The following is a 144,179-nucleotide window of genomic DNA, read 5'->3' on the forward strand; positions in this document are numbered from 1 at the left end:
ACTGCTCTTACAGTAAAGAGTCCATAGTCTCACTGCTCTTACAGTAAAGAGTCCACAGTCTCACTGCTCTTACAGTAAAGAGTCCATAGTCTCACTGTTCTTACAGTAAAGAGTCCATAGTCTCACTGCTCTTACAGTAAAGAGTCCATAGTCTCACTGCTCTTACAGTAAAGAGTCCATAGTCTCACTGCTCTTACAGTAAAGAGTCTATAGTCTCACTGCTCTTACAGTAAAGAGCCCATAGTCTCACTGCTCTTACAGTAAAGAGTCCATAGTCTCACTGCTCTTACAGTATAGAGACCATAGTCTCACTGCTCTTACAGTATAGAGTCCATAGTCTCACTGCTCTTACAGTATAGAGTCCATAGTCTCACTGCTCTTACAGTAAAGAGTCCATAGTCTCACTGCTCTTACAGTAAAGAGTCCATAGTCTCACTGCTCTTACAGTATAGAGTCCATAGTCTCACTGCTCTTACAGTATAGAGTCCATAGTCTCACTGCTCTTACAATAAAGAGTCCATAGTCTCACTGCTCTTACAGTATAGATTCCATAGTCTCACTGCTCTTACCGTAAAGAGTCCATAGTCTCACTGCTCTTACAGTAAAGAGTCCACAGTCTCACTGCTCTTACAGTAGAGTCCATAGTCTCACTGCTCTTACAGTATAGAGTCCATAGTCTGACTGCTCTTACAGGAAAGAGTCCATAGTCTCCCTGCTCTTACAGTAAAGAGTCCATAGTCTCACTGCTGTTACAGTAAAGAGTCCATAGTCTCACTGCTCTTACAGTAAAGAGTCCATAGTCTCACTGCTCTTACAGTAAAGAGTCCATAGTCTCACTGCTCTTACAGTATAGAGTCCATAGTCTCACTGCTCTTACCGTAAAGAGTCCATAGTCTCACTGCTCTTACAGTATAGAGTCCATAGTCTCACTGCTCTTACAGTAAAGAGTCCATAGTCTCACTGCTCTTACAGTAAAGAGTCCATAGTCTCACTGCTCTTACAGTAAAGAGTCCATAGTCTCACTGCTCTTACTGTATAGAGTCCATAGTCTCACTGCTCTTACTGTATAGAGTCCATAGTCTCACTGCTCTTACTGTATAGAGTCCATAGTCTCACTGCTCTTACAGTAAAGAGTCCATAGTCTCACTGCTCTTACAGTAAAGAGTCCATAGTCTCACTGCTCTTACTGTATAGAGTCCATAGTCTCACTGCTCTTACAGTAAAGAGTCCATAGTCTCACTGCTCTTACAGTAAAGAGTCCATAGTCTCACTGTTCTTACAGTAAAGAGTCCACAGTCTCACTGCTCTTACAGTAAAGAGTCCATAGTCTCACTGTTCTTACAGTAAAGAGTCCATAGTCTCACTGCTCTTACAGTAAAGAGTCCATAGTCTCACTGCTCTTACAGTAAAGAGTCCATAGTCTCACTGCTCTTACAGTATAGAGTCCATAGTCTCACTGCTCTTACAGTAAAGAGTCCATAGTCTCACTGCTCTTACAGTATAGAGTCTATAGTCTCACTGCTCTTACAGTAAAGAGTCCATAGTCTCACTGCTCTTACAGTAAAGAGTCCATAGTCTCACTGCTCTCACAGTAAAGAGCCCATAGTCTCACTGCTCTTACAGTATAGAATCCATAGTCTCACTGCTCTTACAGTATAGAGTCCATAGTCTCACTGCTCTTACAGTATAGAGTCCATAGTCTCACTGCTCTTACAGTAAAGAGTCCATAGTCTCACTGCTCTTACAGTATAGAGTCCATAGTCTCACTGCTCTTACAGTATAGAGTCCATAGTCTCACTGCTCTTACAGTATAGAGTCCATAGTCTCACTGCTCTTACAGTAAAAAGTCCATAGTCTCACTGCTCCTACAGTAAAGAGTCCATAGTCTCACTGCTCTTACAGTATAGAGTCCATAGTCTCACTGCTCTTACAGTAGAGTCCATAGTCTCACTGCTCTTACAGTAAAGAGCCCATAGTCTCACTTCTCTTACAGTATAGAGTCCATAGTCTCACTGCTCTTACAGTATAGAGTCCATAGTCTCACTGCTCTTACAGTAAAGAGTCCATAGTCTCACTGCTCTTACAGTATAGGGTCCATAGTCTCACTGCTCTTACAGTAAAGGGTCCATAGTCTCACCGCTCTTACAGTATAGAGTCCATAGTCTCACTGCTCTTACAGTAAAGAGTCCATAGTCTCACTGCTCTTACAGTAAAGAGTCCATAGTCTCACTGCTCTTACAGTATAGAGTCCATAGTCTCACTGCTCTTACAGTAAAGAGTCCATAGTGTCACTGCTCTTACAGTATATAGTCCATAGTCTCACTGCTCTTACAGTAAAGAGTCCATAGTCTCACTGCTCTTACAGTAAAGAGTCCATAGTCTCACTGCTCTTACAGTAAAGAGTCCATAGTCTCACTGCTCTTACAGTAAAGAGTCCATAGTCTCACTGCTCTTACAGTAAAGAGTCCATAGTCTCACTGCTCTTACAGTAAAGAGTCCATAGTCTCACTGCTCTTACAGTATAGAGTCCATAGTCTCACTGCTCTTACAGTAAAGAGTCCATAGTCTCACTGCTCTTACAGTAAAGAGTCCATAGTCTCACTGCTCTTACAGTAAAGAGTCCATAGTCTCACTGCTCTTACAGTATAGAGACCATAGTCTCACTGCTCTTACAGTAAAGAGCCCATAGTCTCACTGCTCTTACAGTATAGAGTCTATAGTCTCACTGCTCTTACAGTAAAGAGTCCATAGTCTCACTGCTCTTACAGTAAAGAGTCTATAGTCTCACTGCTCTTACAGTAAAGAGCCCATAGTCTCACTGCTCTTACAGTAAAGAGTCCATAGTCTCACTGCTCTTACAGTATAGAGACCATAGTCTCACTGCTCTTACAGTAAAGAGTCCATAGTCTCACTGCTCTTACAGTATAGAGTCCATAGTCTCACTGCTCTTACAGTAAAGAGTCCATAGTCTCACTGCTCTTACAGTAGAGAGTCCATAGTCTCACTGCTCTTACAGTAGAGAGTCCATAGTCTCACTGCTTTTACAGTAAAGAGTCCATAGTCTCACTGCTCTTACAGTAAAGAGTCCATAATCTCACTGATCTTACAGTATAGAGTCCATAGTCTCACTGCTCTTACAGTAAAGAGTCCATAGTCTCACTGCTCTTACAGTAAAGAGTCCATAGTCTCACTGCTCTTACAGTAATGAGTCCATAGTCTCACTGCTCTTACAGTATAGAGCCCATAGTCTCACTGCTCTTACAGTAAAGAATCCATAGTCTCACTGCTCTTACAGTAAAGAGTCTATAGTCTCACTCCTCTTACAGTATAGAGTCCATAGTCTCACTGCTCTTACAGTAAAGAGTCCATAGTCTCACTGCTCTTACAGTAAAGAGTCCATAGTCTCACTGCTCTTACAGTAAAGAGTCCATAGTCTCACTGCTCTTACAGTAAAGAGTCCATAGTCTCACTGCTCTTACAGTAAAGAGCCCATAGTCTCACTGCTCTTACAGTAAAGAGTCCATAGTCTCACTGCTCTTACAGTAAAGAGTCCATAGTCTCACTGCTCTTACAGTAAAGAGTCCATAGTCTCACTGCTCTTACAGTAAAGAGTCCATAGTCTCACTGCTCTTACAGTAAAGAGTCTATAGTCTCACTGCTCTTACAGTATAGAGTCCATAGTCTCACTGCTCTTACAGTATAGAGTCCATAGTCTCACTGCTCTTACAGTAGAGTCCATAGTCTCACTGCTCTTACAGTAAAGAGTCCATAGTCTAACTGCTCTTACAGTAAAGAGTCCATAGTCTCACTGCTCTTACAGTAAAGAGTCCATAGTCTCACTGCTCTTACAGTATAGAGTCCATAGTCTCACTGCTCTTACAGTAAAGAGTCCATAGTCTCACTGCTCTTACAGTAAAGAGTCCATAGTCTCACTGCTCTTACAGTAAAGAGTCCATAGTCTCACTGCTCTTACAGTAAAGAGTCCATAGTCTCACTGCTCTTACAGTAAAGAGTCCATAGTCTCACTGCTCTTACAGTAAAGAGTCCATAGTCTCACTGCTCTTACAGTATAGAGTCCATAGTCTCACTGCTCTTACAGTAAAGAGTCCATAGTCTCACTGCTCCTACAGTATAGAGTCCATAGTCTCACTGCTCTTACAGTAAAGAGTCCATAGTCTCACTGCTCTTACAGTAAAGAGTCCATAGTCTCACTGCTCTTACAGTAAAGAGTCCATAGTCTCACTGCTCTTACCGTAAAGAGTCCATAGTCTCACTGCTCTTACAGTATAGAGTCCATAGTCTCACTGCTCTTACAGTAAAGAGTCCATAGTCTCACTGCTCTTACAGTAGAGAGTCCATAGTCTCACTGCTCTTACAGTAAAGAGTCCATAGTCTCACTGCTCTTACAGTAAAGAGTCCATAGTCTCACTGCTCTTACAGTAAAGAGTCCATAGTCTCACTGCTCTTACAGTATAGAGTCCATAGTCTCACTGCTCTTACAGTATAGAGTCCATAGTCTCACTGCTCTTACAGTATAGAGTCCATAGTCTCACTGCTCTTACAGTAAAGAGTCCATAGTCTCACTGCTCTTACAGTAAAGAGTCCATAGTCTCACTGCTCTTACAGTATAGAGTCCATAGTCTCACTGCTCTTACAGTATAGAGTCCATAGTCTCACTGCTCTTACTGTATAGAGTCCATAGTCTCACTGCTCTTACAGTAAAGAGTCCATAGTCTCACTGCTCTTACAGTAAAGAGTCCATAGTCTCACTGCTCTTACAGTAAAGAGTCCATAGTCTCACTGCTCTTACTGTATAGAGTCCATAGTCTCACTGCTCTTACAGTAAAGAGTCCACAGTCTCACTGCTCTTACAGTATAGAGTCCACAGTCTCACTGCTCTTACAGTAAAGAGTCCATAGTCTCACTGCTCTTACAGTAAAGAGTCCACAGTCTCACTGCTCTTACAGTAAAGAGTCCATAGTCTCACTGTTCTTACAGTAAAGAGTCCATAGTCTCACTGCTCTTACAGTAAAGAGTCCATAGTCTCACTGCTCTTACAGTAAAGAGTCCATAGTCTCACTGCTCTTACAGTAAAGAGTCTATAGTCTCACTGCTCTTACAGTAAAGAGTCCATAGTCTCACTGCTCTTACAGTAAAGAGTCCATAGTCTCACTGCTCTCACAGTAAAGAGCCCATAGTCTCACTGCTCTTACAGTATAGAATCCATAGTCTCACTGCTCTTACAGTATAGAGTCCATAGTCTCACTGCTCTTACAGTAAAGAGTCCATAGTCTTACTGCTCTTACAGTATAGAGTCCATAGTCTCACTGCTCTTACAGTAAAGAGTCCATAGTCTCACTGCTCTTACAGTAAAGAGTCCATAGTCTCACTGCTCTTACAGTAAAGAGTCCATAGTCTCACTGCACTTACAGTATAGAGTCCATAATCTCACTGCTCTTACAGTAAAGAGTCCATAGTCTCACTGCTCTTACAGTATAGAGTCCATAGTCTCACTGCTCTTACAGTATAGAGTCCATAGTCTCACTGCTCTTACAGTAAAGAGTCCATAGTCTCACTGCTCTTACAGTATAGAGTCCATAGTCTCACTGCTCTTACAGTATAGAGTCCATAGTCTCACTGCTCTTACAGTATAGAGTCCATAGTCTCACTGCTCTTACAGTAAAGAGTCCATAGTCTCACTGCTCCTACAGTAAAGAGTCCATAGTCTCACTGCTCTTACAGTATAGAGTCCATAGTCTCACTGCTCTTACAGTAGAGTCCATAGTCTCACTGCTCTTACAGTAAAGAGCCCATAGTCTCACTTCTCTTACAGTATAGAGTCCATAGTCTCACTGCTCTTACAGTATAGGGTCCATAGTCTCACTGCTCTTACAGTAAAGAGTCCATAGTCTCACTGCTCTTACAGTAAAGAGTCCATAGTCTCACTGCTCTTACAGTAAAGAGTCCATAGTCTCACTGCTCTTACAGTATAGAGTCCATAGTCTCACTGCTCTTACAGTAAAGAGTCCATAGTGTCACTGCTCTTACAGTATATAGTCCATAGTCTCACTGCTCTTACAGTAAAGAGTCCATAGTCTCACTGCTCTTACAGTATAGAGACCATAGTCTCACTGCTCTTACAGTAAAGAGCCCATAGTCTCACTGCTCTTACAGTATAGAGTCTATAGTCTCACTGCTCTTACAGTAAAGAGTCCATAGTCTCACTGCTCTTACAGTAAAGAGTCTATAGTCTCACTGCTCTTACAGTAAAGAGCCCATAGTCTCACTGCTCTTACAGTAAAGAGTCCATAGTCTCACTGCTCTTACAGTATAGAGACCATAGTCTCACTGCTCTTACAGTAAAGAGCCCATAGTCTCACTGCTCTTACAGTATAGAGTCCATAGTCTCACTGCTCTTACAGTAAAGAGTCCATAGTCTCACTGCTCTTACAGTAGAGAGTCCATAGTCTCACTGCTCTTACAGTAAAGAGTCCATAGTCTCACTGCTCTTACATTAAAGAGTCCATAATCTCACTGCTCTTACAGTAAAGAGTCCATAGTCTCACTGCTCTTACAGTAAAGAGTCCATAGTCTCACTGCTCTTACAGTATAGAGGCCATAGTCTCACTGCTCTTACAGTATAGAGTCCATAGTCTCACTGCTCTTACAGTAAAGAGTCCATAGTCTCACTGCTCTTACAGTATAGAGTCCATAGTCTCACTGCTCTTACTGTATAGAGTCCATAGTCTCACTGCTCTTACAGTAAAGAGTCCATAGTCTCACTGCTCTTACAGTAAAGAGTCCATAGTCTCACTGCTCTTACTGTATAGAGTCCATAGTCTCACTGCTCTTACAGTAAAGAGTCCATAGTCTCACTGCTCTTACAGTATAGAGTCCATAGTCTCACTGCTCTTACAGTATAGAGTCCATAGTCTCACTGCTCTTACAATAAAGAGTCCATAGTCTCACTGCTCTTACAGTATAGAGTCCATAGTCTCACTGCTCTTACCGTAAAGAGTCCATAGTCTCACTGCTCTTACAGTAAAGAGTCCACAGTCTCACTGCTCTTACAGTAGAGTCCATAGTCTCACTGCTCTTACAGTATAGAGTCCATAGTCTGACTGCTCTTACAGGAAAGAGTCCATAGTCTCCCTGCTCTTACAGTAAAGAGTCCATAGTCTCACTGCTGTTACAGTAAAGAGTCCATAGTCTCACTGCTCTTACAGTAAAGAGTCCATAGTCTCACTGCTCTTACAGTAAAGAGTCCATAGTCTCACTGCTCTTACAGTATAGAGTCCATAGTCTCACTGCTCTTACCGTAAAGAGTCCATAGTCTCACTGCTCTTACAGTATAGAGTCCATAGTCTCACTGCTCTTACAGTAAAGAGTCCATAGTCTCACTGCTCTTACAGTAAAGAGTCCATAGTCTCACTGCTCTTACAGTAAAGAGTCCATAGTCTCACTGCTCTTACTGTATAGAGTCCATAGTCTCACTGCTCTTACTGTATAGAGTCCATAGTCTCACTGCTCTTACAGTAAAGAGTCCATAGTCTCACTGCTCTTACAGTAAAGAGTCCATAGTCTCACTGCTCTTACTGTATAGAGTCCATAGTCTCACTGCTCTTACAGTAAAGAGTCCATAGTCTCACTGCTCTTACAGTAAAGAGTCCATAGTCTCACTGTTCTTACAGTAAAGAGTCCACAGTCTCACTGCTCTTACAGTAAAGAGTCCATAGTCTCACTGTTCTTACAGTAAAGAGTCCATAGTCTCACTGCTCTTACAGTAAAGAGTCCATAGTCTCACTGCTCTTACAGTAAAGAGTCCATAGTCTCACTGCTCTTACAGTATAGAGTCCATAGTCTCACTGCTCTTACAGTAAAGAGTCCATAGTCTCACTGCTCTTACAGTATAGAGTCTATAGTCTCACTGCTCTTACAGTAAAGAGTCCATAGTCTCACTGCTCTTACAGTAAAGAGTCCATAGTCTCACTGCTCTCACAGTAAAGAGCCCATAGTCTCACTGCTCTTACAGTATAGAATCCATAGTCTCACTGCTCTTACAGTATAGAGTCCATAGTCTCACTGCTCTTACAGTATAGAGTCCATAGTCTCACTGCTCTTACAGTATAGAGTCCATAGTCTCACTGCTCTTACAGTATAGAGTCCATAGTCTCACTGCTCTTACAGTATAGAGTCCATAGTCTCACTGCTCTTACAGTATAGAGTCCATAGTCTCACTGCTCTTACAGTAAAAAGTCCATAGTCTCACTGCTCCTACAGTAAAGAGTCCATAGTCTCACTGCTCTTACAGTATAGAGTCCATAGTCTCACTGCTCTTACAGTAGAGTCCATAGTCTCACTGCTCTTACAGTAAAGAGCCCATAGTCTCACTTCTCTTACAGTATAGAGTCCATAGTCTCACTGCTCTTACAGTATAGAGTCCATAGTCTCACTGCTCTTACAGTAAAGAGTCCATAGTCTCACTGCTCTTACAGTATAGGGTCCATAGTCTCACTGCTCTTACAGTAAAGGGTCCATAGTCTCACCGCTCTTACAGTATAGAGTCCATAGTCTCACTGCTCTTACAGTAAAGAGTCCATAGTCTCACTGCTCTTACAGTAAAGAGTCCATAGTCTCACTGCTCTTACAGTATAGAGTCCATAGTCTCACTGCTCTTACAGTAAAGAGTCCATAGTGTCACTGCTCTTACAGTATATAGTCCATAGTCTCACTGCTCTTACAGTAAAGAGTCCATAGTCTCACTGCTCTTACAGTAAAGAGTCCATAGTCTCACTGCTCTTACAGTAAAGAGTCCATAGTCTCACTGCTCTTACAGTAAAGAGTCCATAGTCTCACTGCTCTTACAGTAAAGAGTCCATAGTCTCACTGCTCTTACAGTAAAGAGTCCATAGTCTCACTGCTCTTACAGTATAGAGTCCATAGTCTCACTGCTCTTACAGTAAAGAGTCCATAGTCTCACTGCTCTTACAGTAAAGAGTCCATAGTCTCACTGCTCTTACAGTAAAGAGTCCATAGTCTCACTGCTCTTACAGTATAGAGACCATAGTCTCACTGCTCTTACAGTAAAGAGCCCATAGTCTCACTGCTCTTACAGTATAGAGTCTATAGTCTCACTGCTCTTACAGTAAAGAGTCCATAGTCTCACTGCTCTTACAGTAAAGAGTCTATAGTCTCACTGCTCTTACAGTAAAGAGCCCATAGTCTCACTGCTCTTACAGTAAAGAGTCCATAGTCTCACTGCTCTTACAGTATAGAGACCATAGTCTCACTGCTCTTACAGTAAAGAGCCCATAGTCTCACTGCTCTTACAGTATAGAGTCCATAGTCTCACTGCTCTTACAGTAAAGAGTCCATAGTCTCACTGCTCTTACAGTAGAGAGTCCATAGTCTCACTGCTCTTACAGTAGAGAGTCCATAGTCTCACTGCTTTTACAGTAAAGAGTCCATAGTCTCACTGCTCTTACAGTAAAGAGTCCATAATCTCACTGATCTTACAGTATAGAGTCCATAGTCTCACTGCTCTTACAGTAAAGAGTCCATAGTCTCACTGCTCTTACAGTAAAGAGTCCATAGTCTCACTGCTCTTACAGTAATGAGTCCATAGTCTCACTGCTCTTACAGTATAGAGCCCATAGTCTCACTGCTCTTACAGTAAAGAATCCATAGTCTCACTGCTCTTACAGTAAAGAGTCTATAGTCTCACTCCTCTTACAGTATAGAGTCCATAGTCTCACTGCTCTTACAGTAAAGAGTCCATAGTCTCACTGCTCTTACAGTAAAGAGTCCATAGTCTCACTGCTCTTACAGTAAAGAGTCCATAGTCTCACTGCTCTTACAGTAAAGAGTCCATAGTCTCACTGCTCTTACAGTAAAGAGCCCATAGTCTCACTGCTCTTACAGTAAAGAGTCCATAGTCTCACTGCTCTTACAGTAAAGAGTCCATAGTCTCACTGCTCTTACAGTAAAGAGTCCATAGTCTCACTGCTCTTACAGTAAAGAGTCCATAGTCTCACTGCTCTTACAGTAAAGAGTCTATAGTCTCACTGCTCTTACAGTATAGAGTCCATAGTCTCACTGCTCTTACAGTATAGAGTCCATAGTCTCACTGCTCTTACAGTAGAGTCCATAGTCTCACTGCTCTTACAGTAAAGAGTCCATAGTCTAACTGCTCTTACAGTAAAGAGTCCATAGTCTCACTGCTCTTACAGTAAAGAGTCCATAGTCTCACTGCTCTTACAGTATAGAGTCCATAGTCTCACTGCTCTTACAGTAAAGAGTCCATAGTCTCACTGCTCTTACAGTAAAGAGTCCATAGTCTCACTGCTCTTACAGTAAAGAGTCCATAGTCTCACTGCTCTTACAGTAAAGAGTCCATAGTCTCACTGCTCTTACAGTAAAGAGTCCATAGTCTCACTGCTCTTACAGTAAAGAGTCCATAGTCTCACTGCTCTTACAGTATAGAGTCCATAGTCTCACTGCTCTTACAGTAAAGAGTCCATAGTCTCACTGCTCCTACAGTATAGAGTCCATAGTCTCACTGCTCTTACAGTAAAGAGTCCATAGTCTCACTGCTCTTACAGTAAAGAGTCCATAGTCTCACTGCTCTTACAGTAAAGAGTCCATAGTCTCACTGCTCTTACCGTAAAGAGTCCATAGTCTCACTGCTCTTACAGTATAGAGTCCATAGTCTCACTGCTCTTACAGTAAAGAGTCCATAGTCTCACTGCTCTTACAGTAGAGAGTCCATAGTCTCACTGCTCTTACAGTAAAGAGTCCATAGTCTCACTGCTCTTACAGTAAAGAGTCCATAGTCTCACTGCTCTTACAGTAAAGAGTCCATAGTCTCACTGCTCTTACAGTATAGAGTCCATAGTCTCACTGCTCTTACAGTATAGAGTCCATAGTCTCACTGCTCTTACAGTATAGAGTCCATAGTCTCACTGCTCTTACAGTAAAGAGTCCATAGTCTCACTGCTCTTACAGTAAAGAGTCCATAGTCTCACTGCTCTTACAGTATAGAGTCCATAGTCTCACTGCTCTTACAGTATAGAGTCCATAGTCTCACTGCTCTTACTGTATAGAGTCCATAGTCTCACTGCTCTTACAGTAAAGAGTCCATAGTCTCACTGCTCTTACAGTAAAGAGTCCATAGTCTCACTGCTCTTACAGTAAAGAGTCCATAGTCTCACTGCTCTTACTGTATAGAGTCCATAGTCTCACTGCTCTTACAGTAAAGAGTCCACAGTCTCACTGCTCTTACAGTATAGAGTCCACAGTCTCACTGCTCTTACAGTAAAGAGTCCATAGTCTCACTGCTCTTACAGTAAAGAGTCCACAGTCTCACTGCTCTTACAGTAAAGAGTCCATAGTCTCACTGTTCTTACAGTAAAGAGTCCATAGTCTCACTGCTCTTACAGTAAAGAGTCCATAGTCTCACTGCTCTTACAGTAAAGAGTCCATAGTCTCACTGCTCTTACAGTAAAGAGTCCATAGTCTCACTGCTCTTACAGTAAAGAGTCCATAGTCTCACTGCTCTTACAGTAAAGAGTCCATAGTCTCACTGCTCTCACAGTAAAGAGCCCATAGTCTCACTGCTCTTACAGTATAGAATCCATAGTCTCACTGCTCTTACAGTATAGAGTCCATAGTCTCACTGCTCTTACAGTAAAGAGTCCATAGTCTTACTGCTCTTACAGTATAGAGTCCATAGTCTCACTGCTCTTACAGTAAAGAGTCCATAGTCTCACTGCTCTTACAGTAAAGAGTCCATAGTCTCACTGCTCTTACAGTAAAGAGTCCATAGTCTCACTGCACTTACAGTATAGAGTCCATAATCTCACTGCTCTTACAGTAAAGAGTCCATAGTCTCACTGCTCTTACAGTATAGAGTCCATAGTCTCACTGCTCTTACAGTAAAGAGTCCATAGTCTCACTGCTCTTACAGTATAGAGTCCATAGTCTCACTGCTCTTACAGTATAGAGTCCATAGTCTCACTGCTCTTACAGTATAGAGTCCATAGTCTCACTGCTCTTACAGTATAGAGTCCATAGTCTCACTGCTCTTACAGTAAAGAGTCCATAGTCTCACTGCTCCTACAGTAAAGAGTCCATAGTCTCACTGCTCTTACAGTATAGAGTCCATAGTCTCACTGCTCTTACAGTAGAGTCCATAGTCTCACTGCTCTTACAGTAAAGAGCCCATAGTCTCACTTCTCTTACAGTATAGAGTCCATAGTCTCACTGCTCTTACAGTATAGGGTCCATAGTCTCACTGCTCTTACAGTAAAGAGTCCATAGTCTCACTGCTCTTACAGTAAAGAGTCCATAGTCTCACTGCTCTTACAGTAAAGAGTCCATAGTCTCACTGCTCTTACAGTATAGAGTCCATAGTCTCACTGCTCTTACAGTAAAGAGTCCATAGTGTCACTGCTCTTACAGTATATAGTCCATAGTCTCACTGCTCTTACAGTAAAGAGTCCATAGTCTCACTGCTCTTACAGTATAGAGACCATAGTCTCACTGCTCTTACAGTAAAGAGCCCATAGTCTCACTGCTCTTACAGTATAGAGTCTATAGTCTCACTGCTCTTACAGTAAAGAGTCCATAGTCTCACTGCTCTTACAGTAAAGAGTCTATAGTCTCACTGCTCTTACAGTAAAGAGCCCATAGTCTCACTGCTCTTACAGTAAAGAGTCCATAGTCTCACTGCTCTTACAGTATAGAGACCATAGTCTCACTGCTCTTACAGTAAAGAGCCCATAGTCTCACTGCTCTTACAGTATAGAGTCCATAGTCTCACTGCTCTTACAGTAAAGAGTCCATAGTCTCACTGCTCTTACAGTAGAGAGTCCATAGTCTCACTGCTCTTACAGTAAAGAGTCCATAGTCTCACTGCTCTTACATTAAAGAGTCCATAATCTCACTGCTCTTACAGTAAAGAGTCCATAGTCTCACTGCTCTTACAGTAAAGAGTCCATAGTCTCACTGCTCTTACAGTATAGAGGCCATAGTCTCACTGCTCTTACAGTATAGAGTCCATAGTCTCACTGCTCTTACAGTAAAGAGTCCATAGTCTCACTGCTCTTACAGTATAGAGTCCATAGTCTCACTGCTCTTACTGTATAGAGTCCATAGTCTCACTGCTCTTACAGTAAAGAGTCCATAGTCTCACTGCTCTTACAGTAAAGAGTCCATAGTCTCACTGCTCTTACTGTATAGAGTCCATAGTCTCACTGCTCTTACAGTAAAGAGTCCATAGTCTCACTGCTCTTACAGTATAGAGTCCATAGTCTCACTGCTCTTACAGTATAGAGTCCATAGTCTCACTGCTCTTACAGTATAGAGTCCATAGTCTCACTGCTCTTACAGTATAGAGTCCATAGTCTCACTGCTCTTACAGTATAGAGTCCATAGTCTCACTGCTCTTACAGTAAAGAGTCCATAGTCTCACTGCTCCTACAGTAAAGAGTCCATAGTCTCACTGCTCTTACAGTATAGAGTCCATAGTCTCACTGCTCTTACAGTAGAGTCCATAGTCTCACTGCTCTTACAGTAAAGAGCCCATAGTCTCACTTCTCTTACAGTATAGAGTCCATAGTCTCACTGCTCTTACAGTATAGGGTCCATAGTCTCACTGCTCTTACAGTAAAGAGTCCATAGTCTCACTGCTCTTACAGTAAAGAGTCCATAGTCTCACTGCTCTTACAGTAAAGAGTCCATAGTCTCACTGCTCTTACAGTATAGAGTCCATAGTCTCACTGCTCTTACAGTAAAGAGTCCATAGTGTCACTGCTCTTACAGTATATAGTCCATAGTCTCACTGCTCTTACAGTAAAGAGTCCATAGTCTCACTGCTCTTACAGTATAGAGACCATAGTCTCACTGCTCTTACAGTAAAGAGCCCATAGTCTCACTGCTCTTACAGTATAGAGTCTATAGTCTCACTGCTCTTACAGTAAAGAGTCCATAGTCTCACTGCTCTTACAGTAAAGAGTCTATAGTCTCACTGCTCTTACAGTAAAGAGCCCATAGTCTCACTGCTCTTACAGTAAAGAGTCCATAGTCTCACTGCTCTTACAGTATAGAGACCATAGTCTCACTGCTCTTACAGTAAAGAGCCCATAGTCTCACTGCTCTTACAGTATAGAGTCCATAGTCTCACTGCTCTTACAGTAAAGAGTCCATAGTCTCACTGCTCTTACAGTAGAGAGTCCATAGTCTCACTGCTCTTACAGTAAAGAGTCCATAGTCTCACTGCTCTTACATTAAAGAGTCCATAATCTCACTGCTCTTACAGTAAAGAGTCCATAGTCTCACTGCTCTTACAGTAAAGAGTCCATAGTCTCACTGCTCTTACAGTATAGAGGCCATAGTCTCACTGCTCTTACAGTATAGAGTCCATAGTCTCACTGCTCTTACAGTAAAGAGTCCATAGTCTCACTGCTCTTACAGTATAGAGTCCATAGTCTCACTGCTCTTACTGTATAGAGTCCATAGTCTCACTGCTCTTACAGTAAAGAGTCCATAGTCTCACTGCTCTTACAGTAAAGAGTCCATAGTCTCACTGCTCTTACTGTATAGAGTCCATAGTCTCACTGCTCTTACAGTAAAGAGTCCATAGTCTCACTGCTCTTACAGTAAAGAGTCCACAGTCTCACTGCTCTTACAGTATAGAGTCCACAGTCTCACTGCTCTTACAGTAAAGAGTCCATAGTCTCACTGCTCTTACAGTAAAGAGTCCACAGTCTCACTGCTCTTACAGTAAAGAGTCCATAGTCTCACTGTTCTTACAGTAAAGAGTCCATAGTCTCACTGCTCTTACAGTAAAGAGTCCATAGTCTCACTGCTCTTACAGTAAAGAGTCCATAGTCTCACTGCTCTTACAGTAAAGAGTCTATAGTCTCACTGCTCTTACAGTAAAGAGTCCATAGTCTCACTGCTCTTACAGTAAAGAGTCCATAGTCTCACTGCTCTCACAGTAAAGAGCCCATAGTCTCACTGCTCTTACAGTATAGAATCCATAGTCTCACTGCTCTTACAGTATAGAGTCCATAGTCTCACTGCTCTTACAGTAAAGAGTCCATAGTCTTACTGCTCTTACAGTATAGAGTCCATAGTCTCACTGCTCTTACAGTAAAGAGTCCATAGTCTCACTGCTCTTACAGTAAAGAGTCCATAGTCTCACTGCTCTTACAGTAAAGAGTCCATAGTCTCACTGCACTTACAGTATAGAGTCCATAGTCTCACTGCTCTTACAGTAAAGAGTCCATAGTCTCACTGCTCTTACAGTATAGAGTCCATAGTCTCACTGCTCTTACAGTATAGAGTCCATAGTCTCACTGCTCTTACAGTATAGAGTCCATAGTCTCACTGCTCTTACAGTATAGAGTCCATAGTCTCACTGCTCTTACAGTATATAGTCCATAGTCTCACTGCTCTTACAGTAAAGAGTCCATAGTCTCACTGCTCTTACAGTATAGAGACCATAGTCTCACTGCTCTTACAGTAAAGAGCCCATAGTCTCACTGCTCTTACAGTATAGAGTCTATAGTCTCACTGCTCTTACAGTAAAGAGTCCATAGTCTCACTGCTCTTACAGTAAAGAGTCTATAGTCTCACTGCTCTTACAGTAAAGAGCCCATAGTCTCACTGCTCTTACAGTAAAGAGTCCATAGTCTCACTGCTCTTACAGTATAGAGACCATAGTCTCACTGCTCTTACAGTAAAGAGCCCATAGTCTCACTGCTCTTACAGTATAGAGTCCATAGTCTCACTGCTCTTACAGTAAAGAGTCCATAGTCTCACTGCTCTTACAGTAGAGAGTCCATAGTCTCACTGCTCTTACAGTAAAGAGTCCATAGTCTCACTGCTCTTACATTAAAGAGTCCATAATCTCACTGCTCTTACAGTATAGAGTCCATAGTCTCACTGCTCTTACAGTAAAGAGTCCATAGTCTCACTGCTCTTACAGTATAGAGTCCATAGTCTCACTGCTCTTACAGTAAAGAGTCCATAGTCTCACTGCTCTTACAGTATAGAGTCCATAGTCTCACTGCTCTTACAGTAAAGAGTCCATAGTCTCACTGCTCTTACAGTAAAGAGTCCATAGTCTCACTGCTCTTACAGTAAAGAGTCCATAGTCTCACTGCTCTTACAGTATAGAGTCCATAGTCTCACTGCTCTTACAGTAAAGAGTCCATAGTCTCACTGCTCCTACAGTATAGAGTCCATAGTCTCACTGCTCTTACAGTAAAGAGTCCATAGTCTCACTGCTCTTACAGTAAAGAGTCCATAGTCTCACTGCTCTTACAGTAAAGAGTCCATAGTCTCACTGCTCTTACCGTAAAGAGTCCATAGTCTCACTGCTCTTACAGTATAGAGTCCATAGTCTCACTGCTCTTACAGTAGAGAGTCCATAGTCTCACTGCTCTTACAGTAAAGAGTCCATAGTCTCACTGCTCTTACAGTAAAGAGTCCATAGTCTCACTGCTCTTACAGTATAGAGTCCATAGTCTCACTGCTCTTACAGTAAAGAGTCCATAGTCTCACTGCTCTTACAGTAAAGAGTCCATAGTCTCACTGCTCTTACAGTATAGAGTCCATAGTCTCACTGTACTTACAGTAGAGTCCATGGTCTCACTGCTCTTACAGTATAGAGTCCATAGTCTCACTGCTCTTACAGTAGAGTCCATAGTCTCACTGCTCTTACAGTATAGAGTCCATAGTCTCACTGCTCTTACAGTAAAGAGTCCATAGTCTCACTGCTCTTACAGTATAGAGTCCATAGTCTCACTGTACTTACAGTAGAGTCCATGGTCTCACTGCTCTTACAGTATAGAGTCCATAGTCTCACTGCTCTTACAGTAGAGTCCATAGTCTCACTGCTCTTACAGTAAAGAGTCCATAGTCTCACTGCTCTTACAGTAAAGAGTCCATAGTCTCACTGCTCTTACAGTATAGAGTCCATAGTCTTACTGCTCTTACAGTAAAGAGTCCATAGTCTTACTGCTCTTACAGTAAAGAGTCCATAGTCTCACTGCTCTTACAGTAAAGAGTCCATAGTCTCACTGCTCTTACAGTAAAGAGTCCATAGTCTCACTGCTCTTACAGTAAAGAGTCCATAGTCTCACTGCTCTTACAGTATAGAGTCCATAGTCTCACTGCTCTTACAGTAAAGAGTCCATAGTCTCACTGCTCTTACAGTAAAGAGTCCATAGTCTCACTGCTCTTACAGTATAGAGTCCATAGTCTCACTGCTCTTACAGTATAGAGTCCATAGTCTCACTGCTCTTACAGTAAAGAGTCCATAGTCTCACTGCTCTTACAGTAAAGAGTCCATAGTCTCACTGCTCTTACAGTATAGAGTCCATAGTCTCACTGCTCTTACAGTATAGAGTCCATAGTCTCACTGCTCTTACAGTAAAGAGTCCATACTCTCACCGCTCTTACAGTAAAGAGTCCATACTCTCACCGCTCTTACAGTAAAGAGTCCATAGTCTCACCGCTCTTACAGTATAGAGTCCATAGTCTCACTGCTCTTACAGTAAAGAGTCCATACTCTCACCGCTCTTACAGTAAAGAGTCCATACTCTCACCGCTCTTACAGTAAAGAGTCCATAGTCTCACCGCTCTTACAGTATAGAGTCCATAGTCTCACCGCTCTTACAGTAAAGAGTCCATAGTCTCACTGCTCTTACAGTATAGAGTCCATAGTCTCACTGCTCTTACAGTAAAGAGTCCATAGTCTCACTGCTCTTACAGTATAGAGTCCATAGTCTCACTGCTCTTACAGTAAAGAGTCCATAGTCTCACTGCTCTTACAGTATAGAGTCCATAGTCTCACTGCTCTTACAGTAAAGAGTCCATAGTCTCACTGCTCTTACAGTATAGAGTCCATAGTCTCACTGCTCTTACAGTAAAGAGTCCATACTCTCACCGCTCTTACAGTAAAGAGTCCATAGTCTCACTGCTCTTACAGTATAGAGTCCATAGTCTCACTGCTCTTACAGTAAAGAGTCCATAGTCTCACTGCTCTTACAGTATAGAGTCCATAGTCTCACTGCTCTTACAGTAAAGAGTCCATAGTCTCACTGCTCTTACAGTAAAGAGTCCATAGTCTCACTGCTCTTACAGTATAGAGTCCATAGTCTCACTGCTCTTACAGTAAAGAGTCCATAGTCTCACTGCACTTACAGTATAGAGTCCATAGTCTTACTGCTCTTACAGTATAGAGTCCATAGTCTCACTGCTCTTACAGTATAGAGTCCATAGTCTCACTGCTCTTACAGTAAAGAGTCCATAGTCTCACTGCTCTTACAGTATAGAGTCCATAGTCTCACTGCTCTTACAGTAGAGTCCATAGTCTCACTGCTCTTACAGTAGAGTCCATAGTCTCACTGCTCTTACAGTAAAAAGTCCATAGTCTCACAGCTCTTACCGTAAAGAGTCCATAGTCTCACTGCTCTTACAGTAAGTCCATAGTCTCACTGCTCTTACAGTAAAGAGTCCATAGTCTCACTGCTCTTACAGTAAAGAGTCCATAGTCTCACTGCTCTTACAGTATAGAGTCCATAGTCTCACTGCTCTTACAGTAAAGAGTCCATAGTCTCACTGCTCTTACAGTAAAGAGTCCATAGTCTCACTGCTCTTACAGTATAGAGTCCATAGTCTCACTGCTCTTACAGTATAGAGTCCATAGTCTCACTGCTCTTACAATAAAGAGTCCATAGTCTCACTGCTCTTACAGTATAGAGTCCATAGTCTCACTGCTCTTACCGTAAAGAGTCCATAGTCTCACTGCTCTTACAGTAAAGAGTCCACAGTCTCACTGCTCTTACAGTAGAGTCCATAGTCTCACTGCTCTTACAGTATAGAGTCCATAGTCTGACTGCTCTTACAGGAAAGAGTCCATAGTCTCCCTGCTCTTACAGTAAAGAGTCCATAGTCTCACTGCTGTTACAGTAAAGAGTCCATAGTCTCACTGCTCTTACAGTAAAGAGTCCATAGTCTCACTGCTCTTACAGTAAAGAGTCCATAGTCTCACTGCTCTTACAGTATAGAGTCCATAGTCTCACTGCTCTTACCGTAAAGAGTCCATAGTCTCACTGCTCTTACAGTATAGAGTCCATAGTCTCACTGCTCTTACAGTAAAGAGTCCATAGTCTCACTGCTCTTACAGTAAAGAGTCCATAGTCTCACTGCTCTTACAGTAAAGAGTCCATAGTCTCACTGCTCTTACTGTATAGAGTCCATAGTCTCACTGCTCTTACTGTATAGAGTCCATAGTCTCACTGCTCTTACAGTAAAGAGTCCATAGTCTCACTGCTCTTACAGTAAAGAGTCCATAGTCTCACTGCTCTTACTGTATAGAGTCCATAGTCTCACTGCTCTTACAGTAAAGAGTCCATAGTCTCACTGCTCTTACAGTAAAGAGTCCATAGTCTCACTGTTCTTACAGTAAAGAGTCCACAGTCTCACTGCTCTTACAGTAAAGAGTCCATAGTCTCACTGTTCTTACAGTAAAGAGTCCATAGTCTCACTGCTCTTACAGTAAAGAGTCCATAGTCTCACTGCTCTTACAGTAAAGAGTCCATAGTCTCACTGCTCTTACAGTATAGAGTCCATAGTCTCACTGCTCTTACAGTAAAGAGTCCATAGTCTCACTGCTCTTACAGTATAGAGTCTATAGTCTCACTGCTCTTACAGTAAAGAGTCCATAGTCTCACTGCTCTTACAGTAAAGAGTCCATAGTCTCACTGCTCTCACAGTAAAGAGCCCATAGTCTCACTGCTCTTACAGTATAGAATCCATAGTCTCACTGCTCTTACAGTATAGAGTCCATAGTCTCACTGCTCTTACAGTATAGAGTCCATAGTCTCACTGCTCTTACAGTATAGAGTCCATAGTCTCACTGCTCTTACAGTATAGAGTCCATAGTCTCACTGCTCTTACAGTATAGAGTCCATAGTCTCACTGCTCTTACAGTATAGAGTCCATAGTCTCACTGCTCTTACAGTAAAAAGTCCATAGTCTCACTGCTCCTACAGTAAAGAGTCCATAGTCTCACTGCTCTTACAGTATAGAGTCCATAGTCTCACTGCTCTTACAGTAGAGTCCATAGTCTCACTGCTCTTACAGTAAAGAGCCCATAGTCTCACTTCTCTTACAGTATAGAGTCCATAGTCTCACTGCTCTTACAGTATAGAGTCCATAGTCTCACTGCTCTTACAGTAAAGAGTCCATAGTCTCACTGCTCTTACAGTATAGAGTCCATAGTCTCACTGCTCTTACAGTAAAGGGTCCATAGTCTCACCGCTCTTACAGTATAGAGTCCATAGTCTCACTGCTCTTACAGTAAAGAGTCCATAGTCTCACTGCTCTTACAGTAAAGAGTCCATAGTCTCACTGCTCTTACAGTATAGAGTCCATAGTCTCACTGCTCTTACAGTAAAGAGTCCATAGTGTCACTGCTCTTACAGTATATAGTCCATAGTCTCACTGCTCTTACAGTAAAGAGTCCATAGTCTCACTGCTCTTACAGTAAAGAGTCCATAGTCTCACTGCTCTTACAGTAAAGAGTCCATAGTCTCACTGCTCTTACAGTAAAGAGTCCATAGTCTCACTGCTCTTACAGTAAAGAGTCCATAGTCTCACTGCTCTTACAGTAAAGAGTCCATAGTCTCACTGCTCTTACAGTATAGAGTCCATAGTCTCACTGCTCTTACAGTAAAGAGTCCATAGTCTCACTGCTCTTACAGTAAAGAGTCCATAGTCTCACTGCTCTTACAGTAAAGAGTCCATAGTCTCACTGCTCTTACAGTATAGAGACCATAGTCTCACTGCTCTTACAGTAAAGAGCCCATAGTCTCACTGCTCTTACAGTATAGAGTCTATAGTCTCACTGCTCTTACAGTAAAGAGTCCATAGTCTCACTGCTCTTACAGTAAAGAGTCTATAGTCTCACTGCTCTTACAGTAAAGAGCCCATAGTCTCACTGCTCTTACAGTAAAGAGTCCATAGTCTCACTGCTCTTACAGTATAGAGACCATAGTCTCACTGCTTTTACAGTAAAGAGCCCATAGTCTCACTGCTCTTACAGTATAGAGTCCATAGTCTCACTGCTCTTACAGTAAAGAGTCCATAGTCTCACTGCTCTTACAGTAGAGAGTCCATAGTCTCACTGCTCTTACAGTAGAGAGTCCATAGTCTCACTGCTTTTACAGTAAAGAGTCCATAGTCTCACTGCTCTTACAGTAAAGAGTCCATAATCTCACTGATCTTACAGTATAGAGTCCATAGTCTCACTGCTCTTACAGTAAAGAGTCCATAGTCTCACTGCTCTTACAGTAAAGAGTCCATAGTCTCACTGCTCTTACAGTAATGAGTCCATAGTCTCACTGCTCTTACAGTATAGAGCCCATAGTCTCACTGCTCTTACAGTAAAGAATCCATAGTCTCACTGCTCTTACAGTAAAGAGTCTATAGTCTCACTCCTCTTACAGTATAGAGTCCATAGTCTCACTGCTCTTACAGTAAAGAGTCCATAGTCTCACTGCTCTTACAGTAAAGAGTCCATAGTCTCACTGCTCTTACAGTAAAGAGTCCATAGTCTCACTGCTCTTACAGTAAAGAGTCCATAGTCTCACTGCTCTTACAGTAAAGAGCCCATAGTCTCACTGCTCTTACAGTAAAGAGTCCATAGTCTCACTGCTCTTACAGTAAAGAGTCCATAGTCTCACTGCTCTTACAGTAAAGAGTCCATAGTCTCACTGCTCTTACAGTATAGAGTCCATAGTCTCACTGCTCTTACAGTAAAGAGCCCATAGTCTCACTGCTCTTACAGTATAGAGTCCATAGTCTCACTGCTCTTACAGTAAAGAGTCCATAGTCTCACTGCTCTTACAGTAGAGAGTCCATAGTCTCACTGCTCTTACAGTAGAGAGTCCATAGTCTCACTGCTTTTACAGTAAAGAGTCCATAGTCTCACTGCTCTTACAGTAAAGAGTCCATAATCTCACTGCTCTTACAGTATAGAGTCCATAGTCTCACTGCTCTTACAGTAAAGAGTCCATAGTCTCACTGCTCTTACAGTATAGAGTCCATAGTCTCACTGCTCTTACAGTAATGAGTCCATAGTCTCACTGCTCTTACAGTATAGAGCCCATAGTCTCACTGCTCTTACAGTAAAGAATCCATAGTCTCACTGCTCTTACAGTAAAGAGTCTATAGTCTCACTCCTCTTACAGTATAGAGTCCATAGTCTCACTGCTCTTACAGTAAAGAATCCATAGTCTCACTGCTCTTACAGTAAAGAGTCCATAGTCTCACTGCTCTTACAGTAAAGAGTCCATAGTCTCACTGCTCTTACAGTAAAGAGTCCATAGTCTCACTGCTCTTACAGTAAAGAGTCCATAGTCTCACTGCTCTTACAGTAAAGAGCCCATAGTCTCACTGCTCTTACAGTAAAGAGTCCATAGTCTCACTGCTCTTACAGTAAAGAGTCCATAGTCTCACTGCTCTTACAGTAAAGAGTCCATAGTCTCACTGCTCTTACAGTATAGAGTCCATAGTCTCACTGCTCTTACAGTAAAGAGTCCATAGTCTCACTGCTCTTACAGTATAGAGTCCATAGTCTCACTGCTCTTACAGTATAGAGTCCATAGTCTCACTGCTCTTACAGTAAAGAGTCCATAGTCTCACTGTTCTTACAGTATAGAGTCCATAGTCTCACTGCTCTTACAGTATAGAGTCCATAGTCTCTTTGCTCTTACAGTATAGAGTCCATAGTCTCACTGCTCCTACAGTAAAGAGTCCATAGTCTCACTGCTCTTACAGTAAAGAGTCCATAATCTCACTGCTCTTACAGTATAGAGTCCATAGTCTCACTGCTCTTACAGTAAAGAGTCCATAGTCTCACTGCTCTTACAGTATAGAGTCCATAGTCTCACTGCTCTTACAGTAAAGAGTCCATAGTCTCACTGCTCTTACAGTATAGAGTCCATAGTCTCACTGCTCTTACAGTAAAGAGTCCATAGTCTCACCGCTCTTACAGTATAGAGTCCATAGTCTCACTGATCTTACAGTAAAGAGTCCATAGTCTCACTGCTCTTACAGTATAGAGTCCATAGTCTCACTGCTCTTACAGTAAAGAGTCCATAGTCTCACTGCTCTTACAGTATAGAGTCCATAGTCTCACTGCTCTTACAGTATAGAGTTCCATAGTCTCACTGCTCTTACAGTATAGAGTCCATAGTCTCACTGCTCTTACAGTATAGAGTCCATAGTCTCACCGCTCTTACAGTAAAGAGTCCATAGTCTCACTGCTCTTACAGTATAGAGTCCATAGTCTCACTGCTCTTACAGTAAAGAGTCCATAGTCTCACTGCTCTTACAGTAAAGAGTCCATAGTCTCACTGCTCTTACAGTATAGAGTCCATAGTCTCACTGCTCTTACAGTAAAGAGTCCATAGTCTCACTGCTCTTACAGTATAGAGTCCATAGTCTCACTGCTCTTACAGTAATGAGTCCATAGTCTCTTTGCTCTTACAGTATAGAGTCCATAGTCTCACTGCTCCTACAGTAAAGAGTCCATAGTCTCACTGCTCTTACAGTAAAGAGTCCATAATCTCACTGCTCTTACAGTATAGAGTCCATAGTCTCACTGCTCTTACAGTAAAGAGTCCATAGTCTCACTGCTCTTACAGTATAGAGTCCATAGTCTCACTGCTCTTACAGTAATGAGTCCATAGTCTCACTGCTCTTACAGTATAGAGCCCATAGTCTCACTGCTCTTACAGTAAAGAATCCATAGTCTCACTGCTCTTACAGTAAAGAGTCTATAGTCTCACTCCTCTTACAGTATAGAGTCCATAGTCTCACTGCTCTTACAGTAAAGAATCCATAGTCTCACTGCTCTTACAGTAAAGAGTCCATAGTCTCACTGCTCTTACAGTAAAGAGTCCATAGTCTCACTGCTCTTACAGTAAAGAGTCCATAGTCTCACTGCTCTTACAGTAAAGAGTCCATAGTCTCACTGCTCTTACAGTAAAGAGCCCATAGTCTCACTGCTCTTACAGTAAAGAGTCCATAGTCTCACTGCTCTTACAGTAAAGAGTCCATAGTCTCACTGCTCTTACAGTAAAGAGTCCATAGTCTCACTGCTCTTACAGTATAGAGTCCATAGTCTCACTGCTCTTACAGTAAAGAGTCCATAGTCTCACTGCTCTTACAGTATAGAGTCCATAGTCTCACTGCTCTTACAGTATAGAGTCCATAGTCTCACTGCTCTTACAGTAAAGAGTCCATAGTCTCACTGCTCTTACAGTATAGAGGCCATAGTCTCACTGCTCTTACAGTATAGAGTCCATAGTCTCACTGATCTTACAGTAAAGAGTCCATAGTCTCACTGCTCCTACAGTAAAGAGTCCATAGTCTCACTTCTCTTACAGTAAAGAGTCCATAGTCTCACTGCTCCTACAGTAAAGAGTCCATAGTCTCACTGCTCTTACAGTAAAGAGTCCATAGTCTCACTGCTCTTACAGTAAAGAGTCCATAGTCTCACTGCTCTTACAGTAAAGAGTCCATAGTCTCACTGCTCTTACAGTATAGAGTCCATAGTCTCACTGCTCTTACAGTATAGAGTCCATAGTCTCACTGATCTTACAGTAAAGAGTCCATAGTCTCACTGCTCTTACAGTATAGAGTCCATAGTCTCACTGCTCTTACAGTAAAGAGTCCATAGTCTCACTGCTCTTACAGTAAAGAGTCCATAGTCTCACTGATCTTACAGTAAAGAGTCTATAGTCTCACTGCTCTTACAGTAAAGAGTCCATAGTCTCACTGCTCTTACAGTATAGAGTCCATAGTCTCACTGCTCTTACAGTAAAGAGTCCATAGTCTCACTGCTCTTACAGTAAAGAGTCCATAGTCTCACTGATCTTACAGTAAAGAGTCTATAGTCTCGCCGCTCTTACAGTATAGAGTCCATAGTCTCACTGCTCTTACAGTAAAGAGTCCATAGTCTCACTGCTCTTACAGTATAGAGTCCATAGTCTCACTGCTCTTACAGTATAGAGTTCCATAGTCTCACTGCTCTTACAGTATAGAGTCCATAGTCTCACCGCTCTTACAGTAAAGAGTCCATAGTCTCACTGCTCTTACAGTATAGAGTCCATAGTCTCACTGCTCTTACAGTAAAGAGTCCATAGTCTCACTGCTCTTACAGTAAAGAGTCCATAGTCTCACTGCTCTTACAGTATAGAGTCCATAGTCTCACTGCTCTTACAGTATAGAGTCCATAGTCTCTTTGCTCTTACAGTATAGAGTCCATAGTCTCACTGCTCCTACAGTAAAGAGTCCATAGTCTCACTGCTCTTACACAGTATATATAAATATGCAGTATATATATATATTATACTGTCCTCTTTAGTATATATAAATATATATATATATATATACAGTCTAATGTCCCCTGAAAGGTCTGGTGTGAAGGGGAAGGTATTTTCCTTCCAGCATGATGTACTGCTGAAATGATTGACAACCAGTTGAGGTCAACCACTGGACCAGATGTCAGATGCCAGTTCAGGCTTTGACGACACCTGACTGTCTTAGAAAAGCCAGTTGGACGGCAGTCGGGATCTCTGTATGAGGCTTGTGCCTGGATGAATGTTTGCGACCTGTCTGGGGAGGACATGGTCGGCTAAATCCTGGATTTAAAGGGATTCTGTCACCTGCTTTTAGCATTTTAAGCTGGCACCATCGCTATGTTGACTAAAGTACCTTATTTCCAGGACTCTTCTTTTTACTTATTTTTGTTTGGTAGTTTTGTTAAAAAAGCGATTTTTATGTTATGCTAATTAGAGTCCAAGGTGCCCAGAGGGGCGTTTTTTTCAGTCTCCGGTGCCCAGTGACGCCTCCTGATCATCAAAACACCTCCCACAGCCCGGCAAACGGTTCCGCCCCTCCGTACGTCATAATCTACCTTATAGATATGCCCCGTCCTCCTTCCGGTCTGCAGCCAGAAAACTCGCGCAGGCGCAGTACCGCCTGCGGCCTGCGCCTGCGCGATCATCAACCTCCTGAGGGCAAGAGCCTCAAAAGTCTCACTGGGCATGCGCCGAGCTCAGTGATGGGACCTGAGCGCTGTTGCCCTCAGGAGGTTGATGATCGTGCAGGCCGCAGGCGGTACTGCGCCTGCGCGAGTTTTCTGGTCGCAGACAGGAAGGAGGACGGGGCATATCTATAAGGTAGATTATGACGTACGGAGGAGCGGAATCGTTTGCCGGGCTGTGGGAGGTGTTTTGATGATCAGGAGGCGTTACTGGGCACTGCAGGGGGGGCGTCCCTGGGCACCGGACTTTTAAAAAAAACGCCCCTCTGGGCACCTTGGACTCTAATTAGCATAACATAAAAAAATCGCTTTTATAACAAAACTACCAAACGAAAATAAGTAAAAAGAAGAGTCCTGGAAATAAGGTACTTTAGTCAACATAGCGATGGTGCCAGCTTAAAATGCTAAAAGCAGGTGACAGAATCCCTTTAAACGTTGGTGTGGAACTGTGTATGCGGGCCTGTAGCATGGTCTGAACTGAACACCAGGACTTTTAACTAAGGTGAAGTTGTTTGCTGAGCTGTTAAACCTTCTTGTGTGAATAAAACACAGGAATCTGATAAAGAACAGTTTTTGTGCCTCTGTACTGCGTCCGTTCACCCTGCTACCAGTGCAAATCCCCACAATATATAAAGTATACTGTTCTCTGTAGGATATACAGTACAGACCAAAAGTTTGGACACACCTTCTCATTCAAAGAGTTTTCTTTATTTTCATGAATATGAAAATTGTAGATTCACACTGAAGGCATCAAAACTATGAATTAACACATGTGGAATTATATACATAACAAACAAGTGTGAAACAACTGAAAATATGTCATATTCTAGGTTCTTCAAAGTAGCCACCTTTTGCTTTGATTACTGCTTTGCACACTCTTGGCATTCTCTTGATGAGCTCCAAGAGGTAGTCCCCTGAAATGGTTTTCACTTTACAGGTGTGCCCTGTCAGGTTTAATAAGTGGGATTTCTTGCCTTATAAATGGGGTTGGGACCATCAGTGGCGTTGAGGAGAAGTCAGGTGGATACACAGCTGATAGTCCTACTGAATAGACTGTTAGAATTTGTATTATGGCAAGAAAAAAGCAGCTAAGTAAAGAGAAACGAGTGGCCATCATTACTTTAAGACATGAAGGTCAGTCAGTCAGACGAAAAATTGGAAAAACTTTGAAAGTAAGGGCTATTTGACCATGAAGGAGAGTGATGGGGTGCTGCGCCAGATGACCTGGCCTCCACAGTCACCGGACCTGAACCCAATCGAGATGGTTTGGGTGAGCTGGACCGCAGAGTGAAGGCAAAAGGGCCAACAAGTGCTAAGCATCTCTGGGAACTCCTTCAAGACTGTTGGAAGACCATTTCAGGTGACTACCTCTTGAAGCTCATCAAGATAATGCCAAGAGTGTGCAAAGCAGTAATCAAAGCAAAAGGTGGCTACTTTGAAGAACCTAGAATATGACATATTTTCAGTTGTTTCACACTTGTTTGTTATGTATATAATTCCACATGTGTTAATTCATAGTTTTGATGCCGTCATAGTCATGAAAATAAAAAAAATTCTTTGAATGAGGTGTGTCCAAACTTTTGGTCTGTACTGTATATATATAATACTGTCCTCTGTAGTGTGTGTGTGTGTGTATATATATATATACACTGCGTGCAGAATTATTAGGCAAATGAGTATTTTGACCACATCATCCTCTTTATGCATGTTGTTTTACTCCAAGCTGTATAGGCTCGAAAGCCTACTACCAATTAAGCATATTAGGTGAAGTGCATCTCTGTAATGAGAAGGGGTGTGGTCTAATGACATCAACACCCTATATTAGGTGTGCATAATTATTAGGCAACTTCCTTTCCTTTGGCAAAATGGGTCAAAAGAAGGACTTGACATGCTCAGAAAAGTCAAAAATAGTGAGATATCTTGCAGAGGGATGCAGCACTCTTAAAATTGCAAAGCTTCTGAAGCGTGATCATCGAACAATCAAGCGTTTCATTCAAAATAGTCAACAGGGTCGCAAGAAGCGTGTGGAAAAACCAAGGCGCAAAATAACTGCCCATGAACTGAGAAAAGTCAAGCGTGCAGCTGCCAAGATGCCACTTGCCACCAGTTTGGCCATATTTCAGAGCTGCAACATCACTGGAGTGCCCAAAAGCACAAGGTGTGCAATACTCAGAGACATGGCCAAGGTAAGAAAGGCTGAAAGACGACCACCACTGAACAAGACACACAAGCTGAAACGTCAAGACTCGGCCAAGAAATATCTCAAGACTGATTTTTCTAAGGTTTTATGGACTGATGAAATGAGAGTGAGTCTTAATGGGCCAGATGGATGGGCCCGTGGCTGGATTGGTAAAGGGCAGAGAGCTCTAGTCCGACTCAGACGCCAGCAAGGTGGAGGTGGAGTACTGGTTTGGGCTGGTTTCATCAAAGATGAGCTTGTGGGGCCTTTTCGGGTTGAGGATGGAGTCAAGCTCAACTCCCAGTCCTACTGCCAGTTTCTGGAAGACACCTTCTTCAAGCAGTGGTACAGGAAGAAGTCTGCATCCTTCAAGAAAAACATGATTTTCATGCAGGACAATGCTCCATCACACGCGTCCAAGTACTCCACAGCGTGGCTGGCAAGAAAGGGTATAAAAGAAGAAAATCTAATGACATGGCCTCCTTGTTCACCTGATCTGAACCCCATTGAGAACCTGTGGTCCATCATCAAATGTGAGATTTACAAGGAGGGAAAACAGTACACCTCTCTGAACAGTGTCTGGGAGGCTGTGGTTGCTGCTGCACGCAATGTTGATGGTGAACAGATCAAAACACTGACAGAATCCATGGATGGCAGGCTTTTGAGTGTCCTTGCAAAGAAAGGTGGCTATATTGGTCACTGATTTGTTTTTGTTTTGTTTTTGAATGTCAGAAATGTATATTTGTGAATGTTGAGATGTTATATTAGTTTCACTGGTAAAAATAAATAATTGAAATGGGTATATATTTGTTTTTTGTTAAGTTGCCTAATAATTATGCACAGTAATAGTCACCTGCACACACAGATATCCCCCTAAAATAGCTAAAACTAAAAACAAACTAAAAACTACTTTCAAAAATATTCAGCTTTGATATTAATGAGTTTTTTGGGTTCATTGAGAACATGGTTGTTGTTCAATAATAAAATTAATCCTCAAAAATACAACTTGCCTAATAATTCTGCACTCCCTGTATATATATATATCATACTGTGCTCTGTAGTGTATATATACAGTATACTGTCCTCTGTAGTATATATACATTATACTGTCCTCTGTACTGTAGTATATATACAGTATAGTGTTCTCTGTAGGATACATATAGTATACTGCCCTCTGTAGTGTGTGTATATATATATATACAGTACAGACCAAAAGTTTGGACACACCTTCTCATTCAGAGAGTTTTCTTTATTTTCATGACTATGAAGGCATCAAAACTATGAATTAACACATGTGGAATTATATACATAACAAACAAGTGTGAAACAACAGAAAATATGCCATATTCTAGGTTCTTCAAAGTAGCCACCTTTTGCTTTGATTACTGCTTTGCACACTCTTGGCATTCTCTTGATGAGCTTCAAGAGGTAGTCCCCTGAAATGGTCTTCCAACAGTCTTGAAGGAGTTCCCAGAGATGCTTAGCACTTGTTGGCCCTTTTGCCTTCACTCTGCGGTCCAGCTCACCCCAAACCATCTCGATTGGGTTCAGGTCCGGTGACTGTGGAGGCCAGGTCATCTGGTGCAGCACCCCATCACTCTCCTTCATGGTCAAATAGCCCTTGCACAGCCTGGAGGTGTGTTTGGGGTCATTGTCCTGTTGAAAAATAAATGATGGTTAAACTAAACGCAAACCGGATGGAATAGCATGCCGCTGCTAGATGCTGTGGTAGTCATACTGGTTCTGTATGCCTTTAATTTTGAATAAATCCCCAACCTTATTACCAGCAAAGCACCTCCACACCGTCACACCTCCTCCTCCATGCTTTACGGTGGGAACCAGGCATGTAGAGTCCATCCGTTCACCTTCTCTGCGTCGCACAAAGACACGGTGGTTGGAACCAAAGATCTCAAATTTGGACTCAACAGACCAAAGCACAGATTTCCACTGGTATAATGTCCATTCCTTGTGTTCTTTAGCCCAAACAAGTCTCTTCTGCTTGTTGCCTGTCCTTAGCAGTGGTTTCCTAGCAGATATTCTACCATGAAGGCCTGATTCACACAGTCTCCTCTTAACAGTTGTTCTAGAGATGCGTCTGCTGCTAGAACTCTGGGTGGCATTGACCTGGTCTCTAATCTGAGCTGCTGTTAACCTGCGATTTCTGAGGCTAGTGACTCGGATGAACTTATCCTCTGCAGCAGAAGTGACTCTTGGTCTTCCTTTCCTGGGGCGGTCCTCATGTGAGCCAGTTTCTTTGTAGCGCTTGATGGTTTTTGTGACTGCACTTGGGGACACTTTCAAAGTTTTCCCAATTTTTCGGACTGACTGACCTTCATTTCTTAAAGTAATGATGGCCACTCTTTCTTTACTTAGCTGCTTTTTTCTTGCCATAATACAAATTCTAACAGTCTATTCAGTAGGAATATCAGCTGTGTATCCACCTGACTTCTCCACAACGCAACTGATTGTCCCAACCCCATATATAAGGCAAGAAATCCCACTTATTAAACCTGACAGGGCACACCTGTGAAGTGAAAACCATTTCAGGTGACTACCTCTTGAAGCTCATCAAGAGAATGCCAAGAGTGTGCAAAGCAGTAATCAAAGCAAAGGGTGGCTACTTTGAAGAACCTAGAATATGACATATTTTCAGTTGTTTCACACTTTTTTGTTATGTATATAATTCCACATGTGTTAATTCATCGTTTTGATGCCTTCAGTGTGAATCTACAATTTTCATAGTCATGAAAATAAAGAAAACTCTTTGAATGAGAAGGTGTGTCCAAACTTTTGGTTTGTACTGTATGTTGTAAACTCAATATACCTTGCAGAGATATATATAATATAAATATGAATATATAAATTGAACCTCATACTGCAGGTGTGCCTCAAAGATATGAATCCTTATCAAGTCATTGCTTATCCACAAAATAACTTTGTTCCCTCCAGACAGACATGTCTTCGGAAGTTGGTATACTCCCCCTAGATAAAGCCATATCCTTAGCAATAACTTTTAAATACAATGTCCATTTATGTTCACAATTATTTTTATTCAAACTGAACTTGCCATGAACTCATCTTGGCTTCCTCAGCCACATAATAGAACTTTGGTTCAGGCTGATTTTATTCTTAAAGGCAATGAGATGAGCACTCATTTTGATTATAATGTCATTAGATAATATTGTATACGTATGAAAATGCACAACAAATCCCCCTTCATTCCAAAACGTTCCATAACGTGTAAATGTATTTGGAATGTCTAAAAGGGCTTTTCATATGTCTTCTTCTAAAGATTGAGTGCGTGAACCTAGCTTGTACCATAACTTGGCCAAAGTCTTTTTGAAGAATCTTATCCAACGCACCACTTGGATGGTCAATAAATTCAACCATCCCAGGATCCTGCAAAACAGTATATAAGTTCGATGAATGTTTGTTTTGATACTCCATCTCCGCATGAATGTTTATTAGGTTCCTTTTCAATGAACCAATTTCAAGTTCCAATGTTTTGATAGAGATGGAATTGGCAACTGTTACACCTGCGGCAATGACAGTGCCTACTACGCTAAAGATTATAGCGGCTACGATTGCAGAAATTAATCGCTTTGGTCTTTGGTTTGTAGAAAACTGCTCTCTGGTCAAGGTCTTTCTCGCTTGCTCCAGGATTTGCGTAATCCATTCTTGGGAATATCCAATGTGCATCTGGTACCAGGCTTGGATTTCCGGCGACATGATCTCAGACACGTTGAATTGTCTTTCAACGAAAACGCATGGATCCAGACTGATGTCTGGAGTATAAATCCTGTGGTGTCCTGCAGCCTGATCCTGGATAAAGGGCCTGGCACAGCAATTGGCTCGGCGTGGAACTCGTTCCCCAAGATTAGGATGACTTAAACGATGGCAATCATCTTAGTCGGCATCTTGTACCTATAAAATTGTATGACACATATGAATACATGCATCTTTCACTTTTTATCCTGCAAGAAAAGGGTTGATGCGATCATGTATCCTTGATTGGCATAGGTTCTTTTCTTGAACAGAGTAAGTTCTCCGTTTTTAAAGGCAAGTTAAGAGATGTTTAGTTACGGAGAAAACACACATGAGGATAATTAGTATACATATTTGTTCATACAATACCAATCCTGGTTTCCGTCTTTAGCTGGAACAGTAAAATCTCTTCACCTCTCTTCATCCAACTCCTTCTATCTTGCGAAGTCGTGAGCTAGGATGACAAACACGTAACTGGTTAATGTGCACCCATTTTTATACAAATTCATCCCCCTTAGGGATTTTTATCTTGTACACCACAGGTGACAACTTGTCAGTGATGACATAAGGTCCTTTCCAGGAAGGTAAGAACTTTCTCTCCTTCACTTTGTTCCCGAGCGAAGATATAGAGATAAACCTAATCGTAAATTTGATATTCCTTCTGTGTGGTCTTCAGATAGTAGTATGTCTTATCACTTATCGCAGCTTTCTCTATATTCTTCTGGGTGAATGCAAAAGCATGCTAAAGGTGCTTGCGTAGATTTTCCACATATTGATTAGATGTTTTAGCATTTATTAAATTGTGGTCTGTCGTCCGGTAAAGCAAATGTTGGGGTAACACCATCCTCCTGCCTGTGATCATTGTGGTGGCTCTGATGGCCATAAGAACCAAAGGCAATTTGACATCCCAGTCCTTACCGGATTCATTGACAAACTTTTTTAGAATGTTGACAATGGATTGGTTGTAGCGTTCCACTCCACCACTAGAGGCTGGCCGATAAGCTATATGTAGCTTCCTCTTTACCCCCAGTATCTCCCACATCTTTTTCATCGCCTCACTAGTAAGATGACTTCCACGATCAGACTCCATGCGTTGGGGAGACCAAACCTGGAAAATATGTGGTTAATGAGAAGAGATGCACATACGCTTGAACTGCATGTTTTATATGGCAAACATTCCACCCATTTTGTGAACAAGCAAGTCACGGTTAGCATGTATCGGTTTCCTTTTGATGAGGTTGTTACTGGTCCGATGAAGTCAATTTGGATGTCTGACCATGGCATGGACATCCCCCTTTTCATCAGCGGCGGTCGATGAGTGGGTGTTTGTGGCTGGAATTGAGGGCTGATTAGACATCCTTGACAATATGTGCGAACATCTTGCAACATATGTGGCCAATAAGCGTAGTCCCGTAACAATTCGTACGTCAACGTCTCACCTCGGTGACCAGCTGTTGTTGCATCATGGGCCACTACCCATTGCGTGATACCATTCTTTGAGGACCTAATTAACAATCCACCCTTTAATGAGAATTGGGACTTACCCTTCATCAAAATCCATAACTTCTCTTTGCCATCGCAATCTTTCATATTTATGGGACAAATCTGTGGATCTTCAATGTGTTTGTAAAATATACCAATAATTGGATCCCCCTTTTGGCTCGCGATGAGATCCTCACTAGGGGAATCTTGGCTCCATTGCAACACATTGGCTTCAGTTCCCTTTTGGGCATGACTTCTTGTTGTTGCATCCACTTGGATAGTTCCCATAAGATCATCCACATCCAAAACGTCTCCATTGATGGCTGCTTGTTTAGCGAGGGAGTCTGCTAGATCATTTCCTTCTTTGTCCATACCTGGATACTTTTTTTTTAAACAAATATCTGTTTTATTGATTTTCGAAATGAAAATGTAAGTATTATTTGTAATGTCTAATATATACGTTTTCACATAGTTACAGATATTAAAAACAGTTATATATAACAAAGGCCCATCAAAGTATACATATTCGGGGCTTGCAAATGGACAAAGGTAACATCTACTTTTTCACATGTCCCAGTATGGTCTGGGAACAGCTTCATCAGTGAGCCCAGTTTTACATTCAACTTAGACTTCTGTGATGGGATATAACAGTCATAACATAGACATACATAATGATTTGGAGGAGTTGAATATCCTCCTAACGATACAAATATCACAGGTTTTTCCCAGGACAGCTCTTTAAACCAGTAAAATATAATGTATGGTTAATGAAGGGTAGCGTATACTTCAATACAAAAATACAGATGGTCAAATCTAGAATCCAGAAATACATACCAATACCTACACATTCAAATCATGGCTATTGCTTCTGTATATTTGCCTTTCTATAGGGCAATAATAGACATATGGCAGCGAAGTAATTGATTACCCCTATGGTTCAATGATTAGTGAAATGCGTACATATATGTGTGTAAATGGGTATAAGCGTAGGACCTAGAAACATACATCAAGTACAGGCTTTTCTATAGTCACTCCATGGGCTCCATAGTCGCAAAAACTTGGAATGAGATCGGCTGGCCCAGCTACTAAGTGCTTCCATAAGGTATAGTTGATCTACTTTCATCTTCCATTGAGTAAGGGAAGGAGGATTTGGGTCAAGCCAGTGCAGCGGAATAAGAGACCTGGCTGCTTGAACAAGCCATGTAGGAAGATCAAACGGTTTAGGGGACCAACCCTTAGAGGGTAGCCACAATAGCACTGAGACAGATGAAAGCTGAAGGGAGGTGTCACATATTTGGTTTATTTCTGTTTCAATATTAGACCAAAAATTGGCAATTAACGGGTAAGACCAAAATATGTGGCCAAGTGTGCCTTTTCCCTGAGAGCAACGCCAGCATACGTTTGATTTTGTTAAACCCATTTTTTGGAGTTTGCTAGGATCATTATACCATCTGACCATCGTTTTATACGAATGCTCCTGTATTTTTACGCATCTAGAGAATCCATGAGATCTCAGATGTATTTGGTCGATATCCGCTGCACTAAAGGATATTCCCAGATCCTCCTCCCATTGGGTGATGTAGGCAGGTTTGTTCTTCTTTAGTGAGAATTGTAAATTCTTATAAATAGTAGAGATTGCGTGTTTAAGTGTTGTTTGCCCTTGTGCCATTTTCTCAAACCAGGTAGCCTCTTTCACTGATGCATATTTGCCATGTAGTTTAAAACATGTATCTTTGAAGACATTCAGGTCTAAAAAATTGGCCTGTTTTAGGCGATGGGAACAGATTGTATTTATATCTGTTGTTGTTTTTGTATGATCTAGTAGTTCCTCAATATTTAAATCATTGAATAGATTCCAGAAGTCTGGAGGGTTGGTGACACTAGGGTAAATTAGGAATGGACTTAGTGTAGAAGGCATGAGTCTTGGGGGTTCAGAAAGTAAGTGTGTGTGGCTGGATAGGTTATTGAAGACAGAATAAATACCTTTGGACAATCCCTCTATTGGGGGGTGAAGCTTTTTGACGCCCCATAGACCTGCTAATTGACAGTTGGTTAGAATAAATAATTCTATATCTGAGCCTAAAATCCTGAAGTGGGGAATGCATAACTGCAGCCATCTTTTTAGTTGGATCGCCCTGTAGTAAGTCTTGGTGTCCGGGAGGCCCATACCTCCTTGTGAGTGGTCTCGGATCAGTTTATCGTATGCTAGACGCAACTTTGACTTTCCATAGGAAGGAGGTAAATAGTGAGCGAGTGGAAGCGAAAAAGCAATGTGGTAAGTGGATAGGAACCATTTGGAGGAGGTAAAGGAGTTTAGGCATAATATAGGTTTGTAGGACTTTTTTTCTGCCCAGCCATGTGTCACGAGGGTATCAAGAGCCACGTCTGACTCCGTTATACCCGGGGTCAGGAAGTCGCAGCGGGTGGCTGCGCGCTCTATATCTAAAGATCACGTTGTTTCTTAGTGATTGTTTTCTGTGTTTGCCTTGCTATCCTTTTTGTCTCACTCAGGGATCCGTAGCTTCTCCTCCTCAGCTGTTTCTTGTCTGCCACTCCCTACCTCCTTATATTCTCCCCTCACACTTCTCTAGTTGCCAGTTATAGAGCTTCCTGCCTGGACATCTATACTGACCCACTGGAGTGGTTAATCCTGGTTGTTGTTCCTGTGTGCTACCCTCCGGATCCCTGTTGGGCTTATTGTTGTCTCCTGTTGTCGCCCACCTGGGATTATATGTTGAGTCTGTGTTGTCTGTCCTCCCCTTGGTGTTTTTCCTTAGAGCTAGTGGTGCGGACTAGTGTTCCCACCGCCCTGTTCACTATCTAGGGCTCAGCTCAGGGAAAGCCAGGGCTTTAGGCACGTGATCGGCGTACGGGTGAGGAACCCGTCTAGGGACGTCAGGGCAGCCAGGTGCCAGCCGCAAGGTGAGTCAGGGGTCACCATCTTCCCTCTCACTTGGGCAGGGCCTTCCTCGTTCCCTCCCTCTGTGTCACGTATGTGATAGCCACGCCGACCGTGATATTATAACTGGCCTTTACTTTTTGAGAAAAAAATAAAATAAAAAATATAATTTTTTATTTGTTTTTTTTTTTTCTCTACTTAGAATCCAATATGGATCCTATTGATGCCTTGGCAGAACAGCTTCAAAGCCTGTCTTTGGAGGTGGCAGGATTGAAGGCGTCTGTTCTCCAACAACAGCAGCTAATGCAGCAGACCGCACCCCCAGCGGTTGCTATGGGTAACCAGGTTGTTACAGAACCCAAGGTTGCTCTTATTGACAGATTTTCTGGGGGAAGGGACAAATTTGCGACGTTCCGTGAGGCCTGCAAATTATATTTTAAGTTGCGCCCTTACTCCTTAGGTCATGAAGAACAGCGGGTAGGGATTGTCATTTCCCTGCTTCAGGGGGATCCGCAATCCTGGGCGTTCTCGTTACCCCCTGGTTCTCAGGCTCTTCGGTCAGTGGAGGGATTTTTTGGGGCTTTGGGTCTCATATATGATGACCCTGACCGAGTCGCCCTGGCTGAGTCGAAGTTACGGAGACTCCTACAGGGAGATCGGTCAGTAGAGGAATATTGCTCAGAGTTCCGTAGGTGGGCTACGGATACTCAGTGGAACGACCCGGCTCTCAGGAGTCAGTTCTGCTCTGGGTTATCTGAAAGGGTTAAGGATGCACTGGCGCTGTATGAGACCCCCCTTTCCCTTGATGCTGTTATGTCCCTCTCTATCAGAATAGATAGACGTCTTAGGGAGAGATCGAAAATTCCTGAGCAATTGGTTACCTCTCCCAAGCAACAGTCAGCCTGTACTGACTTAGATGAGCCTATGCTCGTCAGGTCCGTCCTCCCGAGGTTCGCCGTAGGATAGGGCATTTTTTTTCTGTGGGGGGAAGGGTCATTTCATTAATGTCTGTCCCTCCTTTCTCAAAAACAAAAGACCGTCAGAAAACTACTAACCCCAGGCGGTGTGGAGGATGTCAGCCGGGGGGTATACGTTTCCTCCATACGAACATCTCAATTTGTGTTACCAGCGGTCATTGCTTTTGGTGTTAAGACGGAGTCTATTTCTTTTTTTCTAGACAGTGGAGCAGGGGTAAACTTGATTGATGCCCATTTTGCCCGCACTATGGGTTTGTCTCTCTGTACGCTGCAGAGACCTATTCCCGTATTCACTATAGATTCTGCTCCTCTGTCTCAGAGAAACCTCACCCACATTGTTCATAATTTACACCTTCGGGTAGGGGACCACCATAATGAGTGTCTTTCATGTTACGTTCTGGAGGGCCTTCCCTCTCCGGTGGTATTGGGTCTTCCCTGGTTGGTAGCGCACAATCCAGTGGTGGATTGGCAGGCCAGGGAGATATTGGAGTGGAGTGAGCATTGCAGAGAGAATTGCTTAAATAACAATTGCTTAATCGCCTCCATAGCTTCCCTACCTACATTTATTTCGGACTTTGAGGACGTTTTTTCTGAAAAGGGTTGTCAGAAGCTACCACCTCATCGTCTTTATGATTGCCCGGTTAACCTGATTCCCGGGGCAAAATTACCCAAGTCCAGGTTGTATAATCTTTCGGGTCCCGAGAGACAAGCCATGAAAGATTATATCTCCGAGAGTCTGGCTAAGGGACACATCAGACCCTCCTCTTCACCCGTGGCTGCAGGGTTTTTCTTTGTTAAAAAGAAAGATGGGGGCCTGCGTCCTTGCTTAGATTTCCGTGAGTTAAACCAGATAACCATCCGTGACCCATACCCTCTTCCTCTCATTCCTGACCTTTTTAATCAGATTGCGGGTGCTAAGTGGTTCTCCAAACTTGATCTTAGGGGGGCCTACAATCTGATTCGTATCAGGGAAGGGGATGAGTGGAAGACAGCTTTTAACACCCCTGAGGGGCATTATGAAAATCTAGTTATGCCTTTCGGTCTGACCAATGCCCCTGCTGTCTTCCAACATTTCGTTAATGATATTTTTAGTCATCTCATCGGCAGGTTTGTAGTCATATACCTAGATGATATCTTAATTTATTCGGCTGATCTGAAAACACATGAGGTGCATGTCAGGCAAGTACTGCAGGTCCTACGGACGAATAAATTATATGCGAAAATTGAAAAATGTGTCTTCGACGTTCAGGAATTACAGTTCCTGGGATATCTATTATCTGCTTCAGGTTTCCGCATGGATCCTGGGAAGGTCCAGGCAATTTTAGATTGGGATCGTCCTGAGAACCTTAAAGCCCTACAACGGTTTTTGGGTTTCGCTAATTTCTATAGAAAGTTCATTAAAAATTATTCAGTGATCGTTAAACCCCTTACCGACATGACTAGGAAGGGGACGGATTTTTCCAAATGGTCTGACGCCGCTAAAGATGCATTTTCCTCTCTAAAGGAGAGGTTTACCTCGGCACCTGTTCTAATTCAACCTGATGTCTCCCAGCCTTTTATTGTCGAGGTAGATGCGTCAGAGGTGGGAGTGGGAGCTGTATTGTCTCAGGGTCCATCTCCTGGCAAATGGCGTCCTTGCACTTTCTTTTCCAAAAAATTATCTTCTGCAGAGAAGAATTATGATATTGGAAATAGGGAACTGTTGGCGATTAAACTGGCGCTTGAAGAGTGGCGTCACTTCTTAGAGGGAGCAATCCACTCCGTCACGGTGATTACGGATCACAAAAACCTTCTGTACCTAGAATCGGCTAAGCGTCTCACCCCTAGACAAGCTAGGTGGTCGCTATTCTTTAACAGATTTAACTTTGTAATCACCTATCGTCCTGGGGCAAAAAATACCAAGGCAGACGCATTATCTCGTAGTTTCCCTGGAGGGGGTAATGTTTGTGATCCGGTACCTATTTTACAAAGAGGAGTGGTTGTCTCTGCTGTACACTCTGTTCTAGAGGGAAAGGTGTTAGAGGCTCAGGGGGACGCCCCGGCCTCTTGCCCCTCAGAGAAATTGTTTGTACCGTTAAACCTGCGTCTTGAATTATTAAAAGAACATCATAATTCGGCACTTGCTGGACACCCGGGTAGTAAAGAAACCTTGGAGCTTTTATCTCGTCGTTTTTGGTGGCCAAGGTTGCGTCAGGATGTAATGGATTTCGTGTCTACTTGTTCTACTTGTGCACGCGCGAAAGTCTCTCATACACGTCCAGCAGGGTCTTTATTGCCACTTTTCATCCCCAATAGGCCATGGACACATCTGTCAATGGATTTCATCACTGACTTACCGTTGTCGGCGGGTAAAACAGTTATCTTGGTAGTAGTAGACAGGTTTAGCAAAATGGTACACTTTATTGCGCTACCCGCACTTCCTAATGCTAAAACTCTTGCTCAGGTGTTTATCAGTGAAATCGTGAAGCTTCACGGGGTCCCTTCCGATGTGGTTTTGGATCGGGGAACCCAGTTTATTTCTAAGTTTTGGAAGGCTTTTTGTTCCCGTTTGGGGGTTCACTTGTCCTTTTCCTCAGCTTTCCATCCTCAGTCGAATGGACAGACTGAGCGTACCAACCAAAACCTTGAGACATATCTAAGATGTTTTGTGTCTGAAAACCAAGAGTTGTGGTCATCATATTTACCGTTAGCTGAGTTTGCCATAAATAATCATTATCAGGAGTCCACTGGCAAGTCACCATTCCTTGGTGCATACGGTTTTCATCCCCAATTTTGTACTTTCAAAGAGGGGGGGTCTTCTGGGGTTCCCGAAGAGGAAAGGTTTTCTTCATCTCTTTCATCGGTATGGCAGAAGGTGCAAGTTAACTTGAAAAAGATGAGTGGTAAATATAAATGCATGGCCGATAAGAAACGGTCGCCAGGTCCGGACCTAGGAGTGAATGACTATGTGTGGTTGTCTACTAGGAATATTAAGTTGAAGGTTCCTTCTTGGAAACAGGGTCCTAGGTTCATTGGTCCCTATAAAATAGTAGCCGTCATTAACCCTGTGGCTTTTCGCCTGGAGCTACCTCAGACTTTTAAGATCCATAACGTCTTCCATAAATCGTTACTCAAGAAGTATGTTCCACCTCTAGAACCATCGCCGCTGCCACCTCCTCCTGTTATTGTGGCTGGTAATCTGGAGTTTCAAATAGCCAGAATTGTTGATTCTCATCGGGTCCGCCGCTCTCTTCAGTATCTGGTGCATTGGAGGGGTTACGGTCCCGAGGAAAGAATGTGGGTTCCAGCGTCAGAGGTAAACGCCAACAGGTTAATTCAGACTTTCCATGCCTCTCATCCGGAGAGACCTGGTCCTGAGTGTCCGGAGGCCCCTCGTGAAAGGGGGGGTACTGTCACGAGGGTATCAAGAGCCACGTCTGACTCCGTTATACCCGGGGTCAGGAAGTCGCAGCGGGTGGCTGCGCACTCTATATCTAAAGATCACGTTGTTTCTTAGTGAATGTTTTCTGTGTTTGCCTTGCTATCCTTTTTGTCTCACTCAGGGATCCGTAGCTTCTCCTCCTCAGCTGTTTCTTGTCTGCCACTCCCAACCTCCTTATATTCTCCCCTCACACTTCTCTAGTTGCCAGTTATAGAGCTTCCTGCCTGGACATCTATACTGACCCACTGGAGTTGTGAATCCTGGTTGTCGTTCCAGAGTGCTACCCTCCGGATCCCTGTTGGGCTTATTGTTGTCTCCTGTTGTCGCCCACCTGGGATTATATGTTGAGTCTGTGTTGTCTGTCCTCCCCTTGGTGTTTTCCCTTAGAGCTAGTGGTGCGGACTAGTGTTCCCACCGCCCTGTTCACTATCTAGGGCTCAGCTCAGGGAAAGCCAGGGCTTTAGGCACGTGATCGGCGTACGGGTGAGGAACCCGTCTAGGGACGTCAGGGCAGCCAGGTGCCAGCCGCAAGGTGAGTCAGGGGTCACCACCTTCCCTCTCACTTGGGCAGGGCCTTCCTCGTTCCCTCCCTCTGTGTCACGTATGTGATAGCCACGCCGACCGTGATACCATGAGACAAAGGGAAGAGCTAAGGAGTTTAACTGGTCTCTGATTTTAAGTAGTTTATGGAATATAGATCTGATGGTGAGTTGGTTAGGAAAATTCCTAGATATTAGATTTTTTCCTGCTGCCATGTAAAAGGATAGGAAGTACGCAGATTATGGATTTGAGGTGTTGGGACGGTGATGTTAAGTGCTTCTGACTTAGAATAGTTAATTTTAAAGTTTGATAGTGTTCCAAATTTCTCAAACAATTCCATTAGTGGAGGAAATGCCTGGATGGGATTGGTGATCAGGAGTAGAAGGTCGTCCGCAAAGGCGGCACATTTATGTTCTGTTTGGTTGGTTTACAAGCCCTTTATCAGTGGATTGTCTCTTATTGCTTGTAGCAATGGGCAACCTTGGCGTGTACCATTGCTTATGTTAAAAGGAGTAGATAATGTGCCGTTGACCCTCACCCTAGCACTAGGGTGATGGTAGAGGGACATAATCGCAGTAATGAAGGGGGAAGGTACACCAAACCTTTGCAGAGCCCTTTGCATATACAACCAGTTGACTCGATCAAACGCTTTCTCGGCATCCGTACTGAGAAGGATGAGAGGACGTTTTTTGTCTTTCGCTAGTTTGATCGCATGTAATACTCTGCAAGAGTGGAAATTGCCTTCTCTGCCTGCCACAAACCCGACTTGATTAGGGTGAAATATTTTGGGGACTATTTTTTTTTATCTGTTTGCTAAGATCTTTGCCCAGATCTTTATATCTAAATTAAGGAGTGAAATTGGCCTGTAGCTGCCGCATTCTGTTTCTTTTTTGCCTTCTTTCGCTATAACAGTTATAGTAGCTTCTAAGGTTTGTTTTGGGGGATGAGCGCCCATCATCAGAGCCTGGCACCAAGCTGTAATATGGGGAAGCAGGACCGGCAGTAATTTTTTGTAGTACCCAGCTGGTAGCCCATCTGGACCTGGAGCTTTCCCATTGGGTAGGGATTTTATGATATCTGAGAGTTCTTTTGTGGTAATAGGGGCTAATAAAGATAAGCTGTCTTCTTTGGGGAGAATAGGTAAGTTAAGTTTAGAGAGAAATGTATACATTTTTTGTTAATCTGCGTCTTTTGGTGAGTCTGGTGAAATGTTATTTAATTGGCTATAGAAATATCTGAATTCAGTCGATATGGCTTCAGTTACACTGGTCACAGTGCCAGTGTGAGTTTTAATACTTTTAATGAACTGGGCATAAGTTTACTACCTCTGTCTCTATGCGCATAGTGCCAGAACTGTGCATATTGATATGCTTTGGCACATCTGATGTTGAGTATTTCCTTTAACTGGTGGCGAAGGGCAGCCAAGTCATCCTGCATGACTTTCGCTTTGGATTGTTTCTGGATTGATTCCATAGCTGCAATTTGTGATAGCAGGGAGTTTAATCTGTCTGTCTTTTTTTACTTTGGTGCCCAACGCCACAAGCTCTCCCCTGATGAAGGCTATATGTGCCTCCCAGACTATGGTTTGGGAGGTTTTTGATGGTTTGTTTTCTTGAAAGTACAAGGCTAATTTGCGAGATAAATCTTCCAGGGAATGGTCTGAATCTAACAAAGTTTAATTTAGCCTCCAGGTCCACTCCCTCAATGGTAGGGAGGGAAAGGACATGGATGCCGAAACTGGGGCATGGTCTGATATTGTTATAGATCCTATCGTAGCTTTCCTAAGAGGATTTAAGTGGCGGTCTGAGATAAATATATAGTCTAGTCTTTGAAAAGAATGGTGAACTTGTGAAAAATAGGAATAGTCTTTAGCTGAGGCATTAAGGGTTCTCCAAGTGTCAATTATATGATTTTTGGTCAGTACTTTTTGAATATTTCCTATTGTTTTTTGTGAGAGGAACGATAAACCCTTGGAGGTGTCCATAATTGGCTTTAGAGATACATTTAGATCTCCTCCTATTAGTCTTATACCTTCCGCAAAAGTCTCAAATCTGTCAAGCGTATACTTGAGCCACAAATATTGGTTATTGTTCGGGGCATAAATGCTGGCTAGTGATATCATAGTGTGACCAATCCTACCTTTTTACAAATATGTACCTTCCTTCTGTGTCTGCAAGTGTCAGTGTAGGTTCAAAAGGTATATGTTTAGCTATGGCTATGCTGACTCCTCTGGCTGCTTTCTTGTATGTGGAATGAAACCATTTGTTATAGTGTATGTGTGGTAAGTTAGGGATTCTGTTAGTTTTTAGGTGGGTATCTTGAAGAAAGCAAATATCTGATTTTACTCTTCCTCAAAAGAGAAATTACCTGAGACCTCTTTTGAGGCGAGTTGAAGCCTCTGATGTTGAAGGAAGTTGTGGTTGTGTTTGCCATGTCAGTAGTATTTGGAAATGTATGTGTTCTTCAGAGCTAAGTATCTCGGGAACAACCTGTGACAAAGCATAAACAAAAGTAACAACGAAAAAGTCAGTATATTCTGACATATCAACAAGGGTAGGTCCTATTGGATGTGATCTTGAAATGGACTGTAGGGAGGACCTTTTTTCTCTGTATAATAGAAATCGTCCATTGGGTTGGTCGCTGTTCTTCATACAGAAGGAATATGCGGGGACAGAGAATCTAAAGCGATTCCTGATCTGGCACCGCAGACCCATGCTTTATAGAGAAGAAGACATGTCATTTATCATTTCTACTAAGTACATTTCAGATTCTTGAAGGACCTGTCAGTTAGCAATAATCAATTTCCTGAGTGAGGAGAAGGGGGAGGGGGGGGGGAAGGTTCCGCATGACAGTTTTAAATACTAAATGGGAAAATGCTTAGTGAGTAGTCATGATATCGCTAAAGCACACTACAAGTTACACATGTCTTAAGTATATGGGTTTATAAAGACACCCGTAGGTTTGATGCTAACGACACTTATATAGTCTGTAACCTGTGGATTTCGGTTTGTATCCACAGGGTGCAGCTATAACTTACAACCTTACGCTATAGGAAAGTGTCTTATCAATGGCAAAAACAGGAGACAGTAATTATAAAGCAAAAAAGAAGAACCTGGACAGTAATAGAAGTGTATGAGAAGAGCATAGGAGGTAGAAATGCATATAGATGGAGGGGATGGAGAGGTAGAATCGAGATATGGTAGATGTGAGGGGGAGAGAAAACAAGAAGCAGAGAAAGAAAGATGAAGGCGAGAGTATGACATATAAGCAGAATGGCTTATGCCTTCTAAGGAGGAGGGGGAGATCAGAAGCACATAAACAAGTAACTTCACATTTTTGAAGTATGATGTGTTTCTTGATAGTGTTCGAGGTTAATTTTCCCGTCTGGATATGGATCTCGAACTCATCTTCTATTCGATCTTAAATGCTTGTTCTTTGCGGACGTCGACCACGGCTCCAGACGTGGTAGCGGGGGTAACTTCCTAACGGAGCTGTCCAAAGGCATCCAAGAGTCCACTGGTATGGGATCTGTACTGAGATGGTTCCAGGCCTCTGGCAAGTCCGATGGGGTTCGGATTGTGCAACGTCTTCCATCTTTGCTGAATGTGAGACCGAAAGGGAAAAGCCATCGATATAATATTTTTTGGTCTCTCAGATAGTCCGTTAAGGGTTTCAAAATTCCTTTTTTATTCAGTGTGGATGGAGCGATGTACCTTCATAACATAGCTCCTTCCTCTCTCTCATCGCCTGTAGTAGGGCCGCAGTGCTTTTAAAGCTGAGTAAGCCGCATATAACATTGCGCGGCAGCTCGCCTTTCTTTGGAACAGGGCGCAGGGATCTATGGATCCTTTCAATGGTGATATCTTGCTCTTTATCTTCTCAAGTATGTCTGTGAAAAGCTGTGCTGCAACGGTTTGTAATTCAGCTGCCCCTACTGTTTCTGGTAACCCCTTTAATCTGATGTGTTTTTCTTCTGCTCCGATTCTCCTGGTCCTCTATTAGCAGTAATGCGTTATTGAGTGAGTTTGTTTGCACTTCCAGGAGATCGGATACTGCAGACGCACGGTCAGTTAATAGGCTCTGGTTCCCCTCTAGGAATTAGACTCTGTGGCCAAGGGATTTTACATCTTCCCTCATGTCTCTCACCTCTTGTAATAACGGCGCCATTGCTTGAGCAAGAGAGTCTTTCAGGAAGGATCTCGTGAGGATAGTGTTGTTGTCGTCAGGTTGTAAATCATCAACCTCCTCTCTTCCTCCCTCGGCTCCTGTATATTCCTCTCAGTCCTCTTCCTCCGAGTCCGGTAACGAGGGCTGCGGCGCCATTTTGTTCAGGCGCGCTGGTGAAAGCGCCAGCTTTTTCTTTATGAAACGGTCCATTTCCGTCTGCCCCTTTTTATGTTTAGGGGTTGCCTGATGGTCTCTAGGCTTATCTCTCCCGATCTTGACCAAATTTTCGTCCAGTTATGGGTGTCTTTTTACAAGAAAGAACGGGTCTAGGCAGCAGGAGCTCTGTCTCAGACCTCCATCTCGCTCAGCGGTCAGGCTCCGCCCCCATACCTGGATACTTTGAATGACCCTTTACCTTTTTCCAGTAAATTGTAAGACTGTGGGTAATAACCATTTTATCAATTTTACAAAACATCTTACCATGCTTGACTGGCTTGTTATTACTTTTCATCATGTTGGATCTTTTCCATCCGGGGAAATACTCCACAAAGCTATTACGAATATAATCAGAATCTGTGATTATGGAAAACTCTTTAATATCATATTTGATAGCCATTTGTACGGCTTTGTATACAGCGGTGAGTTTTTCGACTTGGCTACTTTTGGGGCCAATTTTGTATCCGACGGATAGTGATGAGCGGCAGGGGTCATATTCGAATTCGCGATATTTCGCGAATATTTTGTAGAATATTCGGCGAAAATTCGCAAATTCACGATTTTTTTTTTACTCAAAAAATCGGAAAGGTAATGATTGTGTAATATGCTAATTTCCAGATTCGAATTTTTTATTGCGAATTTTTCAACTTACAACTATTAGACAAAGAAGATTATATCACTATATTAGCTAAATTGCTCTATTCGATTTTTTTCGAATATTCTCTATATTGCTATAACTTTGTTTTTTCGAATATTCGTAATATTCTAAAACAAGAATATATAGCAATATAGCGAATATTCAAAAAAAACGAATATAGAGCAAAATTCGCAAACACTACTACTCCTAAAGTCAAGTATATTGCAGCCTTCTTATTGGCCCACAAGCTAGAAGCAGTGAGGGATCATGTGTACTGATAAAAAATAAATAAATAAATAATCCGAAAAAAAAATCTGAAAAAATTCGAATATTCGAAATTTCGAATATATATAACTATATTCAAAATTTTCGCGAATTTTCGAAGTACCTATATTCGCGATAAAAATTCGAAATTCGAATATTCGTGATCAACACTACCGACGGATATGTCTGGGAATATATTATTCCATGCAATTCCGACACCTGCAACCAGTGTACGCTCATTTCCTATATCCGTATGGAAAGAACAGCCGTCTACATATACATATGGTAATGATTTGCATAAGATTTATATGGGGATGATGATTGTTCCTCCAAGAAATCATTTTCTGGTGACTTACCTCCCTGTTCCGCATTGGAACAATCATGCAGTTCAGCTAATCCTTGAGCAACTGAGTTCTTATTATTTTGTTTATACCTGATCTCCAATGGCCATCCCATTAAGGACATCGTCCAGGCGGTTATCCAGCTGTTTGACAGATTTCCATCCTTGATCCTGTCACTTAGCAAATATTGCACTGGTTGATGTGCAGTTTCTACAATGATCTTTTCACCTTGGATAAAACTCCGGAAATATTGCAAAGCCCACACTGTTGACAGTAATGCTTTCTCACAACTGTTGAATTTTACCTCAACCGGTGATAAGGATTTGCTGGCATAGGCGATGATCTTGTTCAGGTTTTCCTTTTTCTGGAAAAGGACTGCACTCATGCTTTTGTCAGTGAAACCTGTTTCCACGAAGAAAGGTTTTCCACCCTCTGGATATGCAAGGCATGGGAATAAACCTACAAAAACCTCTCTGTCTAAACTAGCCAGCAAAACATTCCACCTGTACGGCATCCAATATAGTATCAAACAAGCAAGTGTAGATAATATATCAAAATATCAATTTATTATCAGATATAAAATATGGGGAAAAGACAGGATAGAAAACAGTGTACAGAGAAGCGAAGGGCAGTTTACACAAATGCATTCACATGTATATCCACGCGGCAATAAGCACTAGGTGGCTAGCAGGTAAAGGGGGCTATAATTCAAGGACAACCAAATCTGCATAACGATAAATAATAATCACCCCAAATGGGCTGTGTGGCAAAACCAACCTCGCCACTGGGTTTTGAAGGGGCCTGGCTACCAGCCTCTTGCCTCACGATTATGGCCCATACTAACTTTAAAGGAGAAGACAGACCGGCCGCACAGCTTAAATCTGTCTTTGGAATTGTATTTTATGTTATGTGAGGGTACCCAGATAGCCAATTTTATTGTATTCGTGTAGTCTGAGTGCCATTCACCTAATAATATGCACTCAGACTTGAGCTTTCTGGGAATATGTTAAATGTCTGTGTTTGCTGGGAGGGTGTGACATTGTGTGTTTGGGTGGTGATTTCTGTCCTGTTGTCCCCACATGTGTATTGGCGATTTCCCTTTGTCCTGAGAGATAATTGAATTACTCCTCGGGTGTCTCCAGGGCAGAGAGGAGGAAACCATGATGCATTGTGGGGATGTGTTGTGTCTGTGTGTCCTGAATTGCTGCATATCTGTCCTGTGTCACAGTCTTCCTTCTGGTCCCCTAGAGGCGTGTCCACCAGATGGGGACCTGCATAAATACGGGCGGGTAGCCCTCAATAAAGAGTTCCTGTTTTATCCTTCATCATGTTGAGGCTAGTGTTTGGGTAACTGATCAACACTGGGGGATTGCTATACGCTGAAGATTTGCTATACTCCCCTGGCATAACTACTAGCTCTTGTAAGAGCTGTTCCTGCTCTCTGGCTGTAGGAGAGGTTCACCCACTGGAAGCTGAAGCCCGGTCTTGGGTCAGGCGTGGGTGGAGGACAGTGAGACCCCAATCAAGCTGCGGCGGTTCGTGGGGTCTGCAGTGCGTACCGTGTCAAGTGGAGTGCTTGGAGTCCTCAGAAAGCACTAGGAGCATCTATCGACGGAGGTACCCGGTCGGGGTGCCAGGAGATCCGTTACAGGCTGTATAGTATATTGCAGAAAATAGTAATAACTGGATGTCCGTGAGTTATCCCACAGCGTCCAGGGATCATAGGCAACCGAGAATGACAAGTATAATACAAAATATCTCAAGTCTGGTCAGTGACTAAATCCCGAGGTATAGCGATGGTCTTAAGAGATATCTGAGGCCCAATATGGATGTAAAGAAATACCATATATAGGTGTCAAGCTATACTATACGGACGTACCTGAGGACATGGTGAGCACAGGAGGATACTGAACCCTAAGCGCAAGACCTTGACGCGCGTTTCACCTCAGCGGCTTCGTCAGGAGGTACTAAATGATATAATGACAGGGTATATATAATATAAATAAAGGTGGGAAGGATTTACCTGGGTTGTGAACACCTGCGGTCCAATGAAACGGGCGCAGGAACATCATGATCCACGGAGCCATCTCTCAGCGCGTCTCTGCCTGCATACCACGCATGGGCGGCGCATACAGACGTCACGGAGCATGTTGAGATGACGCCGTTCAGCGCATGCGTGATCCGCGACCCAATGGAACGCAGGTGACCCGCAAATACCAGCAGATGGATCCTATTTAGGGGAGACTGCAGGATACACTGCAAATCGCATAATCCATATAAACAGTGCCGATCGGGGAAGGGGGGAAAGCTATTTATACATAAGGAACATCCATATTGGGCCCGCGATCATCCACGTACATCGCGATACCCACAAACAGAGCACAAGTCCAGCATACATTCATATATAGGTAGAACCATACCACCAGTCCACATAATGGCATGGTGATATGGTACATAATCGGCCATAAATAAGTGCCCAAGTGGACTGAAAAAATATATTGATAAAAAATAAAAATTAAAAAAGTAGAGATATAAAAAAGCACCATATAAAACATTAAAAAGAGGTACTATAATAATTCATAAGTAGAGTTGAGCGAACACCTGGATGTTCGGGTTCGACGAGTTCGGCCGAACTTTCGAAAAATGTTCGGGTTCGGGATCCGAACTCGACCCGAACTTCATCCCGAACCCGAACCCCATAGAAGTCAATGGGGACCCGAACTTTTGGGCACTAAAAAGGCTGTAAAACACACCCGGAAAGGGCTAGAGGGCTGCAAAAGGCAGCAAAATGTAGTTAAATCCCCTGCAAACAAATGTAGATAGGGAAATGATGAGTTAACATAAAATAAATAAAAATTAAACAATATTAATTGGAGTGAGGTCCCATAGCACAGAATCAGGCTTCAAGTCACCCACCAATGGAGAAGGTCACTTACTATTATTTTGACCACAGCACCCAGACAAAGGAGAGAGGTCCCACAGCAGAGAACCAGGCATCATATCACCCACCACAGGAGTAGGCCACCATTTAGTTACTTTGACCCCTACACCCAGACGGAGGAGAGAGGTTACACAGCAGAGAATCAGGCATTTAGATCATCCACCACAGGAGTAGGCCACCATTGAATCAGACCCCGGCAACCATGTCAGATGGCACAAGCATAAGCTTTATATCAATCAGCACAGGAGAAGGCGACTTTGACAGACTTTGACCCCTACACCCGGACGGAGGAGAGAGGTTTCAAAGCAGAGAATCAGGCATTTAGATCACCCACCACAGGAGTAGGCCCCAATTTAATGGGACCCCGGCAACCATGTCAGATGGCACAACCATCAGCTTCATATCAATCAGCACAGGAGAAGGCGACTTTGAAAGACTTTGACCCCTACACCCAGACGGAGGAGAGAGGTTTCACAGCAGAGAATCAGGCATTTAGATCACCCACCACAGGAGTAGGCCCCCATTGAATCAGACCCTGGCAACCATGTCAGATGGCACAACCATCAGCTTTATATCAATCAGCACAGGAGAAGGCGACTTTGAAAGACTTTGACCCCTACACCCAGATGGAGGAGAGAGGTTTCACAGCAGAGAATCAGGCATCATATCAACCACCACAGGAGAAGCCACCATTTAGTTACTTTGACCCCTGCACCCAGGAAGAGGAGAGAGGCACCACAGCACATATTCTGGCATCATATCAGCCACCACAGGAGAAGCCACCATTGAGTTACTTTGACCCCCGCACCCAGGAAGAGGAGAGAGGCACCACAGCACATATTCTGGCATCATATCAGCCACCACAGGAGAAGCCACCATTGAGTTACTTTGACCCCCGCACCCAGGAAGAGGAGAGAGGCACCACAGCACATATTCTGGCATCATATCAGCCACCACAGGAGAAGCCACCATTTAGTTACTTTGACCCCTTCACCCAAACAGAGGAGAGAGGTTCCACATCAGAGAATCAGGCATCATATCAACCACCACAGGAGTAGGCCACAATTTAGTTTATTTGACCCCTGCACCCAGGAAGAGGAGAGAGGCCCCACAGCACATATTCTGGCATCATATCACACACCACAGGAGAAGGCCTCTTTCAGTGATTTAGGCCTTTGGACCCAGACAGAGGAGAGAGGTCAGAGATTAGCTTCATATCCCCCAGCACAGCAGAAGACCGCTTTATTTGACTTAGGCCTCAGCACCCAGACAGAAGACAGAGGTAGCATGGCAGAGGTTATGGCTTCATGTCACCCGTTAGTTTAACCGGCCACTTTCATCTGGTTAGGCCCCGGCGCCCAGACAGAGAAGAGTTTCATTCAACTGTGGGTTTCATAAAATTTGTATCAAATAAAGAAGTGGCCCGTAGCACAACAAGACATGTTTTAGGCAGTTAATAAGGACTACTCTGCACAAGGGAGGGACAGGTCCTGTGGGATCCATGCCTGGTTCATCTTTATGAAGGTCAGCTTGTCCACGTTGGCTGTGGACAGGCGGCTGCGCTTGTCAGTAATGACGCCCCCTGCCGTGCTGAATACGCGTTCAGATAAAACGCTGGCCGCCGGGCAGGAAAGCACCTCCAAGGCATAACATGCTAACTCTGGCCACGTGGACAATTTCGAAACCCAGTAGTTGAATGGGGCCGAACCATCCGTCAGGATGTGGAGGGGTGTGCAGACATACTGTTCAACCATGTTAGTGAAATGCTGCCTCCTGCTAACACGTTCCGTATCAGGTGTCGGTGCAGATAGCTGTGGCGTGGAGACAAAACTTTTCCACATTTCTGCCATGCTAACCCTGCCCTCAGATGAGCTGGCCGTGACACAGCTGCGTTGGCGACCTCTTGCCACTCCTCTGCCTTCACCTTCCACCTGTTCCCCTGTGACATGTGGGAATGCTCTCAAGAGCGCCTCTATCAGCGTGCGCTTGTACTCGCGCATCTTACGGTCGCGCTCCAGTTCAGGAATTAAAGTGGGCACATTGTCTTTATACCGGGGATCCAGCAGGGTGGCCACCCAGTAGTCTGCACACGTTAAAACGTGGGCAACTCTGCTGTCGTTGCGCAGGCATTGGAGCATATATTCGCTCATGTGGGCCAGGCTACCCATGGGTAAGGACAAGCTGTCCTCTGTGGGAGGCGTATCGTCATCGTCCACCGTATCCCCCCAGCCACGCACCAGTGATGGGCCTGGGCTGCCACCCCGCTGTGAACTTGCGTCATCCTCGTCATCCTCGTCCCCCTCCACCTCCTCCTCCTCATCCTCCTCGTCCTCCAGTACAGTGCCTTGGCTGGCGACTTGTGAACCTGTCCTCTGCTGCTTAAACAAACCTCCCTCTGAGCCACTTCGAACAGACTGGCCCGAAAGTGTTAGAAACGAGCCCTCATCCTCCTCCTCCTCCTCCACCTGGGCCACCTCCTCTAACATCATTGCCCTAAGTGTTTTCTCAAGGAGACATAGAAGTGGTATTGTAACGCTGATAACAGTGTCATCGCCACTGGCCATGTTGGTGGAGTACTCGAAACAGCGCAGCAGGGCACACAGGTCTCGCATGGAGGCCCAGTCATTGGTGGTGAAGTGTGTCTGATCCGCAGTGCGACTGACCCGTGCGTGCTGCAGCTGAAACTCCACTATGGCCTGCTGCTGCTCGCACAGTCTGTCCAGCATGTGCAAGGTGGAGTTCCACCGGGTGGGCACGTCGCATATGAGGCGGTGAGCGGGAAGGCCGAAGTTCCGCTGTAGCGCAGACAGGCGAGCAGCGGCAGGATGTGAACGGCGGAAGCGCGCACAGACGGCCCGCACTTTATGCAGCAGCTCTGACATGTTGGGGTAGTGGTGAATGAACCTCTGCACCACCAAGTTCAGCACATGCGCCAGGCAAGGGATGTGCGTCAAACCGGCTAGTCCCAGAGCTGCCACGAGATTTCGCCCATTATCGCATACCACCAGGCCTGGCTTGAGGCCCACCGGCAGAAACCACTCGTCGGTCTGTTGTTCAATACCCCGCCACAACTCCTTTGCGCTGTGGGGCCTGTCCCCCAAACATATGAGTTTCAGAATGGCCTGCTGACGTTTACCCCGGGCTGTGCTGAAGTTGGTGGTGAAGGTGTGTGGCTGACCGGATGAGCTGGTGGAAGCAGTGGAGGAGGAAGCCGAGTAGGAGGAGGAGGCTACAGGAGGCAGAGAATGATGCCCTGCGATCCTAGGGGGCGGAAGGACGTGCGCCAAGGAACTGTCCGCCGGGGGCCCAGCCGCCACTACATTCATCCAGTGTGCAGTTAGTGAGATATAGCGTCCCTGGCCGTGCTTACTGGTCCACGTATCTGTGGTTAGGTGGACCTTGCCACAAATGGCGTTGCGCAGTGCACACTTGATTTTATCGGACACTTGCATGTGCAGGGAAGGCACGGCTGTCTTGGAGAAGTAGTGGCGGCTGGGAACCACATACTGCGGGACAGCCATGGCCATCAGCTGTTTGAAGCTGTCTGTGTCCACCAGCCGGAATGACAGCATTTCAAAGGCCAGCAGTTTAGAAATGCTGGCGTTCAGGCCAAGGGCTCGAGGGTGACTCGGGGGGAATTTGCGCTTCCTCTCTAAGGTTTGAGATATTGAGAGCTGAACGCTGCTGTGTGATATAGTGGAGACGCTAGTTGACGGTGGCGGTGGTGGTGGTGTCGGTGGCACATCCTCTGTTTGCTGCTCGGCAGGTGGCAACATTCCTCTCGAGGCGGAAGCCGAGGCAGCAGCGGTAGAGGGAGCAGGGGGAGCCTCAGCGAGTGCCTGGTTTTTAAGGTGTGTACCCCACTGCAGTTCATGCTTTGCATGTAGATGCCTGGTCATGCAGGTTGTGCTGAGGTTCAGAACGTTAATGCCTCGCCTCAGGCTCTGATGGCAGAGCGTGCAAGTCACTCGGGTCTTGTCGGTAGGACATTGTTTAAAGAAGTGCCATGCCAGGGAACTCTTTGAAGCTGCCTTTGTGGGGCTGGGTCCCTGTTGGCGATGTCCAGTAGCAGGCGAACTCTGGGGGCGGCGGCTCGTCTGCTTTGGCCCCCTGCTCCCTCTTTGGCTTCGCTGTTGTCTCGGTCTCACCACTACCTCTTCCTCTGAACTGTGAAAGTCATCGCCACGACCTTCAGTCCATGTGGGGTCTAAGACCTCATCGTCCTCTGCATCGTCTTCCACCCAGTCTCCCTCCCTGACCTCCTCCTGTTCAGTCTGCACACTGCAAAAAGACGCGGCAGTGGGCACCTGTGTTTCGTCATCATCAGAGAGTCGGTGACTCTGCTGTGGTGGTATTCCCATGTCCTCTTCATCTGGAGACATAAGTGGTTGTGCGTCAGTGCATGGTATGTCTTCCTCCACTGGGGAAGGGCTAGGTGGACGCCCCTGGGAAACCCTGGAAGCAGAGTCTTCAAACAGAAGAAGAGACTGCTGCATAACTTGTGGCTCAGACCGTTTCCCTGATATGCTTGGGGGTGATGTGACAGACCGATGGGCTTGGTTTTCAGGTGCCACCTGTGCGCTTTCCGCAGAAGACTGGGTGGAAGACCATGTGGTGAACGTGCTGGAAGCACTGTCGGCCACCCAATCGATTAATGCCTGTACCTGCTCAGGCCTTACCATCCTAAGAGCGGCATTGGGCCCCACGAGATATTGCGGTACATTCTGCCGGCTAGTTGAGGGAGTTCGTTCCCTACTGTGTGCGCCTGGGGCCGAACGGCCACGTCCTCTACCAGCAACAGAGGCTCCACGGACACCACCACGACCGCGTCCTCGTCCCTTAATAGTATTTTTCTTCATTGTTGCGATTCAACTCGCACCACAATGAAATATATTATTTTTTATAAGCAAAATCCCCTCACTGGAATACTTTCAGTCTTTTGACTGTATGGATTACAGATGGAATGACTGTTATATGTGAGTACCGCTTTCTTTGACAGATTCTAGTATGGGTACATATATGTTTTCCCAACCCCAGCACATTAGTTTGCTAATTCCAGATGTATGAAACGCAGGCCTAACTGTATCTAGTATATTGAACGCCAGATAAACTAACTTGGCCTTTTTTAAATAAAAAAAATTCCCTCACTGGAATACTTTATGGCTTTTCACTGTATGGATTACAGGTGGACTGGTATTAGTAGGGGTGACACAAGCACACCCAAGTCCCTGATGTAGGATTTCTATGGCACAGACCACTATTACAAGTGATTAATGGACGTTGGGAGAGATTGTGCTGCAGCACTAGTCCCAAGATAGCCGCCGCCTATCAGCCCAGTAACATGTGCCACAAAATGGTCTGCACAACCTTTAAAAAAAATAGCCTTGGACTGTGCTGCTAAATCGCTATTGGTCTGAATCCCAGGTGTAGATGTCTGACTTGTTTGGAGCTTTGGAATGCACACTGTGGCAGCTTCTGCTGCAGCACTACAAGTCGCAAAATGGCGGCCGGCGGTCAGCCCAGGTACATGTGGATGGAAAAATCACTCTGGCCACTCTAAAAATAGCCAATCCCTATCAAAAAAGCATCTCAGCTGCAGTTGTTCAGATGAATCACAGGTGGAGGAGAGAAATTTGCTTCCAGTTATTCAATTATCCCTGCCTATTCTCGCCCTAGCATCAGCTGCGTCTATCCCTGTTCTATTCACATCGGGAGTGAGCACGTCCCGACGTGCGCACAAGCTTATAAAGAGGCTGAGTCACATGCTGCACTTGGCCAATCACAGCCTTGCCAATAGTAGGCATGGCTGCGATGGCATCTTAGGGCAAGTAGTATGATGCATGTTGATTGGCTGCTTTGCAGCCTTTCAAAATGCGCCAAAATACATGCCGAACGACGAACCCGAACCCGAACTTTTACGAAAAAGTTCGGGTTCGGGTCCGTGTCACGAACACCCCAAAATTCGGTACGGACCCGAACTATGCTCGAACTGTTCGCTCAACACTAATCATAAGTGATAGATATCATGATTAATGTGCATCTCAGATACTTAATAGGTCATAAATTCATGATTTACACTAATACATACCATATTAAACATCAAGTGAGTAATCAGTGAGACTGCATATAATGTTATTTTCCCCATATTTTATATCTGATAATAAATTGATATTTTGATATATTATCTCCACTTGCTTGTTTGATACTATGCAAGGCATGGGGCCTGGACAAGCTTGGCCTTGAGTTCATTCACAGCTTGCTCATGACGCTCACTCCATTCCCATTTCACTCCTTTTTTCAGCAACTGCAAAAGAGGTTTTGTAATTTCAGCATAATTATCTATAAACTTAAGGGAATAGTTCATCATGCCCAAGAAAGATCTCAACTCCTTGAGATTTGTAGGTGACTTGGTGTTGGTCACTGCTTCCACCTTCTTCTTCTGTGGGTTGATTCCATCAGCAGTGATTTCGTGACCTAAGAAATTAACCTTGGTACGACACCATTGAGCCTTCTGCAAAGAAAGTTTCACACCAGCTTTTCTCAGTTGGGTTAGTACATACCTCATGTGTTCCTCAAAAGTCGTGCTTTTGATTAGAATGTCATCCACATAGGATAAGGTACATTGATCAGTGGCATCAGGCATTGCCTTATGCATGAAAACAGGAAATTCATGGCCCGCATTTATGTACCCGAAGGGCAGTCGGGTCCATGCATATTGTGTCTTTCCAAATGTAAAGGCCAGTTTGTACTGATCCCTTTCGTCCACTTTAATCGTCCAATATCCTTGTGCACAGTCAAGGGCGGTGAGAATTTTGGATCCTTGAATTTGTGCCAAACACTGGTCAATGTATGGCACGGGCCATCTGGACATGTAAACACGTTTGTTTAATTGTCTTAGGTCCGAGCAGAGACGAAATTGACCATTGGGTTTGAGGACTCCAAGTATAGGATGGTTGAACGAGCTATGTATCGGCCAGATGATGCCCCTCCTCTCCAGGTTTTTGACGATTTCTGATAGGGACTCGTAAGCCGCCAGCGGAAGTCGGTATTGTTTGACAAAGACAGGGGGTGCATCAGGATCTGTCAGGATTCTTACGACATGCAGGTCCGTTTCCCCACAATCATAAGAATCCTTGGCAAACATGTCCTGGAATCATGTGACGAGCTCCTTTAACTGTTGACGCTCTGACTCATTGAAGCATGCGTTAGCTATAGAGATTTGCTCTTCCACACGTTCCTGAAATTCTGGAAAGATTTCAGGCTGACTTAACTCGTAAGTTTCTTCAAGCTCACTGGTTAAATCATTTTGGGGGTAGCGTACCTTATCCTTTCCTTGTTGGCATGACTCGTACTCCTTTTCATCGATCTCCTGGTTGAAAACCAATGATGATTCTTCGATGTGGCATGTACCTTCTTCAGAACTGAAAGGATAAACAGAGTGGATATTGAATAACCCCTCAGGTGTTGAGGAAAAACACTGTTCCACTACCTGTTCTTCTGTTAGGTATTCATCAGGAATAAGTCCAATTACATCATTCTGGAATCCAAAAGCATAGTATTCCGAATCCATAGCTAGACAAATTACGGTGTTCTTCTGCAGGGATATGCTATGGGGAGCCATGTTATGGATTATCATGTGCAATGGATCCTGATGGATGTTAATTATAGCAGTGGGTTTTACCTGTAGGCCGAGTTGCTGCATCCGGTTGGACAAACAGATCAAAGCGTCTGCGTTCTTCAGAGTTTGTCCCTTCTTCACTTAAATGGGAAGAAGAAATGGTTTACATCCTTCAGGGATTTTAACCTCCTAAGCAACCATGATACTCACGGCATAGGGCATCTGTTGTCCCCATCTCAAGGCTTGCTTCACATCCTGGAATCCCTCTGGGTCTCCCGGTAATCTTGACCAGAGGGTATTATTTACCAGTAGAGTTGAGCGAACACCTGGATGTTCGGGTTCGAGAAGTTCGGCCGAACTTCCCGAAAATGTTCAGGTTCGGGATCCGAACTCGACCCGAACTTAACCCCGAACCCGAACCCCATTGAAGTCAATGGGGACCCAAACTTTTCGGCACTAAAAAGGCTGTAAAATAGCCCAGGAAAGGGCTAGAGGGCTGAAAAATGTAGGTAAATCCCCTGCAAACAAATGTGGATAGGGAAATTAATTAAAATAAAATAAAATAAATAAAAATTAACCAATATCAATTGGAGAGAGGTCCCATAGCGGAGAATCAGGTTTCATGTCACCCACCAATGGAGAAGGCCACTTTTACTTATTTAGGCCCCTGACACCCAGACAAAGGAGAGAGGTCGCATAGCAGAGAATCAGGCTTCATGTCACCCAACACTGGAACAGGCCACTGTCAGATATTTAGGCCCCGGCACCCAGACAGAGGAGAGAGGTCCCATAGCAGAGAATCAGGCTTAATGTCACCCACCACTGGAACAGGCCACTGTCAGATATTTCAGACAAAACGCTGGCCGCCGGGCAGGCCAGCACCTCCAAGGCATAAAAGGCTAGCTCTGGCCACGTGGACAATTTGGAGACCCAGAAGTTGAATGGGGCCGAACTATCAGTCAGTACGTGGAGGGGTGTGCACACGTACTGTTCCACCATGTTAGTGAAATGCTGCCTCCTGCTAACACGTTCCGTATCAGGTGGTGGTGCAGTTAGCTGTGGCGTGGTGACAAAACTTTTCCACATCTCTGCCATGCTGACCCTGCCCTCAGAGGAGCTGGCCGTGACACAGCTGCGTTGGCGACCTCTTGCTCCTCCTCTGCCTTCGCCTTGGGCTTCCACTTGTTCCCCTGTGACATTTGGGAATGCTCTCAGTAGCGCGTCTACCAACGTGCGCTAGTACTCTCGCATCTTCCTATCACGCTCCAGTGCAGGAAGTAAGGTGGGCACATAGTCTTTGTACCGGGGATCCAGCAGGGTGGCAACCCAGTAATTCGCACACGTTAAAATGTGGGCAACTCTGCTGTCGTTGCGCAGGCACTCCAGCATGTAGTCGCTCATGTGTGCCAGGCTTCCCAGAGGTAAGGACAAGCTGTCCTCTGTGGGAAGCGTATCATCATCGTCCTCCATTTCCCCCCAGCCACGCACCAGTGATGGGCCCGAGCTGCGTTGGGTGCCACCCCGCTGTGAACATGCTTCATCCTCATCCTCCTCATCCTTGTCCTCCTCGTCCTCGAGTAGTGGGCCCTGGCTGGCCACATTTGTACCTGGCCTCTGCTGATGCAAAAAACCTCCCTCTGAGTCACTTCTAAAAATTACCCCTCTTCCTCCTCCTCCTCCTCCTGGGCCACATCCTCTTCCATCATCGCCCTAAGTGTTTTCTCAAGGAGACATAGAAGTGGTATTGTAACGCTGAGAACGGCATCATCGCCACTGGCCATGTTGGTGGAGTACTCGAAACAGCGCAACAGGGCACACAGGTCTCGCATGGAGGCCCAGTCATTGGTGGTGAAGTGGTGCTGTTCCGCCGAGCGACTCACCCGTGCGTGCTGCAGCTGAAACTCCACTATGGCCTGCTGCTGCTCGCACAGTCTGTCCAGCATGTTCAAGGTGGAGTTCCACCTGGTGGGCATGTTGCATATGAAGCGGTGAGCGGGAAGGCCGAAGTTACGCTGTAGTGCAGACAGGCGAGCAGCGGCAGGATGTGAACGCCGGAAGCGCGCACAGACGGCCCGCACTTTATGCAGCAGCTCTGACATGTCGGGGTAGTTGTGAATGAACTTCTGCACCACCAAATTCAGCACATGCGCCAGGCAAGGGATGTGCGTCAAACTGGCTAGTCCCAGAGCTGCGACGAGATTTCGCCCATTATCGCACACCACCAGGCCGGGCTTGAGGCTCACCGGCAGCAACCACTCGTCGGTCTGTTGTTCTATACCCCGCCACAACTCCTGCGCGGTGTGGGGCCTGTCCCCCAAACATATGAGTTTCAGAATGGCCTGCTGACGTTTACCCTGGGCTGTGCTGAAGTTGGTGGTGAAGGTGTGTGGCTGACTGGATGAGGAGGTGGAAGAAGAGGAGGAGGAAGCCGAGTAGGAGGAGGAGGCTACAGGAGGCAAAGAATGTTGCCCTGCGATCCTTGGCGGCGGAAGGACATGCGCCAAAGAACTCTCCGCCTGGGGCCCAGCCGCCACTACATTTACCTAGTGTGCAGTTAGGGAGATATAGAGTCCCTGGCCGTGCTTACTGGTCCACGTATCTGTGGTTAGGTAGACCTTGCCACAGATGGCGTTGCGCAGTGCACACTTGATTTTTATCGGATACTTGTGTTGTGCAGGGAAGGCACGGCTCTCTTGGAGAAGTAGTGGCGGCTGGGAACAACATACTGTGGGACAGCAAGCGACATGAGCCGTTTGAAGCTGTCCGTCTCCAGCAGCCTGAATGACAGCATTTCATAGACCAGTAGTTTAGAAATGCTGGCATACAGGGCCAGGGATCGAGGGTGACTAGGTGGGAATTTATGCTTTCTCTCCAATGTTTGTGAGATGGAGAGCTGAACGCTGCCGTGTGACATGGTTGAGATGCTTGGTGACGCAGGTGGTGGTGTTGGTGGTACATCCCATGTTTGCTGGGCGGCAGGTGCCAACGTTCCTCCAGAGGCGGAGGAAGAGTCCAAGGCGGCAGCAGCAGAAGAGGTAGCAGGGGGAGCCTGAGTGAGTTCCTTGTTTTTAAGGTGCTTACTCCACTGCAGTTTATTCTATGCATGTAGATGCCTGGTTACGCAGGTTGTGCTAAGGTTCAGAACGTTAATGCCTCGCTTCAGGCTCTGATGGCACAGCGTGCAAACCACTCGGGTCTTGTCGTCAGCACATTGTGTCTGCCACGCCAGGGAACTCCTTGAAGCTGCCTTTGGGGTGCTCGGTCCCAGGTGGCGGCGGTCAGTAGCAGGCGGAGTCTCTTGGCGGCGGGTGTTCTGATTTTGCCCACTGCTCCCTCTTTTGCTACACTGTTGGCTTGGTCTCACCACTGCCTCTTCCTCCGAACTCTGAAAGCCAGTGGCATGACCTTCATTCTATGTGGGGTCTAGGACCTCCTCGTCCCCTGCATCGTCTTCCACCCAGTCTTCCTCCCTGACCTCTTGTTCAGTCTGCACACTGCAGAAAGAAGCAGCAGTTGGCACCTGTGTTTCGTCATCATCAGAGACGTGCTGAGGTGGTTTTCCCATGTCCTCATCATTAGGAAACATAAGTGGTTGTGCGTCAGTGCATTCTATGTCTTCCACCGCTGGGGAAGGGCTAGGTGGATGCCCTTGGGAAACCCTGGCAGCAGAGTCTTCAAACAGCATAAGAGACTGCTGCATAACTTGAGGCTCAGAGAGTTTCCCTGATATGCATGGGGGTGATGTGACAGACTGATGGGCTTGGTTTTCATGCGCCATCTGTGCGCTTTCTGCAGAAGACTGGGTGGGAGATAATGTTGTGAACGTGCTGGATCCACTGTCGGCTACCCAATATATAGGATTATGCTTTGAGCACTTGTATTTTAACACTTAGTGTAATATACCCTTTAACGGAAAGGAAAACACTTGGAGATGCACGGTAGCGTGTGAAGTTATTGAGGATGACCCTATCGGCACTTGTATTTACAACTTGAGTGTAATATACCCTTTTACGGACAGAAATACACTATGAGATGCAGAATAGTGCATGCAAATTTAAAGGATTATGCTTTCAGCAATTGTAATTTAACACTTTGTGTAATATACCCTTTTACGGAAAGAAATACTGTACACTTGGCCTGCAACAGCAGAAACCACTGATTTAGGGTATTGCTATTTTGGCAATTGAATTTCACCCCAGAACAAAAGCTATGCTTTGACGGACACTATAAAACTTGTCCTGCCACAGCTGGAACACCAGATTTAGGGGATTGCTATTTTTGCAAGTTAATTTCACCCCTCAATAAAATATAGAAAATTCTATTCTGAGTTTCTAGGGGTGATAATAAGCACAGCCAAGCCCCTGATGTAAGATATAGCAAAAAAAAAAAAACACTATTGATGGATTAATGGACTTGGTGGCAGCTTGTGCTGGCGCACCACAAAATGGCCGCCGATCACCCCAGAAAAAAGTGACAGAAAAACGCTCTGGGCAGCCTAAAAACAGTGAGCAATTAACTAGCAGAAGTTGAATGATTCACAGCTGTAGATCGATCACTTCATTAAGTGTTTTTGCTGAGTTAATCCCTGCCTAATCTGGCCCTCACAGAAGCTGCATCCTCTCCGTACACTAGTAACTGCAGAGTGACGTGCAGCGCTACGTGACCCAAGCTTATATAGAGGCTGGGTCACATGCTGCTCTGGCCAATCACAGCCATGCCAATAGTAGGCATGGCTGTGATGGCCTCTTGGGGCAAGTAGTATGACGCTTGTTGATTGGCTGCTTTGCAGGCTTTCAAAATGCGCCATAGAAATCGCCGAACATCGAACCCGAATTTTTACGTAAATGTTCGGGTCCGTGTCACGAACACCCCAAAATTCGGTACGAACCCGAACTATACAGTTCGGGTTTGCTCATCCCTATTTACCAGATCAATCTGCACGGCAAATTGGTGCAGAAGGTCATTACCCATATACATCTGATGTCGTGGTTCATTCAACATGATGAAAACGTGTTCTGTAGTCTTACTTCCTATGGATATAGACAAAAGACATTTTGCAACCACATTATGACTCTGGGAATCTCCATCCAGATCATGAACCCATTGTTCCTGTGGAGAGGAAATTTTTTTTATCATTTTAGGATTGGTGAGCTGTTTTAAGAGTCCTAAGCTTATGTAACTTGCTTTAGATTTCAGATCCAACTTGGCATATTTCACCCGGGTTATATTGTTCACCTGTATGGAAATCAATAAATTGTCATTGACCTTTTCAACCTGTACCATGAATTGAGTATACTTGGCCAGGTCCGTGACTTCGTGACTTCCCCCTTCAAGGGAAATAGTCAATACATTCTCATCCAAGGTTATCTTCTCGATTCTGTCCTTCTGGATGGTAATGATATGAGCGGCACCGTTGACAGCTTCCTCGGCTTACCATTTTTCAGGATCGTGACATCCGATGCTTGACTGTTCCTAAAATGAACTTCAACAGAGTTAGGCCTCTCTTCAATCACATGACAACTACGTTGGGTTTGTGCATTGCAAGAATAATCATAGGCAATAGGTGCCTTTACCTGAGTCCAAATTGCTTCATTTATGAAGTCTATTATGGAACTCAACCCTTTCAGAAGGTCAATTCCTATGATCAGCCGATCATATGAAAGGTCCACAATCAGTGTGGGGTGTTTAATTGTCTTCTTGCCAATTTTGAAAGTGTCTCCACCTACACTTATCAGAGTGATCGAACAATTTCAATCTCGGTCTCTTTGCTGTTAAATCCAGAACCTGTTGGACATAACTATGTGATAAGATAGTGGCCTGTGATCTTGTATCAATTAAACCCCTGATCGGCCCGATATGCTCATCTTGAAGATAAGAGTCCACGAAATATCGGCCTTCGACCTGAAACAAAATCACATAGGAAGTTAGGGTGGGTGTTCTTTTCCTGTTTTCTGAGAGCGTGACCTCTCTGCAGCGTCGCGACCTCTGGTGAATCCTTCACATTCCTGCTGCAGGGAACAGGAGTAATAGCCCCCACCTTAGGGGAAAGCCGCGCTATGCCACAGTTTATAGACAGTTCACAGCCTGACACTGATATGATAGGATCACTTGTTGGAGAAGACACAGGATTGCATGGATCGACAAGATTAGTCTGCAAAATAGATGACATATTAGACACCTGCTCCCTGGCCCCAACTTTAGGGTCAGGGGTACTGCAAGGAAAAATATGGTTAGATATCAATTTTGATTCTTCCTTAACCACCTTGATAACCTTGCGTTGGCCTGGGCTCTGACCCTGCCCTATTTGCTTTATGGGGCTGAGCTGGGACTTGGAGTTGCCCCTAAAAAAGGTTCAGGCTGTTTTCCTTGGGACCCTTGGGACAACTTACTTACAATGTCATACAGCTGGGCCATTTGTTCAGCCAGTTGATCAAACCTGTTTGGTTTGCGTACATTTTGATTTTGTGGGGCGGCCTGGTTATTGTTGGGTGACCTACTCCTAGGTGAATATGAGGGTTTCTGTCTATCTTCCCTTTGTTATCTGGGCCTGTTGTTCCAGTTCCTGTATCCCTGGGAACCCCTATTGTTAAAGGGCCTATATCCCTGGGGACCCCCAATGTAATAGGGGCAGAAGTTAGACCGTTCAGCACCAGAATTATTTCCCTCTGAACCATTGAGGTTTTGGGGTTTTATCTGTTTATCTACCTGTTGTCGCTGGGTTTGTTGGACAGGTCCTGTAGATTGAGGGTATTTACGTGGCTGCGTTTCAAATCCCAAGCTAAGGTTTACTTTAGCTTCAGCTACATTTTGCTCTGGGGACTTTTTGAACCTCCTCTCACCTGTAGCATGGCACTCACTGATATTATACAGTGTAGTGGCAGCCGTCACCAACCTATCCAAGGGAGCTTCAATATCAAGATCTCTAGCTAGGCTAAGTTTGATTTGGGTTGGCATAGCATCATAGAACAGCTGCTTAAACTCTTCAGATTCCCAATTTGGGAATATGCTAACCCATAGGCATTTTTAAGGACAGAGAGGAATTCACTGGGACTCTGATTGGGCCTACATGTGAGTTTATATATCTCACATTTTGCAGCAGTAATGGTTTGGTAAGGTCCGAATTCTAGTTTAATTTCATGCAAAACATCCTGCCAATTTTGAATTCCTCTATCCCTAAAGGAAGTAAAATAATGAAGGTACCTATCATCAAATGCCTATGGTAGGAATCTGCTCCTGTCAACATCAGAGTACAACTTTAAAGAATCCATAGTGGACTCATACAGTTCTAAGTGGTTTGCTATTTGAGGAGAACTTTTCTTAGAGAACTTGGGCACAGTGGCATTCAGAAACTTAATGATGCTTGAGGAACTTTGATCTTATTCTTCCTAGAGACCACGTCCGCATATGATGGTCGCCTGGGATCCTGATCTTTCTTATGGGCAAACTCATGCCTGCGTGGTAGGGAATAAGACATACGTTTTCCCGTATCACTGTCAGAATTACATGCATCTCTCCCCAGGGCAATGTGTGGAGAGACACTTCTAGGGGCATCTGTGTTGCTGGCACCTAGCAAGGTGGTTACAGTTTGGAATGCCCGACTTAATTGGGTTAATGCCTCCTGTGTAATCATGCCATCACTTCTGGGTGGCTTGTGGTCTAGAATGGAGTCTGCTTTAAGAGCATGTGATGACATGTCTAGATGTTGAGGCGTAAGATTTGGGGGGTTTTGAAATCCCTCAGTATCAGACGGATCTTGATCAATATCAATTATAGTATGGCTTGATTTGCCTGTCTGCTCAATTTTGGAATGTCGGAGATATAACTCCTCTAAGTCACTTTTTGCCCTTTGATATGCATCATGGCTGTGATCAAGGTTGTATTTTACGTCCTTAATCTCGTCCTGTGCGACTCTGAGATCTGCTCCTAGCTGGGCTATATGGATCTCCATTCCCTGCACAGATTCAGGTCTCTTTTGTGAATGAGTACTGACCGCCAGTAATGCATACAAAACAGGTGGCAATGTGCATAAAGGTGTTGGTCCTTTTTGTTTTTATCTTGCAACACATCAATATATGTCAGATATCTTTCAACCATGTCACCTAACTGCCATATCTCCCCACGTTCTTCCTTGGCTTTTTCCTGTAGCTCATTAATCCATTCATTTATATCTTTATCAATTTTGTTCCATCAGTGTATATATTCAACAACATTATGGATCAGCTGCGTTGGGTTAGGTGGACTGCCTGCTGTAGCATAGCCACTACCCGGGTCACTGCCTGTAGCACTCATCTTTCTGATCAATACTCAATACACAGATATAACACCACACTGGCTAGCCAAGAAGAAATATGGAACCTTTCACTATTTGCACAATCAATGAAAGAATTACTCAATCTCGGTGGGACCTCCATTTATGTCATATATCTTCTATATAAAAAGAAAATCTTCATATAAAAGAGAGGATAAAAAAAAACATTAAAATTATATTATCCTTCAGGTGGACATAATCGCCTCTAAGTTCTTTTTATCCAGTATCTTAATTTGATTTGTACAAGCAGTGAAACAAAGGGACAGTTGTATATGCAAAAATATATAATCGTTTATTATAAAACAAAGAATATAAAATCAATACAATTGCAAAACAAATTATGAAGTTACAAAATAACACCCAAAATGTACCACATGGTGGTGCTAACAAACCCCTATCTGATCAGCACAGTGTGATTTAGTGATTTATGACAACCAGTGTCATATATTTAACAAACAGACTCATATACCAAGAGAAACTTAGGATCTTCTGTTTATCAAACAGGCTATAGCAATAAAACATGGCTTATACAGGAAAATAACTGTTATCCCTTGACTCTGTTTTCCTATGACCAATCAAAAATATATGATATTAATATGATAAAATATCCAGCTCAGCAATCAGACTATGGAAAATAACTTTCCAAGGGCTTAGTCCTCTTTTCAAATAATGTCAGATCTTCCATTAACAATATGCATCTTTGCTAAGAGAATAATCAGCATTATGGAGGCGCCTAACACTATATATTCCCACAGTATGGGAACTCTTGGCTATATACCGAGAGAAATATCTTATTAATATCACGAGTAGTAAACACAATATACGTTACCGGGTCAAAGGTAGACAGAGTTCAGATGGGACCAGTTCTGAAGAACTTTCCTAGTAATCCCAAAAAAATTAATCCAAGTTTCTTCTGGTACAGTTTTTCTTTTTGATTGAATGAATGAATTGATGGATGGATGGATCTATGGCTTTATATGGCTCAATATGGATTCCCTTTGCTGCTCCTCACATGAGTAATTATTCCCCCCCTTATCTAAGAATCATCCCTTTTAGATTAGAGATTACCAATCAGGTAAGGTGGGTGTATTTGCATGCTAATAACACCATAATGTCATATAAACTCCTAATATGGCATAGAACAAATAATGAAATAATATAATATTGTTCATCTGCCTCCAGATGGTACTGCCGTACTGCAGATGAACATCACAACTTTTAAGCATTTAAAACTAAATATCTAATAATATGTTCTCATGACCTGCTTGACCTTCTTAATATAAATCATTGAGCAAGGTCTTTTCCTGACACTTTTAATTACCTATATCCTGGACTTGTTGAAGTTGGCTGTCTTCTCCTATCTTTGTGAAATATCGGTTGACTTGATGAAAATTTTATATAACGGCTTTGATGCTTGGCATCAGAACTTGTACATTTCACCTATCTACATCCATGAATAACTACTGTTTTGAAATAACATTTACTCTTCTCAGAAATCCAATCAACATAAACTTACTTCAATGTTTCTGTACCTTCTACAATACCTTCTAAATGATAAATACATGGTATAACATATACAGGGAGTGCAGAATTATTAGGCAAGTTGTATTTTTGAGGATTAATTTTATTATTGAACAACAACCATGTTCTCAATGAACCAAAAAACTCATTAATATCAAAGCTGAATATTTTTGGAAGTAGTTTTTAGTTTGTTTTTAGTTTTAGCTATTTTAGGGGATATCTGTGTGTGCAGGTGACTATTACTGTGCATAATTATTAGGCAACTTAACAAAAAACAAATATATACCCATTTCAATTATTTATTTTTACCAGTGAAACCAATATAACATCTCAACATTCACAAATATACATTTCTGACATTCAAAAACAAAACAAAAACAAATCAGTGACCAATATAGCCACCTTTCTTTGCAAGGACACTCAAAAGCCTGCCATCCATGGATTCTGTCAGTGTTTTGATCTGTTCACCATCAACATTGCGTGCAGCAGCAACCACAGCCTCCCAGACACTGTTCAGAGAGGTGTACGGTTTTCCCTCCTTGTAAATCTCACATTTGATGATGGACCACAGGTTCTCAATGGGGTTCAGATCAGGTGAACAAGGAGGCCATGTCATTAGATTTTCTTCTTTTATACCCTTTCTAGCCAGCTACGCTGTGGAGTACTTGGACGCGTGTGATGGAGCATTGTCCTGCATGAAAATCATGTTTTTCTTAAAGGATGCAGACTTCTTCTTGTACCACTGCTTGAAGAAGGTGTCTTCCAGAAACTGGCAGTAGGACTGGGAGTTGAGCTTGACTCCATCCTCAACCCGAAAAGGCCCCACAAGCTCATCTTTGATGATACCAGCCCAAACCAGTACTCCACCTCCACCTTGCTGGCGTCTGAGTCGGACTGGAGCTCTCTGCCCTTTACCAATCCAGCCACGGGCCCATCCATCTGGCCCATCAAGACTCACTCTCATTTCATCAGTCCATACAACCTTAGAAAAATCAGTCTTGAGATATTTCTTGGTCCAGTCTTGACGTTTCAGCTTGTGTGTCTTGTTCAGTGGTGGTCGTCTTTCAGCCTTTCTTACCTTGGCCATGTCTCTGAGTATTGCACACCTTGTGCTTTTGGGCACTCCAGTGATGTTGCAGCTCTGAAATATGGCCAAACTGGTGGCAAGTGGCATCTTGGCAGCTGCACGCTTGACTTTTCTCAGTTCATGGGCAGTTATTTTGCGCCTTGGTTTTTCCACACGATTCTTGCGACCCTGTTGACTATTTTGAATGAAACGCTTGATTGTTCGATGATCACGCTTCAGAAGCTTTGCAATTTTAAGAGTGCTGCATCCCTCTGCAAGATATCTCACTATTTCTGACTTTTCTGAGCCTGTCAAGTCCTTCTTTTGACCCATTTTGCCAAAGGAAAGGAAGTTGCCTAATAATTATGCACACCTAATATAGGGTGTTGATGTCATTAGACCACACCCCTTCTCATTACAGAGATGCACATCACCTAATATGCTTAATTGGTAGTAGGCTTTCGAGCCTATACAGCTTGGAGTAAGACAACATGCATAAAGAGGATGATGTGGTCAAAATACTCATTTGCCTAATAATTCTGCACTCCCTGTATATAAATCGATACATTGTTACACATAGATAACACATTATATGAATTATTGATTAACATATGTTGTAAACTAAATATACCATACAGAGATATATAAATAAAATAATCATTAATATATAAATTGAACCTCATACAGCAGGTGTGCCATTAAAGGATATGAATCCTTATCAAGTCACGGCTTATCCATGAAATGCCAATGACTCCAAAATTAAAAATATAAAACAAGACGTCATATATAAAATCAACAATCCTGCCACTCTAATAATGAGCTAGATGAGGTGGCTGCTAGGCAACGGATATTGTAGCCCAAATGAAGTTTGTTCACATCTCTAATTAAAGCAAATAAATGTCTTCCTGAATGACAATATGGAGATTGAGATTGGTGACTGCAAACACAAAACTGTCAGCTGTGAGTAAAAAAATCCAAGTCTGGTAAAATCTGTATATTGCAGTGGAAAGTGATGAAGTTGTGCTAAAATATTCAAAAAATCATTGAAAAAATATAACGTGAACCTACAAGTGTCAATGTGCTCACAAGAATAATTAGATCAAAATAGTGAATCATAAATTGACCACATTTTGGGAGGTTCTGCAAAGATGGTAGTAAAATCCCTGGAGGGAATGTAGTTTGCTGTATTGCTTATTAGACAATGTTGCAATTTGGGGTATCCAATTAGCAGTACAATCTAGCAAGAGGTTACAGCCATTGTCAAAGAAATCGCTTTTCATCTAAAAGGAGCCCAGACCTCTTGGTAGCGTCTGACGTGCTACAGGAAGTAGCAGGAAGCCAGTGAAGCCCAATCACCTGCACAAGGGACTGACGGAGACACGAGGGACGCCCGAGACAAACAGGGAACCCACTACAGAGTGACTCCGGAACAGCCAGAGAAGTACCCCTGATCTACTGCAGGATTTGCTCACCAGCTATAATAGACCACATTCGCACCAGCGAGGTACCTGTGAAACTTCCGTATAACAGTTCAAGGTCAGAGGTAAGTTTACCTGTTACTCACACCACGTGGGACGCCACGAACTGGACATCATCTCTATACATGTGAGTACAGGTCTTTCTCTCTGAGAAATAGTATGTCATAATACTTAATACTCTTGCTAGATTGTACTGCTAATTGGATACTAGTGATGAGCGGCAGGGGTCATATTCGAATTCGCGATATTTTGCGAATATTTTGTAGAAAATTAATTGAATATTTGAAAATTTACGTTTTTTTTTTTTTTTTTTAATCGGCAAGGTAATTATTGTGTAATATGCGAATTTTCATAATTCTAATTTTCGGATTCAAATTTTTTATTGCGAATTTTTCAACTTACAACTAGTAGACAAAGATTATAGCACTGTATTAGCTAAATTGCTCTATATTCGATTTTTTTTAATATTCGCTATATTGCTATAACTTTGTTTTTTCAAATATTCGTAATATTCTAAAACAAGAATATATAGCAATGTAGCGAATATTCGAAAAAAACGAATATAGAGCAAAATTCACAAACACTACTACTCCTAAAGTCAAGTATATTGCAACCTTCTTATTGGCCCACAAGCTAGAAGCAGTGAGGGATCATGTGTACTGATTTAAAAAAAAAAAATATATATCAAAATGACGAATATATATAACTATATTCGAAATATTTGCAAATTTTCGAAGTACCTATATTCGCGATAAAAATTCGAAATTCGAACATTCGTGATCAACACTATTAGATACCCCAAATTGCAACATTGTCTAATAAGCAATACTGCAAACTACATTCCCTCCAGGGATTTTACTACCATCTTTGCAGAACCTCCCAAAATGTGGACAATTTATGATTCACTATTTTGATCTAATTATTCTTGTGAGCACATTGACACTTGTAGGTTCACGTTATATTTTTTTCAATGATTTTTTGAATATTTTTGAATATTTTAGCACAACTTCATCACTTTCCACTGCAATATACAGATTTTACCAGACTTGGATTTTTTTACTCACAGCTCATAGTTTTGTGTTTGCAGTCACCAATCACAATCTCCATATTGTCATTCAGGAAGACATATTTATTTGCTTTAATTAGAGATGTGAACAAACTTCATTTGGGCTACAATATCCGTTGCCTAGCAGCTTCCTCATCTAGCTCATTATTAGAGTGGCAGGATTGTTGATTTTATATATGACATCTTGTTTTATATTTTTAATTTTGGAGTCATTGGCATGATTGTCTATATAGCACATGTAATATGATATTCACCTGCATTTTATTCCCTTTGATATATGCATCTACATAATAGTTACATTTAGTGATGCTACACTGATTCTGTGTCCAGACATAAGAGTGCCCATCCAGCCTTTTCTGTACAATTTTTTGGTGATTTGAGTGCGACATCAGTTTGGAGCACCTTGCCATCCCCAATCAGAGGGAGAGCCGTCCTATACTTCCTTTTCCAGATTTATCCATGAAATAACCTTGTTCCCTCCAGACAGAAATGTCTTAGGAAGTTGGTTTACTCCTTACAGATAATCCCATATCTTTAGCAATAACTTTTAAATACAATGTCCGTTCATGTTCACAATTATTTTTATATAAACTGAACTTGCCATGAACTCATTTTGGCTTCCTCAGCCACATAATAGAACTTTGGTTCAGACTGATTTTATTCTTAAAGGCAATGAGTTGAGCATTCATTTTGATTATAATGTCATTAGATAATATTGTATACGTATGAAAATGCACAACAGCTGGGTGGTGGTGGGTTACTCCATTACCTCTGTGCCCTGTATACCGCCTGGTGGCTGCAGTGTGCTGGGTGGTGGTTGGTTACTCCATTACCTCTGTACCCTGTATACCGCCTGGTGGCTGCAGTGTGCTGGGTGGTGGTGGTTTACTCCATTATCTCTGTACCCTGTATACCGCCTGGTGGCTGCAGTCTGCTGGGTGGTGGTGGGTTACTCCATTATCTCTGTACCCTGTATACCGCCTGGTGGCTGCAGTCTGCTGGGTGGTGCTGGGTTACACCATTACCTCTGTACCCTGTATACCGCCTGGTGGCTGCAGTGTGCTGGGTGGTGGTGGTTTACTCCATTACCTCTGTACCCTGTATACCGCCTGGTGGCTGCAGTCTGCTGGGTGGTGGTGGGTTACTCCATTACCTCTGTACCCTGTATACCGCCTGGTGGCTGCAGTCTGCTGGGTGGTGGTGGGTTACTCCATTACCTCTGTACCCTGTATACCGCCTGGTGGCTGCAGTCTGCTGGGTGGTGGTGGTTTACTCCATTACCTCTGTACCCTGTATACCGCCTGGTGGCTGCAGTCTGGTGGGTGGCGGTGGGTTACTCCATTACCTCTGTACCCTGTATACCGCCTGGTGGCTGCAGTCTGGTGGGTGGCGGTGGGTTACTCCATTACCTCTGTACCCTGTATACCGCCTGGTGGCTGCAGTGTGCTGGGTGGTGGTGGGTTACTCCATTACCTCTGTACCCTGTATACTGCCTGGTGGCTGCAGTGTGCTGGGTGGTGGTGGGTTACTCCATTACCTCTGTACCCTGTATACTGCCTGGTGGCTGTAGTGTGCTGAGTTGTGGTTGGTTACTCCATTACCTCTGCACCCTGTATACCGCCTGGTGGCTGCAGTGTGCTGGGTGGTGGTGGGTTACTCCATTACCTCTGTACCCTGTATACTGCCTGGTGGCTGCAGTGTGCTGGGTGGTGGTGGGTTAGAAGCCATATTAAATCTTTTGCCCCTTTCATTTATACATAAATGATAGGAGACTGGTTGATAAGGAGTTAATCTCCGGACCAGTAACATCTCCATTACACAGAACCAGTGCTCTGCTATTCAGTTCCAGGGACTGGAGGTGTCAGTGATCGGGGTCTGGAGGTGTCAATGATCGGGGTCTGGAGGCGTCACTGTTCGGGGACTGGAGGTGTCACTGTTCGGGGACTGGAGGTGTCACTGTTCGGGGACTCGAGGTGTCAGTGATCGGAGACTCGAGGTGTCAGTGTTTGGGGTCTTGGACTGGAGGTGTCAGTGTTCGGGGACTGGAGGTGTCAGTGATCGGGGACTAGAGGTGTCAGTGATCGGGGACTGGAGGTGTCGTTGGTCGGGGACTGGAGGTGTCGTTGGTCGGGGACTGGAGGTGTCGTTGGTCGGGGACTGGAGGTGTCGTTGGTCGGGGACTGGAGGTGTCGTTGGTCGGGGACTGGAGGTGTCGTTGGTCGGGGACTGGAGGTGTCGTTGGTCGGGGACTGGATTTGTCAGTGTTCAGGGACTGAAGGTGTTATGTGTGTGCGCCCCTGTTGTGTGTTCTTCCCTGACGAAGCTGGGCAGTCATGGCTGCAATTTAATAGTGACACCCAGGGACATACAGAGAGGGTTTGAGTGAGAGTTAGAATATAGGGAGATATAGGGGAAGAGACCCAGCATCTGTCTCCCTCTTGATTTATATCCCTATCTCTCTAACTCGCCCTCATGGCATTTGTGAACATCCTACATCTGCCTGTACGTTCACCATCTGGTGTTGCATGGTCACTGATGCATGCATGTTTTAACTTGATTATTGTTTATGGGCCTATTATATTAAGCTTAACTATTAAAAGTTAGGTTTTCAGGTAACATTCCTTTGTAGTTGACCTCAGATTACACCAGGTTTCACTATTAACTCTAAGGGATCTGACGTCACGGCCGGCTGCTGACAGACTTATAATTGGACGTGTCAATTGCGTAGTTTTCAAAAGACCCAGTAAAGGTTTCTACAGCATACAACATGAAAGGGCTCATCTTGGCTCTTGTTCTGGAGAATCAGTGAAGGCTTCAGCTTGGAGTGGTTGCTGGTCCACGGGGAGTCTGGCTTTCTATTGGGTGCTGGGGGATACACCTCTTCCCTGAGTCACAATTCACTGGAAGAACTTTATGATTTACAAGATAAGTCATTACACAACATGGTGGGTGGAGGTGATGCTTCTGCCTTTATTCCTTTCCTGTTTACTTTGGCAATGTGTCCTTCTCCTCACTAGTTGACCATGAGGACTAGATGATATCTGGTTGTATATCTGAGACCTTCCATGATCTCTGTAGTGTGAACCGTTTCACATTTAGGTTTATTTGCCTGTGATGAACGTCTTCTATGTTGTATCTCCTTCTCTTCTCTCATCGTCCTTTGATTCACCCTCTGCATCGGACCTCAGTGAGGAAAAGATCTAGATACAGCAGGATTCAAACATGGAGCTATCAATTCCAAAATTAAGACACTGTCCCTGGATAAATGAGAAGATTGAAAGGGACAAAAAAGCTGATTAATATCTTGGGTTCTGCAGTGTGTTCAGTGGTGGGTTACTCCATTACCTCTGTACCCTGTATACCGCCTGGTGGCTGCTGTGGCAGGTGCAGCACTATGAAGAGCCTTTTGTGCTGTGGCATTAGAAGAATTCTGATATCTCTGACTTTTAGTCTAACCAGACTGTCTATTACTCTGTAATTCCTCTAGCGCCGTTCTATGGAAACAGTAGGTGTAAAGAGCACACCAAATGCTTGAAATAACTTCTTTATTAACTTCTACTTTTCTTCATATATAACACTGACGCCTCCGCAGCAGATTGTCCATGTACAAAACATGTGTTTAATAAAAGTATCACAAAATGGTGGTATGCATAAGATGGTGGTTCAACTGTGTAGATGTCCAGCTAAGACCTGTCCTAGGTTGCTGGCATAACTTATATGTTTATACAGCTAGACCTGACAATAACCTTAATACAGTTCCTATGTTTATGTGTTAAAGAAAAAAGCAGAGTTATTTCCAGTGACTTCATGTTTGGATGTCATATAACTGTTATATATTGTGTTCACAGAAGCAGAAAAGATAATAAGCCTTTAAGATTCATTATATGGATGTGAGCTCAATGACACAGCAGACACAACAGAAAGCATAGAGTAAGGGTCCATTCATATGTCCGTAAGTGTTTTCTGGATCCTCAAAACACGGACACCTGCAATGTGCAATTCGCAATTTGAGGAACGCACATTACAGACACTATAATAGAAAATGCCTTTACTGATCCGCAATTGTGGACAAGAATAGGACATGTTCTATTTTTTCTAGGAACACAGAAATGCGGATTCACATCCGTTCCAGCCCCATTGAAAGTGAATGGGTCCGCAAATTTCGGAATGAATGCGGACCCAAATTACGGACGTGTGAATGGACCCTTAAACTGTTGTTGCTAGGGAGGAGTCTTGACCAATCACAGCCTGTCACAGCCAGACAGTTGAGAAGCTCTGACAGGAGCTTTCCAGATCCTCCTCCTTGAATTTCTTTGTTTTGGTTGAGTTCCTCATCTCGTTAGTCTATCTCAGCTGTCATGCAGTTGGACTGATTGCTGCCCTTTAAGTTCCTCCCCAGAATGCAGTAGTGTGCGGCTTATACAACTTCCTGGAGTGTGTGTGCATGCTGTTCCTAGTTCTCAGTCCACAGTCCCCAGTCGTCTGCAAGATAAGTGCTGTTTATGTATTTATGATTTTCTGTTTTCTGGATCCAGGTGACCCTGACTCCCTCTGTGTCTGTGTAGGGAGCCGGTGGTCATATCCCCTCACTATTGTAGGGTCTTCAGGTGTAAGATAGTCGAGGTACGTGGATATGCGCCCATCCACCTTTGGGGTGGTCGCATAGGCTGAGCAATAAGGGAGAGCGGCAGGTCTCATGCAGGGGTCTCCCTTTTGTTCCTTAGTTGTGGATCCAGTGAGTCATTGTTTATATTGTATTGTCTTGTTTCCTGTACACCATCCGTGACATTATAAGCCGCCAAAACCGTGTCAAGCATGGATCCGGTTTCACTTTTGGCTGAGCGCTTCCGAGTCTTTCATTGGAGGTAGCTGATCTCCTTAAGACTTTTTCTCAGTTTCAAGTGACCGGTTCAGCTTGCGTTCATGGAGTTTGTTCTGAGCCTAAGATCTCGCTCCCGGATACGTTCTCTGGGGGTAGGGAGAATTTTGTGCGTTTTAAAGAGGCTTGCAAACTCCATTTTCGCCTTCTTCCCCATTCCTCTGGTGATGAAGAACGGAGGGTGGGGATCATTGTATCGCTGCTCAGGGGTAACGCTCAGTCTTGGGCCTTTTCGCTACCGGAGGGGGCACGGCCCCTCCGTTCAGTGGATGAATTCTTTTTAGCCCTGGGTCAGATATATGATGATCCGGCTCGTATTGCTCTGGCTGAGTCTAAACTACGTCTGTTATGCCAGGGTAAACAATCCGCAGAGATATACTGCTCAGAATTTCGGAGATGGGCAGCTGATACTGGTTGGAATGATGCTGCACTCCGAAGTCAATTTTGCCAGGGTCTTTCAGAGGGATTGAAAGATGCATTTGCCTTTCATGAGAGGCCAATCTCCCTGGACTCTGCTATGTCTCAGGCCGTTCGTATTGACAGGCGTCTTAGTGAGAGAGGAGAGATCTCTCCTTCCTGTCATACTCAGTCCCGGGACAGTGCAGCGGTCTCATTCTGTGCGCAGGGGTCTCAGTCACTGTCAGCCCCTTCTGAGCAGGAACCCATGCAGCTGGGGTTGATTGCCTCAGACAATAGAAGATTCAGCCCGCATGGGAGGGTTTGTTTTTGTTGTGGAGGTATAAATCATTTGGCAAATGTTTGTCCCTCTAGGAGATTCAGGCAGTTTTCTGGGAGTAATAAAGAGACAAAAAGGAAAAAATCTTTTAAAAATGTTCCGTCTGTTACTATTGGCAGGGTTGAGGCGGAAATTGAAGGTTTTCCGTTTGCTTGTAGTTCCCGTTTTGTCCTGCCTGCTAGGGTGGCGCTAGAGAGCAAAATCATTTTTTGTGAGATCTTTGTGGATAGTGGAGCAGCTGTGAATCTCATTGATCATCAATTTGCAATAACTCATGGTTTCCAGGTATGCACTTTGGGAAAGGATATTCCTGTTTTTGCTATTGATTCCGCTCCACTTTCTCAGAAATCATTAAAGGGCATAGTTCACAATATCCGTTTAATTGTGAGTGATGCTCATGTTGAGGATGTGTCATGTTTCGTCCTTAGCGGTTTGCCTACTCCTCTATTGTTGGGACTACCCTGGCTCACTAAACATAACCCCACCATTGATTGGCAAGCGAGGCAAATAAATGGTTGGAGTGACTTTTGCAGAGAGAATTGCCTCATAACATCTGTTTCTGAGGTTTCTACTAAGACTGTACCACCTTTCCTCTCTGAATTTTCGGATGTCTTCTCTGAGAGTGGAGTTCAGGATTTGCCTCCGCACAGGGAGTATGATTGCCCTATTAATCTCATCCCAGGCGCCAAGCTGCCTAAATCTTGTTTGTACAATCTCTCCCAACCTGAGAGGGTCGCTATGCGTGCTTATATCTCTGAGAGTCTGAGAAAAGGACACATACGACCCTCGAAGTCACCTGTTGCCGCTGGCTTTTTCTTTGTTAAGAAAAAAGATGGTTCTTTAAGACCTTGTCTGGATTTCAGGGAGCTGAACAGTATCACTATTCGTGATCCTTATCCGCTTCCTCTGATCCCGGACCTGTTTAACCAGGTTGTTGGGGCTAAAGTCTTTTCCAAATTAGACCTAAGAGGGGCATACAACCTGGTCAGGGTCAGAGGAGGAGACGAATGGAAGACGGCTTTCAATACCCCTGAGGGCCATTTTGAGAATTTGGTTATGCCTTTTGGTTTGATGAATGCCCCAGCCGTTTTTCAGCATTTCGTGAACAGCATTTATTATCATTTAATGGGAAAATTTGTATTAGTGTATTTGGATGACATTTTGATTTTTTCTCCTGATTTCAAGACTCATAAAGAACACCACGATACGGTCCTTGCTGGGCACCCGGGGGCAAGAGCCACACTGGATCTCATCGCTCGGAGATTCTGGTGGCCTGCGCTTCGTAAGTCAGTTGAGGGTTTTGTGGCAGCTTGCGAGACTTGCGCTCGTGCCAAAGTCCCTCATTCACGGCCTTCAGGTCCTCTCCTCCCTTTGCCCATTCCTTCCTGTCCTTGGACACATCTGTCCATGGACTTCATAACGGACTTGCCTCGTTCCTCGGGGAAGACTGTGATTCTGGTGGTGGTGGACCGTTTTAGCAAAATGGTGCATTTTATCCCTTTTCCTGGTTTGCCCAATGCTAAGACTCTGGCGCAGGCATTTATTGACCACATTGTCAAATTGCATGGTATTCCTTCAGACATAGTCTCTGATAGGGGCACGCAGTTTGTTTCCAGATTCTGGAAGGCTTTCTGTTCTCGCTTGGGGGTTCGGTTGTCACTCTCTTCTGCTTTCCACCCGCAGTCGAATGGCCAGACGGAGCGCGTCAATCAGAATCTGGAGACATATCTGCGCTGTTTTGTGGCGGAGAATCAGGAGGATTGGTGTTCTTTTTTGTCCCTTGCTGAGTTTGCTTTAAATAACCGTCGTCAGGAGTCCTCTGATAAGTCACCATTTTTTGGTGCATATGGGTTTCATCCGCAGTTTGGGACTTTCTCGGGAGAGGGGTCTTCTGGTTTACCTGATGAGGACAGATTCTCCTCGTCTTTGTCATCTATTTGGCAAAAGATTCAGGATAATCTAAAGAGCATGAGTGAGAGATATAAGCGTGTGGCAGATAAGAGACGTGTGCCTGGTCCGGACCTGAATGTTGGTGATCTGGTGTGGTTGTCTACCAAGAATATCAAATTGAAGGTTCCCTCCTGGAAGTTGGGTCCTAGGTTTATTGGGCCTTACAAGATCCTGTCTGTCATCAATCCTGTTGCCTACCGTCTTGATCTTCCTCAGACTTGGAAGATCCATAATGTTTTTCATAAGTCCTTATTGAAACCTTATGTTCAACCTATTGTACCCTCGCCTTTGCCTCCTCCTCCGATTATGGTTGATGGAAATCTTGAATTTCAGGTCTCTAGGATTGTGGATTCTCGTCTTGTCCGCGGTTCCCTCCAGTACCTCATTCATTGGGAGGGTTATGGTCCTGAGGAGAGGATGTGGGTCCCAGTGACGGACATTAAGGCCTCTCGTCTCATCAGGGCTTTCCATAGGTCCTATCCTGAGAAGGTGGGCTCTGAGTGTCCGGAGTCCACTCGTAGAGGGAGGGGTACTGTCACAGCCAGACAGCTGAGAAGCTCTGACAGGAGCCTTTCAGATCCTCATCCTTGAATTTCTTTGTTTTGGTTGAGTTCCTCATCTCGTTAGTCTATCTCAGCTGTCATGCAGTTGGACTGATTGCTGCCCTTTAAGTTCCTCCCCAGAATGCAGTAGTGTGCGGCTTATACAACTTCCTGGAGTGTGTGTGCATGCTGTTCCTAGTTCTCAGTCCACAGTCCCCAGTCGTCTGCAAGATAAGTGCTGTTTATGTATTTATGATTTTCTGTTTTCTGGATCCAGGTGACCCTGACTCCCTCTGTGTCTGTGTAGGGAGCCGGTGGTCGTATCCCCTCACTATTGTAGGGTCTTCAGGTGTAAGATAGTCGAGGTACGTGGATATGCGCCCATCCACCTTTGGGGTGGTCGCATAGGCTGAGCAATAAGGGAGAGCGGCAGGTCTCATGCAGGGGTCTCCCTTTTGTTCCTTAGTTGTGGATCCAGTGAGTCATTGTTTATATTGTATTGTCTTGTTTCCTGTACACCATCCGTGACACAGCCAGTCTCACACATAGCCTGTGTGGGAAATTCCCTTAGCAGGTTCTGCTGGAATCATTATTCACCAGATAGAGGAGCTGAACAGACATTCACTCACCTAAGAGCTGTGTTTTATGGAAGCAAGAGGCCAAAATAGGTATTTAAAACAGTAATATAATGTTCCTACTGTTGATATAGTGATTAGAACTGTATACTGAACCAATTATATGTATGTTTCCTTACAGTTCCACCATACAAATGAACTACTGAGCCATACAATCATACAATCCAAACAAATGGCATACAAATGTGAACTGCTCATACCAGATCATAAGCAATTGTATAGAGCAAACTGCAAACCAAGTTGAGCAAGTGAACTATTGGTTAACCTCAGATATACCTCTCAGAGAGATCATAAAGTGCTTAAATAACTTAAAGTGAGAGTACAGATACTGAAGAGATAAATACACTCACCTAAAGAATTATTCGGAACACCTGTTCTATTTCTCATTAATGCGATTAACTAGTCAACCAATCACATTGCAGTTGCTTCAATGCATGTAGGGTTGTGGTCCTGGTCAAGACAATCTCCTGAACTCCAAACTAAATGTCAGAATGGGAAAGAAAGGTGATTTAAGCAATTTTGAGCGTGGCATGGTTGTTGGTGCCAGACGGCCGGTCTGAGTATTTCACAATCTGCTCAGTTACTGGGATTTTCACGCACAACCATTTCTAGGGTTTACAAAGAATGGTGTGAAAAGGGAAAAACATCCAGTATGCGGCCGTCCTGTGGGCGAAAATGCCTTGTGGATGCTAGAGGTCAGAGGAGAATGGGCCGACTGATTCAAGCTGATAGAAGAGCAACGTTGGCTGAAATAACCACTCGTTACAACCAAGGTCTGCAGCAAAGCATTTGTGAAGCCACAACACGCACAACCTTGAGGCGGATGGGCTACAACAGCAGAAGACCCCACCGGGTACCACTCACCTCCACTACAAATAGGAAAAAGAGGCTACAATTTGCACGAGCTCACCAAAATTGGTCTGATGAGTCTCGATTTCTGTTGAGACATTCAAATGGTAGAGTCCGAATTTGGCGTAAACAGAATGAGAACATGTATCCATCATGCCTTGTTACCACTGTTCAGACTGGTGGTGGTGGTGTAATGGTGTGGGGGATGTTTTCTGGGCACACTTTAGGCCCCTTAGTGCCAATTGGCCATCGTTTAAATGCCACGGGCTACCTGAGCATTGTTTCTGACCATGTCCATCCCTTCATGACCACCATGTACCATCCTCTGATGGCTACTTCCAGCAGGATAATGCACTATGTCACAAAGCTCGAATCATTTCACATTGGTTTCTTGAACATGACAATGAGTTCACTGTACTAAAATGGCCCCCACAGTTACCAGATCTCAACCCAATAGAGCATCTTTGGGATGTGGTGGAACGGGAGCTTTGTGCCCTGGATGTGCATCCCTCAAATCTCCATCAACTGCAAGATGCTATCCTATCAATATGGGCCAACATTTCTAAAGAATGCTATCAGCACCTTGTGGAATCAATGCCACGTAGAATTAAGGCAGTTCTGAAGGCAAAAGGGGGTCCAACACCGTATTAGTATGGTGGCACTAATAATTCTTTAGGTGAGTATATATCCACCATTTTATGTTGAATGACAAGATTAAACAGTTGAGCCACCATCTTATGAATACCGCCATTTTGTGATACTTTATTAAACACGTGTTATGTACATGGACTATCTGCTGCGGAGGCGGCAGTGTTATATATGAAGAAAAAAACGTGAAACGTACAGCGGCTCACCCCCGTTCCGTATGGATAGGTGCTCACCCTCCGGTCCTACCCTCAGGACCCAAAGAGAAATTGACAATATATGGAAAGGTGAGGGGGCACTCTGAAAAGGGAACCACTAGATAGATGATGTATAATTATTTATTAATATATTAAGAACACACCCTTAAAAATCATTAAAACATACATAAAACAAATATACAAAACGTCACTGGTGGTATTCCTGACACCAACTCTGATTGTGGGATTTGGTATGCCAGCAGTGTAATAGCAATGGGGTAGTAGTGGATAAATAGCCAAATGTCCCAAAAAGAGTCCTGTTCTTATGATGCAATAGTGTAGGAATGGCACTATGGCCAATGACGTAGAGACAATAGTGATAACATCAGCAACGGCCCTGTGGCCAAAACCTGATGGAACAATAATGATGCTAGTGTCCCTTTGTCCGGTATTCTGGACGTACAGAGATGTAACATAGTAACATAGTACATAAGGCCGAAAAAAGACACTTGTCCATCCAGTTCGGCCTGTTATCCTGCAAGTTGATCCAGAGGAAGGCAAAAAAACCCTGTGAGGTAGAAGCCAATTTTCTCCACTTTAGGGGAATAAAAAATTCCTTCCCGACTCCAATCAGACAATCGGAATAACTCCCTGGGTCAACGACCCCTCTCTAGTAGCTATAGCCTGTAATATTATTACACTCCAGAAATACATCCAGACCCCTCCTGAATTCCTTTATTGTACTCACCATCACCACCTCCTCAGGCAGAGAGTTCCATAGTGTAACAAGCTCATAGCTCGGAGACTGAACTCCAGTTACTTACAGTCTCTCGCAGCTTGTGGTATTCCGGTCTTACCCTTCCTGGCTGACTCTCTGCAGCGCTGGTTTCCCAGGCGTCCGTACACTCACAGCGTCCCACGTGGTGTACTCGGCCAAAGCGTGGCGTCCCACGTGACCTGGTTGTCTAGGGTGCCGGCTGGACGCTGGACTGACGTCACTGGTGTGCGACTTGAACTCCGGTTCTATGCCGGAGAGGAATCTTGTATGTTGAAATCTTTAAGATGAAGAGCTTCCTTATTCTTTCCAGGAATCCACGCTCACTCTGTATTTGCCACTTGCTAATTCGCACACTAGTGACGTCAGTCCAGCGTCCAGCCGGCACCCTAGACAACCAGGTCACGTGGGAAGCCACGCTTTGGCCGAGTACACCACGTGGGACGCTGTGAGTGTACGGCCGCCTGGGAAACCAGCGCTGCGGAGAGTCAGCCAGGAAGGGTAAGACCGGAATACCACAAGCTGCGAGAGACTGTAAGTAACTGGAGTTCAGTCTCCGAGCTATGAGCTTGCTACACATCTCTGTACGTCCAGAATACCGGACAAAGGGACACTAGCATCATTATTGTTCCATCAGGTTTTGGCCACAGGGCCGTTGCTGATATTATCACTATTGTCTCTACGTCATTGGCCATAGTGCCATTCCTACACTATTGCATCATAAGAACAGGACTCTTTTTGGGACATTTGGCTATTTATCCACTACTACCCCATTGCTATTACACTGCTGGCATACCAAATCCCACAATCAGAGTTGGTGTCAGGAATACCACCAGTGACGTTTTGTATATTTGTTTTATGTATGTTTTAATGATTTTTAAGGGTGTTTTCTTAATATATTAATAAATAATTATACATCATCTATCTAGTGGTTCTCTTTTCAGAGTGCCCCCTCACCTTTCCATATATTGTCAATATATGAAAAGTTGAAGTTAATAAAGAAGTTATTTCCAGCATTTGGTGTGCTCTTTAAACCTACTGTTTCCATAGAACGGCGCTAGAGGAATTACAGAGTAATAGACAGTCTGGTTAGACTAAAAGTCAGAGATATCAGAATTCTTCTAATGCCACAGCGCAAAAGGCTCCTCATAGTGCTGCACCTGCCATAGTGGAACTATTACCCTCAGAGGGCGAAGTGATTCCGCTCCTGAACTTGCACAGTAAAGAGCGCATTAGAGCAGCGGAGCGCCAGCATATACCGTCGCGCAGCAACTGTTCCCTGAGTGAGCAAGGAAGGACATCTCAGCGGAGCTACCATAGAGGCCATAGAACGTGTGCATTAGTCAAACTGCAGCCGACTCTTAAAGAGGCAGAACGGCAAAGGCAAAATAGTCAGCGAAAGAGCGCCGACCCTCCTGCGATCCCTAGAGAGAGAAAGAGACGCATGGTGCCAAAGTCCAGAGCTAGAGTGCCCGCACCGCTACTAACAGAGACCACGTATTCAGCCAGATACTTTCCTGCCACTAGGCCCAAAGTCTGCAGCAGCGTATGCAAGCCAGCACATCGCAAATCTGCACAGAGCATTGCAAGTCACAAAAGAGCATCTGAATACCGCCTGGTGGCTGCAGTGTGCTAGGTGACTCCATTACCTCTGTTCCCTGTATACCGCCTGGTGGCTGCAGTGTGCTAGGTGACTCCATTACCTCTGTACCCTGTATACCGCCTGGTGGCTGCAGTGTGCTGGATGGTGCTGGGTTACTCCATTACCTCTGTACCCTGTATACCGCCTGGTGGCTGCAGTGTGCTGGGTGGTGGTGGGTTACTCCATTACCTCTGTACCCTGTATACCGCCTGGTGGCTGCAGTGAGCTGGATGGTGGTGGGTTACTCCATTAACTCTGTACCCTGTATACCGCCTGGTGGCTGCAGTGTGCTGGGTGGTGCTGGGTTACTCCATTACCTCTGTGCCCTGTATACCGCCTGGTAGCTGCAGTCTGCTGGGTGGTGGTGGGTTACTCCATTACCTCTGTACCCTGTATACCGCCTGGTGGCTGCAGTGTGCTGGGTGTGGTGGGTTACACCATTACCTCTGTACCCTGTATACCGCCTGGTGGCTGCAGTGTGCTGGGTGGTGGTGGGTTACTCCATTACCTCTGTACCCTGTATACCGCCTGGTGGCTGCAGTGTGCTGGGTGTTGGTGGGTTACTCCATTACCTCTGTACCCTGTATACCGCCTGGTGGCTGCAGTGTGCTAGGTGACTCCATTACCTCTGTACCCTGTATACCGCCTGGTGGCTGCAGTGTGCTGGGTGGTGGTGGGTTACTCCATTACCTCTGTACCCTGTATACCGCCTGGTGGCTGCAGTGTGCTGGGTGGTGGTGGGTTACTCCATTACCTCTGTACCCTGTATACCACCTGGTGGCTGCAGTGTGCTGGGTGGTGGTGGGTTACTCCATTACCTCTGTACCCTGTATACCGCCTGGTGGCTGCAGTGTGCTGGGTGGTGGTGGGTTACTCCATTACCTCTGTACCCTGTATACCGCCTGGTGGCTGCAGTGTGCTGGGTGGTGGTGGGTTACTCCATTACCTCTGTACCCTGTATACCGCCTGGTGGCTGCAGTGTGCTGGGTGGTAATGGGTTACTCCATTACCTCTGTACCCTGTATACCGCCTAGTGGCTGCAGTTGGCTGGGTGGTGGTGGGTTACTCCATTACCTCTGTACCCTGTATACCGCCTGGTGGCTGCAGTGTGCTGGGTGGTGGTGGGTTACTCCATTACCTCTGTACCCTGTATACCGCCTAATGGCTGCAGTGTGCAGGGTGGTGGTGGGTTACTCCATTATCTCTGTACCCTGTATACCGCCTGGTGGCTGCAGTCTGCTGGGTGGTGGTGGGTTACTCCATTACCTCTGTACCCTGTATACCGCCTGGTGGCTGCAGTGTGCTGGGTGTGGTGGGTTACTCCATTACCTCTGTACCCTGTATACCGCCTGGTGGCTGCAGTGTGCTGGGTGGTGGTGGGTTACTCCATTACCTCTGTACCCTGTATACCGCCTAATGGCTGCAGTGTGCAGGGTGGTGGTGGGTTACTCCATTATCTCTGTACCCTGTATACCGCCTGGTGGCTGCAGTCTGCTGGGTGGTGGTGGGTTACTCCATTACCTCTGTACCCTGTATACCGCCTGGTGGCTGCAGTCTGCTGGGTGTTGGTGGGTTACTCTATTACCTCTGTGCCCTGTATACCGCCTGGTGGCTGCAGTGTGCTGGGTGGTGGTAGGTTACTCCATTACCTCTGTACCCTGTATACCGCCTGGTAGCTGCAGTCTGCTGGGTGGTGGTGGGTTACTCCATTACCTCTGTACCCTGTATACCGCCTGGTGGCTGCAGTGTGCTGGGTGTGGTGGGTTACTCCATTACCTCTGTACCCTGTATACCGCCTGGTGGCTGCAGTGTGCTGGGTGGTGGTGGGTTACTTCATTACCTCTGTACCCTGTATACCGCCTGGTGGCTGCAGTGTGCTGGGTGGTGGTGGGTTACTCCATTACCTCTGTACCCTGTATACCGCCTGGTGGCTGCAGTGTGCTGGGTGTGGTGGGTTACTCCATTACCTCTGTACCCTGTATACCGCCTGGTGGCTGCAGTGTGCTGGGTGTGGTGGGTTACTCCATTACCTCTGTACCCTGTATACCGCCTGGTGGCTGCAGTGTGCTGGGTGGTGGTGGGTTACTTCATTACCTCTGTACCCTGTATACCGCCTGGTGGCTGCAGTGTGCTGGGTGGTGGTGGGTTACTTCATTACCTCTGTACCCTGTATACCGCCTGGTAGCTGCAGTGTGCTGGGTGGTGGTGGGTTACAACATTACCTCTGTACCCTGTATACCGCCTGGTGGCTGCAGTCTGCTGGGTGGTGGTGGGTTACTCCATTACCTCTGTACCCTGTATACCGCCTGGTGGCTGCAGTCTGCTGGGTGTTGGTGGGTTACTCTATTACCTCTGTGCCCTGTATACCGCCTGGTGGCTGCAGTGTGCTGGGTGGTGGTAGGTTACTCCATTACCTCTGTACCCTGTATACCGCCTGGTAGCTGCAGTCTGCTGGGTGGTGGTGGGTTACTCCATTACCTCTGTACCCTGTATACCGCCTGGTGGCTGCAGTGTGCTGGGTGTGGTGGGTTACTCCATTACCTCTGTACCCTGTATACCGCCTGGTGGCTGCAGTGTGCTGGGTGTTGGTGGGTTACTCCATTACCTCTGTACCCTGTATACCGCCTGGTGGCTGCAGTGTGCTAGGTGACTCCATTACCTCTGTACCCTGTATACCGCCTGGTGGCTGCAGTGTGCTGGGTGGTGGTGGGTTACTCCATTACCTCTGTACCCTGTATACCGCCTAGTGGCTGCAGTGTGCTGGGTGGTGGTGGGTTACTCCATTACCTCTGTACCCTGTATACCACCTGGTGGCTGCAGTGTGCTGGGTGATTCCATTACCTCTGTACCCTGTATACCGCCTGGTGGCTGCAGTGTGCTAGGTGACTCCATTACCTCTGTACCCTGTATACCGCCTGGTGGCTGCAGTGTGCTGGGTGGTGGTGGGTTACTCCATTACCTCTGTACCCTGTATACCGCCTGGTGGCTGCAGTGTGCTGGGTGGTGGTGGGTTACTCCATTACCTCTGTACCCTGTATACCGCCTGGTGGCTGCAGTGTGCTGGGTGGTAATGGGTTACTCCATTACCTCTGTACCCTGTATACCGCCTAGTGGCTGCAGTTGGCTGGGTGGTGGTGGGTTACTCCATTACCTCTGTACCCTGTATACCGCCTGGTGGCTGCAGTGTGCTGGGTGGTGGTGGGTTACTCCATTACCTCTGTACCCTGTATACCGCCTAATGGCTGCAGTGTGCAGGGTGGTGGTGGGTTACTCCATTATCTCTGTACCCTGTATACCGCCTGGTGGCTGCAGTGTGCAGGGTGGTGGTGGGTTACTCCATTACCTCTGTACCCTGTATACCGCCTAATGGCTGCAGTGTGCAGGGTGGTGGTGGGTTACTCCATTATCTCTGTACCCTGTATACCGCCTGGTAGCTGCAGTCTGCTGGGTGGTGGTGGGTTACTCCATTACCTCTGTACCCTGTATACTGCCTGGTGGCTGCAGTGTGCTGGGTGGTGGTGGGTTACTCCATTACCTCTGTATCCTGTATACCGCCTGGTGGCTGCAGTCTGCTGGGTGGTGCTGGGTTACTTCATTACCTCTGTACCCTGTATACCGCCTGGTGGCTGCAGTCTGCTGGGTGGTGGTGGGTTACTCCATTACCTCTGTACCCTGTATACCGCCTGGTAGCTGCAGTGTGCTGGGTGGTGGTGGGTTACTCCATTACCTCTGTACCCTGCAGTGGCGTGCCTAGGGTGTTTGGCACCCGGGGCGGGTCCTTTCTCTGGCACCCCCCGCCAATAGTTAAAAAAAAAAAGTGTACTTCTTACAGTAGGAATAGAAAATGGTGGCTCTCTCACTTTTCTACTTCTGGAAAGGTGCACTACCCCTCAGCACTCCCAAATGCTGGTAAATGGAGATAGATATAAAGTTTGGATAGGGGGTCACTCAATATTAGGCAAACACACAGTAAATAGGTATCCACATGAATTTTATAGGCTTAAAAATAAACACACTACAATATTACATATAAAACATCTCATAAAAACAATTAAAAATATACCGCAAATAGTCAAATATACTGGAAAAACGTCCCTGGGAGGGGGTATTTTTCAATAGCACTAGCACCCTTGGAATGGCTATATGGCCGTAGCTGTTAAATGCTAACTCCAAGCATCATAGTCCTGAGACTGTTATGGTTGTAAGTTCCACATTAATTGAGGAGTTGTTAGTACATCCACATTGCAGCACTACTTAGATTTGTAATTATGCAGGGTACTTTACCGCTCCTATGATCGGTCCGCTTGTACACCAAGGTTTCCAAGTGTAATGCTCTGTTGTGAGCTGCAAGGACCTTTAGGCAAAGTCTATATATGAAGTTCCCCGCGCTCCTGGATATGTAGTAGCGGTGTTGCTTGATATCACCGCTCTGACCTTCCAGGACCTGTGTGGAGTCCCACGTGGTTTGCTGGACGGTCAGGTGAGCTGTAATTCCAGGCGGGGTTTTCAAATCTCTTTGGTGCAGATAGTTTGAAGCTTTCAATCCAAGTGTAGATACACGATTGTAGATAATTCTTCTTAGCAATCCCTCACTGTCATACCAAACGCGTTTCGGGGTGAAGAGACCCCTTCCTCAGTGGTTTAACAGTGGAGATATAATGTCCTCTTTTATATAGTGTCCATGATTAACAGGTGTGGGTTGAAACATGGGTTGGACCATGGGTTGGATCAGTGAGGGATATCTTGAAGACCAGGAAATCAGATCCAAATGTTGGAGCATGTCCCTTATTATAACTGGTTTATATTTCATATATTCTGGCTCTATTGACAGATTTATCATTCACTTTTACAATTCATGCGGTATAAATCACTTTAATAAATATATTGGACATAAAAACATATTAAAAACGCATAAAATAAAAAAAAACGCATAAAATAAAAAATAAAAAAAACGCATGTGCGGTTTCCATGCGTTTTCAATGCGTTTTTTCCAAAATTGAGTTAAAATGGTTCATATGATAAAATTGGATACATTAGTGAAGTTAAAATGTGAAATTAATGCATTGTATGCATTCAAAATATGGAATCGAGATGGGACTCATATATTGTTACTATAAATATGTTGAGTGAAGTGTCATTTTCGGTTTTGATGGCTATTCAGTATTCTAGATATATAGGTATAGATATAGATATATACTATATATCTAGAATACTGAATAGCCATTGAGGACACACAGGAAGGTACAACCATACAGGAGAGAAGGAAGATCAGAAGAGGGAGACACTGTAAGACGAAACAGAACCCATATCGAGTATAGTCAATTTAAGTAACACTGAACTTACAGAGGTACAAATAAATTTGCTTAATAAAGGCTTGAAATACGCTCCAACCACCAAGCTAGACAAATTTTCCACTTATATAGGGGTGGAAAAGTTCATTCGAAAACTCTGCTTGAAAAAATATTTTATAATATTTTTTTATTTTTTTTATTTTATGCGTTTTTTTTATTTTATGCGTTTTTAATATGTTTTTATGTCCAATATATTTATTAAAGTGATTTATACCGCATGAATTGTAAAAGTGAATGATAAATCTGTCAATAGAGCCAGAATATATGAAATATAAACCAGTTATAATAAGGGACATGCTCCAACATTTGGATCTGATTTCCTGGTCTTCAAGATATCCCTCACTGATCCAACCCATGGTCCAACCCATGTTTCAACCCACACCTGTTAATCATGGACACTATATAAAAGAGGACATTATATCTCCACTGTTAAACCACTGAGGAAGGGGTCTCTTCACCCCGAAACGCGTTTGGTATGACAGTGAGGGATTGCTAAGAAGAATTATCTACAATCGTGTATCTACACTTGGATTGAAAGCTTCAAACTATCTGCACCAAAGAGATTTGAAAACCCCGCCTGGAATTACAGCTCACCTGACCGTCCAGCAAACCACGTGGGACTCCACACAGGTCCTGGAAGGTCAGAGCGGTGATATCAAGCAACACCGCTACTACATATCCAGGAGCGCGGGGAACTTCATATATAGACTTTGCCTAAAGGTCCTTGCAGCTCACAACAGAGCATTACACTTGGAAACCTTGGTGTACAAGCGGACCGATCATAGGAGCGGTAAAGTACCCTGCATAATTACAAATCTAAGTAGTGCTGCAATGTGGATGTACTAACAACTCCTCAATTAATGTGGAACTTACAACCATAACAGTCTCAGGACTATGATGCTTGGAGTTAGCATTTAACAGCTACGGCCATATAGCCATTCCAAGGGTGCTAGTGCTATTGAAAAATACCCCCTCCCAGGGACGTATTTCCAGTGTATTTGACTATTTGCGGTATATTTTTAATTGTTTTTATGAGATGTTTTATATGTAATATTGTAGTGTGTTTATTTTTAAGCCTATAAAATTCATGTGGATACCTATTTACTGTGTGTTTGCCTAATATTGAGTGACCCCCTATCCAAACTTTATATCTACTTCTTACAGTAGTATTGCCCCCATTGTACAACCTTCACAGTAGTTTTGTCCAGATATGTGCCCTCTCATGGTAGTTATGCCCACATTGTGCACCTTTAAAGTACCTATAACTTCATCGTGCCCCCTTCACAGTTGTAATGCTCTCTCTGTGCCCCTTCAGAGCACTTATGCCCTCACTTTGCCCCATAACAGTAATAATGCCCACTCAGTGCCCCATAACAGTTATGCCCACCCACTTTACAAGAGTAATGCTCTCTGTGCCCCCTTCACAGTAGTAATGCCCATTGTGCACCTTCATAGTAGTAATGCCAATTGTGCCCCCATCATAGTAATAAATCCAACTGTGCCTCCTTCACAATAGTAATGCCCATTGTGCCCACTTCATAGTTGTAATGCCCATTGTATCCCATTTATAGTACTAATGTTCATTGTGCCCCTTCCATAGTAGTAATGCCCATTGTGCCCCCCTAATACTAGTAATGCCCTTTGTAGTAGTGTTTTCAGGGTAGGACCGCACTGCTATTTTAGCAATGCAGGATTCTTCACTCTAGCACAGAACCATCTGCATATACTGCCTGGTGGCTGCAGTATGCTGGGTGGTGGCAGGTTACTCCATTACCTCTGTACCCTGTATACCGCCTGGTGGCTGCAGTGTGCTGGGTGGTGGTGGGTTACTCCATTACCTCTGTACCCTGTATACTGCCTGGTGGCTGCAGTATTCTGGGTGGTGGCAGGTTACTCCATTACCTCTGTACCCTGTATACCGCCTGGTGGCTGCAGTCTGCTGGGTGGTGGTTGGTTACTCCATTACCTCTGTACCCTGTATACCGCCTGGTGGCTGCAGTGTGCTGGGTGGTGGCAGGTTACTCCATTACCTCTGTACCCTGTATACCGCCTGGTGGCTGCAGTGTGCTGGGTGGTGGTGGGTTACTCCATTACCTCTGTAACCTGTATACCGCCTGGTGGCTGCAGTGTCCTGGGTGGTGGTGGGTTACTCCATTACCTCTGTACCCTGTATACCGCCTGGTGGCTGCAGTCTGCTGGGTGGTGGTGGGTTACTCCATTACCTCTGTACCCTGTATACCGCCTGGTGGCTGCAGTGTCCTGGGTGGTGGTGGGTTACTCCATTACCTCTGTACCCTGTATACCGCCTGGTGGCTGCAGTCTGCTGGGTGGAGGTAGGTTACTCCATTACCTCTGTACCTTGTATACTGCCTGGTGGCTGCAGTATGCTGGGTGGTGGCAGGTTACTCCATTACCTCTGTACCCTGTATACCGCCTGGTGGCTGCAGTGTGCTGGGTGGTGGTGGGTTACTCCATTACCTCTGTACCCTGTATACTGCCTGGTGGCTGCAGTATTCTGGGTGGTGGCAGGTTACTCCATTACCTCTGTACCCTGTATACCGCCTGGTGGCTGCAGTGTGCTGGGTGGTGGCAGGTTACTCCATTACCTCTGTACCCTGTATACCGCCTGGTGGCTGCAGTGTGCTGGGTGGTGGTGGGTTACTCCATTACCTCTGTACCCTGTATACCGCCTGGTGGCTGCAGTCTGCTGGGTGGTGGTGGGTTACTCCATTACCTCTGTAACCTGTATACCGCCTGGTGGCTGCAGTGTCCTGGGTGGTGGTGGGTTACTCCATTACCTCTGTACCCTGTATACCGCCTGGTGGCTGCAGTCTGCTGGGTGGTGGTGGGTTACTCCATTACCTCTGTACCCTGTATACCGCCTGGTGGCTGCAGTGTCCTGGGTGGTGGTGGGTTACTCCATTACCTCTGTACCCTGTATACCGCCTGGTGGCTGCAGTCTGCTGGGTGGTGGTGGGTTACTCCATTACCTCTGTACCCTGTATACCACCTGGTGGCTGCAGTCTGCTGGGTGGTGGTGGGTTACTCCATTACCTCTGTATCTGTATACCGCCTGGTGGCTGCAGTGTGCTGGGTGATTCCATTACCTCTGTACCCTGTATACCGCCTGCTGGCTGCAGTGTGCTGGGTGATTCTATTACCTCTGTACCCTGTATACCGCCTGGTGGCTGCAGTGTGCTGGGTGATTCCATTACCTCTGTACCCTGTATACCGCCTGGTGGCTGTAGTGTGCTGGGTGATTCCATTACCTCTGTACCCTGTATACCGCCTGGTGGCTGCAGTGTGCTGGGTGATTCCATTACCTCTGTACCCTGTATACCACCTGCTGGCTGCAGTGTGCTGGGTGATTCCATTACCTCTGTACCCTGTATACCGCCTGGTGGCTGCAGTGTGCTTGGTGACTCCATTACCTCTGTACCCTGTATACCGTCTGGTGGCTGCAATGTGCTGGATGGTGGTGGGTGTGACAAATCCAGGATGTGTATTGCTAATGCTGGGGAATGCAGTTTATTGTGGGTGCGGGGGAATGCACTGTGTGTATGTCTCTTTGTTTATCCTCCCATCCCCCATCCACACCTATCTGTTAAACTAATCAGCAAATTGTTAAGAGTCTGTGTCATGATATTTGCCCTGTTAACTCGAAATGTGTATTGGGACAAATCAGACTCCTACAAAGTGGTAGATAACGGCTATTTCTAGACCGGGAGGGGGTTCTTTCTGTAAAACTCAAATGCTTTGTGTTAATAAAGTTCTTGTCATTCTGCTTACCTCAAAATAAGTGCCGTCTGATTCTTGGGGTAATAGTAACAGCGGTTGGAATACGTTCCATTTGGGAAGCCATATCACTGACGGAGGTGCCCAGTTGGGGTATCAGGGAGTCCGTCACATTTGGTGGCAGCGGTGGGATGCGTCCCTACACTTGGAACATCCAGACCACCACCGGGACATCGTCGGAGGAGGATCAATTTAACAGCCTGAAGCGAAGTACACTGAAGGACTTACTTGAGTCCCAAAGAATCAGTGGAAGCTGCAAGACAAAGGCTACTTTCACACCTGCGTTCGGGTGTCCGCTCGTGAGCTCCGTTTGAAGGGGCTCACAAGCGGCCCCGAACGCATCCGTACTGCCCTAATGCATTCTGAGTGGACGCGAATCCGCTCAGAATGCATCAGTCTGGCAGCGTTCAGCCTGCAGCGTTCGGGTGTCCGCCTGGCCGTGCGGAGGCAAGCGGATCCGTCCAGACTTACAATGTAAGTCAATGGGGACGGATCCGTTTGAAGATGACACAATATGGCTCAATCTTCAAGCGGATCCGTCCCCCTGCATAAGTTATAATGCAGACGGATCCGTTCTGAACGGATACAAACGTCTGCATTATAGGAGCGGATCCATCTGAGCAGACATCAGACTGACCCGCTCTGAACGGTAGTTTGAAAGTAGCCTAAGGCATCTCTCATCGCAGAACTCCTAGAGGGAGATTGTACCAGGGAGAGGATAAGTGCCCCGATCCAGTAAGACGCTCAGCGGAAGGAAGCTGAGCAGCCATATACAGCGCTAGCACACCAGATGGTGCGAGCCGTGGATGCCTGGTTCGCGGGATGCCAAATCACCACCATGGCGGAAGCTGCCAAGCTCATCCTGTTGGAGCAGCTATACGACCAGTTGACGGTCTAAATTTGGGATTGGGTGAAGGACCTAAGACTGCTGAACATTAATGAAGCTGCAGTCCTGGCAGATCAGTATATTGATACCAGGAGACCCCCTCAACCTGAAGCTCGACCAGTCAGCAGACCCTTTCAGGCGGTGATTAGAGATACTAATTGTCACGGGTAAGGAAGGTAGAGAGGAAGTGCACCCCCTAAACTGCCACCCTCAACCCTGTCCCTGCCTACTTGCACCACCTGCCCTAGGTGACGGGGCGCAACTGGGCGACGGTCCCTGACCTACGTAAGTGTAGAGCAGAGCGAACAGAGAAAGAGAGAAACAGACAGCCAAGGCAGAAGGCGGTACACAAGACTAAGGCAAACGGATAGACAGGGAGGTAGATAAGACAACAGTACCCACTAATGGGAAAAGCAATAGCGGGTCAACTAGCCGAGGTCGGTCCGAGAGGTCACGTCAATACAAATGATGAGGCAGGAGACAAAATCTGAGAACAAGACGAGGTCAAATCCAAGAGATAGGGTAGGTACCAAGGGAGCGGGCAAAGCGAGGTTAGGAAACAAACAAGGTCAATACCAGAGGTCAAGTAGGAAGCAATAATAATAATAATAATAATAATAATAATAATAATAGTACACACAGCCCTAGAGACGAAAATCACAGGCAACCTGTAGCCAGCAGGCCATCTGTATTTATAGTGGGGAGTGAGGGTCATGTGACGTGGCCAGCGTCACATGACCGACAGACAGACAAGTTGAGCACCGAGTGATCAGCTCGGCGCTCAAGGCAGACCTAGGAGCAGGGAGCCTCCCAGCTAGCGAAGCCGCCCTGGGAACGAGGCCAAACACAGATCCTCGATCCCGAAGCTAAGCAGCAGGTCTGCGGCTGATGGGAGACAGAGTGCGCCTTCGGAACCCCGTTACACTAATAGACTATAGAGAAGCTCAACCAGCAAACTACTGGAGCTCGGCCTAACGGTTACCAGCTGGCCGTAAGCACACAAATGAATAATCTAATAGACGGCTGGCTTACAGTACTTTAGCATACAAATACCATTTATTATCACCACAATTATACTAACACATTTATTGTAAAATAAACATCATATCATTTCATGTATGTTATCAATCATTATTCATTCCAGCAACAGTAAACATATAAAAATGTGGAGCTTACACATATGATTAAAACTGTACTTGGAGTACTCCAATAATATACTATGGCTTCTAACGGTAATATATTACCACAGCGGTAAAAATGTATCTATAACTATTAGTCTCCCCGGCAAAGTAAATGCTTTGTATGGCGTTTGGTTTCTTCTGTGGGCTATGTTATCACCAATATTCCCCCCTCCCTATTTCAGCTTTGATGATGATTTTTTACATTTTTTTTTTTTATTTACATTTTTTTATTTTTTTATTTCACAGCTCAGTAAGTCAGTTGTGATATTGTTTAGCTTAATGGATTTTAGAGGAGGTGTTTATTATGTATTATGTATATGTGGCTATAATACAGATATAGGGCCATTTTAATAGACACTGAATCCATTCCATGTATTACCATATTTTTCGCCCTATAAGACGCCCCCCCCCCCCCCCCCCCCAAAAGTGGAAGGAAAATGGCAGTGCATCTTATGGGGCGAAGGTTGCAATTTTTACACTTATTCATCGCCGACCGCAAGCTGCACAGCGCGGCCGGCGTGTGTATCAGCGAGGAGGGAGAAGGGGCTGGAGGCCGGCCTTTAGTTTTGTTATGGCAGCAGGGCCCGGTGCAGTCACTGTATTCTATTGCACTGGGCCCCGCTCACTGTACTAATGCCATCTACTGTAACTGCAGGCAGGCAATGGTTAACTATAGATATGTTCGATCCAGCACTGAGCAGCCTGTACTTACGATCATAGCCGGCTGGAGGCTGGGCGGGCGGACACTGGCAGCGTAACTTCCTACGTCACGTGCCTGCTCCGCCCACTTTATGAATGAAGCAGACGGCGCAGGCACGTGACGTAGGAAGTTACGCTGCCGGTGCCCGCCTGCCCGCCCAGCCTCCTGCCTGCTATGATCGGAAGTACAGGCTGCTCAGTGCTGGATCGAACATATCTATAGTTAACCATTACCTGCCTACAGTTACAGTAGATAGCATTAGTACAGTGACCCCGAACCCGCACCCCATTGAAGTCAATAGGGGACCCAAACTTTTCAGCACTAAAATGGCTGTAAAAATGTCATGGAAAGAGCTAGAGGGCTGCAAAAGGCAGCACAATGTGCTTAAGAGCATGGCAAGTGCTGTGCAAACAAATGTGGAAAGGGAAATGAATTAAAAAAACATAAAAGACCTTAAAAAAATAAAAATTAGGGTTGATGTAGGAGGAAGAGGTTGAGGAGGCGGTGAATGGGTGGATGTGGCGGTGTAGGCTCACGTGGCGGTCTAGGTGGAAGTGGCGGCGAAGGAGGAATAGGTAGCCAACACAGATGTGTGTTATTTTGCATTTTTACATAGGGGTATCCCCCAAAATATTGGGACATATAAAAAAGAAAAAAAAAAGGAATAAGTGCACTTGAGTACAAGGATGGATGGTTGAGGCTGTTAGAACTGTCTATTCTGCACTAGGTACAGACAAGTCCTGAGGGATCCAGGCCTGGTTCATTTTAATGACCGTGAGCTTGTCCACATTGGCTGTGGACAGGCGGCTGCGTCTGTCTGTGATGACGCCTCCTGCTGAATACACGTTCAGAGAGTACACCGGCCGCAGGGCAGGCCAGCACCTCCAAGGCATACAGGGCAAGCTCTGGCCATGTGGACAATTTGGAGACCCAGAAGTTGAATGGGGCCGAACCATCAGTCAGTACGTGTAGTCGTGTGCACAGGTACTGTTCCACCATGTTGTTCAAATGCTGCCTCCTGCTAACACGCTCCATATCAGCAGTTGGGGGCGGTTGTTGTGGCGTGCTGACAAAGCTTTTTCACTTCTGAGGTGCTGGCGCTGACACAGCTGCGTTGGCGACTTCATCCTCCTCCCCTGCCTTCGCCTTGTGCTTCCACTTGTCCTCTGGCGTCAGTCAGGAATGCTCTCAGAAGCGCGTCTACCAGCGTGCGCTTGTAGTCGCGCATCTTCCTATCACGCTCCAGTGAGGGAATTAAGGACGGCACATTGTCTTTGTAAAGGGGATCCAGCAGGGTGGCAACCCAGTAGTCCGCACACGTTAAAATGTGGGCAACTCTTCAGTCGTTGCGCAGGCACTGCAGCATGTAGTCGCTCATGTGTGCCAGGCTGCCCAGAGGTAAGGACAAGCTGTCCTCTGTGGGAGGCGTATCGTCATCGTCCTGTGTTTCCCCCCAGCCACGCACCAGTGATGGGCCCGAGCTGCTTTGGGTGCCACCCCGCTGTGAACATGCTTCATCCTCATCCTCCTCCACCTCCTCCTCATCCTCGTCCTCCTCGTCCTCCAGTAGTGGGCCCTGGCTGGCCAAATTTGTACCTGGCCTCTGGTGTTGCAAAAATCCTCTTTCTGAGCCACTTCTAAAAGACTGGCCTGAAATTGTTAGAAATGACCCCTCATCCTCCTCCTCGTTCTGGGCCACATCTTCTTCCATCACCGCCCTAAGTGTTTTCTCAAGGAGACATAGAAGTGGTATTGTAACGCTGATAACGGCGTCATCGCCACTGGCCATGTTGGTGGAGTACTCGAAACAGCGCAACAGGGCACACAGGTCTCGCATGGAGGCCCAGTCATTGGTGGTGAAGTGGTGCTGTTCCGCAGTGCGACTGACCCGTGCGTGCTGCAGCTGAAACTCCACTATGGCCTGCTGCTGCTCGCACAGTCTGTCCAGCATGTGCAAGGTGGAGTTCCACCTGGTGGGCACGTCGCATATGAGGCGGTGAACGGGAAGGCCGAAGTTACGCTGTTGAGCAGACAGCCGAGCGGCGGCAGGATGAGAAAGCCGGAAGCGCGCACAGACGGCCCGCACTTTATGCAGCAGCTCTGACATGTCGGGGTAGTTGTGAATGAATTTCTGCACCACCAAATTGAGCACATGCGCCAGGCAAGGGATGTGCATCAAACCGGCTAGTCCCAGAGCTGCGACGAGATTTCGCCCATTATCGCACACCACCAGGCCGGGCTTGAGGCTCACCGGCAGCAACCACTCGTCGGTCTGTTGTTCTATACCCCGCCACAACCCCTGCGCGGTGTGGGGCCTGCTGACGTTTACCCCTGGCTGTTCTGCAGTTGGTGGTGAAGGTCTGTTGCTGACTGGATGAGGAGGTGGTAGAAGAGGAGGAGGAAGTAGAGTAGGAAGAGGAGGCAAAGAATGATGCCCTGCGATCCTCGGCGGCGGAAGGACTTGCGCCAAACAGCTCTCCGCCTGGGGCCCAGCCGCCACTACATTTACCCAGTGTGCAGTTAGGGAGATATAGCGTCCCTGGCCGTGCTTACTGGTCCACGTATCTGTGGTTAAGTCGACCTTGCCACAGATGGCGTTGCGCAGTGCACACTTGATTTTATCGGACACTTGGTTGTGCAGGGAAGGCACGGCTCTCTTGGAGAAGTAGTGGCGGCTGGGAACAACATACTGTGGGACATCAAACGACATGAGCTGTTTGAAGCTGTCTGTGTCCACCAGCCTGAATGACAGCATTTCATAGGCCAGTAGTTTAGAAATGCTGGCATTCAGGGCCAGGGATCGAGGGTGGCTAGGTGGGAATTTACGCTTTCTCTCAAAGGTTTGTGAAATGGAGAGCTGAAAGCTTCCGTGGAGATGCTTGGTGACGGAGGTGGTGTTGTTGGTGGCACATCTTCTGTTTGCTGGGCGGCAGGTGCCAACGTTCCTCCAGAGGCGTAGGAAGAGGCCGAGGCAGCAGCAGAAGAGGGAGCAGGAGGGGCCCTTTCTTTGTTTTGAAGGTGCTTACTCCACTGCAGCCCGTGTCTCGCATGTAGATGCCTGGTCATGCAGGTTGTGCTAAGGTTCAGAACGTTAATGCCTCGCTTCAGGCTCTGATGGCACAGCGTGCAAACCACTCGGGTCTTGTCGTCAGCACATTGTTTGAAGAAGTGCCATGCCAGGGAACTCCTTGAAGCTGCCTTTGGGGTGCTCGGTCCCAGATGGCGGCGGTCAGTAGCAGGCGGAGTCTCTTGGCGGCGGGTGTTCTGCTTTTGCCCACTGCTCCCTCTTTTGCTACGCTGTTGGCTCGGTCTCACCACTGCCTCTTCCTCCGAACTGTGAAAGTCAGTGGCACGACCTTCATTCCATGTGGGGTCTAGAACCTCATCGTCCCCTGCATCGTCTTCCACCCAGTCTTGATCCCTGACCTCCTGTTCAGTCTGCACACTGCAGAAAGACGCAGCAGTTGGCACCTGTGTTTCGTCATCATCAGAGACGTGCTGAGGTGGTATTCCCATGTCCTCATCAGGAAACATAAGTGGTTGTGCGTCAGTGCATTCTATGTCCACAACCCCTGGGGAAGGGCTAGGTGGATGCCCTTGGGAAATCCTGCCAGTAGAGTCTTCAAACAGCATAAGAGACTGCTGCATGACTTGAGGCTCAGACAGGTTCCCCGATATGCACGGGGGTGATGTGACAGACTGATGGGCATGGGTTTCAGGCACCATCTGTGCGCTTTCTGCATTAGACTGGGTGGGAGATAATGTGAACATGCTGGATCCACTGTTGGCCACCCAATTGACTACATAGTAACATAGTAACATAGTACATAAGGCCGAAAAAAGACATTTGTCCATCCAGTTCGGCCTGTTATCCTGCAAGTTGATCCAGAGGAAGGCAAAAAAACCCTGTGAGGTAGAAGCCAATTTTCTCCACTTTAGGGGAATAAAAAATTCCTTCCCGACTCCAATCAGGCATCAGAATAACTCCCTGGATCAACGACCCCTCTCTAGTAGCTATAGCCTGTAATATTATTACATTCCAGAAATACATCCAGGCCCCTCTTGAATTCCTTTATTGTACTCACCATCACCACCTCCTCAGGCAGAGAGTTCCATAGTCTCACTGCTCTTACAGTAAAGAGTCCATAGTCTCACTGCTCTTACCGTAAAGAGTCCATAGTCTCACTGCTCTTACCGTAAAGAGTCCATAGTCTCACTGCTCTTACCGTAAAGAGTCCATAGTCTCACTGCTCTTACAGTACAGAGTCCATAGTCTCACTGCTCTTACAGTAAAGAGTCCATAGTCTCACTGCTCTTACAGTAAAGAGTCCATAGTCTCACTGCTCTTACAGTAAAGAGTCCATAGTCTCACTGCTCTTACAGTAAAGAGTCCATAGTCTCACTGCTCTTACCGTAAAGAATCCATAGTCTCACTGCTCTTACAGTATAGAGCCCATAGTCTCACTGCTCTTACAGTAAAGAGTCCATAGTCTCACTGCTCTTACAGTAAAGAGTCCATAGTCTCACTGCTCTTACCGTAAAGAGTCCATAGTCTCACTGCTCTTACAGTATAGAGTCCATAGTCTCACTGCTCTTACAGTAAAGAGTCCATAGTCTCACTGCTCTTACCGTAAAGAGTCCATAGTCTCACTGCTCTTACAGTATAGAGTCCATAGTCTCACTGCTCTTACAGTGAAGATTCCATAGTCTCACTGCTCTTACAGTGAAGATTCCATAGTCTCACTGCTCTTACAGTAAAGAGTCCATAGTCTCACTGCTCTTACAGTAAAGAGTCCATAGTCTCACTGCTCTTACAGTATAGAGTCCATAGTCTCACTGCTCTTACTGTAAAGAGTCCATAGTCTCACTGCTCTTACAGTAAAGAGTCCATAGTCTCACTGCTCTTACAGTAAAGAGTCCATAGTCTCACTGCTCTTACCGTAAAGAATCCATAGTCTCACTGCTCTTACAGTATAGAGTCCATAGTCTCACTGCTCTTACAGTATAGAGTCCATAGTCTCACTGCTCTTACAGTAAAGGATCCATAGTCTCACTGCTCTTACAGTATAGAGTCCATAGTCTCACTGCTCTTACAGTAGAGTCCATAGTCTCACTGCTCTTACAGTAAAGAGTCCATAGTCTCACTGCTCTTACAGTATAGAGTCCATAGTCTCACTGCTCTTACAGTAGAGTCCATAGTCTGACTGCTCTTACAGTAGAGTCCATAGTCTCACTGCTCTTACAGTAAAGAGTCCATAGTCTCACTGCTCTTACAGTAAAGAGTCCATAGTCTCACTGCTCTTACAGTAAAGAGTCCATAGTCTCACTGCTCTTACAGTAAAGAGTCCATAGTCTCACCGCTCTTACAGTAAAGAGTCCATAGTCTCACTGCTCTTACAGTACAGAGTCCATAGTCTCACTGCTCTTATAGTATATAGTCCATAGTCTCACTGCTCTTACCGTAAAGAATCCTCTTCTATGTTTGTGTACAAACCTTCTTTCCTCCAGACGCAGAGGATGTCCCCTCGTCACAGTCACAGTCCTGGGGATAAATAGATGATGGGATAGATCTCTGTACTGACCCCTGGTATATTTATACATAGTAATTAGATCTCCCCTCAGTCGTCTTTTTTCTAAAGTGAATAACCCTAATTTTGATAATCTTTCAGGGTACTGTAGTTGCCCCATTCCAGTTATTACTTTAGTTGCCCTCCTCTGGACCCTCTCCAGCTCTGCTATGTCTGCCTTGTTTACAGGAGCCCAGAACTGTACACAGTCCTCCATGTGTGGTCTGACTAGTGATGTGTAAAGTGGCAGGACTATGTTCTCATCACCGGCATCTATGCCCCTTCTGATGCAACCCATTATCTTATTGGCCTTGGCAGCAGCTGCCTGACACTGTTTTTTGTAGCTTAGTTTGCTGTTTATTAAAATTCCTAGATCCTTTTCCATGTCAGTGTTACCGAGTGTTTTACCATTTAGTATGTACGGGTGACTTGCATTATTCCTTCCCATGTGCATAACCTTACATTTATCAGTGTTAAACCTCATCTGCCACTTATCTGCCCAAGCCTCCAATCTATCCAGATCCCTCTGTAGTAGTATACTGTCCTCTGTAGTATATATACAGTATACTGTCCTCTGTAGTATATATACAGTATACTGTCCTCTGTAGTATATATATACAGTATACTGTCCTCTGTAGTGTATATACAGTATACTGTCCTCTGTAGTATAGATACAGTATACTGTCCTCTGTAGTATATATATACAGTATACTGTCCTCTGTAGTATATATATACAGTATACTGTCTTCTGTAGTATATACACAGTACACTGTCCTCTGTAGTATATATACAGTATACTGTCCTCTGTAGTATATATACAGTATACTGTCCTCTGTAGTATATATACAGTATACTGTCCTCTGTAGTATATATACAGTATACTGTCCTCATCAGTGTAAATTACTTTACACAGTTTAGTGTCATCTGCGAAAATTGATACTTTACTATGCAAGCCTTCTACAAGATCATTAAGAAATATATTGAAGAGAATAGGGCCCAATACTGACCCCTGAGGTACTCCACTAGTGACAGTGACCCCTCCAGTACTGACCCCTGAGGTACCCCATTAGTGACAGTTACCCCTCCAGTACTGACCCCTGAGGTACCCCATTAGTGACAGTGACCCCTCCAGTACTGACCCCTGAGGTACCCCACTAGTGACAGTGACCCAATCTGAGTGTGTACCGTTAATACCCCCCCTCTGTTTTCTATCATTGAGCCAGTTACTTACCCACATACAGATGTTTTCTCTCAGTCCGAGCATTCTCATCTTATATACTAACCTTTTATGTGGTACAGTGTCAGATGCTTTGGAGAAGTCCAGATACACGACATCCATTGATTCACCGCTGTCAAGTCTAGAACTTACCTCCTCATAGAAATTGATTAAATTAGTCTGACATGACCGATCCCTCACGAAGCCATGCTGATATGGCGTTATTTGCTTATTTCCGTTGAGATGCTCTAATATAGCATCTCTCAGAAAACCTTCAAACAGTTTACCCACAACAGATGTTAGACTTACCGGCCTATAGTTTCCAGGCTCTGTTTTTGGCCCCTTTTTGAATATTGGCACCACATATGCCACGCGCCAATCCTGTGGGACATTCCCTGTCAGTATAGAGTCTGCAAATATCAGAAATAAGGGTCTGGCTATGACATTACTTAATTCCCTTATGATACGGGGGTGTATGCCATCCGGTCCTGGCGATTTGTCTATTTTAATCTTTTTAAGTCGCTGATGTACTTCTTCCTGGGTCAGACAGGACACTTTTAATGGGGAATTTATTTTTGCATTCTGCATGTCATCTGACAGTTTATTTTCCTCAGTGAATACATTGGAGAAAAAAATATTTAACAGCTTTGCTTTCTCCTCGTCGCTCTCTGCGACTCCCCCCTCGTTACTCTTTAAAGGGCCGACACCTTCAGATTTATACTTTTTAACATTTATATAATTGAAGAACATTTTATGGTTAGTTTTACTCTCTTTGGCAATCAATCTCTCGGTCTCTAGTTTGGCCGCTTTTATTTGTTTTTTACATGTTCTATTTTTTTCCTTATAGTTTTTCAGTGCTTCCGTGCTACCCTCCTGTTTTAGTGTTTTATATGCTTTCTTTTTGTCATTTATTGCTTTCTTTACAGTTCTATTTATCCACATTGGTTTATTTTTGTTCCTTAACCTTTTATTACCATACGGTATGTACCTCTCACAATGAGTTTTTAGGATGTTTCTAAAGATATCCCATTTTGTGTCTGTATTTGTGAGGACTTTGTCCCAGTTAGTTAGGCCTATGGCCTCTCTTAGCTAAATTTAGCTTTTTTGAAGTTTGGTATTTTTGTTCCTCCCTGTAGAAACGCTCTTTTGAATGATAATTGGAAGGTTATTACTTTATGGTCACTATTTCCCAGGTGTCCCCCGACCTGCACGTCTGTTGTTCTGTCAGGTCTATTGGTTAATACTAAGTCCAGTATGGCCGTCCCTCTAGTCGGGTCCTGAACCAGTTGGGAGAGGTCATTGTCTTTGGTTATTGCCACGAACCTGTTTCCCTTATGAGATATACAAGTTTCAGTTTCCCAGTCTATATCTGGGTAGTTGAAGTCCCCCATAATAACCACCTCATTATGATTTGCCGCCTCGTCTATCTCGTTTAGTAGTAGATTTTCTGTGGACTCTGGTATATTTGGTGGTTTATAGTAGACTCCTATTAGTAATTTATTATTGTTTTTAGCTCCATGTATCTCTACCCATAGTGACTCCACATGTCCATGTCCCTCACTTATATCTTCTCGGACTAGCGCCTGTACTTGCTCAGGCCTTACCATCCTTAGAACGGCATTAAGCCCGACCAAATATCGCTGTAGATTCTGGCGGCTACTGGGACCTGAGGTAGTAGGTAGAGTAGGACGTGTAGCTGTGACAGAACGGCCACGTCCTCTCCCTGCACCAGAGGCTCCACCAACACTACGACCACGACCGAGTCCCTTATTAGATTTTTGCCTCATAGTTCGCGTTCACAAAGCAAAGTAAAAAGTGGTTAAGTCTGTTAAAAATAATTAACCGGCAATAAAAACCCTGATGTAGAGTATTGCACTAAACATTTTTTTTTAACTCTATATGACAGCGGAGTTTCTGGCCTAAATGTGACACTCACTTATGCACGTCTAATCCCAGATGTGCAGTATATGAAACAGATGTACTTTTTTATTGTTGCATAAAATGGCTGCCAATCAGGTATTGATATTGACTAACTGAAGGAAAAAAAAGTTTGTTTTCAGCAGTTGCTCAGGGCAGGCTTAAAACAATTGTTCACTGCACCCACAAAACACTTTTTCTGTAGATCGCTGAGTACATAAACCAGTTCTTGATAAGATTTCTCCCTGATCTCTCCCTCACAGCAGCTGCATCCTATCCCTACACTAATCCGAGCAGTGATGGGCGGCGCTACATGACTCTAGCTTATATAGAGGCTGGGTCACATGCTGCAGTTGGCCAATCACAGCCATGCCAATAGTAGGCCTGGCTGTGATGGCCTTTTGGGGCAAATAGTATGACGCTTGTTGTTTGGCTGCTTTGCAGCCTTTCAAAAAGCACCATAAAAATCGCCGAACACCGAACACAAACTTTTACGTAAATGTTCGGGTTTGGGTGCCAAAAAACCTAAAGTTCGGGTTCGCTCAACTCTATACATGGAATTATATGAAGTTTAATTTTACAATAAATGTGTTAGTATAATTGTGGTGATAATAAATGGTGATTAGAGATGGCCTTGCTGTTCGCCTGGCGATCGTTTCGTGGCAAACTTTGCGCGTTCATGATTTGCCGAACATGCAAACATATGGCGATGGTGGGACAGGACAGCCAATTGAGACGTTTCAGCACATGGACACAACCCCACCCTATAACAGAACCCGATCTGGCTGCCAGTCTTTTCCCAGTGTAGGGAGAGGTTGCTGTGTGGAGCAGGGGCAGACTGTTAGGGACACCAAACGCTAGCTAATAGGGCCACAAAAGTCCTTTTAAGGACCGGTATAGGTGTGCTGTCGATAGGTGTGACATACTGAGGAATGCGATATACTTATAATATACTTTCTAACATAGACGGTATATTATAGTGCATTTGTAATGTGCAGCAGTTGTGTGTGGTTCTTCTGTGATACCGCAGCTATACAGAGGGGCAAACGCTATTGGAACAACAAATTGCAACTGGTGTGATATACTGTACCTGTTGCCCGCAAAAAAAATGATTGAGGGGTGTGATAATGAAGATTACTTACAGTAATTGGATTCTCCAGAACCCAGGACAGCACGTAGATAGAAGATCTGCCCCCCGAGACAGGAAACCTGCACAATAAAAAAGGCGGAGAATCTCCTCCACCTCAGTGTGAGTATCCAAGTATGAGAGAAGTTCTGACAAGTATAACCATATAACATGTCATAAATATACACTCCAGCAAGAACCTTTACCGCAGTCTCTATAAAAAAAATAATAAAAAAATATTTATGCACACCCATGCCAAAAATCACACAGACCGTAAACAAGAAGAGAGGGAAAATAAGAGTGCTCTCCTGGGTTCTGGAAAATCCAATTACTGTAAGTAATCTTCATTTTTAGAGCGAATTCACTGAGAAGACTTAGGGTGGGTTGACAAAAGAAAGCACTTTCTTCCCAAAGGATAGATCTGCAGGAGAAGAGAGATAAAGCCTATAATGTCTGAAAAAGGTAGAAGGAGGAGACCACGTTGCCGCTTTACAGATGTCCTCAATAGAGGCATTACCCCTCTCCGCCCAGGAGGATGCTACTGCTCTGGTAGAATGTGCTTTAACCCCCTCTGGAGCCGGGAGACCGGAGGAAGTGTAGGCCAAAGAAGTAGCTGACGTTGTGCTTAGGTCAAGTCAGGAGGATGGGGATGTTGAAGAGGAGGTGGTGGATGATAAGGTCACTGACCCAACTTGGGAAAGTGAAAAGCCGAGTGAGGAAAGCAGTACAGACAAGCAGGGGCGGATTAAGTGCATGACCGGCGTATTGTCAAGTCGCTTACCTCTTAAACTCCACTCCCCCTCCCAATAATGACAGACTCAGCAAGTGGATTATATGGACACAGTAGCCTTTTATTAATAACATAAATACAAATAAATATCATAAATACATAACTTGGCCTTCCCACCTGAAGGCCCCGCCCTAAAACCTTACCAAGAAGCCATGAATGCCAACACGGGGAGGGTCCTTGGAGCCCATAAATGACGGATAACTGGCCTCGCCCTCAGTTAAATTACCTCTAGCCGATAAACGCCAGCTCAGAGGCAGGAACCGGTAACCAAGGGCAACCAACTTGGGCCGCTACCCGCCATATCACACCTTAAACCAGTACCTGGGGAGTCCAGAGCCTCCTTTGGCTCCCTCCCCACCACGCCAGAGCCACCATAACCACCAACTCCAAGGACCCCCCACCGCCCACAACTCAAGAAGGTGAACACCTCACCTACTTGTGTCCCGCCACACCGGCAGCGCTAATTCAATGCCGTCCTGCAAATCGGAACACCAGAGATCAATCCCCACCCCATTCAAGTGCACCCCATCGCTCCTCCAAAACGCCCCCACACCAGACTCCAGCTCCCTATGCCGAACAACAATGCCACCGCTACGTGCCACAAACCTACCAACTGCCCTGTTAACCTTGATTCGCGCCTTATTCAGCCGCTCCAAAGACCTCGCCTCTCTCCAATGCTGGCGCGGCACCATATATCCGACCAAACCGCCACCAGTCACGGATATTGCGCCCACAAACGTAGCAAGTCAAACTTAATGTCCCCCGCTAACTCCCTGAAGGGGTGCGCCCCCAAATCATTCCCCCCGACATGTAACACCAAAACACCAGGAGGCCTATCCAACCGTGCAAATCTGTAAAACTCAGGAAGAACCCGACTCCACAGCATCCCTCGCATCCCAATCCAACAAATCACCGCCACCTCTCTCGAAATTGACAACTACCTCCCGTCCGGCCTGACTGCTGCTCGCAACGCTCCCCAGAACACGTAGGAGTGCCCCATAATCAAAACCAAGCACGGTGGAACACCTATAAGAGACAAAGAAAACGTCAACCAAACACTGCCAACTGCCCCCAGCCCCGCCCCCCGCAAGTTTTTCATAACCATGCGGGCCTCACATATGACCGAAATCGAATAGACTCCCAACGGCCAATATGCCGAATAACATCATCGCCCAACCCCCTCCTGGCAGCCTCCGTGGCCGCCCCGATCCGAAAAGAATGTCCCCCATACAAAGAGGGATCCTTACCGAAGCCCAACAAGTATGATCGCAGAACTGCTATAAACTGGAAACGAGAAAGATAAGAACCGTCTCCATGAACTAATAAAGGGCCCGCTCCCCCTGTCCCACCCCGTCCCCAAAACTCCCTGAGGCATCGAACCGGGCACGTGACCGAACCCTCTACTTGGAACAACACTAACCGACAACCCCGACCCAGCTGGTCCGTTTTCTGACCGTCTAATGCAGAATTCCAATCGGTCATCAAATAATTCCACATCCTGCCCACAAAGGCCCCCAGCCCGCCCCTTACTTGGACTAACCAACTCCCCGATCCTCAAGGTCCCAAAAAAGGCGAGCGAAAAAGCCAACTTAAACAGCCCAACCTCCCCTTCCGAAATACAAACCCCTTCCAACTGACCCAACAGATCCACCAACAAAGTAAAAGAAATCGGACGGCGACTATCCACCTCGGATGCACGCCTCCTCCAACCCCGTAAAGCTTGCGAAACCCAAAAAGACTTCGACACATCCACCACCCCCCGGCTCCGACAACCAAAGGCCACACCCGCCATAAACTTAACCACCCTGGAATACGACCACCCCTCCTCCCTACAGTGCCCCACCCAAAGCAACATCAACGCGCTATCCTCCAACCCACAACCCTGCAACCGCCGCCTCCAGGCCTCCCACAGGGCCCACGCCTGTTCATACGCCGCCCAGGTTCCCGCCGCCAAAGAACCCCTCACCAGATCCTCAACCGACCGAATGGCAGATTCCACATTTCCGGCGGAAAGCTGGTCCCCTCCGTCTCCGGTGCCAAAGCGCGAAAACGATCCCACTGGAAACGAGACAAAGCATCCGCAATTGAGTTACTAACCCCCGTTACATGAGACGCCACCACCCACGCGTTTAAGGATAGGCAACCCAACGTTAAATACTGAAGCAACCGCACAACCGGTGGCGACGAAGCTGAATTGCGATTAATGGCCTCAACCACCCCCATATTATCGCAATGAAAACATACCTTCCGATCCCGAAAGATTCCACCCCAAATGGACACCGCCACCACAATGAGGAAAAGTGCCAGTAACACCAAGTTTGTCAACAAGCCCTCCTCCTTCCATACTTCCGGCCATTCCCCCACACACCAACGGCCCCCCAGATACACCCCAAAACCCCAGCCCCCAGCCGCATCCGTAAACAAATCCAAATCCGCTGCCGACACTCCGTCCGCCATCCACAAGGACCGCCCATTGTACGTCTCCAAAAAAGACGCCCACGCCGTCAAGTCATCCTGCAACTCACGGGTAACCCGAACAAAATGGTGCTATCACATGGACATAGCTGTGCTTGGTAAGGAGCAAAGAGGCTGCGGCGCTCACTGGAACATAGCGGTCTCCTCAAACAGCTGATTGGTAGGGGTGCCAGGAGTCAGACCCCCATCATCTCATAACTCTCTGAGTACAGATTTCATAGATGTTACCTGCAGTCATATGTAACACCCCACATAATACAGTGAACTATTGTGTAATGTGGGGTGTTACATAGGACTGCATGGAACATCTTCTACATTATCTGTACACAGAAAGCTATCACTGTTATCTGGGCTGTTACATAGGACTGCAGGTGACAAATTAAAATTTGAGTTGCCAAATTTAAAATACATGCGATTATGATAAAAAATAAAAAAAAGACTTGGAGGAGAAGATGAGACGCAGGTCACAGTAGTGAGCCCGCTCTACATATAGGGGAATACAACATCACATGCCTCTTACATCCAGGGACATCTCCTGTAGACCTGCTCTTTACTCTTCTCCTCCGTTTGACCCAGACCGCCATGAAAAATTCTTTCAGCCGCAACTCGTCTCTACAGAGTTTGTTACACAGACACTTTAGATTTCTCATAATTGGGGTAATTTCTCATAATTGGGGTCATTTATCAAACTGGTGTAAAGTAGAACTGGCTTAGGTGCCCACCTTTCATTTTCCAAAGGAGCTGTCAAAAATAAAAGGTGAAATCTGTTGCTATTGGCAACTAACCCAGTTCTACTTTACACCAGTTTGATAAATTACCCCAAAGGTCCCTATAGTGTCTACAGCAATTATGATGTCCCCATATAGTAATTTCCCCCACACTACCCTATATAGTAATTTCCCCCACACTGCCCCATATAGTAATTTCCCCCACACCCATGAGGGTGTCTGCCGTATAGCAGTTCGAAGGGCGAGAACCCGGTAGAGGCCTGGGGCACTTCTCGCACTGCGAACATGAGATAGGGCAGAAGAAGGTCCCAGTCCTTCCCATCCTTAGACACCGCTCTTTTCAACATATTTTTTAGCGTCTGGTTAAACCTCTCTACCAGGCCATCCGTTTGCGGATGATACACGGATGTCCGTAACCGTTTTATTTGGAGCAACTTACAGAGTTCCCTCATGACCTTGGACATAAATGGGGTTCCTTGGTCAGTTAGAACCTCCTTAGGCAGACCCACTCTAGAAAACATTTCCATTAACTCCTTAGCTATGAGTTTGGCTGACGTATGACGCAGTGGCACCGCCTCCGGGTACCGCGTGGTGTAGTCGAGGATGACCAGGATGTGCTGGTGCCCTCTAGCTGACTTCGGTACTGGGCCTATGAGATCCATTGCGATCCGCTCGAAGGAAACCTCAATAATCGGGAGAGGGACCAGAGGACTACGGAAATGTGGCTGGGGGCTGGTTATCTGGCAGGTTGGGCAAGACTTGCAAAACTCTTCTACCTCTCTGAACACACTGGGCCAGTAAAACCGCTGTAAAATCCGGTCCTGCGTTTTCTGCTGGCCCAGGTGTTCCCCAAGAACATGTTGGTGGGCTAATTCCAACACGAGCTTGCGATATGCCTGGGGCACCACCAGCTGTTCAATATGTTCACCCCGTAGTTTATTTACCCGGTACAGCATCTCCTGTTGAACCACAAAACGGGGGAACATAGATTCGGCCCCCGGTTGTTGCGGCTCACCCTCAACTACTACCACATTTTCCCAGGCTCGAGATAGAGTCGGATCCTGGTGTTGTGCTGTACCGAAATTATCCCCAGAGACATTGAGGTCTGCCAGCTCAGGACCCGGTGGCAAATCCTCTACGTCTCCCACCATCACACTTAACGGGGTTGTCTCCCCCTCTTCCACCGAAGTGGCGGTCACCCCTACTGCTGGTCCTTCTGACTCAGGTTCCCAAGGTTCTGGCCTCCCCCTGAGTCAGGCCACTCTGCTAGGGGTACATCTGTCTCCCGGGTAACTTTCGTATCCGGCCAGAGTGACGGGAACCCAGGGAAGTCTCTCCCAATTATCAATTCATATGGTAGCTTTGTGGCAACGGCCACCTCATGCATCCACCTGCTGGCCACCATTGACAGAGAGACCAGGGCGGTGGGATACTCCTTTAAGTCCCCATGTATGCAGACAACGCGACTCTTCGGCCAGTATACTCAGCCGGCCGCACCAGGGCAGCTCTTACCAGGGACACCAGGCTCCCTGAATCCAGCAGAGCCACCGCCAGAGTGCCCCCCACTTCCACCTGGCACAGGTGGCTATTGTCCATAGTCTCTGAAATTCCTGTGGCACACAACATTCTGGCATATAATGAGTGGCGGAAGCCATAGTTGGTGTCCATCGGTTCCCCCCGATGGCGACAGTCGGCCCTTATGTGTCCAGGCTCCTGACAACGCCAGCAGACCACCGGGTTTGGGTCGGCAGGGGGTACATCCCGGGCGGGTCTAGCTGGCACCGGCCGCCGGGTCTGGGGTGGAGTTTTCCGGGGTTTAACTGGCCCCCTCCCAAAAGAACCCCCCTGTAGATTTCTGGTGGCCTCATAGCGCTCCACCAGGTCGACCATCTCCAGGGCATTATTCGGAGACACCTGGCCGATCCAGTGCTGGAGAGGGTATGGCAAAGCCCTCCAAAACACATCCGCCAACAGCCGATCCAACATAGCAGTGGGAGTCAACATGTCAGGCTGCAGCCATTTTTGCAAACGGTGCAGCAGATCATAATATTGTGGTCTGGCAGGTTCAGCCGGGTTAAATTCCCACTGATGCACCCTCTGGGCCCGGACCAACACATTCACCCTGAGTCTCGCCAGGATCTCACCTTTTACTGTCGGGTAGTCGGCCGCCTGATCATCGGGGAGATCAAACAATACTTGCTGGGGACCGGACGCCAGGAACGGAGCAACGACCTCAGCCCACTGGTCTCGGGGTAACTTTTCCCTCACGGCCACTTTTCGAAGACCGCCAGATAGGTCTCGACGTCATCCGAGGGGGTCATCTTTGGAATCGCTGCGCGGACAGCTTTCCGGGCATCGCGGACATTCTGGGACGCTCCTGACGCCTGCAACGCCATCACATGTTGCAAAAGCAGCTGGTTTGTTTCTTGTTGCTGCTGGTTAGCCTCCCGCTGCTGCAAGTTAGCCTCCACGAGGGCCTTCACGACCACCTCGATTTTGTCAGGGGATACAGGTCGTAACCTTGCCGGCTTAATGTAGGACATGCACTTGTGCCCGGATAAAACAAAAACTTTTCGGCCTTCAGGCCTGCCTCACTGCGCTTGCCCGCATCTGACACCAAATGTGGGGATTTGCTCTGGTAGACAGGCTGCGGACGCAGTACAGAGGCAATGACAACGTCTTTAACTTAAATAGTGCACTGTTTTATTCACACAGACGTAAAGTGACAAAATAACAATTTCAAGAAAAAACAGTCACCTTGAGTCTGGTGTTAGTTCACACCAGACTGCAGCACATAAGTCCTTGAAGGAAGCAGTAGTCCACGTGCTTTTGTCCACAAACAATGTAGCAGGCTTAGTCAAGGCCCAAACTCTCAAGCTCCAACACCCAGACTGCCAGCACTCCACTAGCAGATGGAGGATAATCCACACCACCTGAACATGCTGGCTGGGTTTTAATATTCCAGCCAAAACCCGGCCTGGAACCGTGGGGAACAGCCTCCCACCCTGCTCTTTGGCTGCTCCCAATAAGAACCGACCCGGATTGGCTTTACAGCCATTCTGACAGCTGAAATGTCAGACTGCACTACAGAACTGACACTTCAGGAAAAAAATCCGGTTCTTACCTCACCGAGGCCAGGAACCTCGGTGACACGTATCTTCCGTCAATGACGGCCCCTTGTTCCTTCTTACACCACACATACACACTATATACCGCACACACACACTATATACCGCACACACACACTATATACCGCACACACACACACTATATACCGCACACACACTATATACTGCACACACACACTATATACCGCACACACACACTATATACCGCACACACACACTATATACCGCACACACACACACTATATACCACATACACACTATATACTGCACACACACACTATATACCGCACACACACACTATATACCGCACACACACACACTATATACCGCACACACACTATATACTGCACACACACACTATATACCGCACACACACACTATATACCGCATACACACACTATATACCGCACACACACTATATACCACACACACACACTATATACTGCACACACACACTATATACCGCATACACACACACTATATACCGCACACACACACTATATACTGCACACACACACTATATACCGCACACACACTATATACTGCACACACACACTATATACTGCACACACACACTATATACCGCATACACACACACTATATACCGCACACACACACTATATACCGCACACACACACTATATACTGCACACACACACTATATACCGCACACACACTATATACTGCACACACACACTATATACTGCACACACACACTATATACCGCATACACACACACTATATACCGCACACACACACTATATACCGCACACACACACTATATACTGCACACACACACTATATACCGCACACACACTATATACCGCACACACACACTATATACCGCACACACACACTATATACCGCACACACACACTATATACCACACACACACACTATATACCGCACACACACACTATATACCACACACACACACACTATATACCGCACACACACACTATATACCGCACACACACACTATATACCACACACACACACACTATATACCGCACACACACACTATATACCGCACACACACACACTATATACCGCATACACACACACTATATACCGCACACACACACTATATACCACACACACACACACTATATACCGCACACACACACTATATACCGCATACACACACTATATACCACACACACACACTATATACCACACACACACACTATATACCGCACACACACACACTATATACCGCATACACACACACTATATACCGCACACACACACTATATACCACACACACACACACTATATACCGCACACACACACTATATACCGCATACACACACTATATAACTCACACACACACTATATACCACACACACACACACTATATACCGCACACACACACACTATATACCGCACACACACACTATATACCGCACACACACACTATATACCGCATACACACACACTATATACCGCACACACACACTATATACCACACACACACACTATATACCACACACACACACTATATACCGCACACACACACTATATACCACACACACACACACTATATACCACACACACACACACACACTATATACCACACACAGACACACCAGATCGGATCCAGTGGAATCATCCTCCTGGGGTACCCCGGCTAAAGTTGACCCGGCTGTAGCTAGATTAGCTAAAAGATCATTTTTTCCTTCCGACGATTCATCCTTGTTGAAGGATCCTATGGAAAAAAAGGCCGATGGTCTCCTCAAAAGACAACATACATATCTCGCTTCTCTTAATAAAGCAGCAATGGCGACCGTTCCTGTTGCCCGAGCACTTAGAGTGTGGCTCAGCCATCTGGGCAGAGACATTGAAGATGGGGTATCAAGAGAAGAACTTCTCAAGCAATTACCTACACTCAAATCAGCAGCACAATTTCTCTGTGATTTCCCGGTTGATACGATACGACTATGTGCCAAGAACATGGCATTAGCCAACTCCATCCGTAGATCTCTCTGGCTGAAGATTTGGTCTGGCGACTCCTCTTCAAAAAACAACCTGTGTGCCCTCCACTTTGAACCTGGGAAGCTGTTTGGATCACAGTTAGATAAACTGCTGGAGGCTAATAAGGAAGATAAGGTCTTGAACTTTCCGCAACCCAGACGCAGGGACAAGACCAGGTTTTTTCGCCCCTATAGGGGACAAGATTCAAGAAGATCAAGCTTCAGAGGACGGTCTGGACGAGGAAGATCTGATCGAAGAGCCTGGACCTCCTCAGAGAAGTCCAAGAGAAAGGGAGAGGACATAAGACCCCCAAAATCTGAGTTCTGACGCCAGAAGACAGAAAGTAGGAGGTCAGTTGTCTCGCTTCTACGAGAACTGGTGTCACATCACTTCAGACATCTGGGTCCTAGAGATTATAAGAAGAGGTTATCGACTAGAACTCGATCATATGCCAAGAAACAGATTTGTACTCAGCAAGGGAGAGAATCCACACGTCTTTCTACTACTAAACGAGTTCCTAGGCAAAGGAGTTCTGGAAAAAGTTCCAAAGTCTCAGGAAAATTCGGGAGTATATTCCAGGATCTTCTGTATTCCAAAAATAGATGGCAAAAGTCGGTTGATTATAGAACTCTGCTACCTGAACCGTTATATGAAGAAAATCCACTTCAAAATGGAGACAATAAGATCCATCACTGCCGTTCTCAGGGGGAAGGTGTTTATGGCGTCTCTAGACCTAAAGGACGCATACCTCCATGTCCCAATAAGTCAAGAGTCGAGAAAATTCTTAAGAGTGGCCATCAAGAGGAATGGGGTAACACTCCACTACCAGTTCAAAGCCCTGCCATTTGGTCTATGCTCAGCTCCAAGAGTCTTTACGAAGATAGCTGTTGTAGTTGCAGTAACACTGCGCCTCCAAGGGATTCAGATATTCCCCTACCTGGACGACTGGCTAATTGCAGCAGAATCGGAAGTCCTACTACATTTACATTTAAAGAAGACTATAGAACTCCTACAATCGGTGGGATTCCTAGTGAACTGGGAGAAGTCGGATATCGTCCCAGCTACCTCCAAGACCTTCTTGGGATTCACAATAGACACAAGGGCTATAAAGCTCTATCTCCCCCCTGGGAAAGTAGGGACCCTGAAGAAAGAAATAAAAATATTGATGTCGCTTCATTCCCCATCAATCCGCAGAGTGATAAAGACACTCGGTCATCTCACGTCAGTCTCAGATGCTGTTCCCTGGGCGAATATTCACAGCCGAGATCCTCAACAAGATATGCTACGTGCCTGGCGTCAGAACAAATTCAAATTGGACGCAAGAATGAGGATGAGACCCTCTACTATCCAGAGCCTCAGATGGTGGCTACGCACGAGCCATTTGACTATGGGAAAAAATGTCCGGTTTCTTACCCCAGTGATAATCACCACAGATGCTTCCGGTCGAGGATGGGGGGCTCACCTCCAGGACAAATGGGTGCAGGTTCTCTGGTCTTCCAAGGAAAAGAAACAATCCTCAAACTACAAAGAGATGAAAGCAGTCCTGTTAGCCCTTCACCGGTTCAAAACCTATGTATCAAGTAAACCAGTGTTGATCCGGTCAGACAACCTATCGACCGTATTTTATTTGAACAAGCAAGGTGGAACAAGAAGCTCTCGTCTTCTGAGGCTATGCAAGAAGATATTCAAGTGGGCAGAATTACATCTGCTGGAATTAAAAGCAATGCATATCAGAGCTTGCTACAATATTCGAGCGGACCATCTGAGCAGGAAGACGATCAATCAAGCCGACTGGGAGCTCAACCCAATCATCTTTCAACAGATCATAGCCAGATGGGGGACGCCGACCTGGGATCTGATGGCGTCAGCAAAGAACAAGAAGCTGGACAGGTTCTGTTCTCTAAACAGTTACGACAATCCCACTGTAGTAGACGCATTCTCTATGAATTGGAAACACCTGTCGGTCTACATCTTCCCTCCAGTTCCCCTTATCCCGAGAGTCCTGAGGAAAATAGTAGAGGAGAAACCTCAAGCCATAATAATAGCTCCTTTTTGGCCGAGGAGGTCGTGGTTCCCTCTCCTGTTTCAGCTGTCCAAAGGCCACTTCTGGAAACTTCCTCCACATCCGGATCTTCTGATTCAGAATGGGTTGCATCACCAGCGTCTGGGCCGCCTACACCTTACTGCTTGGAGGCTGAAAGAAATAGATTAGAGGAAAAAGGCCTCTCTCAATCAGTTGTTAATACACTGCTTTCTTCAAGAAAAGATTCTACGAATAGAAAATATGCTAAAGTCTGGAGAAGGTTTATGTCCTGGATGTCGGAGACTGGCCATGAAAATATTAATGTTTCCTCCATCCTTCAGTTTCTTCAAGATGGATTCCAGAAAGGGCTAAAGCCCAATACCCTAAGATCACATATAACCGCTATTAATTCCATGACTGAGAATAAATACCTCCATCATCCGTTAATCGTGAGATCTTTTAAAGCGGTCAGAAGACTTAATCCTACGCATAGGGATCCGTTTCCGGTCTGGGATCTTTCCTTGGTTCTGAAAAGACTGACCCTTTCTCCATTTGAACCATTGGAAGAGGCTGACCTCAAGTGGCTCTCTTACAAAGCACTTTTTCTCACAGCCATCACTTCTGCAAAAAGACTGGGGGAACTCCAAGCCTTATCGTCCAAGTTTCCATACTTGCGTTTCCTTCCGGATGGAATTCTGCTCCACACCATGCCATTCTTCATGCCCAAGGTCCCATCTTCAGTAAACAAAAACAGGGAAGCGTTCCTTCCTGTATTCTGTCCGGAGCCTCTTGATGAACAACAGAGTCTCTGCCATACCTTGAATGTGAAGAGAGCGTTAGAGATCTATCTCCAAAGAACAGGAGAATTCAGAAGCAGTGAAAACCTATTCATTCTTTTCTCTGGCCCAAGGAAAGGACTCTCTCCTTCCAAAGATACCCTTGCAAGATGGATAAAGCTTATTCTCTTGAGGCCATACCTCCTCCTTTCCCCATCAGAGCGCACTCCCCCAGAGCCACAGCCACTTCTTGGGCAGAGATGGCACAAGTTCCGATAGAAGAGATTTGCAATGCGGCATCTTGGTCTTCATCTCTCACCTTCGTGAAACACTACCGTCTGGACATCAACACTAGAAGCTCAGCCTTTGGCACTGGAGTATTGTCGGCAGCTCTTTCTGAAACTCCCCCCCTTTGAGATCTATAAAAATCCCATTCTGTGCTGCCGGAGGACGAAACGGGAAAGGGAAAATTCTTACCGGGATTTTACTTTCCTTGAGTCCGGAGGCAGCACAAGTATACCCTCCCTAATAAATCCTTTTTTTTTTGGCATCCACTATTTGTCGGAGTCTATTCTTTTAAACACAAGGAGGCATTGTGGGAGAGGGCATCTTATAGGACAGTTAATTCATTGATTAATTGTTAACTAATATGTTCTAGGTGGGCGGTCCTGGAAAAAGTTGACGACGAAGTTAACCCCATTCTGTGCTGCCTCCGGACTCAAGGAAAGTAAAATCCCGGTAAGAATTTTCCCTATATACCGCACACACACACTATATACCACACACACACACACACACACACTATATACCGCACACAAACACACACACTATATACTGCACACACACTATATACCGCACACACACACTAAATACCGCACACACACACACTATATACCTCACACACACACTATATACCGCACACACACTACATAACGCATACACACTATGTAACGCACACACACTATATACCACACACACTATATACCACACACACACACACACTATATACAGCACACACACACTATATACCGCACACAAACACTATATACCACACACACACACTATATACCGCACACACACACTAAATACCGCACACACACACTATATACTGCACACACACACTAAATACCATACACACTATATACCTCACACACACACTATATACCACACACACACACACACTATATACCGCACACACACACTAAATACCGCACACACACACTATATACTGCACACACACACTAAATACCATACACACTATATACCGCACACACACACTACATAACGCAATAAATAGATAAGATGTCGCACTAGGAACACCTAAATGACACCAGGTGCTCCTGTATATTGAGACCACTCAATATAAGGGAACAAGGATATATATAGATGAACAGGGCACTCAAGGAAAGCTGTGACCATATATTGAAACAATGATGGACTTTATTAATGATATAATCGATAAGAATAATATGATCGATAAAACAATTAAGAATGCAGTAGACTAAATTGCAGGTAAAAAGTATTCGACAGATGGATAAAAAATATTCGACAGATAAAAATATATTTGGTTGACCAACTAAAAATTCGATAGTCCAATATAATTTATCTTTGATCCAGTAGTTGTGAATATCCAAAAGACTTAATATCGACAAATCTATTCGATTTGGTTGTATCGAGACTACAGTCTTGTGCTTAAAGGTTATTCAATTTGTCGCGGCGGCGTCCCGCCTAGGCAACGTAATAAGAACAATAAGAAATACCACCAAAAGATTATAGGAACCTCAATGCCGGTAAATCCAAAAATTACTTTCACAAAGGCACCTAATTTAAGTATAAAAGTGGCCCCTACGGTGAAAAAACAATTAAATAGGGAATCCACTATTTCGAGTTGGATAGGTCTACAGGGCTTCTTCAGGTGTGGCACCTGTAGAAACTGTAAATTAACATCTTTCCAAAAAAGAACTAATGAATTGGTGTCTACTAACAATAACCACCACCATGTAATAAAAGACTGTCTAACGTGCAATTCAGAAAATGTTATTTATGTGATAGAATGTCCGTGTAAATTATTATATATAGGTAGAACTAAAAGATCCCTAAAAAAACGTATTTCGGAACATATAGGTAACATACGGAAAGGATTTGAGAACCATTCGCTATCATACCACTTTAAAATTACACATAATCAGGATCCCTCAGGTTTGAGGTTTTTAGCTATTGATAAAGTGGAGAAAGAATGGAGAGGAGGCAACCACATAGAAAGGATGACGAGACTTGAAACTAAGCGAATTTTTGAATTTGACACCCTGATACCAAGAGGACTCAATGCAGAGTTTGAACTCTTTGGATTTTTATAAGTAGTTGGTGGGCACCGACGTTTCGACGTTTAACCGACTGTTTATATTACGGTCGGTTTTTCCTCTAGACGTGGGTGCCATCATAACACAACCCTCGTATTAACATACACATTTTTATTAACATTCATTTAAATTGTCAGTTTTAGCATATTTGTGCATTTTAACTCATTCATTGCTAGTCACTTTGGTTGGATAATCAATCTGTCACATATTTCCCCCTTAAAGTCATAACCAAGACTTTTGGTGGTATTTCTTATTGTTCTTATTGTTTTTTAACTATTGTTAGTGTGTTAAGATGGGCTATTTGCGCCTTTGTTTAAACGAAAACGCAAAAAACGCATAGATACCGCACCAAAAACACAGGGTGCCTAGATGCGTTTTTTGCAGTAATGAATGCAGGAATTTGTAATACACATTTGGATGAAATTGCAGAAATATGATGAATTGCAAAAGACAGCAAAATCACTTTTTGGTTTTCCTCTAAGACATTTTACTCTGTGATTGTGATTTAATGAAGAACACCTGAGTGAATTGACAAGCAGGATATGACGATCCAATTGAGGTCAGTTTAAGCATGGAACATCCAGTATAAAAGGGGTTTTGTATGGGGTGAAGCATACCACTGAAGAAGGGGTTGGACCCCGAAACGCGTCTGGTGCTACACCCCATCTTTGTACTGAAGGACTTACCTTATTAATAACGACCACAACCGAACAAAGAGCCGGCTTTAATCTCCTGACTGAATATTGCTACAAACATCCAAAGGCAGATCCTGGGAGTGAGTACACTTGAAGGCTCTTGTGATTACTTCGGACGAACATTTGGTCGATATAAAGGTAATGGACGACATTTGCTTGCAAGCTATTTAGTAGCGAGTCACCGCTACCTACGTTGCCTAGGCGGGACGCCGCCGCGACAAATTGAATAACCTTTAAGCACAAGACTGTAGTCTCGATACAACCAAATCGAATAGATTTGTCGATATTAAGTCTTTTGGATATTCACAATTTCTGGATCAAAGATAAATATATTGGACTATCGAATTTTTAGTTAGTCAACCGAATATATTCTTATCTGTCGAATATTTTTTATCTGTCGAATATTTTTTATCCATCTGTCGAATACTTTTTACCTGCAATTTAGTCTACTGCATTCTTAATTGTTTTATTGATGATATTATTCTTATCGATTATATCATTAATAAAGTCCATCATTGTTTCAATATATGGTCACAGCTTTCCTTGAGTGCCCTGTTCATCTATATACACACTACATAACGCACACACACTATATACCGCACACACACTATATACCGCACACACACTATATACTGCACACACACTATATACCACACACACACACTATATACCGCACACACACACTACATAACGCATACACACTATATACCGCACACACACTATATACTGCACACACACTATATACTGCACACACACACTATATACCGCACACACACTATATACTGCACACACACACTATATACCGCACACACACTATATACTGCACACACACTATATACTGCACACACACTATATACCGCACACACACTATATACTGCACACACACTATATACCGCACACACACTATATACCGCACACACACTATATACTGCACACACACTATATACCGCACACACACTATATACTGCACACACACTATATACCGCACACACACACTATATACTGCACACACACACTATATACCGCACACACACTATATACTGCACACACACTATATACTGCACACACACACTATATACCGCACACACACTATATACTGCACACACACTATATACTGCACACACACACTATATACCACACACACACACTATATACCGCACACACACTATATACTGCACACACACTATATACTGCACACACACACTATATACCGCACACACACTATATACTGCACACACACTATATACTGCACACACACACTATATACTGCACACACACTATATACTGCACACACACACTATATACCGCACACACACTATATACCGCACACACACTATATACTGCACACACACTATATACTGCACACACACTATATACTGCACACACACACTATATACCGCACACACACTATATACTGCACACACACTATATACTGCACACACACACTATATACTGCACACACACTATATACTGCACACACACTATATACCGCACACACACTATATACCGCACACACACTATATACTGCACACACACTATATACCGCACACACACACTATATACTGCACACACACACTATATACCGCACACACACTATATACTGCACACACACTATATACTGCACACACACACTATATACCGCACACACACTATATACTGCACACACACTATATACTGCACACACACACTATATACCGCACACACACTATATACTGCACACACACACTATATACCGCACACACACACTATATACCGCACACACACACTATATACCACACACACACTATATACCGCACACACACACTATATACCACACACACACTATATACCGCACACACACTATATACTGCACACACACACTATATACCGCACACACACACTATATACCACACACACACACTATATACCGCACACACACACTATATACCACACACACACTATATACCACACACACACTATATGCCGCACACACACTATATACCGCACACACACACTATATACCACACACACACTATATGCCGCACACACACTATATACTGCACACACACACTATATACCGCACACACACACTATATACCACACACACACACTATATACCGCACACACACACTATATACCACACACACACTATATACCGCACACACACTATATACTGCACACACACTATATACCACACACACACACTATATACCACACACACACACTATATACCGCACACACACACTATATACCACACACACACACTATATACTGCACACACACACTATATACCACACACACACACTATATACCACACACACACACTATATACCACACACACACACTATATACCGCACACACACACTATATACCACACACACACACTATATACCGCACACACACACACTATATACCACACACACACTATATACCGCACACACACTATATACTGCACACACACTATATACCACACACACACACTATATACCACACACACACACTATATACCACACACACACGCTATATACCGCACACACACACTATATACCACACACACACACTATATACCGCACATACACACTATATACCACACACACACTATATACTGCACACACACTATATACCGCACACACACACTATATACCACACACACACTATATACTGCACACACACTATATACCGCACACACACACACTATATACCGCACACACACACTATATACCACACACACACACTATATACCGCACACACACACTATATACCACACACACACTATATACCACACACACACACTATATACCGCACACACACACTATATACCGCACACACACTATATACCGCACACACACACTATATACCGCACACACACACTATATACCGCACACACACTATATACTGCACACACACTATATACCACACACACACACTACATAACGCATACACACTATATACCGCACACACACACTATATACCACACACACACACTATATACCGCACACACACTATATACCGCACACACACTATATACCGCACACACACACTATATACCGCACACACACACTATATACCGCACACACACACTATATACCGCACACACACTATATACCGCACACACACACTATATACCACACACACACTATATACTGCACACACACTATATACCGCACACACACACTATATACCACACACACACTATATACTGCACACACACTATATACCGCACACACACACTATATACCGCACACACACACTATATACTGCACACACACTATATACCACACACACACACTATATACCACACACACACACACTATATACTGCACACACACTATATACCGCACACACACACTATATACCGCACACACACACTATATACCGCACACACACACTATATACCGCACACACACTATATACCGCACACACACACTATATACCGCATACACACTATATACTGCACACACACTATATACCGCACACACACACTATATACCGCACACACACACTATATACCACACACACACACTATATACTGCACACACACTATATACCGCACACACACACTATATACCGCACACACACTATATACCGCACACACACTATATACCACACACACACACTATATACCGCACACACACACTATATACCGCACACACACACTATATACCACACACACACTATATACTGCACACACACTATATACCACACACACACAATATATACCACACACACACACTATATACTGCACACACACTATATACCGCACACACACACTATATACCGCACACACACACTATATACCGCACACACACACTATATACCACACACACACTATATACCGCACACACACACTATATACCACACACACACACTATATACTGCACACACACTATATACCGCACACGCACACTATATACCGCACACACACACTATATACCGCACACACACACTATATACCGCACACACACTATATACCGCACACACACACTATATACCGCACACACACACTATATACCGCACACACACTATATACTGCACACACACACTATATACCGCACACACACACTATATACTGCACACACACACTATATACCGCACACACACACTATATACCGCACACACACACTATATACCGCACACACACACTATATACCACACACACACACTATATACTGCACACACACTATATACCGCACACACACACTATATACCACATACACACACACTATATACCGCACACACACACTATATACCGCACACACACTATATACCGCACACACACACTATATACCGCACACACACACTATATACCACACACACACTATATACTGCACACACACTATATACCACACACACACACTACATAACGCATACACACTATATACCGCACACACACTATATACCACACACACACACTATATACTGCACACACACTATATACCGCACACACACACTATATACCGCACACACACTATATACCGCACACACACACTATATACCGCACACACACACTATATACCGCACACACACTATATACCGCACACACACACTATATACCACACACACACACTATATACTGCACACACACACTCTATACCGCACACACACACTATATACCACACACACACACTATATACCGCACACACACACTATATACCGCACACACACACTATATACCACACACACACACTATATACCACACACACACTATATACCGCACACACACACTATATACTGCACACACACACTATATACCACATACACACACACTATATACCACACACATACACACTATATACCGCACACACACTATATACCGCATACACACTATATACCGCACACACACTATATACCGCACACACACACACTATATACCACATACACACACTATATACCACATACACACTATATACCGCATACACACACACTATATACCACATACACACACACTATATACCACACACACACTGTATACCGCACACACACTATATACCGCACACACACACACACTATATACCACATACACACACACTATATACCACACACACACTGTATACCGCACACACACACTATATACCGCACACACACACTATATACCGCACACACATTATATACCACACACTGTATAACGCACATACACTATATACCACACACACACTATATACCGCACACACACACTATATACCGCACACACATTATATACCACACATACACACACTGTATAACGCACATACACTATATACCACACACACACTATATACCGCACACACACACTATATACCGCACACACATTATATACCACACATACACACACTGTATAACGCACATACACTATATACCACACACACACACTATATACCGCACACACACTATATACCGCACACACACACACTATATACCGCACACATACACTATATACCGCACACACACACTATATACCGCACACACACACTATATACCACACACACACTATATACCGCACACACACACTATATACCGCACACACACACTATATACAGCACACACACAGACACACACTATATACCGCACACACATACTATATACCGCACACACACACACACTATATACCGCACACACACAGACACACACTATATACCGCACACACACAGAGTCTATAGATTACAGTCTGTATCCTGTTGGTCAGGACTCAGGAGAAGCTTTCTTTGTCAGACCGCCAGTATTTGCTGGTTCATTTACAGTTGCCCAGGGTGCACCACGGGGAGGCGAACCAGCTGTACACCCCGTACCGCACCGTCACTAGACAGGTACATCTCTGCTCAGCTGGACAGTATCTGATAGCTCAGACCCCACACACATACAGTCATAATACAATCCCATCTTCTAACCGTAACAGTAAGGCCGCATGCACGTGGGCGTGTTTTTTCACAACTACGGACCATATAAACACGTCCTGCAGAGTGGACGAGCGCACGGCGTCATTGGTTGCTAACTCGCTATGACGCCTGCGCTTCTTGCCGCCACCGCTGTATAGTAATACACTTGTATAGATCATAGAAGTGTACCACAGTACAGCGGTGGTGGCCGGAAGCGCACGTCGTCAACCAATGACGCCCCGTTCACTCTGCAAAACGGGTTTTTAAGGTCCATAGTTGTGAAAAACCACGCCCGTGTGCAGGCGGCCTAAATCTAATATTTATACTTCAAAGACTTAAATACTTTTTGCAGTTTACTTGAGTAAATTATTTTCAATTCTATTATTGTTAAAAAGTGGGATTATATGTTTGCATTTTTATCTTGGGGCGATCCCACACCGAGAAACAGGGAGCTGCCCTATGAGATCTAACGCAAAACGGGTCTCAAACACCGCCGTCTGGCCATCATTAAAACATCGTCAGACATGAAGCGCAGACACCCCCGGTTTATAACACTCTGTAATGTATACAGCGCTAAGCAAAAGTATTCACCCCCCTTGACTTCGTTCTTTTTTTTGATGCCTCACCCCCTGGAATTAACATGGATTGTTTGAGGATTTGCATCATGTAGTTTGTAGAACACGCCGACAACTTAGACCTTCTTTTAGATTGTTTAATTGTAAAGCAAACAACAAATAGGACAAAATAACAGAAAAGGTCAATGTGCAGAACTATTCACCCCCCTACAGTCCATACTCTGTAGAGCCCCTTTTGCGGCAATCACAGCTCCAAGTCGCTCTGGATCAGTCTCTAGGAGCAGTCGCCACATCTGACCGCTGGGATTGTTGCCCGTTCCTCCTTGCAGAACGGCTCCGGCTCCTTCAGGTCGGATGTTTGTGAACAGCGATCTTTACGTCTGACCACAGGTTTTATATTGGATTGAGATCTGGGCCGTGACTCGGCCGTTCCAGCACATTTACAGGTCTCCCCTTAAACCCCTCAAGTGTTGCTTTAGCCGTGTGTTTGGGGTCATTGTCCTGCTGGAAGGTGAGCCTCCGTCCTAGCCTCAGATCACGCACAGAGTGGGGCAGGTTCTGCTCTAGAATATCCCTGTCCATGTTTCCCTCAGCTCTGACCAGTTTCCCAGTCCCATCCCCCTGCATGATGCTGCCACCACCATGTTTCATTGTTACGATGGTGTTCTTTGGGTGATGTGATGTGTTGGGTTTGTGCCAGACAAGTGACGGACTGAACCATCACTGGGTCTGCAGTAGAAGCCTGAGGGCTAGCCTCCTTCCTACGGGCTATGGACCCAGGACTTTGGAGACCCTCTGACTTATTTGGTTTAGAGGGAACTATAAACCATGATTTATTGGTTGAGTTTATTGGCCACATCTTTCCTATTCCCCATTAAAGTAGCATGGTGTGAATCCATAAACGCAATAAGGGTTAACGCTGCACTGAGACTCCCAATGAATGTGTTAGTTTATTTGTCCCTTTGTTCTATTGTGTTAGTGATGGGATTAAGAAGTAGCCGACTCTGGTGTAGATGAGTAGATCATCCTATGATACACTCAGGAGATAATCCCATCCCATGGGTTTCCTCTCTCCCTATTGTTTCATCAAGACACTGTGGAGGGGATGTCTTTTTGCATGCTGTTCATTTTTGATTGAGTTATGCGTCATAAACCTGGCAGCCGCTGCAATAGATCCCACCATATTGGAATTTATTTATATCTAATGTTGTTAAGATTTTGGAGTTGTTTATCTAAAATCTGAGCATTCTGTGATTGCAGAAGTTCCTATTCCCTCCATTCGGAGAAGGCGATCGGCGGAGGCCATGGAGGTGGAGGAGGAGGCCAGACCCTCCCAGCCTATTGAGCCACCCCCACCAGATGTGGGAGAAGTGAAGGAGGTGGAAAGTGCTAGACCCTCCAGCACCGCCCCATCTCAGGACTCGGAGGAAGAGGAGGCGATCACCAGCCCCTGCCAGGAGGGTAAATATGTGCACATAGCAATATGATTATGTATCCAAAACATGTACAAAAACATTAAAAGGGCCGACAATGAGGGGACAACATACACGATAGTAATACAAAAAGTACACTGGACAATAACTCTTTAATCTACATTAAAACCATTAACTTAACAAATAAAAAATATTAATCTCCATTGAACTATCACTAACTAACAAACAAAATAAAATTATACTCTACTGAAATATCACTAACTAATGAACTATATAATCATCATAAATATCATTAACGTATTGAGATTTAAATCGTCAATGTGTATAAAGACTTTAAATAAAAATAAAATAAAAAAAGGTAAAAAATAGACAAACTGACATATTTTGTACCGCCGTGTACATATCGACCGTCTCTATAAAAATATTCTATAATCTAACCCCTCAGGTGAACGCTGTAAAAATAAAAAAATAGAAACAATTTAAAAAATAATAATAATTTCTTCACCTAACATCACTAAAAATGCAACACCAAGCTATCAGAAAAGGCATATGCCCCCCAAAATAGTAACAATCGTTCATTTCATTCGGCCAAAAATGAGACCCTACCATTAGACAATCGCCGAATAAAAACAATAATATGGCTCTCAAACTATGGAGACAGTAAAACATGAATTATTTTTGGTTCAACAATGCTTTCATTGTGTAAAACAGAAATAACTAATAAATAAGGAAACATATTAGGTCTTGCCGCATCTGTAACAACCAGCTGTATAAAAATATCACACTAACTAACCCCTCAGGTGGACACCTTTCAAAACAAAAAATGAAAACTCTCCAAAAAGGCATTTTTTGGACAACTTTTATCACAAAAAGGTTGTTATGCAAGCGGGTGTGGACCCACTGCACCACTGACTGGGTATACTCCGGAAGGGAGTAACTAAGAAGCTACCTGGTATTCACTAGAGCCCCTGATGGTGGGGATCGGCTTGGGCCATAGGGTAGCTGGCAGGTGCCACTCCAGAGTAGTCCCCAAGTCAGTGGCAGCTGACCAGGGGGTCAGAGTGCTCGGTGCAAGCACCGAGGGGATGTGCGAGGCCTGGAGGTACGGGTCAGGACAGGCGGCAATCAAGCACAGTCAGCAAACAAGATCCGAGGTCAGGGGCAGGCAGTAAACAGGCAAAGTCCATAAACGAAGTCCGAGGTCAGAGGCAGGCGGCAGAAAGCAAAGTCCAGGAGTATAATAGCAGGATTCGGTACACAGAAAGGCAGACAAGATAAACACCTTTGCACAGGGACTAGACAGGCTAGACACTGAGGCTGCTCAGGCAACTTTAAATACCTGCTGCAATCCGGCCATTGGCTGCTGAGACAGAGGGCGTGTGTGCTGCCACATAGGAGAGAGAGACACACCCACGCAAGCTTCAGCAGCAGTGCAAGTTTCCAGCAGGAAGGAAACACTGGCATGGAACATATGTAGCAGAGTTAAGTTAGTTGCTGCCCGTGTTTGTCAGCTGGGCGACAGGAGGGAAAAGAATGAGCCCGGCGCCCGTGCCTGCTGATAGGGGCAGCAACGCCGACACAGGCCGCTGGGCTAGCAAAGGTGTAATAGCAAGCGATCATAAAGTCAGATGCACCACAAAATAAAAGTTTAATAAGAATTGCAAATAATGTTCATATTTTTTTTTCAAACAGTAATGAAGACATTGAAGGCCAAATTGGCCAAAATGCAGAAGGAGCACCGCCAGGATATGCGGGCTATTCAGGAGCAGATGAAGGCCATGGAGGACAGACACCGCCAGGCCATGAAGGGGGTGCAGGAGATGCTCCTGCTATTGGAAAAGTTTTTCTAATAAGTTATATAAATTGTTTGTACAGTTATAACGTGTATTATGCTCTATTATAGTGTAATAGCTCAGCCTAAATCAGCCAGAACTGACAGCAGCCGGTAAATACATGTCAAATACATATATGGTCAATTCACACGTCTGTAAAATGGGTCCGCATCCGTTCCACAATTTAGCGGAGCGGTTACAGACCCATCGATTTTCAATTCCAGTCAGAAAAATTAGGCATTCACAGGATAAATAAGTGTCGGCCAGTACAGGCCCCAAAAATTAGCCAACAGGCGTTGTTTACCTGACAGCAAAGAACTTTGTATTCTGTGGCTGGTGGTACATTAGTCGGTCACAGGATAACAAAGTAACTGTCAGCCAGTACAGGCCCCAAAAATTAGGCATTCAACGGACATAAAAGGCCTTTTATTCCGCTGTATTTACCTAAGACAGGGACAATGAATTTTTCTGGGTGGTGGCGGATATATGTGGGCTGTCATGAGGAATTTGAATCAAACATGGTCTACCGGTCACATGTTTTTAATTCCTCCGAGATCCATGCCTCATTCATTTTTAGAAATGTGAGGTAGTCAACACTGTCGTGAGCCAAGTGAGTGCGCTTATCGGTCACGATCCTCCCTGCTGCGCTGTACGTCCTTTCGGACAGGACACTAGACGAGGGGCAAGCCAAGAGTTCCATGGCAAATTATGCCACCTCTAGCCACAGGTCAAGCCTGCCCACCCAGTAGTCCAGGGGTTCATCACTTCTCAGAGCGTCCACATCGGCCGTTAACCCGATGTAGTCGGACACCTGTCAGTCTAGGCGTTCCCTGAGGCTGGATCCGGAGAACAGCTGTCTGTAATGACCGGCGTCACGCAAAGGGAGGGAAATGGGAAAGCCCTGCCCAAGGGAGAGGGAAAGGTGGTGACCCCTAACTCACCTTGCGGCTGGCACCTGACTGCCCTGACGTCCCTAGACGGGTTCCTCACCCGTACGCCGATCACGTGCCTAAACCCTGGCTTTCCCTAAGATGAGCCCTAGATAGTGAACGGGCCGGTGGGATCACTAGTCCGCACCACTGACACTAAGAGGAAAACACCAAGGAGAGGACAGACAATACAGACAAACATATAATCCCAGGTGGGCGACAACAGCAGACAACCAAGGCCCAACAGGGATCCGGAGGGTAACACTCTGGAACAACAACCAGGGAACACAGCTACTCAGCTCCAGTGGGTCAGTATAGAAGTCCAGGCAGGAAGCTCTATATCTGGCAACCAGAGAAGTGAGAGATGGGAATATAAGAAGGTTGGGAGTGCTGGACAAGAAACAGCTGAGGAGAAGAAGCTACGGATCCCTGAGTGAGCCAAAAAGGATTGCAAGGCAAACCCAGAAAGCTACCATTAATAAACAGCACTGTTTTTAGACATAGAGCGCGCAGCCACCCGCTGCGACTTCCTGACCCCGGGTATAACGGAGTCAGGCGTGGCTCTTGACACCCTCGTGACACTGTCGATGGGTCGGCTGAAAGAATGATCTCATATCAGAAGTGACCAACACATCTTCAAACCGCCCTCTTCTTCCATGCGCTGTTGGATTGGCACCCGGAACAGTTTCTCTGTGAGTGGAAATTCCTCTGCCAGCGCCCGCAACAGCAGAATGCAGCATTTCTCGAAGCAAGGCCTGGAAGTGCTGCATTCTGACAGCCCTCTGTGATGGTGGTAAGATTGCCGCCATTTTGTGTTTGTACCGGGGGTCTAAGTACGTTGCCACCCAGTACTGGTCCTTGCCCTTTATGCTTTTTATATGGGGGGCCTTCTTAAAACACTGGAGCATGAAGGCCCCCATTTGCACTAAACTGGAAGCGGTGGAGTGGCCTGGCTCCTGCTCATCATCCAGGATAATATCGTCCTCATTCTCCCCCCCATCCACGGACAACACCAGGGATCCCAGAAACGTTTAAAGCATGCTCTTCTTGCTCCTCCTCATCTGCCTCGGCACCATCCTCCTCTGACTCCTCTTCAGACTCCTGTTGTTGACTTGTCTCAGATGGAGTAGCCCCCCTGGGAATTCATCCAGCATTGCAACTTCATCTTCCTGCTCCTCAAAGGCTTGATCCATGACTAGGGTTGAGCGAACCCAAACTGTAAAGTTCGGGTTCGTACCGAACTTTAGGATTTTTGGACCCCGGACCCCAACCCGAACATTTCCGTAAAAGTTCGAGTTCGGTGTTCGGCGCTTTCTTAGCCCTTTTTGAAAGGCAAACTGTTTTGAAAGGCAAGTGGTTAACTGTCTGACCTTAGAGGCCATCACAGCCTTGCCTACTATTGGCATGGCTGTGATTGGCCAGTGCAGCATGTGACCCAGGCTCTATATAAGCTTGGGTCACGTAGCGCTGCACGTCACTCTGCTGTTACTAGTGTAGGGAGAAGATGCTGCTGGACTTGTGATTTCAGGGAGAGAATAGGAGAGAATCTAACTCAGCGATCTACAGAGAAATAGTTGTGTGGGTGCAGGGCACAATCGTATTACCCTGCCCTGAGCCCATTGACCAAAAAAAAAAACCTCTTATAATTCTGTTAGTTAGTTGGGTGGCGGCAGCGGCCATTTTATGCAAGCTCAGTGAACCAGCACCGCATCTGAGGTTTTGGGACATTGCAAATTACCATTTTTTGGGGCAAACTACAACATCTTGATTAGTCAGTGTGCAATTTAAGCTAGAAATACACCCATCATTTTCTGGGTTTTGACAAACCCACTTTTTTCCCCAAAAAACCCTGTATTTTCCTGATCTGCAAGTGTTAAATTCACGTTTAATATATACAGCTTTCATATTCTGTTACAAAAAAAAACACTTTTTTGGGCAATCTACAACATCTGGCTTAGTCAGTGTGCAATTTAAGCTAGAAATACACCCATCATTTTCTGGGGTTTGAAAAACACACTTTTTTGACAAAAAACACTATTTTCAGGCCTTACAGCATCAGAACGTGTGAAGTTACAGGCTTATATACTGCTGTAAAATTCAGTTGTTTAACAAACACTCGTTTGGGCACAAAAAATTTAGTTGGCAGCCTTTAATGCAGATGTCATTGTGAGATACACCCTTAATACATTTGGGTTAGATTCAGAGATTTGAAATACCACCATTTGGTGCACCAATATTGAATTCAGGCCTACACTGGTTCAGGCCGTGTGAGTTACACCCTCTACATACAGGGGTTTGATTCAGGCATTTGAAATACAGCCATTTTGGGCTAAAAAATCTTTAATTGAGTCCTACTCTGGTTCAGGCCTTGTGAGATACACCCTTTACATACTGTCGTTCTATTCTTGTCACCGCCAGACATCTGTGAAGCTCTGACAGACGTTCTTCAGAACCTCCTGCTTGAGGTTCTTTTGTTTTGCTTTCGTTTTGTCGTCTCGTTTCCCTCTCTCAGCTGTCATCTAGTTGCACTGATTGCATCCCTTTAAATCCCCTCCCATACTGCATCACTTTGCGTTTTATACAACTTCCTGGAGTGTGTGTATGCTGGATGCTACAACTCATGCTGCTACAGATAAGTCTGTTTATTTATCTTTGTTTTCCTGTTTGCTTGATCCGAGGTCACGCTGACTCCCTCCGTATTAAGTGTAGGGAGCCGGTGGTCGTGTCCCCTCACTATTATAGGGTGTTCAGGTTTCATACAGTCGAGGAACGAGGGTATGCAAATTTCTACCATTGAGATTTTTGCATAGGCTGAGCAGCTAAGGGAGAGAGCTAGGGCTTACAGGGCTTACCCATTGGTTCCTTAGATTTGGATCAAGTCAGTCGGATCTTCATTTGTGTCTTCTAGTTTTCTGTTACACCATCCGTGACATTATAAACCGCCCAAACCGTCTCAAGCATGGATCCGGTTTCACTTTTGACTGAACACATGCAGGGTCTTTCATTGGAGGTAGCTGATCTCCGTAAGACTTTTTCTCAGTTTCAGGTGACCGGTTCAGCTTGTGTTCATGGAGTTTGTTCTGAGCCTAAGATCTCGCTCCCGGATACGTTTTCCTGGGGTAGTGAGAATTTTGTTTGTTTTAGAGACATAACTCCATTTTCGCCTACTTCCCCATTCCTCTGGTGATGAGGAGCAGAGGGTGGGGATCATCATCTCGCTGCTCAGGGATAACGCTCAGTCTTGGGCCTTTTCGCTGCCGGTCAGGGCATGGCCCCTCTGTTCAGTGGATGAATTTTTTTTAGCCCTGGGTCAGATATATGATCCGGATCGTATTGCTCTGGCTGAGTCTAGACTACGTCTTTTTTGCCAGGGTAAACAGTCCGTAGAGATATACTGTTCAGAATTTCGGAGATGGGCAGCTGATACTGGTTGAAATGATGCTGCACTCCGAAGTCAATTTTGCCATGGTCTTTCAGAGGGATTGAAAGATGCATTTTCCTTTCATGAGAGACCTACCTCCTTGGACTCTGGCCGTTCGTATTGACATGCGTCTTAGAGAGAGAGGAGAGATCACTCCTTCCGGTCATACTCACTCCAAGGACAGTGCGGCGGTCTCTTTCAGTGCGCAGGGGTCTCAGTCTCTCTCAATCCCCTCTGAGCAGGAGCCCATGCAGCTGGGGTTGCTGTCCTCTGACAATAGAAGAATCAGCTCTCAGAGGAGGGTTTGTTTCTGTTGTGGGGGTATAAATCATTTGGCAAATGTTTGTCCCTCTAGGAGATTCAGGCAGTTTTTTGAGAGTGATAAAGAAACAAAAAGAAAAAAATCCTCTAAAGACGTTCCATCTGTTACTATTGGCAAGGTTGATGCGGAAATTGAAGGTTTTCCGTTTGCTTGTAGTTCCCGTTTTGTCCTACCTGCCAGGGTGGTGCTAGAGAGCACGAACATTTTTTGTGAGATTTTTGTAGATAGTGGAGCAGCTGTCAATCTCTTTGATGATCAATTTGCTATAACACATGGTTTCCAGGTATGCACTTTGGGAAAGGATATACCTGTTTTTTCTATTGATTCCACTCCACTTTCTCAGAAATCGTTAAAGGGCATAGTTCACAATATCCATTTGATTGTGAGTGATACTCATGTTGAGGATGTGTCATGTTTCGTCCTAAGCGGGTTGCCAACTCCTCTAGTGTTGGGGCTACCCTGGCTCACTAAACATAACCCCACCATTGATTGGCAAGCGAGGCAAATAAATGGCTGGAGTGACTTTTGCAGAGAGAATTGCTTCACGACATCTGTTTCTGAGGTTTCTACTAAGACTGTACCATCTTTTCTCTCTGAATTTTCGGATGTGTTTTCTGAGAGTGGAGTTCAGGATTTGCCTCCGCACAGGGAGTACGATTGCCCTATTAATCTCATCCCAGGCGCCAAGCTGCCTAAATCTCGTTTATACAATCTCTCCCAACCTGAAAGAGTCGCTATGCGTGCTTATATCTCTGAGAGTCTGAGAAAAGGACACATACGACCCTCGAAGTCACCTGTTGCCGCTGGTTTTTTCTTTGTTAAGAAAAAAGATGGTTCTTTAAGACCATGTCTGGATTTCAGGGAGCTGAACCGTATCACAATTCGTGACCCTTATCCGCTTCCTCTGATCCCGGACCTGTTTAACCAGATTGTTGGGGCTAAAGTTTTTTCCAAGTTAGATCTAAGAGGGGCATACAACCTGGTCAGGGTCAGAGAAGGAGACGAATGGAAGACGGCCTTCAATACCCCTGAGGGCCATTTTGAGAATTTGGTTATGCCTTTTGGTTTGATGAATGCTCCAGCCGTCTTCCAACATTTTGTGAACAGCATTTTTTATCATTTAATGGGGAAATTTGTACTAGTGTATCTAGATGACATTTTGATTTTTTTCTCCTGATTTCAAAACTCATAAGGACCACCTACGTCAGGTCTTGCTCATCCTGCGGGAGAATAAATTGTACGCTAAACTGGAAAAATGTGTGTTTGCGGTTCCAGAAATTCAATTTCTGGGGTTTCTTCTCTCTGCTTCTGGTTTTCGCATGGACCCCGAGAAGGTCCGCGCTGTGCTTGAGTGGGAGCTTCCTGAGAATCAGAAGGCGCTGATGCGCTTTTTGGGTTTTGCCAATTATTACAGGAAGTTTATTTTGAATTATTCCTCTGTTGTTAAACCACTCACTGATATGACTAGAAAGGAGGTAGATTTTTCCTCCTGGTCGGTAGAGGTGCGCAAGGCCTTTTCTAGTATCAAGGAGAGTTTTGCTTCCGCTCCCATCTTGGTACAACCTGATATCTCTCTGCCCTTCATTGTTGAGGTGGACGCTTCTGAGGTGGGTGTGGGTGCAGTCTTGTCTCAGGGTCCCTCTCCTGCCAAATGGCGACCGTGTGCCTTTTTCTCGAAGAAACTCTCCTCCGCAGAGAGAAATTACGATGTGGGAGATAGGGAGTTGTTGGCCATCAAGTTAGCTTTTGAGGAATGGCGCCATTGGCTAGAGGGAGCCAGACACCCTATTACCGTGTTTACCGACCATAAGAATCTGGCCTACTTGGAGTCAACCAAGCGTCTGAACCCGAGACAGGCCAGATGGTCTTTGTTCTTTTCAAGGTTTAATTTTGTTGTCACGTTCTGCCCTGGGGTTAAGAATGTGAAGGCGGATGCCCTGTCACGTTGTTTTCCGGGAGGTGGGAATTTTGAAGACCCGGGTCCCATTTTGGCTGAAGGTGTGGTGGTCTCTGCTCTTTATCCTGATTTGGAGGCAGAGGTTCAGGCAGCCCAGGCAGAGGCTCCTGATCTTTGTCCTCCTGGGAGGTTGTTTCTGCCTCTCGCTTTAAGACACAAGGTTTTTAAGGAGCACCACAATACTGTCCTTGCTGGGCACCTGGGGGGTAGAGCCACAGTGGATCTCATCGCTCGGAGATTCTGGTGGCCGGCGCTTCGTAAGTCGGTTGAGGGTTTTGTGGCAGCCTGCAAGACCTGCGCTCGTGCCAAAGTCCCTCATTCACGGCCATCAGGTCCTCTCCTCCCGTTACCCATTCCTTCCCGTCCTTGGACACATCTGTCCATGGACTTCATTACGGACCTGCCTCGTTCCTCGGGGAAGACTGTGATTCTGGTGGTGGTGGACCATTTTAGCAAAATGGCGCATTTCATTCCTTTTCCTGGGTTGCCTAATGCTAAGACGCTGGCGCAGGCATTTATTGATCACATTGTCAAATTGCATGGTATTCCTTCAGACATAGTCTCTGATAGGGGCACGCAGTTTGTTTCCAGATTCTGGAAGGCCTTCTGTTCTCGCTTGGGGGTTCAGTTCTCATTCTCTTCTGCTTTCCACCCACAGTCGAATGACCAGACGGAGCGCGTCAATCAGAATCTGGAGACATATCTGCGCTGTTTTGTGGCGGAGAATCAGGAGGATTGGTGTTCTTTTCTCTCCCTTGCTGAGTCTGCTTTAAATAACCGTCGTCAGGAGTCCTCTGATAAGTCACCATTTTTTGGTGCATATGGGTTTCATCCGCAGTTTGGGACATTCTCTGGAGAGGGGGCTTCTGGTTTACCTGATGAGGAGAGATTCTCCTCGTCTTTGTCATCTATTTGGCAAAAGATTCAGGGTAATCTGAAGAGGATGAGTGAGAGATATAAGCGTGTGGCGGATAAAAGACGTGTGCCTGGTCCGGACCTGAATGTTGGTGATCTGGTGTGGTTGTCTACTAAGAATATCAAATTGAAGGTTCCCTCCTAGAAGTTGGGTCCTAAGTTTATTGGGCCTTACAAAATCTTGTCCGTCATCAATCCTGTTGCCTACCGTCTTGATCTTCCTCAGACTTGGAAGATCCATAATGTTTTTCATAAGTCCCTATTAAAACCTTATGTCCAACCCATTGTACCCTCCTCTTTGCCTCCTTCTCCGATTGTGGTTGATGGCAACCTTGAATTTCAGGTCTCTAGGATTGTGGATTCTCGTGTTGTCCGCGGTTCTCTCCAGTACCTCGTTCATTGGGAGGGTTATGGTCCTGAGGAGAGGATGTGGGTCCCAGTGACGGACATTAAGGCCACTCGTCTCATCAGGGCTTTCCATAGGTCCCATCCTGAGAAGGTGGGCTCTGAGTGTCCGGAGTCCACTCGTAGAAGGAGGGGTACTGTCACCGCCAGACATCTGTGAAGCTCTGACAGACGTTCTTTAGAACCTCCTGCTTGAGGTTCTTTTGTTTTGCTTTCGTTTTGTCATCTCGTTTCCCTCTCTCAGCTGTTATCTAGTTGCACTGATTGCATCCCTTTAAATCCCCTCCCATACTGCATCACTTTGCGGTTTATACAACTTCCTGGAGTGTGTGTATGCTGGATGCTACAAATCATGCTGCTACAGATAAGTCTGTTCATTTATCTTTGTTTTCCTGTTTGCTTGATCCGAGGTCACGCTGACTCCCTCCGTATTAAGTGTAGGGAGCCGGTGGTCGTGTCCCCTCACTATTATAGGGTGTTCAGGTTTCATACAGTCGAGGAACGAGGGTATGCAATTATCTACCATTGAGATTTTTGCATAGGCTGAGCAGCTAAGGGAGAGAGCTAGGGCTTACAGGGCTTACCCGTTGGTTCCTTAGTTTTGGATCAAGTCAGTCGGATCTTCATTTGTGTCTTCTAGTTTTCTGTTACACCATCCGTGACAATTCTACTATTAATTAAACACCCATTTAGGGCAAGTTCCTAAATTCGAAAAATATGAGGAGAGCGTCAAATAAGGGACGTGGCTCAGGTCGTGGTGCCGCTGGTGGAGCTCCTGTTGCAGGGAGAGGAAGTGGTCGATCTGTACCAGCTACACGCACAAGTGAAACCCCTTCCTCAGGTGCGAGTAGGCGACAGAAGCTGCAGTGGTATTTGGTCGGACCTGCAGCTGATGTCCATCAGTCTTTCACCTCATCAGCCAAGGAGTCTGAGCCCCAAGTCATGCAGCAGTCTCTTCTGCTTTTTAATAACTCTGTTAGCAGGGTTTCCCAGGGCCATCTACCTAGCCCTGCCAATAAGTGGAAGAGATTGTGTGCCCAGATGCCCAACCACTTATTTTTCAAGATGAGTACATGGGAGGACCATCGCAGCACGTCTTGGATGATGACGAGACACAGGTGCCAACTGCTGGGCTTTTGAAAGTGTGCAGACCGACAAGGAATGCAGGGGGGAAGACTAGGTGAAAGATGATGTGGAGGACGATGAGGTCCTCGAACTCACATGGAATCAAGCTCATACTAGTGACCTATATAGTTCGAAGGAAGAGGCGGTGGTCGCACAGAGCCACCAGCACAGCAGAAGAGGGAGCAGAGTGCAAAAGCGCAGCGGCCGTCCTCTATACAGTACGCCTCCTACTGCCCACCGCAACAAGGGACCGAGCACACCAAAGCCAGCTCCAAGGAGTTCCCTGGTGTGGCAGTTCTTCAGACAATGTGCTAACGACAAGACACGAGTGGTTTGCACGCTGTGCAATCAGAGCCTGAAGCGAGGCATAAACGTTATCAACCTGAGCACAACCTGCATGACCAGGCATCTAAGTGCAAAGCATGAGCTGCAGTGGAGTAGACGCCTCAAAAACCAAGAAAGGTCTCTGGCTCCTCCTGCTTCTTCTTCTGCTGCAGTCGCGGCCTCTTCATCCACCTCTGGAGTGACAGTGCCACCTGCCACCCCGCAAACAGAGGATCTGCCAGCAACACCAACACCTGGGTCACCAAGCATCTCCACAATGTCCCACGGAAGCATTCAACTCGGCAAGGCGGATAGCAGTTTGGCGCATGTCCTTCCACCACCGAGGATTGCAGGGCTCTTCAGTTTGCCTCCCGTTGCTTCCTCCTCCTATTCTGCTTCCTCATCCTCTACCTGCTCTTCATCTGGTCAGCGTAACACCTTCACCACCAACTTCAGCACAGCCAGGGGTAAACGACAGCAGGCAGTTTTAAAACTTATCTGTTTGGGGGACAAACCCCACACCGCGCCGGAGCTGTGGATGGCCTTGAACAACAGACCGATGAGTGGTTGGTGCCAGTCAGCCTCAAGCCCAGCCTAGTGGTGTGCGATAATGGGCGAAATCTCGTAGCAGCTCTGGGACTAGCCGGTTTGACGCACATCCCTTGCCTGGCGCATGTGCTGAATTTATTGGTGCAGAGATCCCTTAAAAATTACCCTGATATGTCAGAGCTGCTGCATAAAGTGTGGGCCGTCTGTGCGCACTTTCGGCGTTCTCACCCTGCTGCTGCTCGCCTGTCAGCGCTGCAGCGTAACTTCGGAGTTCCCGCTCACCGCCTCATATGCGACGTGCCCACAAGGTGGAACCCCACCTTGCATATGCTGGCCAGACTGTGCGAGCAGCAGCAGGCCACAGTGGAGTTTCAGCTGCAGCACGCACAGGTGAGTTCGCTCGGCGGAACAGCACCACTTCACCTCTAATGACTGGGCTTCCATGGGAGACCTGTGTGCCTTGTTGCGCTGTTTCGAGTACTCCACCAACATGGCAAGTGCCGATAACGCCGTTCTCAGCGTTACTATCCCACTTCTATGCCTCCTTGAAAAAACGCTCCTGTCGATGATTTTTGTAGGGTTTCCGGCCAGTCATTCACAAGTGGCTCCGAGGGTGGGTTCCTGCACCCACAAACCCAAGGTACACAATTGTCCAGCCAGGGCACCGTTCTGGAGGATGAGGAGGTGGAGGATGAGGAGGAGGAGATGGAGGAGGAACCATGTTCACAGCAGGGTGGCACCCAGACCAGCTCATGGCCATCATTGGTGCGTGGATGGGGGGATACAGAGGACCCAGACGATACACCTCCCACAGAGGACAGCTTTTCGTTGCCTCTGGGCATCCTGGCACACATGAGCGATTACATGCTGCAGTGTCTTCGCAATGACCGACGAGTTGCCCACATTCTAACTTGTGCTGATTACTAGGTGGCCACGCTGCTGGATCCCCGTTACACGGACAACGTACCGTCCTTAATTCCCTCACTGGAGCGTGATCGTAAGATGCGCGAGTACAAGCGCACGCTGGTAGACGCGCTGCTGGTGGCATTCCCACCTGACAGCGGGGGCTCAGTGGAAGCACAAGGCGAAGGCAGAGGAAGAGGTCGCCAACGCAGCTGGGGCACCGCCAGCACCTCAGAAGGCAGGGTTAGCATGGCCGAAATGTGGAAAAGCTTTGTCAGCATGCCACAACAACCAGCACCACCAGCTGATACGGAACGTCTTAGCAGGAGGCAACATTTCACTAACATGGTGGAGCAGTATGTGTGCACACGCCTACACGTACTGAATGACGGGTCTGCCCCCTTCAACTTCTGTTTCTCCAAATTGGGCACATGGCCAGAGCTTGCCCTTTACCCCTTGGAGGTGCTGGCCTGCCCTGCAGCCAGTGTATTGTCTGAACGTGTGTTTAGCACGGCAGGGGGCGTCATCACAGACAAGCGCAACCGCCTGTCCACAGCCAACGTGGACAAGCTCACGGTCATTAAAATGAACCAGGCATGGATCCCTCAGGACTTGTCCGTACCTTGTGCAGAATAGACATGTATACAGGCACTAAGCAGCCATTGTTATACTGCAGCGCAATTGCTCATGTTTGTATTTTGGATATTTCACACTCTTTTGGAGTTTACCTTAATTACAAAATTAAATTTAAACCAAAAACCTGTGTTGGGTACCTCGTCCTCCTCCACCGCTACGTCCACCGCCTCCTCAAACTCCTACTTCATATGGAACTCCACCTCATAAATCAAATAACAAAAAATAAATAAATTGTCAGTTACATTTTTTGGTGAAATTCAGCAATTTTTTTGGTGTATAGTACCACTGCTATACTTATTAGGCCGGGTAACAAAAAAATGTATTTGTCAGTTATATTTTCAGTTGAAATTCAACAGTTTTGGGGTGTATAGTACCACTGCTATACCTAGTAGACAGGTTAACCCCTTAAGGACTCAGCCCTATTTCACCTTAAGGACTTTTTGCTAATCTGACCAGTGTCACTTTAAGTGCTGATAACTTTAAAACGCTTTAACTTATCCAGGCCATTCTGAGATTGTTTTTTCGTCACATATTGTACTTCATGAGACTTGTAAAATGAAGTAAAAAAAAATTAAAAAAATCTTTATAAAATAATTCCAAATTTACCCAAATTTTTTTAAAAATTGCAAATTTCCAAGTTTCAATTTCTCTACTTCTATAATACATAGTAATACCTCCAAAAATAGTTATTACTTTACATTCCCCATATGTCTACTTCATGTTTGGATCATTTTGGGAATGATATTTTATTTTTTGGGGACGTTACAAGATTTAGAAGTTTAGAAGCAAATCTTGAAATCTTTCAGAAATTTTCAAAAATCAAATTTTTAGGGACCAGTTCAGGTCTGAAGTCACTTTGCGAGGCTTACATAACAGAAACCACCCAAAAATGACCCCATTCTAGAAACTACACCCCTCAAGGTATTCAAAACAGATTTTACAAACTTTGTTAACCCTTTAGGTGTTCCACAAGAATTAATGGAAATTAGAGATACAATTTCAAAATTTCACTTTTTTGGCAGATTTTCCATTATAATTTTTTTTTCCAGTTACAAAGCAAGGGTTAACAGCCAAACCAAACTCAATATTTATGGCCCTGATTCTGTAGTTTACAGAAACACCCCATATGTGGTCGTAAACCGCTGTACGGGCACACGGCAGGGCGCAGAAGGAAAGGAATGCCATACGGTTTTTGGAAGGCAGGTTTTGCTGGACTTTTTTGACACCATGTCCTATTTGAAGCCCCCCTGATGCACCCCTAGAGAAGAAACTCCAAAAAAGTGACTTAATTTTAGAAACTACGGGATAGGGTGACAGTATTGTTGGTACTAGTTTAGGGTACATATGATTTTTGGTTGCTCAATATTACACTTTTTGTGAGGCAAGGAAACAAGAAATAGCTGTTTTGGCACCGTTTTTATTTTTTGTTTTTTACAAAATTCATCTGACAGGTTAGATCATGTGGTATTTTTATAGACCAGGTTGTCACGGACGCTGCGATACCTAATATGTATACTATTGTTTTTTTATGTAAGTTTTACACAATTTCATTTTTGAAGCTAAAAAAATCATGTTTTAGGCCCCTTGCAGACGAGCGTGTCCGGATTAGGTCCGGATGTGTCCCGCGCGAGTAGGTATGCAATTGCAGTCAGTTTTGACTGCGATTGCGTTCCGATGTTTAGTTTTTATCGCACGTGTGCGATAAAAAAAACTACTGTGGTACCCACACCCGAACTTCTTCACAGAAGTTTGGGTTACTTGTAGTGTAGATTGTATTATTTCCCCTTATAACATGGTTATATTGGAAAATAATAGCATTCTGAATACAGAATGCATAGTAAAATAGCGTGGAGGGGTTAAAAAAATAAAAAAAAATATTTAACTCATCTTAATCCACTTGTTCGCGCAGCCGGCTTCTCCTCTGTCTTCATCTGTGAGCAATACTACCTTTGATGACGTCACTGCGTCCATCACATGGTCCATCACATGGTCCATCACCATGGTGATGGATCATGTGATGAGCGTAGTGACGTCATCAAAGGTCCTATTGCTCACAGATGAAGACAGAAGAGAAGTCGAGCTGCGCGAACAAGTGGATTAAAGTGAGTTAAATTATTATTATTTTTTTAACCCCTCCAGCGCTATTGTACTATGCATTCTGTATTCAGAATGCTATTATTTTCCCTTATAACCATGTTATAAGGGGAAATAATAATGATCGGGTCTCCATCCCGATCGTCTCCTAGCAACCGTGCGTGAAAATCGCACCACATCCGCACTTGCTTGCGGATGCTTTCGATTTTCACTCAATCCCATTAATTTCAATGGGGCCTGCGTTACGTGAAAAACGCACAAAGAGGAGCATGCTGCGATTTTCACACAATGCACAAGTGATGCGTGAAAATCATCGCTCATGTGCACAGCCCCATAGAAATGAATGGGTCGGTATTCAGTGCGGGTGCAATGCGTTC

The sequence above is a fragment of the Bufo bufo genome, chromosome 2 (assembly GCF_905171765.1).
Source record: "Bufo bufo chromosome 2, aBufBuf1.1, whole genome shotgun sequence".
Lineage (NCBI taxonomy): Eukaryota > Metazoa > Chordata > Amphibia > Anura > Bufonidae > Bufo > Bufo bufo.